Below are 144179 nucleotides of genomic sequence, written 5' to 3'. Positions count from 1 at the left end.
TAGTATTGATAATCCGGTGACTACTGGGTCCGTCTGACAAACTAGACAATAGGACGAGAATATATGTATATATATATATATATGGAGAGCTTGCTTCCAATATCCATCATTTTTCAACCGATTTAGCGCCTTTTGGAAGCAAGCTCTTCATTTGAATATGTATTAATATATATATATATATATATATATATATATATATATATATATATATATATATACCGTATATCCCCAAAAAAGATTACAACGGGACCATCCGTAATGATAATTTTAAAAATAATAAATCAATCCATATACAATTTCAGGGTATGAAACTAAAACTTATTACTCACATTTTACGGAAAACCCCATCCAATTTGCTTCAGGGGTCAAAGAGAAGTGAGGAGTTTTGTAGAGCATGTCAGGAATCCCTTCGCTCCAAGTTCTGTCCATTGTGTTCACTCATTAATATGCAGTTCCAAGAGCATCCAAGTGCTAAACTTTGAAGAATCACATCTACGACATGCTTCACAACGATTCACATATTTTCTCTGTGACCACTGAACCAAATTGAACGGATTTTCCGCAAAATATAGATAAGATTTTTTATTCTTGGACCCTAAATAGCATTCAGACAGTTTAATCATATTGGATGTTATCGATGCAAAAATATGATTGCAATTTTTTGGGGGGATATCAATTTTTGGGGGATTTTTAGAGTAGGGTCACCTACATGTATTTCGAGTAGAATAGAACCTAATTGTCGCCACCTGCTACCAGCACGGGAAACCGATCAGAAACACAGTTGCTTTTATTTTTTTATTGGGGTTCAAATCACATGCCCAGCAAAAAAAGGTTTATGCAAACACGTAGTGAAAATCATTCTCTGTTTTGTTCTTTTTTTTTGTTTGTGTTTGTGTTTTTTTCCTGGCTTCCGACAGATTGAGAGAAAGCTTTAAAGCTGAACAAAAGTATTGAACGGAAAGAGAAGTCATTAGATTTGACAATATGCTTATATACAATTTCCACTTCATTCTTGTTACCCTTGTTATTAGAAAAGGTATCGAATGAACTTTTTCTTCCCGAGTATATCAAGTAATTAGATTTGTGTTTCATCTCAACTTCCGGACGGTATGATATTACAAGGGAACAAAATGGGAACACAATGTATAAAGTTCGCATGGACACGAAATCGGTTGACGTATACATGGGTAACATATACCTACCGCTTTCTCTCGACAGAAGCGGGCTGAAGATGACATTGGGCATCGTATTTCTGTTGGTCGTAAACAGATAGAGCCCTGCATACCTTCTAGGAATTGCCTGAAATGGTAATTTCTCGCAGCTCCGGCCCCAAAGGGCGGTCAAGGGATACGCTTCGGAGAATACCACCTTGTTGGTATGATCTCCCTGGGCTGACATATACATTGGTAGAAAAATAAAAGGCATAATCCACTAGTCTTGATTGGTGATGGAACCCAGTCCCACATTGAGGACGACAGGAATATCTAACACCTCTCACATTTATTTATGACACGCCTGACACCGTATATATTTATATCATACCATCGCAACCTATCGAATTGATAGAATCATCTTTTGGAACCAGGGTAGGTTGAGATTACTCCAGGCCATTGGAAAAAAAAAGAAGAAATTAATGACGTATGTCGGAACTGTTGAAAAGTTTTCGTGGAGAATGGTGAAACCAAACCCCCTGCCTCTCCTCCTATTAGCACGTGATTATACATCTGTCAGACGAGATTTACTGTCGTTAAGGTTCAAACGCGTTCCCAATCTTCCAGATGCATCCCGTCTGTCCAATATTAGAACATGCAGGATATATAATCAAATATATAGGTCGCATTCATCGACTATTTTAGGAAATCGCCTCTTTAGGAAATTGAAAATTGCGTAATATTAACAATACGACATGCCCCCCCCCCTCCCCCGTCTGGGAAATGTCTGTTTATTGAGAAGTAGTTTCACCCGATCGTAATTTCCGTCAAAACAAGACTGGAAAATGACAAATTGATGGAAAATATCCCTGAGAAAAATTCAACCTGTCAACAACATGAATATGGCAAATCAAGTGGGAAGATTGAAGCAACGTAAGTTAGTGTTTCCACCCCCTCCCCCCCCCCCTTGATTATAAAATTTCAACCTCACAAATTACTTTCACTCTCCAGAGGGTAAGGATTTCAGCCAAATTAAACATAATGATAAGAATCTGACGATCTTATAAATTTCAGTTTAATGTTATACATCTCTCTCTCTCTCTCGCTCTCCCTCTATACGTACACATTCTATACTTATTTCATATAGATGTCATGACACAATGTGTTTTATGGCATCTCTAGCATTCAGTTGTGTAATTATGTAATTATAAAATCATGTTAAAAAAACACACACACACAAACTCTGACAATGTAAACCCGATGATGGGTCATAATATGTATTGTTATGCAATAATTGAGTAGAAGGCTGACTACATGGGACATTATTTTTCGAAATTAAGCCCGCCACTATAAACACTGTTCTGTGCACAACAGGATGGGACATCTAGATTCTACGAATATGTGCCAGACGTGGGGAGGGGGGGGGGGGGGGGCAAAACTGTCTGGTTTACAAGCCGAGTCTTAGCTGACCATTGTTATTGCTGTTGTTGTTGATACCTTGAAATGACATCGGATGCCTATGGGGCGCTGTAGCATAGTGGATAAGACTCGCGACTCCCAATCGGAAGGCCCGAGTTCGAATCCCGCCCAGTGCTTACGTCCTTGGACAAGAAGTTTTTACCCACTATATCCCTCTCGACCCAGGTGTATAAATGGCTACCTGGCAATGTTAGGGTAATGATAAGAGCAAGGCCCTCTGGTAGAGCAGTGAAGAGGCTACCCTGGGTAAATAAGACGTTATTATTATTATTATCATTATTATATTATCCTTATTCGTTTTCTCTCGGATTTCCGTTAACTCGTTGTGTCCTATAAGACACTGTGAAGTGCGTTCTCTCGGGTCACTATGAGTCAATGTCATTCCACTCTTTTTCTTCTTCTTTTTTTTTTAATCGTTCCTGCAATGCTTGTCGAAATTAAGTAGGGCCTACACTGTAGTCAGGAGGACGTTATACGGCCCTTGGAAAGCGATGTTGTTGCCCAAAGACAGGAAACTGTGAGACTGTAACATAAAATTCTTCTGCTACGCTATGCGATTCTGAAGAAGAAACAAAATGTGATTTTGCCCAACAACTTGTGACTTCAAACCGCATTCAGGCCATTCAATTCATAAATATTCTGTTGTGTTGTTGTTGCGGTTTCTTTTAACTGTAGTGATAGATGATAGATACTTTCATTATTACCTCCCCCAGCGCTGCAGCTCACGCCATGGATTCGCTTGTGCAAGAGTTGCTATAACATTTTATGAAATAGGACTCAGGAGATATCACGAGAGAGGAAAGATGTGTACATGATATTGTAATTGCGCATCTCGTACTGTATACAAAGACCTACGATGGTGCAATTACAACGCAAACGTTGGGTAGTCAGCGTGTGCAGTGATGCAAGAACGAATATTGCCACAGACCAACAAGATTAAAAAAAAATGTATAATATGGAACATTTTATTGCATTTCAATTATCTATTTGTGTGATTATATCATTATACACTAATGTAAAAAATGGCATTTCAACGATGCGTCCATTGTATAAAATGTATGTTTAATTGGGTAGAAGACTGAAATGCCATATCATACACGCAGGCCTACTCCCGAATTGAAACCCGCCGCCGGATGTTGTTGGACAATTACGAGCGCAACCGGTGGCAACACAGGATGTGACGAAGGTTCTTCGTATGTTTCAGGCGGGGGTGGGAAGGGGGGGGGGGGGGGGTGGGAGCATGAGCGTGACTTCAAAGTTTAAACGGTCAGGATCGTCAAGCTGAGTGTAGGTTGACCGTTGTTGTTGTTATTGTTGTTGTTGTTGTTGTTGTTGTTTTAAGACCTAGAAATGATGTCGGATGCCTTCTTCGTATTATTTCTTTTTCTCGGCTCTCCGTTAACTCGTTGCGTAATATGGACATTTTGAAATGCGTACCCTTGGCATTTGGCTCACTCGGTTCCCGTAAGCAAAATGATAATGATGATGATGATAATAATAATGATGATGATGATAATAATAATAATAATAATAATAATAATAATAATAATAATAATAATAATAATAATAATAATAACAATAATAATAAAGAGATTAACAATTTGGTTCTGCAGTGCTCGTCAAATTCAAGTAGTCAGGGATTTTCATTGTAAGCCTCCAGGGTGTTATTGCCCCCCCCCCAAAAAAATAAAAATAACTGAATGACTGAACAACATGCTAAACAAAAATAACATTGGGAGACCGAGCACTTTCATGTTCAACTTTAAATTGTACAATGATTTACCATTTAGAAGTAAGGAAACCCCCAAATGTAGCAGTCTTAATCACGACACATTTTATTATTTAACTGTACATGTATATCAGAAGCGTTTGCAGCGCGGAAGAATATGTGTACAGAGGTTTTGGGCTTTATAAATTAATTTATTGTTGTTGTTGTTATTATCATCATTATCATGTGTCGTAAAATACTTATACTAAACTAAGATTAGAAGGAAAAAAAATGTTATTTTCTCCAATTACATATACGGGACTTTAAACCCCCATTCAGCCCGTCCAATAACATTTCGTGTTGTTGTTGCTGTTGTTTTTCATTCTCACTATGATAATTTCTTTCATTATTATCTCCCTTAGCACGTACTACAGCTCACGTAGCACTACAGAGGATCCGCTAATGTTACAAATCGCCGGAAATCATCTTAAAAGAGAGGGGGAGAGAGGCAGGACCTGTCACTTTTAAGTGCTCATCCCGGGGCGACGCAGCCACCTGGATGATGGCTGGGATGGGACACAGCAAATATAGAAGAGATCTCGAAAGAGGAAGAGGAAGATGGGGTGTAAAAAAAAAAAACTTACACGAGGCTTTGGTTTTTCACACTCATAATTTTCTATTATCGATGGGGGTAGACAAAATGTGACTTTTATTCCGAAGGATGAGTTTGGTTTTGGGGGAAATTCCATCACCTGACATCCCAAAATGACTGCCGACTCATGAATGAATAAATAACAAGGGGAGAAGGGGGGGGGGGGAAGGAGAGGATGTGATAAAAAAAGAAAGACCCTGAAAGCACAGGATGAGGGAGTAGAATCTAATGTAGCCAATATCAATTCAACTTCGATGGGAGAGTAGATTATTGATTGATATGAAATGTTAACGCTTGACACAACCGCAATTCATTTCTCGTTAGTCTTTATATTGTTCGCGTACATTTCCCATACTTGGATTAATTTTCCGTTGAATTCATTGCCAAGGGAACGTTCTCGTATTTCTTTCCCAATACATTCAATTGGAATTTGGGTTAACATCCCTTGGCAGCAATTACGATAAATCTTGTTTTTATTTTTCTCCCGCTTGTTCCCCTCTCTTTCCCTATACCCCCCCCCCCCGTCAGTTGTTAAAGGAGTGATCTAAAGGGATTGATGGTAAAAAAAAGAAAGAAAATAAATTTTAACATGCGGATAAGCATTAGATCACGTCTTAATTATCAGTATCAATATTTTTATGTTTCCTTGCATTACGGCGTATGTTCACCTTTTGGTAAAAGAGAGCGACAATTATCAGAATTTTCTGAAACTGCGTATGACCTTTGATAATTAAGTTTACCCCAAAGCCAGAGGACCGTATAATTTTGTGTACGCTTTGTGTGAAAACAATTCAACTTTGTGACATGAGGTGCTATCCAGATAACCATCTTGATCATCGTCTAAAATAGTACGCCACATCATCATTCGTATATATACATACACTTAATGATTTGTCCTTTCAAATTGTTCAACAGTTGGATTGATAAATGTATCACATTGTATTATGGATTTCATTTTATTGATGGAAATAAAGTATGATATAATTGAGCTGAACTGAAATTGAAGTGAAAGAAGTATACTTGCCAACTTTCTTCCAGGGGCGCTTACCGTGGGGCGTATACTATATCTGACAAGCTTAAAGCATGCGAAACCACTATGCAACTTGAAATAAGATTGCTAATTTTTGACTGTGTAAGACCAATGACAAAATGACACAAACACTGCCTCGTCTGACTCTTTTTATGAGAAACAGCTGGATAAACAGCCGCTCCTTTGTTGTTGTAAGGATTTTGCTTTTGTTCAATCTTTATAACGTTGATATTATTGCTTTATAGTCTTGGCCTAGATGATTGCGACTGTCATTTAAGGAAGAAGTCTTGGATTCGAGTCCAACCCCGTCACTTGCGCCCGGGAGTGAGACACTTTACCCCAAACACTCCCCATCCCAGATGAACAGCTACTCGTGGTAGGACGGTAAACGTTAATGTGGTGGGATTTAACATGTGTGTAAAGATATTACCACGGAGATACACTTAGCCTGGCCGTACGGAACGCTACGCAGGGTGAGGATTGAGTGCTCTGTAAATGCGGGACTTGATCATAGTTCCCCAAGCCGGCAGTAATGATAATTATGCCTAACATTTTCACTGATTATGTACAGTCTTCTTCATTATATTGTACACATGAGATACGGAATTAGAATCATCTATTAAAGTGACAAAGAAGCATTGTTCATCCATAGATTTACAGATTGGGTCTGCCAAGGCGCATGAAACGTCGCTGGGGTGACAAGACCTTCTATCTCAAATTTTGGTGGAAATGACTTCTTTCTTTTTTTTTTTTGAGGGGGGGGGGGGGCGGGGATAAATTGGCAGATGATCGGTCAAATGATGTCCTGTCCAAATCCTAGCTGTCTTACCTCCAGAAATGAAGCCACTACGGCTTGTCAAAGGAATGGCTATTCCATTTGATATAGTGCTTTGGCTGCTCTCCTGAACATTTGACATTTTGTAGACACGAGGTCTTGTCGCCCTAGTCACAAAAAGTGGAGTGATGACAGTGTCAATTTTCTTCGTTGGCCTCCAACTACTGCCATAGTTTTAGTGGGGCGGACATTCATTTGAGATATTGGCATTCTACAATATACAGTACTGTTCACATTACTTTCACCCACTAAACAGTCACGATGCTTTGGCCATCAGTCCATCGCCTATGTACATTTCTGTAACTATTAGGCGTGAATGTAATCCTATTTTTCACGTTTACGTATGGTCCTACCGTTTGTACAGTAATTTTCTGTGGAAAACTAGGGCAATTTTCAAAAAGGTTCTCAAGGTATGTCTCCCTATGGGGTGGCTATATATTTTGTATAATATACTGATAACAGTGCATGCAGCGAGCACGTTTAAATTTGAAAGGTAATGCATTCATTATTCATGTCGATCAAATATCGAGCAAAGTGTTTTTGTTTTTTTGTTTTTTTGTAGTTTTTAATTTCTGTGCCTGCCTGCGGGTATTTTTCTGTTCAATTGCAAACCATTGCTAATTCATGGCAGGCTTCAGAATCTACACACCAAAGGATGGACAGACATTTCACTCCCAGTAAGGTCACGTGCACACGCACACCCACCCACCCACACACACACGCACACACACACACACACACACACGCACACACACACACACACACACACACACACACACACACACAAACTCACGCATACACATAATGTGTAATCCTGTGATGCCTTGCATGCCAATGCAGCATAATTTCGCTGCGCCAACCACCAACTTTGTGAATTTCCCGTACTGCAGCGGAAAAAAAAAAAAATAACCTGCCACTGAATTCGGTGCTGGCCGAGATAAAACTAAAACATATTGATGGGAATCTATAACCATTCACGACAAAACATTCAATGACAATCCGCCTCTGAACGTAGCCAAAAAAACAAAAACAAAGAAGAATGTGGAAAGAAGACGATATATCAAACGTCATATTGGTTCGCATGGTAAGCTTTACATATGTCAGTGGGGTGTTTTTTTTTCTCTCTCTGCGTCCCGAGATTAAAGCGTACTAATGCGCTGTAAATTGAAGAAGCGTAGTTGGTGGTCGCATTATGCGCATGATCAGGAAACGGGCCATTCATCCAGAGAGTAACGTTGCCAATGAATTCTGAGAACCAAAACTGAGTTAAACTGTACTACGTCTCGGAATAACGCTTTCATCATGCATGCATGGACATGGTACAGTGAATGATGACTATACCGCTACATGTGCTGGGTTAGACAGAAACACCCCAAACCAAATAAAAGTCGATTCAAACCTGGCGATGAGAAAATTGATGTCTAGCAATGATAATCATAACGACACACATGATTTAGTTACTCATGTATGTTTAGATGTATGCATAGATAACCAAATTTACATGATTATAATAAAAAAATATAAAATCATGTAGGTATGCATGTACGTATCATGTAGGCCTACATAATCAACACACACGCGCGCGCACACACACACACACACACATATATCTATTATATCATATGCATACACATACATATAAAGGGTATATATATCTATGATCATATTCATACATGTGTGTACAATATGATAACAATACGATTATATTCGTATGATGATATGAGAGATCAGACAAAAATGTCAACGGCAATGACACAATGTAAAACATGCGACAACCAGAAAATCACTCGGAGAGCGCAGACCCCCACCAAGCAGCTCATTCCCACGTATATTGTGATGTCCTCCCAAAACGATAGTTTTACCTTCATACAGGTGTATCATCTTCAATATTAGATTCCTTGGTCATCAAAACATAGCCTTCGCATTTGGAATCTTATTAATGGTATCGTCCGGCTAATAGCCATTCACAAATGACCCTATTTCTCAGTGATTAAAAAATCCTTCAAATAATGTGGGGGGGGGGGGGGGAATCCTGGATCCAGACGGTGATCCGGGTCACTACCAAAATTTAATCATCTTTTTTGTGAGTCATTATCAACTTTTCCTGAAAATCATATCTAAATCCGTTCGTAATTTTTTGAGTTATCTTGCAAACAGACAGCCACACAACCCTGGAAAAAGCATTAATCCTTGGCGGAGGTAATTAAGTCGCCTCTATTTCCTGGGCACATATTAATGAATAATCACGGACGCTGTTCTTTGTTTGCACCAGTCAAGTCTTTCCACCTAGTTTGGTATTGTGACATCACCTGGTCTGGTATTGTGACATCACCTACTTTCAGGCAATGCTTCTGGAACTCCGAAGTGACCGTATAGTCTTTATAAAAGTGTGTACTTGAAAGTCCACTGTCGAACGCAAGCAAAAGCTCTCATTCTGAGGGATTGACTCCGCAATAGGAGAAACCTAAAGATAACAAGACTCTTTCTTGAATCAAAGACAGACAGACAGACAGACATACACACACGCACATACAGAGAGAGAGAGATAGAGAGAGAGAGAGAGAGAGAGAGAGAAAGAAAGAGAAAGACAACTCGCAAGAGCGCTCTTGAATGCGTACGACTTAACCCATATCCCCCATGAATCTAGGATTCCAATAGCCTATGTACAGAAATCATCAGGTTGCTAGTGGATAATTAGGTACTTAACGAAGCGTTGTCTGAACGTTTTAGTGGAAGAAAGCGACTTATTATTGCGCTCTTTCTGACTTGCCCTCATACCAAATGAAAAGGCATTACACCGCAGTTCTGCCAGAGTATCGAGGATTCTGGTGCTCCCAAACAAGCAAACAAACGAACAAACAAAACAGAAGGGAGAAAACTTACCGGACTTTTCTGGAACTTGGCGTGCAGCAGCTTTTCTCAGGAGAAAACGAGTGGTGGACGAGAGATGAATTCGATCGTATTGGCCTGGAAAAGACAACCGGGCTTCAACCACAGTGAAGTCGCAGAAGATGTTATTCAGAAGCCGTATTGCACAAGATTCCCCTTACACGATGGAAAACGTCTCATCCAATATGGGAAAGAGAGGGAGAGAGAGAAGGAGGGAGGAAGCAGAAGGACAAACAATCGGTCTAGCTTTCATCCGGGTAAGGTTTTCTCTTCGACTGCACGAATATTGGTCTACGGCGGTCTCGAGGATCGAGCGCAAGACGCCAATCAATGGAAAGAGTGTGCCGTGTACGAACGAACAGGACGCCACGACCGCCAATCCAAGCTCTCCACTTTCAAGCTACCGATACTTGATATCGATCACAAAATGCGAAGGAGATGTCGCGGCAGACGGCACGCAACAGATGCAATCCCTTTCACCGGGGATCGAAAAGGCTTTTGTCAATCAATACGGGCCTCTCCGCGACTTTGTACTTCAGCTGGGCATCGGTTTTGCGCAAAATGTCGCCTACGAGAAATCGGAGTTTTTAGGTGGCTGCACTGTTCACGTGATCCGAACAACCAACCAATCAGACACACTTGTAATCTTCTGAATGCTTGCAATATAGCCAACAGCTAGATTAAGGCAACAATATCGGGTTTCTGCCAACGATAAACACACGGACCAACCACATGAACATGCTTTTCACAAGAGATCGATACATTCCAACATTTCCTTTTACCCAATGGCAGTAACGTGATTTTATACACACAGTTTAATCAAGAAATGACATCTGTAGAAGATCATCGTACTAATCTATAGCTTGCCATTAGAGGGCCCAGTTTGTATTTTAAGGGGGATCGTGATTGTTGCTCTGGACTGCGTTTTGGCCTTTCATTTTTGGTTGATTTCCATGGAAATTGCTGTGTTTGATTTGCCATTAACCAGACCTTGTATTACTGGAAGTATATATTAGGAGATAAATGAAATTGTGCTCTATATTGACTGTTTCCTCTGTCTACACCACTGATTTTGAGAGTGTACAGAAGTGTCGAAGGAAGTGTGATGTGTGTGTGTGTGTGGGGGGGGGGGGGGGTAGTTGGTCCTATTGTTTGACTAATGAAAAGTATGAAACCAGTCGACAGTAACTAGCTATGTCACAATAATCATTATACCTTAAAATGAAAATGAACTACCTTTTGTCTTCTATCAATTATTTTTATTTTGTGTATGGTCGTGCTCTCTAAGTTTCTATGTGTAACGTAATCAGCCTTCTTACCCAAGAGACTACTGTTTTGATTTGAAAGAATGCATATTCAAGTTTAAAGTCTGCCTTCATTGTTTTACATGGACTGATTGGTGTCACAGCTAACACGGATTTTGCATGGCCTCTCTGCAGAAGGAGATGTTACCTTTATTGAAGGCTGTTCCTTTATAGTAGACGTGTGGTATAGTTGCATAAGAGAGTTTGCTGTTCACCTTGTCCAAAAGTCGGGACTATTAGATTGGGGACAAAAAGTGAAATAGCTCTCACGATTATACGATCAATGACATTCATTCAGCATTTTTTTTTTTTTTTTTAGATTGAAAAATGTAATACTTGCATGTACTTGCATGCTGAATACCAGAGTATTTGGTTATTACGAAGCTTGGATTGTGGATTCGAAAATAAACAACAAATAATAATACTACAGTTGCTACGACCAAACGTAAAAGCTGTGCGATGATATTCTTTAAAGCCACTGTTCAACAAAAAGCCCCTGTTTGTTCAGTATTGTTTTGAGGTTGAAAAATCTGATCTGCATTGTTCTTCATCATGCTGAGTACTAAAGTCTTTGATTATTGTGAAAATAATGAAGCTTGGGTAATATCAGTACCAGAATAAAAGATTAACACTAACGTAATTTTATGGAGCAAAGTATAACAAGCTGAACTGGTAGGAATTACGGTACTTGATACTTAGTATCTTTAGGCAGATTATAGTGTTACTGGAGTACACCATTCCGTAAACGATTCATTATGAGACATTGTTTGTTCATATATGTCTTTATAATATTGACAGAGAGTTGAGGTTCTTTTACCAAGCATTTGAACTTCATCATGAAGCTCAATCGACGAAAGTACACAAAATCAGAATATTTAGCCTCAATTGTATTCAACAATGGATGTATGTAGCGATTATTACTCCTTTTTGTCAAGATTTGTATTGCATTATATATATATATATATATATATATATATATGGGAAGAAAAAAAATGGAAGAGAAACCATCCCTAAAGGAGTAACAACCATATTTCTCCGAGATCACATAAAAAACAACTTGTACCGTCGGTGTGAATACCGATGGAACAGATTAAATCAAAGAGTGTAATTTAGGGTTGATAGAAAGAGTTTCTCTCAGGGTTGCCTAGGTATTTGTAAATACATCAACACGATTTTAACAATTACGTGTTTGTGTAACCTGTTATCATAACGGTTATTGGTCTCATTGGTCCTTCGTTTGTTTTTGCAGCGTTATTTATGGTATGGCTTTTTGGCTAAGAGCAATTTTGTTATCACGTAAATATTTGATTACAGACGCACTCCCTTTATCTTCGTGATGTCGATTTAACGTTTTACTAGCAGGTGTATTTGAGCTCTATCAAATGAAAATTTTCATCAAATGGGAATATAACATTTAAAGTATAAATTGCGTTTAGAAACAAAATTTACGGAAAGTTGATGTGTGATATTGGTTGCTCTCCAAGATTTATAGAGATATCAAAACACCACAAGTTGCGGATAATAAGTTGATAGCATTTTCACTAGCGCATTGATGATGTAGGGGGTCCGTCTAAATAAATACTGTGGCACTGTCATGAGCGTTTCACAATATTATTGCTGACAAGACTGCTGACTTCACTATCAACATCCAGAGCATGTCTAAGAAAATAATAATAAAAAACAGCACACATGTTAATTTGATGCTCATAGGAAAACCATCTCCCCCAACAAACAAACAACCCTGTTAACATGTTCATGGAGCATTGTCCCTCGAAGTCATGGAATGGCCTTCGCATTCAACGTCTCTCGGACCATCTTCAGGCTTCTCTCTTCTGGTTCAAGTCTATTTCTGACATCATGCTGTACTTTGATACACGCTCAACAGACAACGATGGCTTCCCTCCGCGACCCAGATTCGTCAGTCGCCGAAATAGAAGTATATGGGAGTATCTCCATCAAGCAGATGCCGCCCTCGCCTCCATAAAATCATTTCACCGATAAACCATTACTCACAATGTAGGGGAAGAAAAAAAAAAAGGTATATGTGAATTCGTCTTCATAATAGAGAAATCCTCGTGCAAGGAATGGAAGCGTCTCCTATTTGTTGTATGGGCGAGGGTTGTAAGAGTCTGAGAGAGCTCTCAAGCAGTCCCTGCCATTTGAATGTCAGCTTCCATGAGTATTGGTGCTGATCACCCACTTTTCCCGGTCTGATGACACTCGTTCCAGCCATCTTGCAGTCGAGACAAAAGGCAAGGGGTCACTGTATTATTGTCCAACATCCTCAGCATGGAGATCTCGAACATTAAGAATAGTCTTTCGTCCAAGGACGTATTGTCAACTTTTTTGAAGGTTCAATGTGAATATACGTATATATATAGCATTAATTAACACGCAAACAAACAAACACACAGATATACCAAATACGTCTTGATCCATATTCATTTTAGCTTGAGTGTTATTATTATGTACATGTACTTGATAGGACGAGAATTAAGCACTGGAAAAACGAGAAAAACACGCAATAGAATAAATCATCCATCATGTCACATTTCTGTATATCTGGTATTTAAGAATACAAATCGGGATTAAAATGCGTCGTCGTGAAGGGGATGATTAAAACTTCAATAGAACAACGTTTTCTGTTTGTTACGAAAACGTTTCCTGCAATCTGTCTTCTTGCTGATGTTTCTCTTGCGATAATTGCTCCCATGTAATATCTGCACGCTAGGCCACACATTATATTCTGCCCACAAACATAACCCTACCCGTAATCCTAATCTTGACATCAAACCAAACCTATAGAACCCTATCACCAACCCTAACCCTAACCCTAAGTCCTTGGAGAAAGTATAAGACCGGGGCAACTTTTGATGGATGCAAATGTCGTGTCGCTATTTGCATCATCCACCAGGGCTTTTCAGAGATGATTCCCGCTCCGTTCATTACTGTATCTGGACTTAACTTAAAGGAATGGATAGTTTTGGTTGAGATCTGGCGTCAGGTTTCTCATGTTTGTTTGTTTGTTTGTTTGTTTGTTTGTTTGTTTTTGTAAGATAATGACAAACCTCTTATGCAACATGAAAGAACATGTAATTCCAAGAGTATTTCGATGTTTATTAGATGAAAATGAAAACGGGCTTTTAAATGGCTGAGGTATCCAAAGCGATTCTAATAAATCGAGACCCACCTTTTATTAGTGTAGCTTTGTTTACTTTGTTTTTGGATATCTCAGCCATTTCAAAACCGATTTTGATAAAAATAAACTTTGAATACCTTTTAGAATGGTATGCTCTATAAGATATCATAAGTGGTTTCTTAATATCTCGCAAAAAAATAAGAGCTCGATCCACATCTCAACCAAAACTATACCATCTCCTTAACTTAACTTTATCTCTTAAATGTCTTAGTGGGATACACGAAGCTATCCCCTTTAACGAATTCGCCTGGCCAGGTCTCGCCCTGCTTTCCTTTTTTTTTTTTTTTTTTTTTTTGCGAGGCGTGCGTTGTGATGTTCATTATTTCAAATACAATTCCTACTGAAGTGTCTGCTGCTTCACCAGGGTTCTAACAAGGTCTGATTTAGTTAAGCGTAAATCATCCTTACATGCTAAGTCAAAAAGGGCACCGTTTTATGAAAGTTTTCAGCCCTGACAAGTTGTCAGTCTCTGATAATTCTTACCATAGCACCAATCAGTGACCAGAGCTTCTCAGCCGATCAAAATCAAGGATTTCACTGAAATTGTCCGAGAATGACAACTTTTAAGGGACTGGCAACTTTCATGAAACGGTGTCCGGATGTCTCTACCAGAAAATACAACCAGGTACCTTCATAAGCCTGTATTCCATTCTTTTCTGGTTCTTTTTCATGGTACTGCATGTGAAGTTTTTTACTTCTCAGCGAAAGAGTACAAAGAGAACAAAATAAAACGGTATAGTATCAATGTTTATAGGCGTGAGACCTGGACATCAAGGGTAAAAGTGCAAGGAAACTGGAGTTAGGGCATGATCAGCTCATCGCAACCGCAGCGGTCCCCCGGAAGCATCTCATAACTCGCCCGCAACTCGAGGCTCGCGGCGTCTTTATGCACTATTTGATTATGGCATTTGACCATAAATACGGAGAGCGTACGCCTCGTTTGAGAGCCGTTTAAGAGGAGTTACCATTTCGCTTCAAAGGAAGCAGTATACAAAAGTGCCTTGTACCTTCATTTCTCGACGAGTCAAAATTTACGACTTTCAACGTGAACCGAAGAGTCACAACTTACTAGCACTTTTAAGGCATTGTCTCATATAACCGTCAACCGTTGACCATTAACCGTTTCTCTCTTCACCTCTATGTGAGTCAAAATTATGATTTTACGACGTGAACAAAACAGTAAGCAGATACTTCGTAGGGTATTATAAAGAATAAACAGCAACGATATCTTTTACGATATGATCCGAGGGAGAAACACGCGCCATTAGTAATTGCACAAACGATGGTTTTGAAGGCACACAATGTCATATACACAAATACCACGTACACAATACTACATGTAATCTGCAAAAGCTAGGTACGTAAGATCACCGATATATCACTGGAATTCATTACATGACAAGTTTATAACATTAATCATGTTTCGTAATCAAATGGGATGTACAATTTCTCTCTGTGTTTTCTTTCTTTTTTTACGTCTTTGTTATCTCTGCACTGAACTTAAAAAAAAAAAAAAAAACTTTCCTGCGTGCAATGCTGATCAATTTACGTTCATTCCTCTTCCTGAAATGTTCGCCTATACCCTTTTTTTACACTGACCAAGTCTTCCCATGGCGTTATTCTCGAAATTTCATCTAACCGTCAATTCTGGCCGGCTTTCAGTGTGAGATATGATGTGAATTTGTGATATTTGATATGATTGTGATTGTGTATATATATATATATATATATATATATATACATTCATCTCCCTCTCTCGCTCATTTTCTGTTTCCCCTTGCCTTGCCTCTGATTACCCGGAGATATCTGGTCCCTCCGATTCCGGTGATAATCTGTCTATGGCGAGGAATAATTAATCCGGAAGGGCCATCCATTTGGAGAGAGTGCAATCCTCCAGATAGCGTAGGGTCAAGTCAATGACAAGTGACCGATTTGCCGATGGACACTGATGGACACGCGCATTATCTAATGACTGGTAATCGGACACCTTTAATCACCCGCGACACATTTCGCCAATTTTGCCCATACACGGGAACCGGGGCGTATCATGCACTGGTTCTATATCGAGGGTGTATCACCATAATATGTGAATCTGGGAAGTAAGCTTTTAATCGCAAATACTCGTCTCTTTTGCGCTCGCTTGTTGTCGCTCACCGCCAAAGCATTGCGCATTAACTTCATCCCATTCCTAACAAGATTTTAAAATCCCCACAGAAAGTGTCATACAGGAGCAAAAAGACTTCAGCAAACGATGGGGCAACTAGATGTATACACGTGCGCGATTATGAACTATAATTATCGCTCAGCATGCACCGCTGAAAGCCAAATATTACTGTACAGTCTCTTCCGGACGCCAAGCTTTTAGGACAGAAATTGAAAAAACAAACAAACAACAACCTTAAAGGGACTGTACAGTACTGGTTGAGGTGGGGATTCATGTTTTGCACATTCCTAAGTGAGATATTGAGAAACCTCTCATCAAATAAGAAATAGCATGTAATTTTAATAAGGATTCAACGTTTATTTGATGAAAATTGGTTTTCAAATGGCTGAGATATCCAAAAAAGTGATAATAATAAAAGGCGACAAGCCACAACTTTATTAGGATCTCTTTGTTTCACCTTGTTTTTGGATATCTCAGCCATTTCAAAACCGATTTTCATCAAATAAACTTTTGATACCCCATGGAATTGCATGCTCTTTGACATCTAATAGAGTGGTTTCTGAATATCTTGCAAAACGTTAAAAGCTAAATCCTCACCTCAACCAGAACTGTACACACCCTTTAAAACCTAATCTCTTCTCCGGATTTGTACTTTTCAGAGACGCCTCCGCTTTACCACTCCTTTCATCTACCCCACGAGGTTAACTAAAACATAGGTAAGAATAATGACTGACTGATTTCTCTTTAAAAAAAAAGTTTGTGGAATGGTCGCATTTATATAAGCAATGGCCAGAGAAGCGATTTCATAGCCTGTAGAGCAGCGGACCTAGTTAATATGGAATACAACTGTACAATATTCCTAATCTGTATCAATCAATCATTCACCTGAGATAAATGCGTAAATATTTGCAGGTATGCATGTAACTTTGCCTCGGCGTGCGTGTTTGCGCATAGTTAAACTCTTTATTTTGTGGTAGAGAGATATGAAACCTTAGGGGATCCAAAACCTCATAGGTGCTTGATCATCACGCGCAAGTCAGTTCTTGATGTATTGCAGTCAGCATCGTTGATTGGTGGTTGTTGCTGGAATACATTCATCGAGAACTATGCGCACGCCCTCTGTGCGAGATTAATCTTCTTGCGAAATGTCGTGCTAGAGACGCGAGAGGGAGCAATTGCATTGTTGTTCGTGGAGCTGGTTGATATTGGGAATTTTGTTTAACCGTAAACCCTCCCCTCCCTCTTTCCTTTGAAAGATACTTCAGCAAATTGCAGGATTGTTGAGCATATCAGGTTTAACGTTACGCATGATTCAGTAAGCGTCGGTTCACATAATTATATTTTAGTTGGTTCCATCACATTTCACACTTTTATTCGTAACGAAACTAAGCTTTTGTTCCCTTATCTACTCACAGATGGCCTCATGTTGTCAATTCGCCCTGATGTCATTGCATTTAGTTTTGTAGCAATACGTTGTACGTTACTTATAATTATGTTTTGAACTGTAATGTGTTAAATTTGATGTTTTTTTCCAGTTATATGTATTACATTTAGTTTTGTTGGGAAATATGACAATGAAGTCAATTCAATTCAATTCAATTCAATTCAACTATGTCTCGAGGATACATGGGCTAACGCCGTGCAGAAGACATCGCCAGTCCACCAAACCGAATTATTACAAACAAAATCTTCGGGTGGGTATTCAGGTACAGACGTCTAAGTTACATAATGACTGCCTCTTCCTCAGTTGTTCTTCTTTTAGGCTTGAATCCATATCTACCGCATGTCTCAGAACGAACGTTTGCGTTGACCATAAGCACACGCTCCTCGATCATCTGCATTATTCCACAAACGGGATTTTGTATCTTTTTTTTTGCTTTTTTGCTAAAAGTATTCAGAATTTTGTTGTTTATTGATACCAATCTAACAAAAAAAAAAAACCAACAACAACAAACAAACCAAAAACAATGATAATGTATTTCTTGGAAACAAGAAGGCTTGCTGGCCTATTTCTGTTCCTTCTAGCTCTAACAAATATTATGTCGTAGCCAAAGAAATTTGTCAAAATGAGGGCATTTCATATTCTTCTTAAACTTCATTTATTTTTGATCGAAGAAGAATCCATACGCTCTTCGAATCACGACCTCCAGAATTACTGTGATTACTAGATTTTCAAAGATCAAATGCAATTCCAGCAATAATGTCCAGGCGGTTTAAATGGTATGTATATACGATATCATACCAATGAAGAAACCATTGAACTCAGTTGATTTCAAATAACTTGAACGTGTGTGTGTGTGTGTGTGTGTGTGTGTGTGTGTGTGTGTGTGTGTGTGTGTGTGATCATGCAGAGGTCGGCATACTTCAAAGGGAGCTAAGGCAATCATAGCAGCAGATTTAATGCGTCCCGCTTCGATACTTTCATGATAATACAACCATTACTGGAATATCGTCTGCAGAACTCTTGCTGATCTCCTGTAATGAACCTCCGACAAGGACGTGGACTTTATTCCCGTCATGTTTGTTTGTTTGTTTTGGTGTACACGTTGTGTGTGTGTGTGTGTGTGTGTGTTGTGTGTGTTTGCGCAGTGTTGTATATTATAGGCCTGCTATTGGGTGTATAAACGATGCTGTAGTGTGTGTGCACGTTTGTATGTACGTGTTAATGCATTTGTTTGTTTGTTTGTTTGTTTGTTTGTGTGTTTATGTGTATTTGCTGACAGCCTGCTACCTGCAAGAAATGAAGCGAGATCTTTCATGCCTATAGACTAGAAAGCTTTTCAACATTACATGACTAAGTTGGTACAGTCGGCTTCTTTTTACGTTTTATTTTATTTTGTTTTGTTTGTTTGTTTGTTTTTTGCCGAAAACTGACACGATATTGACAATTTCCGTCTCCGTGTGTGACTTATGAGTACAGTAGTTAAGGGCAAGGAGATGCAATAAAAACAAATGAATACTGAAAGTCTCCTTTTATGCAAGATATTTGACGATTTTGTTACATTTAATTGGCTGGCGATTCGTGGAAATATTGGCTTCTGTCATATTGAAAAATGAAATACACTATGACGTTGTGACACCGACAATATTCTATTCTGTGGTACTGCAACAAAATTAGATGAAGTTAAGGGGTTCATTGTCGATATATCTCTCGTTCTTAGTATTCTGAGCGCCATCATTTTTCGAAACTCCGCCTGTTCTCTTGCTTCTTCTTCTTCTTCTTCTTCTTCTTCTTCTTCTTCTTCTTCTTCTTTCTCCCCTTCAGCCTCTCTCGCCATCTATGCTTCTCTCACGCTCTCCCCATCTCTCTAGTTATCCCCTCCCTTTCTATCTACCAGATGTATGTATGTATGTATGTATGTATGTATGTATGTATGTATGTATGTATGTATGTATGTATGTATCTATCTATCTATCTATCTACCTATCTTTTTATCTATCTATATTATATGGCCCTCTCTATCTTTATAGCTCTCTATCCATCCATCCATCTATCTATCTATCTATCTATCTATCTATCTATCTATCTATCTATCTATCTATCTATCTATCCATATACATGTAGCTTCCTCTGTGTGCAAAGGGTACAACGATACTCTATGCCATCGTTTTGCACTTCACTGATTATCCGTTACCCCAATTTTCTTCTTCTTTTTTTTTATGTTCAGTTTCATTCACCTAATTTTCCTCTTTATGCTCCATTTACTGCAATGGAGAAAATATCCCGAAGGCGTCTTCTCTTAAACACCAGCGGACAACTTTAGAGATAAATTACGTGAAAGTATATGTGGGGTGGTTGCCGGTAAGGAATGAGCGATTACTGTCCCTTACTACTCAGTTTACTGTGATGGAAAGTACCAATTACGAGAGCGGTCACTTCGTCCTCTCAATCGCCATAATATGCCCCTACCAATATCACTCGACCTAGATCTAAAATCAGAGCGCTAGTCGCAGTGATAATGGCTGGTAAGACTTCACTCTATTTCTTTTTTTTAATCAGTCCATCAGTCTCTCTGTTGCTAGACAATGGTTATATTGGTTTACATCCTCTTGGGATCTCGAAGTATTGAATCCCCAGACAATAATTTAACACATAGAATGATGATTAGGTTTTTAATGCGTGCAGACGGAGGAGGATTTATGTGTAACAATGAGGTGTTACAAATCGGTTGTTCACGGTTGTATTCTCTTGATAAAATTAGATTCCTTTGACTACATTCCCAGATAAAAGTCTTAGCTTATGGAAAAATACGAAAAATACGAAAAATTAGATTATCTGAAAATGCTAGGGTTACTGTTGTTTAATTCTCCATATCCTATTCAAAGACTAAGAGGAGGACAATCCACGAATTTTATCCACTTCTATTGTAGTTATAATTCTCCAAATCAAAGATGAAAGCAATGTTTCAAAATTCATACAACAACGATGCCAAAGTTCATTGAACCATTTAACACACATACACTATAGACGGGCAAACCCCCCCCCCCAAAAAAAAACAAACAAACAAACAAACAAACAAACAAACAAACAAACAAAAACAAAAAACAAACAAACAAACAAACAAACAAACAAGCTAGCAAGCAAACAATACTGCAGGAGGGATATCATGTATGTGTTACACGATGTAAACATAAATAATGAGAGTTGAATTTCGCCTAAAAGGGAAGAGTGAGTACATTCTTACCCTTGTGTATCTATCAGTCATGACTTTCAATTTCTCAGCTCAAGAACTTATATTTACTTCATTTGATGTACTAGTTATTCATTCTGCTACCTAGATTTCGTGAAATCATTCCCACCTCCCTATTCGACGTTCAGTGCTATATTGCGGGTCTCCTTGAAACTATTATACAGTACAAGTTCATATCCAGAATGTACTGAATCAATGCTCGGAATACATTTTATATGGATTGCCACAATTGACTGCTGCATGATATACATCTAGGGCAGCAGTCGATAATCCGCCCGAGCAGTTTCACACCTTGAAGTGACCGGGGTACCTTGGATACATATCTGGTCGCTGCATCGGTCGTCATGGTTACGGATTCTCTCGGTGTCTTGAAAGACATTCGCTTCAAGGAGGGACTGCAGGGTGGGTGTGGCTACCACGGCGGGATGATCAGAAACAGTAGCTGTGGAGGGCTCTGTGATCGAACAATAGGAAGTCAGTTGAGAGTGATTTTCAGATTAAAATTACGTCATCTATCTACTGTATAAGACGCTTAACTCTTGAAGTGGGAACCAAGTTTTCAAAGAGCAAAAATTCACTAACTGGTCCACGTTCTACCAGCTGTTCTTATTTAGTGTGTCAATTTTTCCTTCATATTTAGTTATCTGTCAAGTATGCTTATGTCCCTTTCTATGCAATTCATTTGTGCATATATTTTGTATTATATGTTTTATGATTCTTCTTGCAACTAAACATATTTCTCACATCTATTTGTGAATATAATCATGCTTTGTATTGAATTTTATCCTTTTGTTGAACGGAGATAAACCATAATTTCATCAAATTTAATTGAGTTTTGTTTGATTTGGTAGACAGAAAACATTTCTAAAAAAAAAACTCTGAACCTGCATAATTGCAATCTCTTGATACTCACAGATCATTCACCATGGGAATCAGCAGAATCCTGTGGTGTAAATCATATCATCATCCATAGTAATATCTCACATTTATGCACCAGAATGATCTCGCCCAACTTTACTGTATGTCGCTCCGGGCGACCAGCCGTCATCACCAAACAGCATCAACCTGGCGGCACATCGTTGTACCGCGATAAATCAATCAAGAAAGAACCGCGTTAGATAATGTTTGCACTAATGAGAAAAAAAAATCTTGTCTTTCTTACCCTCGGTAAATATTGGTGTCGTGGTACTTGAATAAGACTCCTCGACTTCATCAGTCATGTTGGTCGGGTACGGGGGTGGTATCGGTGGGCTGGGCGGGAGCATGACGGGGCAACGGACGGTACAATTCGTTGACGTGGAAAAGGCTGTGCGAACGACAGTCGTGTGTTTCTTGTTAATTTCTACTTCTTATATATCACATCTATTTCTTGTCTGATACTTAGCGCAAAAAAAAAAACAGATTTGCTAATGAGCAATAATATTGCTTCCCTTACTCGGCATAATCAAATCACCTGTGTTAACTTTCAACTTTATTTTTTAATTTCCTATAAATAAACAGGAGGAATTGTATAGAATGCATAAACAAAACAAATTTGTAGTAATTTCAAAAAACGTACATTAACAGAATACATGTGATGATGAGTAACAACATAATTGCATTTACAAGGTATATACATATGCATATTATTAACTTTTATCCGTTCTCTATTTCTCTTTCACAAACACTGATTCCTCGGGGTTTACAGCCAAACAAGCTTGCTTTCACAGGTCCCGTCATACTTCTCTTTGTACAACCCGAACCGAGATTTCGACCAGTTCTCATCATAACTATTGTGTATACCTTGTACATTGTACAATTGTATATTGTTTTTGTTTGTTTGTTTTGTATATCATTGACAAGGTACAAGAACTTGTGCTATTACTTTTGATGTAATATTGATATATACGAGAAGTATGAAATAAATTGAAATTGAAATTGAAATAGATAATTAGGATCAAATCCACGGACTAAGGCCAATACAGTATAGCTCGCATCAGTGCATATCTTTATGATGCTGAACCATATTCATCGATTTATTGCTTAAAATAACTTCTTTTGGCACTATAATTATGGGCTCAGCAATATCTTTGATGTAACCAATTCTGTGAAAGCTATCGAAGACCAAAAAACAACGACAAAAAAAAACCAAAACAAACAAAAACAAGGAGGGATAGTATTATGAATTGTCCCCAAATAACGAAAATTCGTTTGACATAATCATACGTTGTATCTAAATTGGGTAATGTTTTTCAAGGTCTTCCTTCCATACTCCCTTTCACACCAATATCTTAACTATAAATAACTTGAATGAATTCATACATAGCACTTAACTTATGCATTCATATCATGCAACTGTGTACAGTTCGACCTCGATTATCCGGCCTCCTTTTATCCGGAAATCTCTATTATCCAGACGCGTTCACGCAGTGAAGGACTTTTTTTTTTCATCCAAAAATTGAGAAAAAATAGTGACTTTCATGGATCTATTTCACTAGTTTCATAAGATGTGCATGATAGGTTTCTCAATATCTAATGAGGTAAAACGTGTATGATTTTCACATAAAGATATACTTTATTTTTGTGAAGAAGGGACTACAATTTTGCGCAGGCTAGCATAGATTACACCACCGTTGCGGGGGACGCTACCTGCCTAGCTGCCAGCGCACTGGGACGGCAGCTTGGACGGCAGCTATATACATTAACATTGTGTCTCCCATATCCGGCCAATTCGCTTTATCCGGATGAGTGCCGGTCCCGACATGACCGGATAATCGAGGTCGAACTGTATTTTCATTTTATTTACCCATTGCTCTATAAACGGGACAGGTGGATTCGTTCTGGATTTTATATAGCGCTTAGAGACATTAGCGCTAAGAGACATTTTATGTAATAACGCGCTATATAAATGTTGTGAATTATTATTGTTATTATTTGGTTACTTAGTATACGAAGACCGAATTACTTACCTGTAGAGAAGAATATCATAAACATTAGCCAGCTCTTCAAAGTGATTCCCAAGAACCCGATATCCATTTCTGTCATTTGAATGTTTTCTGCGTAGACGATATAGCCATCCGCGGTTATACTTCTTTAGTATATTATGTAGACAGCCACTCACACAAAGGGCTTATCCAAACTGGCTTCATTTCATGATTAAGCGAGATAAGTAGGTAAGCATACAGTCATCCTGTTATCGAAAAATCATAGATAAGCATTATTAGAATGATAACGTCTAATAATGTTGATGGAATTAGGCATTATTTTAGGAGCGTGACGTGGGTACTGCATGTTCCTGTCTTTGAGTACAGACCACTTATCTGTGTGATTCTTACATAGAGATCAGAGCTCTGGCAGGCGGCACGGAGATTCCCCGGGGGGAGGGGGGAGGGGAATCACGTGACCAAATACCGGAATAAAATTGGCTAGCTCGGGAGCGAGCATTGACATCGACAAAAGAAAAAGAAGAAAAAGAAAAGAAAACCCGGAAAAAGAAAACACTGCTAAGCTTCGAAAAATTCAGTCCCGAGGAGGTTCCGCTGCACAGCAATGCCAAAAAACAAACAAACAAACAAACAAACAAACAAACAAACAAACAAACAAACAAACATATTAATAGCGCCGCCCCCGTTGGAGTTTTTACATTTGTATGCGAAAACGAGAATTGGCGCCAGGTGGGAGGAAGATTAATCGTATGTGTCAACATCAGACTGTAAACATTATAATCCATTCGCCAGTATAGAGCGGATAACTAATCCTTTCTTAATGCATGATACAATGTGACGGATGAGACATTTCAGCAAACAACTACGAATTATTGATGATACTATAACGGTTTCTGCAGAGATAATCAATCATAGTTACCTGCATGACAGTTTGTTTTTTTGTCCAAACAAAACAATGGTTTCAATGATGAAAATGTATGCAGCGCCTAGTACTCACATTTCAAGGTGCTACAACTCTGGATTCGTAAACTCAAAGTTGATATTCCTCATACAATATAGGGTATTTTTTGGTCATATCTTCGAAACACAAGTCTGTATGCTGTGTAAAAGGCGAAAGGAAACGGGGGCCGCCAAAGAAAAGAAAAAAGATGAGGCTCATATAAGATCTGGAGGTTGGACTTTTATAGAAATACGTTAAGGGCAGCGGAGAGACTAGCAAAGGACTGGCCTGGTTGGAGAAATCTAGTTCATGGCCTTTGTCCCAAGAGGGATGATAGATGTGTAGTACTCAGTAAGAAGCGAGCAAGTAAGTAAGTGAGTAAGTAAGTAAGTAAGTAAGTAAGTAAGTAAGTAAGTAAGTAAGTGAGTGATTACGTTAGTAAGTAAACAAATGAATAAGTATGTAAGCAAGTACTTAAGTAAGCGTGTAAGTAACAACCTTTAATCAGATATTTTCTTTCATTCTTCATGTTCCTGAAGTTCATGTCTAATCATGACTAGACATCTTTTATACGTTCGCATTGTGATCGACGTCTTAGAGCATGGTTCCGAAAGGAAAATCAATTTAGCTCAAATATCCAATCAACATCACAAGGATATATCATTTAGAGCGCAAGCTAGCATTTTCGTAGTGGCTTAACCTCAAATTCTAGCCGTATCAGATGAATGACACACACACGACTCTCACTCGCACACTTAATTAAAAACAAAAATCCGGACAGGACGCTTATGAAGTTACCATGGTTTTCCAGGCAAACAGTAAGAGGATATCATGACTTGTAGCCACCGCAGCGATACACGAACCTAATGCAAACACCGTTCTCTGACCATCAATCTTATTGGTCGCGTAGTATGAGAGAAAGAAGGCGGTAAGACTTTTTTTTTCTGTGACATTTGCAAGGGCCGGAAGGTATTAAAGAAAAATGGGGGGGGGGGGTAATTGACCCTTGAGACCCCCTTCAAAAAACGTTCCGCCGTCCCTGATTTAATTTCTTTCAACAATTATGGAATCTTAGCATCGACTAGACATTAAAAGGCATGATGGTGCTTATAAAAATACTAATGCGGAATGAGTGGTTGGCCATACTCTGCTCTTCGCCTACATTGCAAACAGTACTCACTTCAAGATCACACAGTTGTCGCCCTCTACAGCCAGAAAATGGCATGAAACATGAATCCAGTTTGGGAGCTGAAGAAGAAGGGAAAACATCAAAAGCGAGTGGACGTGTCCTTGGAGAAGGCACGACTTTGAACTACCCCCCTGGAGTCACAATGTTTTGTGTTTCGATTCTGATTCTTGCTCTTTGTTACCTGAAGGCTTCTACCTGTTTGGATGATAGCAACGCTCGTAAGTAATTTATGGAATGGTTGTGTGTCTTTATTGGTTTGTTTCTTCATCCTAATTAAAAAATGAGAAACAAAATTTTTGTTCCTCATTTTTTCCTTTCTCTCTTTATGCATGTTTATCTCTGTGTCATTTAGAATAATATATAGAAGTATCTATATTCTATACAGATATTTCCTTCTCAGAGAAGTAATAATTATATCATACTTGACATCCCCGCAGGAGTCATATTTCCCCCACAGATTACATTTTCCCGAATCGCTAAGTTTTGAGGAACACTCGAGGGACTTTCAAGTGTTACATTACAACGATAGAAAAATAATGCAACAATTGGTATGGTCTACTTAAATGCACATATGGATTTTCTCGGTAGCCCAGTCGGCAACCAGTCAAATTCTGAAATTATATTTCATGATGTGGCGTCACTGCAAGCAATTTAACGATTTCGATTGTCGCTTCATCAGTCACGTGATTGCATTGTGATCAATCACCGACCAGCATTTTCGTAGACCGTATGTATATACGGTGTACCGGAGATATATATATATATATATATATATATATATATATATATATATATATATATATATATATATAGTTGAAAGAAATTGGACTGAGGCGGGACGTTGCTCTCGATCTTAGTCTCCCTTTTATTTGTCAAGCTTTCGGCCCGTCATTGGGCCTTCGTCAGGACCTACCAACAGAACGATTATTATATGAATAACCTGATGTGTCATATAATATGTAATGCAATTTCACATATTACCAATCTTCTCAATCCTTTCCTTTATATACACAAATCAATCATTCAATTCAATACAAATATCCACTCTAACCTCCAATCATCATCAGAATAACATCATATGTCCAAAAAATATATAAATAAATTCTTATATCATAATGCTGCCATATAATAATCATATTGTCTTATAATTCTTAGCATGATGATCACAAACAGAATCATTATACATATATATCATATTCATATGTCTATTTGCATTGCGTATGTAACATGTATATATCCGCATACGCACACATTAATAAATTCTTATATCGTAATGCTGCCATATGATAATCATATTGTCTTATAATTCTTAGCATGATGATCACAAACAGAATCATTATACATATATATCATATTCATATGTCTATTTGCATTGCGTATATGTATACATCCGCGTACGTACACACACACCCACATACATACGCACATATATACATATTCACATACACACACTCTCACATATGCACACACCCACAAAACTCCGGTTGATATAATACTATCTAAATCAACATATCCTATTTTATTTCGTATATTACCGAAATATAATAGCGTCAACCCTCCAAAATATATCAACTCTTAGATCAAATGTGTAAACAACAACAATTTCTGTAAATTACCTGCGTGGGACTCGTGTGGTTATCGTGCATCCCAGCACCGTGTGCTCATATTCTGTTCAAAAATAAAATAATTACCATTCAATCATTCATAATACCTCTTATTTTGCAAATATAATCAAACATACTCATATTAAAACATCACAAGATCATATTCACAAATCCATCATACGCTATTTTCCATATCTAGTCATTCTTATCCATGCAGTCAGATCAACTCGTGACGCTCAACAGTAATCATGAATCGTGTGATCATACAATAAATATCAACAGAATTTCACAATAATAGTGTTCAATCATAATATCTATTATATTACATATAAATACAGTCAAAAATAATCATATCAGAAATCACAGATTCATACATTTTCCCAAATACATCATTGTACACCATTATACATTTCATTCATATCAAATCACATGAACTTATTACACGCAGCTTTATTCATACATCTTGTGATCGTACAATATATCAGTACATAATTATACAAATGAAATCTCGATAATCACAATATATCTAACCTGAAATTTATTAGGGTGTTTTACCTGTATGTTGGGCTGTATTTTGTCCTGTCTGGTCATGGCCAAGTTTTCTGCTACGGGTGTTTTACTGTAAGTCTGAAGTTAGCCTGAGTGAGGGGTTCGGGATAAGAGCTATGTAGGGTTCATTGGTCAACGTTAATGCCATCGGGGGTCAGTGTTTTCAATTTCTTTATCCAGAAGGATTCTCTATGTAGGATTACTTGGCGGGATTTTGTTCGGATTGTTTCGATGCCTGTGATCTTTACATTGTCAATTGAGTGGTCGGGCTGGTTAAAGTGTGTTGTGTAGGGGAGGGTTTTTCGCTTGTTGGGTGTATTGTAGTTCAGTATTTCCGATTTAGTGTTACTGAAAGTTAAGGTGTAGTTGAAATTTTTGTTTCCGCATCGATGTCTTCCGTATTTCACGCATGAGCGATTCTGAGGTGGTGTGTGGGGGGATCGTGGTCGTAGATAGTTGTGGTGCGGTCATTGTTCCGTTGGTGGGTTGAGGGGAGGGAATACTGAACTACAATACACCCAACAAGCGAAAAACCCTCCCCTACACAACACACTTTAACCAGCCCGACCACTCAATTGACAATGTAAAGATCACAGGCATCGAAACAATCCGAACAAAATCCCGCCAAGTAATCCTACATAGAGAATCCTTCTGGATAAAGAAATTGAAAACACTGACCCCCGATGGCATTAACGTTGACCAATGAACCCTACATAGCTCTTATCCCGAACCCCTCACTCTAACTTCAGACTTACAGTAAAACACCCGTAGCAGAAAACTTGACCATGACCAGACAGGACAAAATACAGCCCAACATACAGGTAAAACACCCTAATAAATTTCAGGTTAGATATATTGTGATTATCGAGATTTCATTTGTATAATTATGTACTGATATATTGTACGATCACAAGATGTATGAATAAAGCTGCGTGTAATAAGTTCATGTGATTTGATATGAATGAAATGTATAATGGTGTACAATGATGTATTTGGGAAAATGTATGAATCTGTGATTTCTGATATGATTATTTTTGACTGTATTTATATGTAATATAATAGATATTATGATTGAACACTATTATTGTGAAATTCTGTTGATATTTATTGTATGATCACACGATTCATGATTACTGTTGAGCGTCACGAGTTGATCTGACTGCATGGATAAGAATGACTAGATATGGAAAATAGCGTATGATGGATTTGTGAATATGATCTTGTGATGTTTTAATATGAGTATGTTTGATTATATTTGCAAAATAAGAGGTATTATGAATGATTGAATGGTAATTATTTTATTTTTGAACAGAATATGAGCACACGGTGCTGGGATGCACGATAACCACACGAGTCCCACGCAGGTAATTTACAGAAATTGTTGTTGTTTACACATTTGATCTAAGAGTTGATATATTTTGGAGGGTTGACGCTATTATATTTCGGTAATATACGAAATAAAACAGGATATGTTGATTTAGATAGTATTATATCAACCGGAGTTTTGTGGGTGTGTGCATATGTGAGAGTGTGTGTATGTGAATATGTATATATGTGCGTATGTATGTGGGTGTGTGTGTACGTACGCGGATGTATACATATACGCAATGCAAATAGACATATGAATATGATATATATGTATAATGATTCTGTTTGTGATCATCATGCTAAGAATTATAAGACAATATGAGTATCATATGGCAGCATTACGATATAAGAATTTATTAATGTGTGCGTATGCGGATATATACATGTTACATACGCAATGCAAATAGACATATGAATATGATATATATGTATAATGATTCTGTTTGTGATCATCATGCTAAGAATTATAAGACAATATGATTATTATATGGCAGCATTATGATATAAGAATTTATTTATATATTTTTTGGACATATGATGTTATTCTGATGATGATTGGAGGTTAGAGTGGATATTTGTATTGAATTGAATGATTGATTTGTGTATATAAAGGAAAGGATTGAGAAGATTGGTAATATGTGAAATTGCATTACATATTATATGACACATCAGGTTATTCATATAATAATCGTTCTGTTGGTAGGTCCTGACGAAGGCCCAATGACGGGCCGAAAGCTTGACAAATAAAAGGGAGACTAAGATCGAGAGCAACGTCCCGCCTCAGTCCAATTTCTTTCAACTATATGCATCCAACAATGCGGCACCGCGTACGTTCGGGACCCAGGGAACTATTTCTCACATTATATATATATATATATATATATATATATATATATATATATATATATATATATATATATCTCCGTTGGGTTTATAAACACATAAACACAGATGCACATCACTTTGAAAGTCAGGCTGCTTGAAGATCACCACAAAAGGTTAGTTAGTCGTAGGTCATAACATGGGAGAAAATTGTTCACAGTCAAAACCTAACCTATTTTGTACATCATTGACTAGGATCAAATGATGCATTACACTACTGTATCCTATTTAGCGTCCTTATCATTGATCACGCCTTAGATCGCTCGACGACTCCTCAGAAGGAACTGCTTAAGGAGCTCCTCGATCACTATGGCAATCCCGCCCTCCGGCCCGTCATCAACCAATCGGACGTCGTAGACATCCACCTGCGACTTCAATTCCAGCGAATCGTCACATTCGTAAGTAGTCCGAAACAGTTAACCACACGCACGGCACGTTTCTCTGATGTTTCTCATTCTATTATGTTATGAAAGCCATTTGAAGTCATTTTAAGCAATTAAAAAACATCCATTGAATACTAAAAGCTGTTTTGTCATCTTTTGCAACTTACAAATCTTCTTACGGTGGACCTTTAACGAAGCGAAAATTGTATCAGCTTTGTAAATGCAGCTCGCAAAAACCGGTTATATTTTTGTATTCATGTCGTCTGAATATTCATCAGTTCAACATGCATAATAACACCTTTCGTAAGGGACGCAATGATTATCATATACTGTAAAGGGGTGCCTTAGAAGGACCACTAATGCTATTTTCAGTAGTCGTGTATAGTAAAAGTTGTAGTAGTCATAGTGTTATAGTGTTTTAGCAGCTCCTGGTAAAAGACCAGCAATGGTAGTAGTAACAGTATAAGATTAAAAGCTCAAAATCTAGTGCCAACTGTGCCGGGAATGGTAGTACATCCAGGAGAGGTAAAAGGAGAAATTTGCTCAGATACATTGCGTAGACAATACACGCAGAAAGATTAGTGAAGCATTCAAATAAAAATTGGGAGGAAATCAGACAAAGCTCAAGAGGGTTTTTTTTTTTTTTTTTTTCCAAGCTTTGGTTAATTCTATGTGCCGCCCTCTCTTGCGAGAAACTCTACAACAATTAATGATGTCACGATTGTTCAGTTCAGTTCAGTTAGTTTATTCTGCATCCCGTTTTCAATGCAAAGTATAACAAAATTTGACAATATGTCATAAATAGACTGTTCCAACGCATTAATACACATTGTGGGGAACGACTGTGTAAAGACAACGTATGGGGAGAAAATAATTATACGACAATGTCAAATTGAATGTATAATAAATTGTAAGATAATGAGTTCAAATTGTTGAAAGATACTCAGACGTATAAAAAAAAAATAAAACATTAAATTTTTGCAACACTTTGATTTCCCTCGGCCGGTAACTGGGCTTTCTTAGGAAAACATATCCCCTCATGCATTCTTGATGCTTTAAGTCAAGTCCAGTATCGATTTTCTTGAAATGACTTTCGCTGCGTCCATTGTGGCTACATGTGTATGGATGATACGAGTTTCTAGGACTGTTCTTGTTAGGACATTTTTTTTTTGATCATTCTACACTTAAACAGGACCTTAACCAGCAGCGATTGAGCCTCGCTGGACATTTTGAACTGGTAAGTAGCAAGTTTGTAAAATTATGTGAGCGTCTGTGCTTCTTTCAAATAGCAAAAAAAAAAAGCGTTTACAAAAACGATGGTGTAGACTGACTGCACGCAGTGTACATTATAGTTTGTACTAACCATGTATGGCTTACAAAATCCGTGCATTATTTAGGTACCATTCAGTGATTTTGATGAAATAAAAAAAACAAAAGTCATGAAAACACATGGCCGTTGCCACGTTTTCAAAATTGGGGGGGGGGGGGGCGCCTACTTCAGACTTCTGGTGCCACTTCCGGGTTTCACCAGTTAACAAGCAAAAAAAAAAAAAAAAAAGTCTTCAGCGCAAAAACAAAGCCTTACCGCGCTCACACTTCAAGGTCAAGGTTTCTATTTAGTGCCACTTACGCACTTCCGGGGTTAAAAAAGTGGGGGTCCTAAACTGGTGACACCTTATGTATTCCTTTGTATGGTGCAAAAAAAAATGAGCGAAGTCACGTACATGGCCATCTCCTCAAAATTTATGATAATTATCTTATAGATGTGGAGGGACGAATTTTTGGTTTGGAACCAGTCCGAGCGACACGGCGTGAGTCAGCTCTTCGTCACCATCGACAAGCTATGGAGACCAGACTTGACTCTTTGTACCGCGTAAGTATGAAAAATTAGTTCCTAGAGAGATAAATCATGTTGGTATCATTACTGAGCTCAAAATGTCAGCTGGTTACATCTACCACCAAAACAAACAAACAAACAAACAAACAAATAAACAACACGGACTAACAAACAAGCAAACTTTAGTTTGGTTTCTTTCACAAATGATGCCCCCGAAGTTACCTTTCATTATTCAGTTGTACACATATCGGTAATTATGGAGGCTTACTGTATCAAAACGATTTCTAGGACTATCAGGTTATTTCATAAAGTGCGGTCATTGACTTATCATCTTTTTGGGAAAAAAAAATCCATTAAATGTTTCCAATGCTGCAGTTTCAAATTCCGAGCGAGCATATCTCGAGTCGGAAAAATATTGAGACAATCTTCAAGTTCTTCTGATTAGATGACTATTTTTACAAAGTACTGTCTCCTGCATTTTAATGATGATTTCTTTTTCTATAATGATCCTTATACTGTCATTATAAAGGACAGCATCGATCGCTTATAGGTGTGTGTGTGTGTGTGTGTGTGTGTGTGTGTGTGTTTTGTGTGTGTGCGTTTACGTCTACGTGGGTATGGATGTGATCTCCATTTGATTGGTTAAGAACTTCTCGTTCATCCTCCAAGTTCGAATAAACCTTGATGCAGACATAATTCAATGTGATGGCATTTTGATGGTACGTCACCCCTCGATCGAATCAGATCCTATTTCACTTCCATCAAGGATAAGACATAATCATCTTGACGAACTTCTCTTTACAGGTTTAACAAGTCCACTGCAGTTCATCCGGAGCATTCCGTGGCTTTCGTCAGAGCGGACGGCACGGTCACGTGGTTTTCTCACGCTGTCATGGAAACGTCCTGTCTTGTGCGCGTGCGTTACTTCCCATTTGATAAGCAGTACTGTCGCCTGGTGGTTGCATCGTGGATGTACGACAGAGCGCGGGTACGTATAGAATATGAAGAGTTTGATGGAAAAACGACTAAACTCCATTCTTGCTAATTTGAGACATTTGCCATTAAAGTTGCTAAAAATCAAAGAAAATTATGTGAATGGGATACATTGTATAATGTTTTTAATCATAACTTCATCAATATTCCTTTACACGTAACAAGTGAGGTATCACTTGAAAGGTTTCATTTTGCTTTCTTTGATGATGGACTTTATTAAGATTTTTAAAACTGACGCTTAATACGTTTTGCAACCACCCTCTTCTTAATAACCCTTTGGGCACCAATAACTCTGTACGGGCACGACGAGTGCACTTAACCCTCTGTGCGCTTCGGGTGCTGATTCGTACAGAAAACCTCACAGCGTTTTACGCCCTGTCCATAGTCTGTTAGCACAGAAAGGGTTAATCCCGTTTGTCAAAGGGTACCAGAGTCAGCCGCAGCTGGACAGAGAGTGCCATAAACAATGGTGACTGAACGCCACTTAACTCTTACACTCTTAATCTGTGTAAGAGTTCTGTGCTGAACGCCTGTAAATCGAACAGTGCCATGCCGAATCAGCCATGCAGGAGGTGCAAAGGGGGTACGAGGCCGTGGTCCATCTCGCGTACCGCGGGTTGTGGTCCACGCCGTGCTATAAATTATATACTTCTAGCCAGCGCCCAGCCACAAAGGCTGTCTGTACATGCAGACAGGGTCACAAACTGAATCGTGGTCCACTGATTCTTTCATGCCCTTTACATTGATATGAAGGTTAGATGTAAGTTTGAAACGTATACATTTACAAATAGATCATCACAATTTGTGTTTAATCTTCTTATGCATGCTACGCTATATAGTCACAATATTCACTCGACTACCGGAAATCTGTTCATCAGGATATTCTACACTAAATAAAAAAGAAAAGAAAAACTAATTTGTCACTAAGACAAATGTTAATGTGGCATAAGGAACACTACACGATTTTTGCTTCACATCTATAGGCACCCTATAGTGCTTTCCATTAACTAGTATTGATCATTAAACGTCCGAGTCGACAGAAGAATACCCTGTTAGGAAAATTTAACACAATAACCGGCCACCACGTTTCTTCAAAAGGCACGCTTTTAATTCAAACATTGCCATGGTATCTGTGTTTTAGTGGCTCCACGTGGTACACTCTAGCACGGCTGGCTCTGGTAAGATTTACTTCATCAAAGGCTGGACGCCTTTGATATACAGCGAAGGTACTTTCCCCTTTTGTTCCTACAAGGTTTTTTTTTGGTTTTTTTTTTTTTTTTTAACGAGGCCATATATTGCGTTGTTAAATATGAAAAGTATCCCCTTTTCTATTTCATCAACGAATCTGATTAATACCACTGAAATCACAGAAAACTGGCAGCATTACCTTTAGAAATCTCATTAATTCCAGACAGAAATGCCCATTAATCATTTTAGGTTTTTTTTTTTTTTTTTTTTTAAGTGTCCTAATTGGTTTGAGGTCATTCGTTTGAATCTATCAACACGGCGGAAATCACAAGGTTATTGTCAGTGTCACTTGCTTGTCTGATTTTGTTTGGCAGCTTTCAATCATTCCTACCATATTATGTCATTGTCTATATTTTCACGTGATATCAAATAAAATCACCGATGAGATGGTTTCATTGTTGACAGGGTAATCCTGTTAGGATGCATTGATTTTTCTGCCCATCCATCAACGGAAGTGGAGCTGAAATTGCCAGATGTCACATTTCCCCACCTTCCATCGAACGATCGCCTGCGTCAAACATTACTTCATAGCGAAAGTTGCCCTCACAGCCGCCTTATGAGATTGTTGACGCGGTCGATCAAATCAGTAATTCTTTGCTATGCACTCAAAATCCACAGCTTCATATAGGGATACAATGATATTTATGACGTTGTAAGATATAAAAGTGTTTGAAAGCGGTAAAAACAATACAAGGTACGATGATTATACGCCAGCAGTGGACAGCTGTACCAGGCAGGAAGAAGAAAAACAATGACTTATATTGCTTTCATAATCTTTAGAATAAACATTGTTTTCGTGTAGCGCCTTTCCACCACACTTCTCAGAGCGCTTTAAGCCAATAATCGGTAGATCTGAGTATATTTAAAGTGCAAGAAATATTCATACACATGCATCCTCTCTGATTTAAAGAAAGTAATGAATATTTTTATCATCATTTATCATTAAGTTACGGATAACTTCATAATGGCATAACAATTTTAACTCAACGCTCAAAATGTAATCACAACTACTCCTTTTCACGTGCGCAATTGCTATCTTAGCAGAAGAAAAATATCATTTGTCTTTTCCAAATCATCTCTTACCCCGAATCTTATTTTTGCGTATTCATGAAGGCAACCTTAACGGAGGAGGCTGTTTATATTACAGTTAGTAGGCCTACACAGAGAAAACCTTCAAGGAGTATCGGTACTGTTTGTATATTTATCTTTTGTACTTCTCCTGTAGGTGTGAAGGAATCATATTCATCATTGATGTAACAAGGTTTTGTCTTTCATCTCCTTATATTTCTTAGATCCATTATTTTCCTCAACCGGGCATTGATTTGCGCATCTTCTTCATGGACAATCACATTTGGGACCTGCGCGATGCATCGATTAGAATGGAAATAAAGAAGCGTCCTGCATCCGACAAAGATTGGGAAGAACTGCAATATGATATTATTCTTGAGGCAAGTCTTTAATTCATCTCTCTCACTCTTTCTTCCTTTGTATATATATATATATATATAGTATATTATATATAATGTGTATGTGTTTTCCAAAATGGAGGAGGAGTTAGAGGAACGATAATTTCAAAGGTATCATTTATACGCACCTTTTTATCTTTCCTCATATCTCATTATTGTATGTCTGTTATGTATGTTATGATGCATACAATCATATAATAATCTTCATCCACCCAAACAACTATCAAGTGAGCGCATCGCACTTACAAGTGTCACTAGGGTACAGTATATAAATCTATATAAATGATGGTGATTTTTCTGATTGCTGAATAATGTTTTCCGACAAAAACGTACATTTAAGATTGATGTCATTTTCTTACGCAATAATTTGCAGTATATACGACATGTGAAATACACCTGTCAATGAATATGAGCATGAACAATCAGAAAATCCTTTTCGTGTGTATTTTTTTTTTTTTTTTGGTGCCAAGATGGTTGTCTCATTCAGTTTTCTATGTCAAAGTGCTAAAGAGTGTGAAAATGTTGAGACAATTGATTACTGTTCACAGAAGATGTTTAGAAAATTTAACAAAAACGTCAAAACAAGGAAGAACAGAGAGAGAACACCACGAAAGTGCCCACAGACTGCATAACAATTCGAATGAGTATAGGTCTATTATAGAATAATGATTCTCTCTTATCATGGTATTCAGCGTCAGGCTCGCCATTACGTCTTCAACCTCATCGTACCGAGTGCGATGCTGTCCTTGATATCGCTGGCGGAGCTCTTCATACCGCCAAACTCGTGGGATAAGATTGCCCTCTCGTCCAGCAACCTCCTCGCCATCCTTGTACTGCAGGAATTGGTATCCGCCGCCATGCCACCTGTCGGGACGGAGTTCTCGCTCATCGGTGAGTGGTTATCGGAACACTGCAACATTATCCATATTGGTATTTCGGTGTTTGAGATTGAGATCCCTGATGCTACGGATGCGTGTAGGGGTTGCTATTTCTCAGTTGACTGAACAAACTTTGCACAAACATCTTTTGTGCATTCTCAAAAAAAAAAATAATGACAAATCTGACATTCTAGATGTTGACACTCCTCGAACCTTTTTAAAATGTTAGCTTTACAAAAGGTTGGAGGAGTAACACCATGTAAAATGTTGGAGTTACTGTATGCTTTTTAGAGTATGCCTCAACAACATCTGCTGTATCAAGTACAGAAGTTGCAAAAGTGGGAATGTAGACACCAATGGAATTGTTATTGAATAACTCCGATAGATTATTCAAGCTGAAAATGTTAAGCTTTGAAAATGACGAATTAATTTACAATGAATCCTGTTTTCTCCTTATTTGTTTCTTCCAGGAACTTTCTTTGTGATTTCCATCGTTCTAAGCATTTGGTCTACCTCCTCTTCGATCCTCATCATGTATATCTACAGAGAAAAACGAAGCACACCTGTCCCCATTTGGCTGAGAAGAATGTTTCTGCTTCAAACCAGTTCGAACCAGTCGAAACCAGAAAGGGCTGGATGTAACGTGACAAACTCGGGAGCTGTAACTGGTGTGAAAATGGACAAGATTACCCAGTTGCCAGTTGTAATGAATGCAGACGCTTCCCGACGTACTTCGGTGCAGACAACTGGACATAGAAGGGAAGCAGGGAAGAACCCAGGAACCACTGAGGGTGAATCCAACCAGAAAGCGGGCGGAGAAAGTGATCTGAAGGGTGATTTTTCCACCGAGTGGCAGCGCCTTGCAAGGAAAATATCCTACGTCGTTGCTGTCGTCCACGCGACGGCGCTCATTCTGACGGCGCTGGTGATCATGTGCCTCTTCGCTTTTCCGGCCGAGTACGACTTCGCTGACAGCAGCGTGTGTTAGGGATCACATTATTTTCACCACGTGACAGCGTTATATCTTGATGGGATAAATGCCTGCGTTGAACAACTCACACGCAATCCCTGCAAGAGTTATAGATGGTGTTCGGAGACGTGCAAGGAAGACAGAGCAACAAAATCAGTCCTCATTCGCATGAGGATGCGATATAGGTTTTCCTAGCCAACTTTGCATTATTATTGTTTTTCGTTTACAACAAAGTTACTCAACAGTTCACTCAATTTGAGGCGAATTCGAACGAGCAACGACATCAGAATTAAAAAACAAACAAACCCTGAAATATATTATAGACATTAAATTAATTAATGGTCATGTGTTTTGTCAATTGAAAGTGTATTAAGGATTCAAATAAAAATGCGTGGAAAGATTCATTCGAATTCGCCCTCGTTTCCAGCATTTAACTTGACGTTCACAGAAAAACCATGTTTGGTACTTATAGGTATTGATTTGAGGAAGACTGTAATGACTAAACACACACACACACACATACACACACAAACTTTGAAAAGATGCAAACATTACTACGCATCCACGACACCCTAACCTATGTATGATTACAAGGTATATCGGTGAATCCTTATTTATGAAGTATACAGAGCTGGTTTAATAAACTTATGACTTATGACCTTACAATGATGATGTCATGATCATCAAGTTAATATAAGATTATTAATCAATAATAAAACAAATAACTTAGAGAGAGAGAGAGAGAGAGAGACTGGAGAAAAATATTTCTGTATACTATGATTAACATAATTTATGAAATGAGTCTCTGAATGCTTCTGGGGAAGATACGGGACACGCAAATGCCTATACTAGACAGACCTCGTCTAGATGATAGTCGATTTCGAACATTACGTTGTATACATGTTATTTATTATGTCTTAAGAGAATATGCAGGTATTTATCAGTTATTAGTCAAGCATTGGTACTCCTTTTTTCAGTGCAATTATTTAACATCTTCATCACTGTTCATTTTGAAAACATAGGAAAAGCTTTCCACTCTTTTCCATGCTTCAGTCTTTTAATGTTTTCCTATGTTTCACCACAGTGCGTCCATTAACCCTCTGCACGTTTATTTCCTGACTATAGGTTTGTGTGTAAAAATTGTGCACATTCGACTCATTTAACAGATAAAGGGTAAAAAGTAATTATTTCCATTACAAACACCTTTATAGATTTATTCAAAAATTCAATGCTGGGTCAGTTTAATCTAAAGACCGTATTCGTACGTCATGAATGACTGGCAGTAAGGGCATTATTATTTCTTAGGAAGGTATAAGAAGTTGTGCGCAGAATATCAACAACATGCATTCAAACTATTGAAGAAGAAACTCGAATACTTTATTGGGGGTGGAAAAATACGGGATGGTGCCAAAGCAAGTCAAAAAATGAAACCGATATAAAAATGATGCAATTTCAGCCTTGGATTTGATTTATAAGAAATCAAATCATTTTTGTAACTTATAATTATTCATTCACCCGATTAGCTTCCTGCAGCTGCAGTATTGTGAACATCAACTGCACTTTTCTTGTGACTTAATCCTTTTAAAATACCAATCTATTTGGTTGTCTATGAATTAGACCTGGTTTTGATCTGTTCAAAAAGTATATAAGAGGAGACATGTTGGAGATATGCCATTTAGAAATAAACTGACATGCGTCTGCAGAAGAAAGAGAGTTTTATCACTGAATTATCTGCTGTTATCATAATAAATGATAGCCATGAATTAACGCCATCCATTCTTATCAGCCGGCTGCATCATTACTCTCGACCTGCATATATCAGCGGAATTTAATCATTTCTGAAGAACTGTCACGCTCTTTGACAGAAACAACCATCAAAGTGTACTTCCCGGTAATGTTAATGAAGGTCTGATCGATGAGAGCCCGGCTTAGTCATGATCCCCCGACATATGAGTTGACACGTTAAAATTTCGCAATTAAATATTACTCATTCAAAATATGCTTCTGCTTTGCGTGATAGAGCTCACACAGATACACACATTAAAGGTCCCTATATATTATGTATATATCTATACATATTATATTCATACACAATATCATGACGTATATTGGGAAAGTATGCATATATATATGAAGAGTTTGTTCGCAAAAACCGATAAGTCTATATTTGCCAAATGGAGATATTTGCGATTAAAGGTCAAAAAAAAAATAAAGAGAATAATAAGAACATTTTTACTTCTTTTGACCATAACTTCAAAAATGTACCTTATTATGTAGTGACCAATATATCATTTAAAAGGTATTATTTTGTACTTTATGGCAGAGACCTTACTTCAAAATCATAAAAAATGGACTTATCGGTTTTTGCGAACAAACTCTTCATATACATGCAGACTTTCCCAATGTGTGTGTGTGTGTGTGTGTGTGTGTATACAAACTTATTCATTATGTGGACGAAACATGACTAAAAACGGACAATTTACTGGAAATAAAATTGATGATACTCATGCATGTTAACTCTCGAATTGCATCAGCGAACGTTTACTGGTTAAATGACTTCACGAGGGCAAAAGGGCCTACTGCAACTGTCATTTTATAAATCATATTAATTTCAGATGAAAGGACTCCACCGTCAGATCTAAAATGCAGCATTAACCTCCTCTGACGTGATGGCTATAAATATAATGGGATGCCTAACGGCAAAGTGTTTGCACACTGAGACGAATGAACATTAATAGTCACGCGACGAAACGCTCAATTATTATTCACTTCAAAGCACACTCCTCGAACCCTCCCCCCCCCCCAAAAAAAAAAAAAAACAACAACAACAACAACCAACAAACAACAACACAAAAAAAAACATGTCGAGTCCTTGTATTCACCCAAACGTACTGGAAAGTCTTCTGTCTCGGTTGTCCAATTGAAATTGGCATCTCTATTCAAATTAGCTTAGTTGTTATAGAATGTAACGTTGTTTGGCAACGGGTGAACGCTCAAGAATTTTGTCGAGCACATTCCAGGGACTATATAGATTCTGTGAGTCGCTGACTCGCGATAAAAAAGTGATTTCTTTGTTGTTGTTTCTGTTTTGCTATACCTTTAACTGCATTGCAACAAAATTTCAAAAGTGATTTCCTAAATGTCTGCTCATTTATATACGTGCGCGCACACACACACGCGCGCGCACACACACACACACACACGTATCTAAATAAATCATCGACGACAGTTTGTTTGTTTGTTTGTTTGTTTGTTTCATTTTCCGTCCAAGAAATTGGCTGGATAGTCCATATTCAGCTGCAATAGCTGGTCTTCCATGGGGTCCAGTTGAATGTAAGGCGGCACCACTTCACCGGGTTAAACACCCTGCTCTTTGGGATGAATAAAATAATGGAGTGTGATCTGTTACGTGCATGAGTTGTGACTCTCTCACACACGGGACCTCCATTTATGTCCTATAAAATGTGACGGACAGTGTTTTGCCTCCTACTAGAAGGAATGGTATGATTACACACAACATTGCTCAGTGGGACCCGGGTATGGAACCGGGGACCAGGATCGTGAGGCAGACTTGCTACCAACTGAGCTAACTCACAGTTAACATATTTGTGTTATTAACGGTAACATTTGTGGATGATTGAGGAGATAAAGGAATGATGGTCTAGAAACATTTACGCTGGCTGTACGAAAGTACAATTTTCCTATTCAACTATGGCCATTGAAAAAAAAAAAAGTAGTCCTGTTCAATAATGCATTTTACAATAGACAGAATAGGCGGTATAGATTAATTTTACCATGGTGATCATCATAGTTAGAGCGTTTCGACAGGGAGGTTTTCGGTTGCTTCTGTGGTAACTGTGAAAACGTACTGAATTGGCCGAAGTGACTGCAAACGCATTCGAACACACACCCATATTACTGTGCATTTTATTCAATTAAAATCACGCAATCTAATCTAAAAAGCCAATCTCTCTGAATACTTAACATGAATTTTCATCTAATATTATCTCAGAAATATATCTTTAAGATAATGCGCTTTCAAAACGGTCGTTTTTAATTTCAATTTCAGTTTATTTCTGCAACCCATTTTCCCCTTTTTTGTTCCCTACCACACACACACACACACACACATGATATACTTATTTTGTTTTTGTTTTAGTAACGCGGGAAAAACTGTGGAAGGTGTGCCGATAGGTGCGCCGATGTTACAGAAGGCATATATGCTGCATGATTGTGTGCTTCTCGCTGTCTAAAGAGCATCTATCTCACAACTCCACTGCGTATTCATAGAATTGGTAGCGTGATTTCTCCACCATTATAAGATATACATCATTATACGCATTGTAACCACGGACCTATCTCTTACTTCCGTCACTTAAGATAGACTGCAACAGCATAAATAAAGAATGCGGACACAAAATAGGTTAATGGATTATACGCGCAAGGGCAATTCTCATTAATGCAACGGTTGTTCAAGATCAGCAGTCGATTCGTATTATGTTATAGCGTGTTATGTCATGGCATTGGACGAGTAAGCACTTAAGCTAGCACGTAGGTGATGAATTTGGTAGTACCCGATCCTCGTGGGTGTTTTTTTCCTCCATCATATGCTTCATTGACAGGTTACCAGCTAGCCGACGCCCTGTTCATAATCATGATTCGAGATAGATCACGATTTTCTAGTTGCATGATATACTCTGACAGGCAAATTGCCTTTCGGGAGATAGGAAATAAAATTCAGCCATCGATATCTAACAAAAAAACAAGAAATTAAATTGACCAGTCAGGATTGCACATATTTGCACTTCAGATTGATAGCGGTGTCTGACTGACAGCAATGATAAGCCATAGATAGCTTGACGTGAGTATATCCGGGCCGGGGTTTTATATCACATCGGTTATTAAACATTAAAAAGGAAAGGAAAAAAAAAGAAAGTGTTTCTGCTAAATATCAACCAATCACTCTTTGCATAATAAGCAAAACGTGGACGGCGTACCGTCTACTCTCTGTCGGCATATCTTGTCACTGCATACATTCTGTCTGTTCTGACGATCTTTTCTGTAGAATTTGGCGCCATAACCATGATAACGTCTGACTATTACACCAGTGCTTGCTCCCCCTCTGTCTATTCTACCCTTTTCCTCCTTTCAATGTTTGAATCGCAAACACGAACACACTTGAAGTCAGGCATTAATAAAAGCTGAAATCATGATTGACAGCATGAATCACATCATTCACAAGAACAAAACGTAGGGGCGGATCCAGGAATTCGGTAAAGGGGAGGTGCCTTTCAAAAGTTAAAAGGGGGCGCACATTTTTTCCTTTTTTTCCCCTTTTAATTCTTGTGCTTAAAAAAATGAATAAAGAGGGGGCGCGCGCCCAATGCGCCCCCTCTGGATCCGCCACTGAAACGTAACAACCAAAGCTTACACAAGATAACTGCCGGTTGCATTGTCTTTTTTTTTTTTTGCCTGTATGTCTATGTCAAAGGTTTCTTGTGGTGTGCACCCATGAAAAACGTATTTGGTGACGTTATTGCAGCTGACGTCCTTTACTTTGAACGTATGCTTTCCACGGCGCCGCTGGACGTACACGCGTCGCCAAATGAAACTCGCATCCTAGTGGACTGAGAAGCATAAACTTGATATCACAAGTTGTCAGGTCAAACTTACATGTACCTGGTCATGGAGGCAAGTGCATTGTCTTGGACGTTTGTTCTTCTGTTTGCTTTCAGCCTTCATTCTGCTGCTCAAGGCGGTAAGATCATCTGATACGGGCAAACTCTTATACGAATAATTGTGAAATCGATCCGATGTTGGCATACTGTTAACCTGGTGAAATATTTCTTCTATTCGCATTGATACAAGACAAGTGCTACTTCGTTCTGATGAGATTTTAAAAACGCGATGTCATTTTTATGATCTTGCACACTTGGCAGGCTGATTTCAGGCCGTCATCATCAGATCTAACAAAAGCAATTAGCACTTCAGAAAGATATTATTTCAGATGGTTGTTTGATAGATTTTGAAAAAAAAAATGATTCTAGGGCTTTTAATCAAACAGACATTGCAAGTTCTGAAAAATATTACAGGAAACAGTCCGATTGATGCAGTAGACATATTTGTTACAGAATATTGATATAACAAGGTTTGATCTGGCGATAACGGGAGCAGTCAGTTGTTTTACAGGGATTATAATGTAGAGCTTCAGTGTGCTCAAATAGATTCTTGCTCTTATTTTGTAATACCCTGGTGGAAAATGCAACATTACCTTTTGTTCAAGATGAATAATACAATTTGTTTGCCTCACAAACATGTCATTTCTTTTCATTTCTTGAACAGAGAGTGAATCGCATCAGCATTTCTCTTCGCCACAAAAGAAGCTGCTGGACAGTCTTCTCGAGAACTATGGCGAGCCCTCCCTTCGCCCAGTCAGAAACCAATCCGACGTAGTCGAAATCGACCTCAGACTCAACTTCAAGCGCATGGTGTCATTCGTGAGTCAGTTTTTCTCATACCATCAGTCTGTAAAAGATTTTCTACCTATACCCATCTTCAGCCGCGTATTTCAACGTACATGTACTTATAAAGTGCATATCGCCGAGTTATCATCCATCGAAATGTTTTTAGGCCCATGAAGCAATTCAGCAACGACGACAGCTTTGCCTGATTTTGAGGCAAACTTTTCTTAAAACTTCAAGTCTCCAGAAATAGATGTTCTCCAGACTTCATGCGGTTATCGGAGGGTAACAGTAATAATTCGTCTCATATAGATTCGTTATAGATTCATTGTATTTTGCAGCTCAAAGCATGTAGTTCATAAAAAATAAACTGTGCTTACGAAGATTGTCCTCTGCGTTCCAGTTATTTTCTGTAAACAATGTTGCTGTGAAATGTTCGCTCTTTTAGAGTAGGCCTATACATTCCATGTAACATTACACATTTTCTTGTGTGGGCGTATGCATTTAATGACATAATGTATTTTAACTTTGTACATAATTATGTCAACACTTGGCTAGCTTTTCATTGCATCATTGTATCTAAATGCAAACAGAAATAAAGAGCTTAGCGTCATTGGGGAATTTTCTTTGAAACTAAGATAACATGGAAATAATTTCATCAATCATTAAAGCAATGTGACTGTCAGTCAAGATACTATTGATTTCGGCGTAGCTTGACTCTTTATGTTACCCACACATCCACAATTTAAGTTGAAACAAATGCTCTGAATCGACAAATTTCTCGAAACTCCATTGTTATGTCATGTTATATGACATTATAACTATGAACACTGATTTTAGCAGAAACAGAACATCTATTTCACCTGTGATTACCAGTGATGATTAATGAGCAAGTAATCTTACGATGATAACCTAAATCAACTTCAAATGTAGGAAACATGCGCGTCATCTAGGTATTTCAGGAATGCATGTTCATTTTGATTTTGCCAACTTTTTGGAAATGTATATGAACGACAATGATAAGAACTAACATGCAAATAAACATGATGGTCTATAAAGGCATAAGACTTTAAAGCATGTTATGGAAAAAAAGAAAAGAAAGTGAGGGTAAGGCTCTCAATATCTAAACTAAGCAATCTGGAATAATCTTGCAAAGTATGATATAAGTTGAAATGATATTTATTCATAATTCAGTTTAAGAAATAAGATATATCTTTCGTTCTATACTACAGTAAAACCCCGTTATAGTGAGTTCGCTTATAACGAGGAACCGCTTTTAACGAGGTAATCACGTCGGTCCCATTTTCTTTGAGTGTATACCTATGGTAAAACGGATCGGTTACAACGAGTTTGGTTATAATGAGATTCCGGTTATAACGAGGACATCTTCGGTGCGTCATGATAAAGAAACACATGAGCAATTTGATCGGATACAACGAGGTTCCATTTCTTGACCTGCCGCTTTCAAACACGCGACAGACGAAACATTGAAAACCGAATTCACGCTATCCTTCTGTTTTCTTTCTCGTTCTGCAGAGTCATTCTGACCACATAGCGCGCGCGTGTATCACGATTTTATATGTGCATAAACACGTGAGCTTTATTGTACCGATCCTCATGCCGTCTCTCTATCAATGAATGATCTGGGGCGGGAAGAGGAAACAAATGTGCTAGGGTCAGTCGTCCCGCCGTTATCCCTCTTTTATCCTCCATTATCAGTGACAAATGTCGAGTACCGTTCTTTGCATGTTTTCTTATAAACCATGCGATAAGACACACGGATACCGCCCGATGTTCTTCAGTCTTTGAACATAATTATTTGATTTTTTTTTCGAGATACGCGTAGGCGGCCTACTTGATACTAGCTCAAACCAGTCCGTAACGTGAAAAAAAAAAAAACAAACAAACAAACTACTCATTCAAAAATGTTTCATTCAGTGAAACAAACTGGTGACAGAACATGGAGAAACATGTTTTTGGAATGCATGTGCAGCTTATCATAATCCTTTCCATATCAGTTCCGACTTCCAGTTGTTTTGCTGGTTGGGAAACATTGATGTGTACACTACGTAAGGGATTACAGGAGAAATAATTAATGAAATCATCGTGATGTTCATTATAATTTCACACTGTATTTTACAAATGAATAATTTCATTCTTTCAGAATGGTCCGTTATAATGAGGAAGAGACAGGCGTAAAAAGGATCACGAATTCAACCACGTCGTGTACCTTTCAAGAACGCATGTACAAAATGCGAAGAGATTTTGGGGAGAAAAATACAAAACGCATTTTCAACCCCTGCTGATGCAAACATCATGGAATACAGCCTAAATAATTAATGTAATCATCGCGATCCCGCTGGGCGCACACAGGGTGAAATAAGCTGAATAATGCATGTTACTCTGCTTGCACCCATGTTCAGAAAAAAAAGTAACAAACGTTTTTAATACAATGTCATTTTGTTTATTAAAATTTTATACTGTGTTTCACAAACGATATTTTTGTTCTTTTAGAATGGTTCAATACTCGAGGAAGAGATAGGTCTAGAAAGGATTACAAATTCAACCCTGCCGTGCACTTTTCAAGAACGCATGCACAACACTCGCGAAGAGATTTTTCGGAAGAAAACAAAGAACGCGTTTTTCAACCCCCCTTTTTTTTATTCTTTTGATATCAACTCACAAATGATTCCTTTTTATTCTTTCTCAATAATAATGATCCATTAACTTGTGTAATAACAACGCAAATACTGCTCATAAGTTTGATTGATTGGTATGTGATTCCATGCTTATGTTTTTCTTTGTTTCTAGTGCGTACGATTATAACGAGGAACTGCTTAACGAGACAATATCGGCGGTCTCACGGACCTCGTTATAACGGGGTTTCACTGTATATGTCAAGGTGTAGGTCTATTTATCATTTTCTTTCTTTTTTTCTTTTTGATTTCACGTCCCAATGTGACAAGGCACAGAATGATCAACAGCTGACGGTCATTGCAAATCTGGAATTGGTGAGTAGCTCATCATTTACTTTTGTGTATTGTAGAGTGATTATACCTGCTAAAGTTACTTTATATTTAAAAAGCTTGCTTCTTATCTACTTGACATAACGCAAACAGGATATCTATTTGTTGTTCTTGTTGTTGTTGTTGTTTATCTGCTGCAGTCAACATTTAGCTATTAGACTTTGGATGCAACAGAATATAACTGAATCAAATTCTCATCTATATAGAGTATGATACTGTGCAAAATTTAGCTTTAAAGTAGAAGTTTAGCGTGCAGCATGTCACAAAATTTTGAAATAATATATCATTTCTTTTTTATTGTTTCAAAAAATGTTTGAAAACAACATGAAAAATGATATTTTGTCCAACATTCCTTTCATTTTGTCTGAATTTCCACAGATATACATATGAAAAATGCTGATTTCAAAAGTATCAGTTTCATTTTATGTTTTAATCATGTATTAAAAATCTGAAATACCTTGTAATATGGAGCAGTTCTTTGTGGGCATTCTTATAAATACATTTCTCAGTATCATTTCATCGGTTATACGGAGCAATTTCCCATCGAAACCTTAGATGAATGCATATTGTCATTGCTGTTTTATTCTTTGCAGAATTGGAAAGACGAATATCTGTCTTGGGAACCAGCGCTTCATGGTGACGTCGTCATTCTCCACGTTCCCATAAAGAAGATTTGGAAATTAGACTTGACACTGTATTCGTCGTGAGTATCAAATGTTAATTAGGCAATGTATATTTAAGTGGTTATGCACATAAGTAGCAGTCATTACACTGAATTTAGAAGTAAGCAGGTGCTGAAATTAAGAGCCTTAAAAAGGTATTTACAAAGCACTTACGGAATATATCTCCCTACCGTTTTCTCATGTACGAATAGACTACCTCCATTGCGCCCTTTCCAAATTGAACCTTTGTTTGAAATTAATTCCCTAGGATAGACGAGACGGTTGTGAATATGGACCACCAGATCGCATCTGTCAAGCCGAACGGGATGGTCACGTGGTTCTCTAGCTCCACCTTCGTGTCGTCGTGTCTTGTTCGCGTGCGCTACTTTCCGTTCGACAAACAGTACTGCCGCCTCATCATCGCTTCATGGGCATTCGACAACTCTTCGGTACGAGTATGTTGTCTAGTCCTTGTTCATGTTTTTGTTGGTTTTTTTTTTTGAACAGCAAATGCATGCACCCATACACTGAATCATTGATTAAAATACTAAATGGCATTTTGTCATTCTTTTGTTACCTACTAAAACAAAAGGCGTTCGGAAATATAATAGAGAGACATTGGCCCTATTGAAGAAAGCCTTTTCATGTGAGCATGCACGCGAATAATGATTATGCATGTGAGTGTGTGTGTGTGTGTGTGTGTGTTCGTGGATTACTTTGACATCTAAGAATGACTGTAAACTAATTGCAATTGGTTTTGGGTATTGGCTGGGAGTGTAATCACTGTCAATGCACAAAGAGCATGCATTGACATGGATTACAGCATAAATCATTTTCGTCTTTAAATTATTATTGTATTTTTTGATAGCCCCAGGTGCAAAATGCACTCCGTCTCCATCGCCGAAATGTAGTGATTCCTATGAAAGCACGGATACAGCTGTGAATTTATGTTCATCTGTATCTTGCAACAGCATAGGCCTGTTGTTTAGTTTTTAGTTTGAATAGAATACAACTCTGTTGGAATCCGAAGGCACATATCTCATTTTATTTCTCTCCCTCTCTCATATTATTCTTTGTAAACAATGAGCGATATAGAAAATATCATATATCGTTTATAATCACATAATTTAATCAACAATAATATTATTCTCAAGTAGGAATCATCGTATTTTTCTAGCATTCGACTTAAATTCAAATTTTCATACATTAATCACCTGGCAGTATTTATTCTGTTTTGCATCCAATTATTGTTATTCTGTGTTGTCATACATGATGCATTTTTTACAGCGAGATATATGAAAATGAATTGAAATGAAATGAAAAATGAACTTCTCTCTTCTTCATTTTTTTTTTTTTTTTGTGTGTGTGTCTTACCACACTTGTTACAGATTCGTCTGAAAGCATCCGGATATGGCGGTCTGACCGCTGGGTTCATAGAGAACGGGGTGTGGGACCTCACGAGCGCTGAGCAAGAAATGCAGAGGATCAAATGGGACTGCTGCGAGCATGGCTATGAAGAGATTCACTACCTCCTCATCTTTTCAGTAAGACACGAGATATTCCTCTTTTGGTTAATCAAAGAGAACTATAATATTATCCCTGTGATTTCAGCGATCAAAGCAAAAAACAAAAACAAAACAAAACAAAACAAACATACAAACATACAAACAAACATACAAACAAATGAACAAACAAACAGCCCCCAAAACGTGCAAAACAAGATGTTATTCAGTTTTCCAGCCGCGTATCCTCTTTTTCTAACGTCATAACATGGGGCATGGGGCACTAAGACGTGATCATCGAAAGCAATCTTCTTCACCAAATATTATCGACTTATAGTATAAGTAACATAGATATCCTCTCAAGTAAGAAACACTGAATAAATTTCACTGTTTATAGTTGAGTAGAATATATTGTGCTATTGAATTTTTCTTAACAATAGGAAGAATCGACGCTGTATGACCAAAAAGAAAACACCCCCCCAAAAAAAAAAGAAAAAAGAAAAAAAAAAGCGAGTGATAAAGGACATCAATTACTTTATTCAACCTTTGAAGGAAAATACTGAATAATAATAATAATAATGATAATAATAATAATAATAATAATAATGATAATAATGATAATAATAATAATAATAATAATAATAATAATGCTACTAATGATAATAATAATAATAATAATAATGCTACTAATGATAATAATAATAATAATAATAATAATGATAATAATGATAATAATAATAATACTATTGATAATGATAATAGAAATAATAATGATAATAATGGTAATAATGATTATAAAAAAATACATTTTTTTCGTGACAGCGCCAGTCCCGCTATTACGTCATCACAGTGATCGTGCCCAGCGCCACCCTGTCAATGGTTTCACTCCTCGTCTTCTTTATGCCCCCCTACTCGGAGGAAAAAGTCTCCCTGGCTTCCAGTAATCTCCTAGCAATGCTCCTCTTCCAGGAGCTGGTGTCCACGTCCATGCCGCCCATAGGAACGGATTTTCCTCTGATAGGTGAATAAAGCACTAATTAAGTGACCTCATCAATATCCATCTGGATGCAAATGAGGAAGGGTTAATTGTTTGGGGGGGGGGGACCTGTGAAATTGGTCTCATTTCATATTTTTTTCTCTCCTTGTGAGGCTTGTTGACCTTATTTTTTTTTTGTTCGTATGTTTCTTCGCCTTTTGTGTGCTTTTATTGCCGATTTGCACATGAAAATCCACATCATTGTACAAACTGTCAAAAGTCCCTGATACAGAAAGGGTGAAAGTAATAGTGAACCAAGTTATACCCATGTCTGTGTCGTTCCTTTTTCAATATTGGATGCAAGCAATCAGGTTTAAATGTCTTGCCCATCAGTGGATCTGTAATTGATCTGTCTGATGTATCAACACGTATGCGGGCAACTCTTATGATAGCATAGGTCATTATGCCTTACCTCGCTCTATCTTCCACAAGCATGTGCAATAGCTCAAGAAAAGTAATCTTACGTGACCGAAAAACTGAAAACGGAAGTATATGAAATGTCAAAGTGTGTTATTATTGCTGTTTTAAATATAAAGCGAATGGCAACGTTCACTGGAGAATGAAATTATCCACTGCTTTTCACAGGGAGTTTCTTCGTAGCCTCGATCGTCATCAACACCATTTCCATATTCACATCCATCCTGACCATGTACATCCACAAGAAGCACAGCAAACCCGTACCTATGTGGCTGAGGAGGCTCGCTCTGCTTCAAACCGGCTCGAAGCAGTTTGAACCATCCGCCACCGGAAACTGGGTTGTGCGACGCTTGTCCGGTCTCAACTGGGCGGGGTCGATATCGGACGCTGTAACCACTCAACAGACAAAAGCGCAGAGGAAGGGTTCAAATCTCCTCTCGTATATTTACCACGAACCGACCCCACCCATAGGCAAAATAGACGAGAAAGAAGAGGCGAAGCTCGGAGAAACGGCAGTTACGGACAGAGCAGCGGTCAAAAACAGAAAGGGGCACGACAAAACAGAATACAGCAAGGATTGGCAGGCAGTGGCTCTGAAATTGAATCGTCTGGTGGCGTTCCTGCTTACTGCAGGGATGGTTGTCACAGCGTCTATCATTGTGTTTCTCTACATTAATCAAAGGGAAGAGGACTTTCCTGCTCGCACCTAGGTATCACGCACCGTTTGTGATTGCGTCCTCATTACGCAGATGACAAGCCAGCTTGGGCTGCAGCCCAATACACGCTATTTTAACTCTCTCTTATCTCTATCAAAAACACGAAAAGTCCCCCCAAAATCCTGAGAAAATGGTAAAAACACAAAACAAAACAAAACAACAAAACAAAATACCCCCTAGAAATGACTTTTGAAGGCTGAATTCCACAAAGATTTTCTCATGAAGGTGTGTGTGTGTGTGTGGGGGGGGGGGAGGGGGGGGGGATATCTGAATATGTAGGCCTAATCCGTATTTTCGAAGATGATACCCAATACTTTGAATTTGTAACTTTTCTGCGAATACGAGTGAGAAGAAGAAAAAGAAGAAGAAGAAGAAGAAGAAGAAAAAAAAAAAAAAGGTCAGATCCATCCTGATCGAGTTATCCAGTGAATTTGATACCTTGGAGTGAAGCCAGTCGTACCTATACCTACCCATGTCTTTCAAAAGAGAATAGTGCATGTATTTAAAGCTTTCTATGCTTTAAATGAATGAACCTAGTATCCTTTAAATATTGTTGAAAAATTCTTAAATTAGTTAATGTACATCGAATTTTTCAGTATGCCTTCGAGCACTGCAAGGAAGAATGTTTTCGTCGTACAAGTACAATTATGGGTCTAGGGCAATTACTAGTACCCACGATTATAGTACATGCAGCATTATCACAGCAGGCCTGTTCTTTTGGGTGCACGTCACGAGACCGACACCCACGAGTCATATAGCCCACGAGTCATACATCTCACAAGTCATAGAGCCCGTGAGTTATACAGCTCACGTGTTATACAGTCCATTAGATCGACACTAAGCTAACAAGGCCCACGAAACCGACACATTAAGCCCCGTGTTGTATCTGTCGAACTCGTGGGCTGTTTTTACCTAGTGTCGAACTCGAGGGCTTTATTTGCCTACAATGTCGAACCCATGTTATGGGCTGTATGACTCGTGAACTGTATGACTCATGGACCTGTTTTCAATATCGAACTCGTGGGCTGTACGACTCGTGGGTGTCGGTCTAGTGGGATGACCCCGTTCTTTTGATGTCACTACGGTAGATTACGGAAAATGAATTTAAAGCGTAATTGCAAAACGAATTAACTTCATTCGACTTGTAAATATGAAATATTTACGAATAAATTTGCCAAGAAACAAGCAATATCATAAGAAAATATGGGATATTCTATAATCATAACTTCAAGAATGTTTAATGTTATGGGACAAGTTAGTGAGGTATTATCAGAAATGTTTTATTTTGCTCTATCTGATTATGGACTTACTTTAAAATGTTTAAAATGGCGCTTAACTCGTTTTGCAATCAAACTCTTCATATGATTCACTTCCGTGCAATATGACTAGTTATGAACAACACAGTTTACTGTAAGCAACTTATTAGGAACTACACAAGTGTTGATAGTACAGTAAAATTCAAAAATGTATTCTACTTGTACATAATATATGATTGTATTCTACATTAGACATAATTATCATATTATCACATATTTTTGTGTGTATTGTGTATGTCTTTATTGTCATATCTCAACGGATGCTTTCTTCCACTTTCTATATTTACGCGTAGCAATCGTAACAGGTACAGACAGTGGGGTTTGATTTTAGTGCTCAATCATGCAGTTTGGAATGATCTTTAAAATGAGAGAGAGAGAAAGAGAGAGAGAGGGGGGGGAGAGAGAAGGAGAGAGAGGGAGAGAGAGGGGGGGGGGGGGGAGATAAATCGTCAGGGCGCCTGTGTTGAATATCCTGAATCCCAGTGTGCAAGGAAAGGGGAATCTGATGTGAAGACTAAATATGATTTTTTGACATGTAGGCAAATATGCAGTGCAAACATTATCTTCAGCTGTACGCCTTATATCACTAGTGTAAAGATGAAACGCTGTATAATTCCGGTTTTGACATTTTGTCATAAGCAATTCTTATCGTCTGTTTGCAATGTATAAATAGAAATGGAATCATTTCCACTGTGCTATTCTCTGTCAATGCGAATAAATATTTTGTGACATGTCTTGTAACATCTCTTTTGCACAATGTTTGTGATGTTGAAGTTGCTTTCGCAATATTGATACACAGCATAAATATCGGTTGTCTGTCTAAAACGAACGTCGAAAAATTAACGGCAAACTTTCAGGAAAGGTGACTCTGACGTCAATCAGCACGCGCTTAGTAACTGCTCCTGAAACAGACCGGAAAATATCAGTGTGCAAAGATAGTCTTAACGAGTCTCATTAAAAAAGCAAGGAAAAAAAAAAAGCAAGGAAGAAGAGATAATAATGAGTGGCTGTCTTCATGCCTTGAGTAGCTCGTACACAGATAAAATTTACCGAAGTAATCTCCATTTCGTTGACTTCACTATCACGGTGATCAGTTCATAGTATCAAGCAAACACATTTGGGATATACAGTTTTAGTTAGATGAATGATAAATTAGATATAAAATTTTAAAGTTGTAGATGTTTCCGTGAAAGTATTAAGCATTAGTCACAATCCCGTTCATACGCCAACTGCATGAGGCGAAGATGTCATTTAGTTAAAGGTAGGGGTTACCTTTTACAGACCTCCCAAAATGCAGCAAAACATTAAATATGAACCTCAGGGGACTTGTTTAGGCCACTGCTGAGAAATTTGGAAGTCAACAGTTATCTACAATTTGAATAATGCACAAAACTCAACTACTCAGTAGTTCTGTGTGTCAGCCACACTTAAGCCTTTTTGTTGCAGTCTTCTGTATTTTTTTTTATTATCTATAAACACAAATCTAAAAGTATAAGAGCTGATGTAATAACATAGAGAGTGTGTGGCAAGAATGTATATAGAAATGTTTGTAAGTTTTGATGAACTTTCTTCACAAAATATACATGATGGACACACATGCAGTGCATGGGTCTGCAAAGGTAACCTAGTAATGTACTGGAATTTACGGTGAGCCCCGAAAAAAAATCAATTCAAAATCTAACGGTCAATAAAAATGTACTAATGTTACCTTCCACTTTCAATACTTTATGGGAGTTTCTAAAATGATACTCTCTTTAACATACCACTGTATTTATACAACTCTTCATTTAAGGCATGCAAATGGGATTCCCCTGACTATATAATATATATATATATATATATATATATATATATATATATATATCTTATATTATATAAAAAAGATCTTCACGTGATTGTTTTGGATACATTGATATTAACATCTACAGTGTCAAGGGAATGTGCGTGTGTGCGTATATCATGTATGTGTGTGTGTGTGTGTGCGCGCGCGTGTGTGCAATAAAGTATTTCTTCTATAGCATGCTAAACAGTAACATTATTTGAACATATTGATATAATACAGTATATAGTTAATTGCTCACTTTGCTGTGCATCAGTCAAGCTCTGACAAACTACAGAGTGATGTATGAAAGTTGATAATACAGTGTGCAGATTGACAGCTCCGTTTTGAACAGCGCACTGCTATATTATTCATGAAGAGATACAAGCTTTCTCGATAGTAGGACGGTATAGGGCAACAGGGTTTATAGACATAGATAGAGGGGGGGGGGAGAAAAAAACGTATGACATGTTGGGTATATACATGTAAATATGTACACAATTATGTAGGCTACATATAATATATAACATATCATGTATTATATATCATGTACAGAGAGATGGAGGGGGGGGGGGTGGGGGCACTGACGCTATGCATGTTGTCAAGCACCAACACCATGCAACATTACTATACGCGTTTTTATCTTACTATATCACCATCACTTTATCCATGTTTACACTGTGCAACTATGTGAAAACGTTCGAATTTAACAGTGTGAAAATGATTTCATACTGTGGTGTGGTTTTTCACAGTGAGTTCTCGGATCATGATATCTTCTGCTTCACACTGTGAATTGATGATTCACAATGTGTTCACAATGTCAAAACTGTCGATTTAACAATGTAAAGAGATTTCGCACTGCGTTCACATTGTGTTTCACACTGTGGGACACTGTGAGAGCAAAAACTCCAGCCTATGAAGCTGCTGTAAATCACGTCTTAATACTAGTGATATATTAATAGTTTGTGACTTGTCCGACTAGATTATTCCCTGAATAATCACAAAATAGCTTAGAAGTAATCTAAAAAGCTTTTAAAGATGATTATATCTAGTCGAACTGAAAAAGCCGTCTTTGAAGGACAATCTGCATGCCATAACACCACAGAACTAGTTTAATTGTTGCCTTTAAACACGTTAAATGAAAATCCAATTCGCCACAGTGATAAGAAGGACACAATTTTCTCTTCATCGTGATTACAGACAAAATACTAAACCTCAGCCTGTGTCCCATATCTAGTTTAAATCATTTACGGGGATTTAAAAAGAATGAAAAAACAAAACAAATCTTGTCAGTCAAGCCTGATTTAGAATATTATATCATCGCCGAATGGAGGATAACATCGACTCTTATCAATAAGGAGTCGAGCCAGAACTGTTAATTTACGACGGATATTGGGGGCGGGGGGGGGGGGGGTATAATGAAAGTGGAAAGAAAAAAAATCGAACTTTACCTGAGCAACCTTCCGTAAAATAATGAACATCAATTACTCGGAATGGAGGAATGCTAACCTCGACCTCTCAAGCAGGATTATCAATCAAGGAAAGCTAATATAGAAGCAGAAAAATTTCACAGTCCTTGGATATCAAATGGGATGCGATATTATATAAGGATAATTAGCTGTTGTTAGGCTGTAGCAACAAGGACATCGCAGATTCCGATCAAGGCAATGAGAAGAATTAAAAGAAAAAGAAGTCCCCTTGCATGTCTATAGAATTAACGTGCGTGGATACGGAGAAAGGATGATTCGTTTCGCTCACACATGCACTGTCCATTGCCTTGATGGCTATCGATGAAGCTCTGATTTACATAGGGCTATACATGTACTTCTTTGTAGCGAGGGTTACCAAAAAATAATAGCTCCGTTTTGTTTTACCCAATATCTAGGATAAATGCGGGCCCATCTTAAATTAGATACTATTCTGTGTTTATTCAAATTCATAGTATTCTGTCAGTGAATAAAAAAGACAAGTAATAATAAATTATGTAGATAGTAACGAGCTAGATAGATAGATAGATAGATAGATAGATAGATAGATAGAGGTGTGTGAATCAATCAAGGTAGATAGATAGATAGATAGATAGAGGTGTGTGAATCAATCAAGGAGACGATGGTACTCCGACGTTTACATACAGCTATCAAAAATGAAACTGCACATGGCACAAATTTAACGTCTTCGATCGTCTACACGTTCTAAGAAAAATTGGTTTCACTTTGCACCTTCACCAGTGTCACACTGGAAGTGCCTTTACAGGTCGACACTGGTTTGAAAGGTGCAAAAATGCACCCACAAAGGTGTTCTTAGTGTGACACAGGTAAATTGTTATTGTTATTACTATTGTCATCATTATTATTATTATCATGTGATTCGGCATTTGCAAGACTATACAAGTGAATGATCAAAAAAGATAAACAACCAAAACAAGCGAAATAGAAGGGTACAATATTTCAGGCTTATTATATATTATACCCTGGTACGCTTCCCTAAATTGCCGGGTTGGAAATAAAAAGCAATCAAAATCACTATGGCCCTTGAGCCTCTCCAACCAACTTTAGGAAGCACATCAGGAAATAGCTAAAACACACAAAGTTGAGCCTATTTTTCTGTATAGATCAAAAGTGTATGCATGGTCAATTTGTTAACGTGCATGCAGGATAAACCATTTATCATTATGTAATACAATGTACAACAAATTACATTACTGATAAAAAAGTGGAAAAAACAACAACAAAAGAACTAAGATATGGAGACCTATAACCTAACTATACCCCGAAACAAACACCCTGGACAAATCCCTACACTAAGTCGCTGTCATGCAGGAAGAGAGAGGAAAGAGAGAAATTTGTAACACAATATTATGTAAAATGATTAGGGCATAATTCTTATACTCTTGATCTAGGCCAATGATAATTTCGGTGATGATTTGTTTTCTCATAATTGTCTTCATTTTATTATTGGTATCATAATCATCTTATTAACTTTTTTCCAGAGTGCTGTCATTCTGATTGAACTGAGGAATGCGGACTGTTTCCTGTGTTGTTGTTTTTTTTGTGTGTGTGTTTTTGTTTTTTGTTTTGTTGTTGTTGTTGTTGTTATTGTTGTTGTTTTGTGAACAAGTTCTACTGCGTCCACCACACGGGTGACTGCTTCTTTCATCTATTCATGAACGGAGTACAAGAAGTTGAGTGCCGTGCACGTACATTATCGAGATGAAAATGTTTGGGCAGCGCGCGCTGAGGCGAAAATTAAAGCGCGCGCTAATGAACAGTGTGGTGTGGTACCGCGGTCATACCTCCTTGGTCGGACGGCCCACGGAGAGCCACAGCACAGACACCGGTCATGCACAGTGACTGCACTCAAAGATCTTACGCTGCACTGCACTAGTCTAGACTGTGTACGATTGACAAAAGCACGAGAGTTCTGTCTGGCAAGCAAATTGACGGAAATTCATTTTTCTTTGTCAAAACATTAGTCCCGTGGACACACTGTTGTACGTTACAATGTCAGATAAACCAGACTGCAAATACGGAACTAAGTGTTATCGTACCAGGGAGGATCATTTGCAGAAGTACCAACATCCAGATCCCGGAAAGAGAGAAACGTCCGATGATGATCAAGTGAGTCCAGAATATTGACTTTATTTGCTGAAATCCCGGCCCCTGGGCTGAAATTTGACAGTAAAACGTGTATCACGATAAAATATATGTTATCATATCGTAAACTTCTTCAACAAAGGACCGACATAATCATTAAATGGGAACTAAGGAGAAAACCAAATGCAGCAGGGCAAGGGTAACTTTGCGGCTTTGCGTTTTCATTTCTTCGTAGGCTCCTACAAATTGTAAATTTACTGAGGCCTATAAACATGTTATTATTGTTAGATCTGTGAGTGTTATCTGACGATAGTGCGCATACGAAGATTCGGTTCAGTACGTGAGACAATGAAACAAAAAGTGATTTGGAAGCTACTCACACTGTCAATGCCTTGTTGGAGTGAATGTATTGAGACAAGCAAGTGGTGAATAGACGTAATCCTGAGATACAGTAGATTATCAAATAATCCACCACTATGATAGAAAGGACTAACATGGATGTGAGTATATGGGACCGGTTAAAAACATTAACAATATTCGACAGTGCGGTACTATTAGTACAGTACAGTAGTCATGGTAGTGCGCCGAGTGAGCTGAAATGCACGAGCGGAATGGAAAATATTGTGAAACATGCTAAATTAATAGTTTAGTTTATTTTGCACCAAGCATTAAAGATATATAGAGCATACATTAAAACAAGAAAATACAAAATGAAATACAAATAGAGAAAAATTCATAGGACATACAACATACAATTAGAAATGACAAATTAAGGTGATCCGATTTTTTTTAATCAATGATTCGAGTCCTTATTGCAATAGGCATGACCATACAAGTTCCATCTGTGTTTAGAGACATTGGCCGTGTGATGTTTGCATTCTCATTTAGCAAAGGGAGTCATATTTGCCATGTTTGGTACCAAATTCTGCATACACTATAACGAAGAAACAGCAACAAGTACATATGACCTTTGACCCACCTTTGCACTCCCAAGATTGCATCTGATGAAATAGTGGTTATTTTGTGAAATGATTCTCGCGACATCGTCTATACGTGTGTAAAATATGGGAAAGATAAGGCAGGTATTCACCAAGATACAAGATGAAACATTTATGACCTTTGACCCTAATTTACATATCCAAGATGATGTCCGATCTAGTAGTTGTTATTTCATCAAATAATGTACGTGACATGAACTAAACATGTGCAAAATATGGGGGTGATAGGGCGTGTTTTTCTTGAGTTATTGCAAAGAAAGTTGCAGAAAGAAAGAAATACCTCAATACATAGAAGATAAGCGTTAATTTCAACCAAGTTTTTTATCGTGATGCCGACAACGTATGAAAAAACGAAGGGCACATTATCGGTAGCGTAAAGTCTCAGCTACAACATATTAAAATCTGGGAGAAATTCACCGAAGGTCAAGTGAGCTAGTGCTCGATAAAGACAATCATGTCAATTTTCACATTTAAAAAAATTCCCTCCCATAGAGATAACACGTCATAACGAAGATACAAAAAGAAGTACATATGACCTTTGACCTCAATTTGCACAGACAAGATGGCATCTGAGTAAAAAGTAGTTATTTTGTGAAATGATCCTTGTAATACGGTCTTTGCGTGTGCAAAATATGGGAAAGATAGAACATGTATTCACTAAGATACAGGATGAAACACTTATGACCTTTGACCCTAATTTACATACCCAAGATGATGTCTGATCAAGTAGTTGTTATTTTATGAAATGATTTACGTGACATGAACTTAACATGTCCAAAATATGGAAGTGATAGAGGCCGTTTTTCTTGAGTTATTGCAAAGAAAGTTGCAGAAAGAAAGAAATATCTCAACACATCGAAGATAAGCCTGAATTTCAACCAAAAATTTTGACGTGATCCCGACAGCGTATGAAAAAATGAAGGGCACACTTACGGTAGCGTAAAGTCTCAGCTACAACATATTAAAATCTGGGAGAAATTTATCGAAGGGTAAATGAGCTAGTGCTCGATAAAGATAGTCATGTCAATTTTCATTTCCAGAAAAACTGCACTCCCATAGAGATAACACGTAAACTGGTCAAATTTGACAAGATTACTTTCAATCCATTTTTACGAGGTGATACCGTTATCCAATCAAATTTTTGTTATTTTATGTTTGTAAGAACATTAAATAAGCTACAACATACTGAAATCTGGGTGAAAATTGACAAAGGACTAGTGAGATATGCTCGAATAAACTTGAAATTTGATGACGTCATTTTGAAAATTCACTTTTTTTACTTTATTAAGAAATTTGCTATCTTTTAATCATTTTGTCAGCATTACCACCCCATGAAATGACATGTACAACTCATCAGCTTTCAAAATATGTAAAGAAAATGGGGGGTCACCGTCCATCCTGACGAGTAAAATCGGATTTAAAATTGGCAGTTTTTTGGCATAGTTGCACTGCATATCGCCATTGACGCGCGCGCGGAATTTCAACTTTGACGGGCCCGTATGACGTCATATTGAGTCGGATTGACTTGAAACTTGGTATAAATATTCCTTGACATTTCAGACATCCGATCCGTGTGAAAAAACGGGAAATTTCAATTGCATATGAGCTGTGTGTGCGCATATGTGCGCGCGCGTACGCGTCCGTCCGATTTTTCAATTTTTCAAAAAATGCTCCAAATGGTCTGAAACGTGTGCAAAAAAAATTTGAGCTCGATTGGAGCATACAAATATTTTAATGCGCGCGTACGCGCACGTTTTAAGAGAAAATATGAATTTTGAGAACATGAGCAGAATTCGCATAACTTGAAATATATGTGACGTAAATTTCATTGAAAAATTCTTTTCCATTAATGAGATATGATTGAGAATGTGTTTTCATATAATGACGTCATAGTGACGTCACGGTCGACTGATCACAGTGATACATTAGATTTGTCGTCTTTGGGACATGATGCATACATGGTATAATTTTGAAATTGATAGGCATTGCACTTTCTGAGCTAACCTCTGCACAACTTTTGAGGAGAAATAAAGAAGAAGAAGAAAAACAAAGAATCCGTACAGATACAGAAGGTGATCCGAGAGGATACTCGGATCACCTAATAATGTGGCGGTATGACTACATTATCATACATACAAAGACAATTCCAGTTGGTGGGGCGGGGAAGCAGCAAGAAAGGAAAAAGCCCTTGTGAGTAGCTGACCCATTTCCTGTAACATACATACCTTTGACAGATTAAAAAAAAATGTCAGATAAGTTGACAAAACGGAACAAGTCAAAACAATGCAATCATTACAAAACAAAACTACAGGGGTATAGACAATAACAGAAAACAGCAACAACAAAATATGTCTTGAATTAGCTATGTGTGTAATCTAATAAAAATTGTTTATATCTAATTTTGAAATTATTTATAAATTTTGATGCTTTAATTTCTCTATGGATAGAATACCATGTATGATATACAACTGAATTTTTAAAAAATGTAAAAAAAAATAATTCTTGTTCCGTAATTATGGATAGTGCTTTTTCAGTGAAAAAATAATCTAAATGGGATTCTGGAAGTAACTCTTTGTTACATAAGTACATAAAGATACCCAACTGTGAAAGATAAATATCATAAAATTGCAGCATCTTATACAAGTGAAAGATTGATTTTGAAATTAGTTGACAAACAATAAAATAAGGAGTGAGAAGACTTTGTGCAGAATACAGTTGCTACACTAAAGTCGCCCAAACCTGGGAATATAACCTGGGCATGCTAATTCATTTAAGCATTTTCCTGTCTGTCTGAACTCTGTCTCTGACTGTCTATTTCTATTTTGCATTGTGATTATTGTTCATAGGTGGAAGAAGGGCAGTCGTCAAAGCGGCAGAAAGTAGATGAAACTTTACAAGAAAAAGGAGACACTCCGACCACAAATGACGGGGCTGAGCCCACGGACACAGGCAAAACAGGTTTGAAGGAAAAATACAATCATTTGAAAGTCCAACAGTTAATTAATTCTACACAGTGTTGCCTCAATTAAGTAGATGGAGTAAAGTCAGACTGAATGGTACAGATTTCATCAAAGCAAACCTAATTAAAGATATTAAGGAAGTGACAGAAGATATAGTAACCACGTGTATGCATGCTAGTGTAGAGGTAGCAGTACTGATGTCGGGAAACCCTTTTGTTGCTCTTTACACAAGTCTTCACAACATATTTCCTTTTTGTCTCGCCCACCGGAGGTGAAGGCGAGACTAAGGGATCCAAATGGCGTCCGTCCGTCGTTCGTCCGTCGTTCGTCCGTCGTCCGTCCGTCGTCCGTCGTCTGTCACAAATGTTAAAGTTTACCTGCAAGACTCTCTTATGATGCATAACTTGGCAACTGTTACAGCAATGGCAGCCACACTTGGGTGATAGAAGCACTACAGGTATCTTCATGTTATGGTGTTGTCGGAGGTCATGTGCTGATGTCAAAGGTCATTTGAGGTCATATATTATAGAGTATGTGCAAGACTCTCTTTTCTATGTTAAGTTTACCTGCAAGACTCTCTTTTGACAAATAACTTCACATAAGTTACTTGGATTACAACCTAACTTGGGTCATAGATGCACTGGGGGTACCTTCATGTTATGGTGCCGTTGGAGGTCACAGGATAAGGTCAAAGGTCATTTGAGGTCATACGTTAAAGTTTACTTGCAAGACTCTCTTATCACACGTAACTCGACACATATTGCTACAATGGCAAACTTGGGTGATGGATGCACTGCGGGTACCTTCATGTTATGGTGCCGTAAGAGGTCACATGATAAGGTCAAAGGTCATTTGAGGTCATACATTAAAGTTTACTTGCAAGACTCTCTTATCACATGTAACTCAGCACATGTTGCTACAATGGCAATCAAACTTGGGTGATGGTAGATGTCTCTTGGGAAATTGAAGGTAACCACAAGGTCAAAGGTCACAGACAGGGGTCAATGAACTTTTAGGGCCCAATGTTGAGTTTTTAGGGCACATTTCGTTTATGGCTCATAACTTTTGATCCCTTTGTCCGTTTGTGACCAAACTTGAATGGAAGATGTCCCTAGGGGAGGTGAAGGTCATCACAAGGTCAAAGGTCACAGACAGGGGTCAACAAACTTTTAGGGCCCAATGTTATGATTTTAGGGGCGTTTTGATTGTGGCTCATAACTTTTGATCCCTATGTCCGTTTGTGACCAAACTTGGACGGTAGATGTCCCTTGGGGAGTTAAAGGTCATCACAAGGTCAAAGGTCACAGAAAGGGGTCAACCAATTTTTAGGGCCCAATGTTACATTTTTATGGCGCGTTTCGATTAGGCCAAAAAAAAAAAAAATTGTTGCATTGGCGTAACATGAGATTTTCAAATAGGGTCGGTCGGGCGTTTTTTTTTTTTTTTTTTTTTTTTTTGCTACCTGCATTTTACGTGTAAAACTCGTGCTGAGCTCAGTAAACAGTTACAACTGCTGCACCGAATGTGCTGTGTTCATCTATTCTACAAATCATTTATGAGGCCGATATTACTGGAATTATACCCCTTCACAGAATTTAAAGATGTTGAAATCCCTATCCTGAATGTTTTCACTTCATATTTTACTATTTTGACTTAGATAAGATAGATGCAAATTGACCCATATGTACGATCTTTTCATCGCACACGGCGATCTCTATTACAGTCCCACATATACAGATTCGTGTAAGTTCTCCACACAAGAAACCTATGGCAAAACTGTGCACAATACATCGCAGTCTGAATGCTACGTATACACTGAATAAATCTTGTCAGAGTACGTGTCCGTGTTGGAAACAGATGACGTACTGATCGAGGCGCTAGATCTCTCCCTCGTACATCCGATATCCCCAGAGCCGTTTCCACTTCCGGGTTTGTGCGATCGCGATCGCAATCAACAAGATATTTGATATCGATAGCAAAAATAAAAAATAAAAAAACATGGGGTCGGCGGAATTTTTAGGGTCGGGCGGGTTACGCCAATGCAACAATTTTTTTTTGTTTGGCCTTATGGCTCATTACTTTTGATCCCTTTGTCCGTTTGTGACCAAACTTGGATGGTAAATGTCCCTTGGGGTGTTGAAGGTCACCACAAGGTCAAAGGTCATAAGCAGGTCAATTAACTTCTGAGAGTTATAAAAAATATTAATTCCTTGTATGCGAATGGGCGAGACAATTTGGCACTTGTTTAACACAATAGTATTTTTTTTTTTGTTCTTCATATTGAATTATTTCGGGGGGGGGGGGGGGGGGGAGGATTGCAGTTGCCAAATATTCAAATGAAAGAAATCTTTATGAATTGTGTCTAACACTCGTTTTCTCTTGAATTTTTCCTTCCCCATTCTCTTCAGACAATAATTTCTACTACTAGAAAAAAAAAATATTGTTGATCAGTTTTTTTTTAATTTTTTTTATTTATTTATTTTTTATTAAAGCCAATGATTTTGTAAATGATCACTGGAATACAAAATGTATTTCATTTCTTGCCTTGGGCAGGTGGTAGCATAGACAGCGAGGCAAGTCCGTCCACTCCTCCTGGCCTTGACATCAAAGAGGAACTGAGGTTAAAGTTCAAGGTTGAGATGCCCCAGGATTTCTTTGATTTCTGGGATTACTGCAAGAGTGTCAACCCTTCAGATCCATGTGGTGAGTACATTTTACTGACGAGATTCCCTGCATCTCAGCAAAATGGAATAGTTGTGATTTTTTGCTGTTTGTTTTTCTGATACGGTGTAATTGCCTTTTGCTGAGCACTTGGAAGCTTGTCTTGCTGGCGTGTTAATCCGTGCATCCACTTCAGATACTGTTACCATGATATCTTAATGATTACCATGATATTACCATGATATCATGACATTTAATGTTCTAATTGGACTGTTTATTTCCCAAGAAGTAGGATCAATTACTAATGGGTTATCTGTTATACAATGTAATGCTTACCTGAATGATACTACAGTAGAAGACAATAAGTAGATTCCAGTTTACAAGAACTGCATATTGTGTGACAACTTCAAACTTTGATATGTGCTGCTTGTTTTTTTGTTTTTTTTTTTTGTGTGTGTATGCTTTGTCTTTGCTCATCTGTGGGAATTTTATTGTGGACAAGTACAAGAACTGAAAATAGTTTGTGACATGTAAATTCTGACTGGAAGTTTGAATGTTTTATAAGACCGGGGTGCATATCACATGCATTTATGTCTGTTCATTTTGCAACAAAATGATATATAAATTGTCTTTCCTGTCACATGATTTGCCAGGTGCCTTGGAGACAGTTGCTGGATTAAGACTAGGGGGACCTTTTGATGTTATGGCCGGAAATCTTAAGCCCATGGAGGGTCAAAAGCCGAACTATTTCCTGCACCACCGCCACTTCTACGACCCACCAGAATTCCAAACAGTCCTCCTCGGAGATGCCAAGACCCAGCATCATTTGGGCTATTACCGGTTAGAAGCTGAAATTTATTCTCTCCCCACCTGGAGTCTGTTTCATGAAGTCATTACATGAATTTCTTTACATACTGTAAAACATAATATTTTCGCGGCATGAAATTTTCGCAAATTGGAGCGGATGGCCTCTTTTGCCGAATGAAAATTTTTTGAGTTGCCTCTAACATTCAGTGTGTATAGTTTAGACAAGAACTTTGATGTGCACTTTAATTTTGCCAATCTTGGCTCTCGCGAAATTGAAATGCATGTGTACATTCCTTGTTTTACAGTAGATCTCAGAATGGCCAAAGTTGCTCATATGTAGCTGTGTAGAAAAAAAAAAAATCCATGTCATGAAGTTTCTCATAGGGGTGTCTCATGAGCAAAAAGCCTCTTATAAGACTTTCATGAAATGGACCCCTGGTGACGGTATAATACTAGTATAATTGTTCTGTGAGTTCATTCTGCAATTTGATGGATCTCTTTCAGTGGCAGAAAACTTTGCAGAACTTGAGTATAAAAAATGTATCACCAATTGGTCAAAATGATTTCAGATTTGATGAGACAGAATACAAGAATGTAGAAAAAAAAAATAAACAAAATGGACAAAAACAAGACTTCGTATTTCAATCATAGTATGTGTCACTCAGCCTGTGCATAAAGCTGTGACTCGTTATGAAACCTGTGTAATGTTATGCCACATCAATCCCATATGAACAGGTTTTAGACCCTCAAAGTACTTCAGAAAGTATGCAGGTGTTGAAGAATGTATGTATCGATGGTATGTTTTCTCACAGATTTGAGGTTGTACTTTCCCAGCATAATAGCTTTCCTTCAGTGAAAATAAAGAAAACAAATCTACCAAAAATCTAGCACGTTGTATAGTTTTATGACCTAGCACGTCAAGAGTGCAGTGGTTATGGATTTCCAAAAAATTTATTGTATGCCCTTCCATGTAGACATAATGTTATTACTAACATGACAAAGTAAGCTTTGTCGGAATCATAGTGACAAAGACTAAAATCTATATGATCATACTGTAATACAGCAAAATACTTCAGCTACGTCAAGAATAAAATCAAAGCAGTCAAAAGTATGATAAAAACAATTTAAAGAGAAGGTTTTTGATAAACATGCATGTTTCCTTTCTTTGTTTATGTGTTTGTTTCCAGGGATGAACCACAGAAGGTTCCTGTCTTTGTAGCCTCAAACTCAGCCAAGGAAGGCTGTGTCATCTCGCCTCAGGGAGAAAATCTCTTTGGAGCTGTTAAGTGAGTTTTCCCTTTAAGTTTGTCTTCAAATTCATCCTGCTGTCATTCTAATCCCTTGCTGCCAACCATTTTACAGCTGTAAGATACACCACCTTGTCTGATGATGGCAATTGGTTATGGTGAAAATTGAATGAATCCGAAATCTTCATTTTTTCCCCATTTTTTTTTTCTGTTTGGTGTGTACTTATTGAATGTTGCCACTATCAGAACATTACCATTATGTAAAAAAGTCAATACAGTTGATGAAAAATTCTACCAGTATCACTCATAATTCTACAATTATAATCAAAATTATGATTATGATTGTAATTGATGATGATTACCAACATTATGGCCATCATCACCATCATAATAACCGTTTATTTCAGTGTCTGTATTGTTGTTACAAATAAGTTGTTTTTATGCCTCCGCCAGGAAGTGGTGCAGGAGGCATTATGTTTTCGGGTTGTCTGTCCTTCTGTCCTTCCATCCGTCCGTCCGTCCGTCCATCAGTCCGTAATCAATTTTGTGGACAGCGTAACTAAAAAACCTTTTGAGGTATCCTAATGAAACTTGGCATGTATGTGTATGAGGGGGTGAAGTTGTGCCTATCAACTTTTGGGAGCACATGCTCGAGGTGAAAGGTCAAAAGGTCAAGGTCAAATGCTCAAAATTTCACCATTTCCCCAATATCTATGCAATGCCTGAAGATATTTTCTGGAAACTTAGTGTATACATGTACTACCCAATTAAGATTCTCTGGTGCGAGTATTGGGTCATGAAGTCAAAGGTCAAAGGTCAGTGAGAATGTTAAAATTTCACTTTCTTGATATCTTGGAAATGGTTCAAACTATCTTCATGGAACATAGTATATATATGCATGTACTGACTGGCAGTGATTATCTGAGGAATTTGGGGTTCATGGGGTCGAAGGTCAGGGGTCAAATGTCAAGGTCAACTCTTCAAAATTTTACTATTTCCCTCATTTATGCAATACCTGCAGGATTTTTTTTTTTTTTTTTACTTGGTGTATACATGTATTTCCCAATAGAGATTCACTGGGAAGATCAAGTGAAAGTGCTGAACTTTACTTTGTCCTCCATATCTCGGAAGTAGCTCAAGTTATCTTGAAACTTAGTACAAATGCAAGTTCTGCCTGACAGTGATTCTCTTATGATTTTTAGGGTCAAAGTTCAAGGGTGAAAAGCCAGATTAACAATTTACTATTCAATACAGTGTATATTGCACTTTTTCTCCATACCTTGAAAATTACTCAATGCATAAATTTATAAAGGGGTCTAAGTCAAGTAAAAGTCCTCAAATCCCCAAGTACATGCTCTCCCATTTATCAAATTAAACCTAGGTCAAGGAAGGTGAACATTCAACACATTTGTGACAAACATGTAATTTTGATATTTTGCCAATTACATGGTGTATGTGAAACAGTCATCACACGTTGTCCACATGTATGTACTATAGATATAGACCTATTAGGAGAATCATGCATTATGGCGGAGGCATACCAGTCACCATAGCAACATTTCAAATCTTTTGCTATAATTGCATACTGTTTTCTGCTTTGTCTACATCACCCAATATTTTCCTCTCATGAGAACAAGGAATAAAATCTAAGTCATCAGTTTCTCCCCATACCAAGTGAAGCATCCCCCCCCAAGAACAAAGAAACAGACATACTGAAATAAATCAACACACATACCCATATTCACCAGGTCTCTCCTTGCTTGTTATTGGATTCTTCAAACATGCCGCATCTTCTTCATTCAATCATTACTCCAATGATTTCCTGGATGCACTCCCTGGCAGGTCTCACATCGACAAACTTGCCCGACAGACTAAGGACAAGGGACGGCTAGAGGCCCTGAAGAAGACTGAGAAGTCGCTGACGGAGTGGGCCAAGAAGTGCGGCCACCCCCTGGAAGCACGCACAAAGGCCATGAAGGAGCGCGACAAGAACGTGGTGACCAAGACGTTCCACAAGGCGGGTATCGTCGTGCCCCTCGACAGCACCGGTGTCGGGTACAGGGAGCTCCCGGAGACTGATGGTGAGCCCCCCCCCCCCCCCCCCCCTCCCCCCCCCCCCCCCCCCCCACTCAGTTTCAATCAGCATGTTAGGTTGCTTCTAGTCCAAAGACATTACCCTCATGTGAAATACCTAATGAAATTACTCACAGCTCTATTGAAAGATGGAGAAGTAAACTTACCTTAGCACAGGCCAGATTTGCTGTGTTTGATATATCTTGAGCATAAATGTTAACATTTTTAACCTCATTTAATAAAGTAGGAAGCTGCCTTCCTCCAGCAATAGAGGACCCCCCCCCCCAAAAAAAAAAAAAAAAAAAAAAAAAATATATATATATATATATATATGTATACATTGTATATATATGAAATATACACATACACATAGGAGTACATATATCCTTTGGATATTCATGTATGGCATTATGATAACCCCAATCATTTTTTTTTTTCTTTGCTGTTTTATCAGTATTCCATGTTATTGGGGATAGTATGTTTCAGAATGTGCATTTTTGACCTTGTATTTCATGGTACATGTTATTGAATATTATGATCCAAAGAAAACGTGCACTGATAATCTTGTTTTCATCTGGACTTTGATTGTCATAACATACTTTATATCAGGATATGTTGAAAAGTCACCTCCACAGTGACTATACTTGTTTTGCCTAGTAGCCAAAGTAAAAAAAAAAATGTCATGAATGATAATGGTGGTAATAATCATAGTAAGGATGAATTATGAAAACAGTCAGCACAGATGCCCCAACACTCTCAATAAATGGTGATTATGTGAGTATGTTTATCTCTATTGTACCATACTGTATGTGTTCAGGATAGCCTGTAGTGCATTTGTACAATGTAACAGGAGCACTCGTTATATTGAGGTCACATATAGCGAGGTACCCGATTAATTTTGCAGATCCCATTCCTGTTATGTTATTTTTGTCTTTGTCCATGGTATGATATGCCCAATATAACAAAGAAATTTCCCAAGTAGTGATGAGATTCTGCTGTACACATTTTTTTTTCTTCTAAATTTTTATGGCAGGCAAGTTTAAAGAATAACTTAAAAAAAGAAAGAAAGAAAGGAAAAAAAAAAACCAAGCCAAAAACTGTTACAAGTGATGGCTAAATGCAATGGCACATGCAGGTATTAATCATAACAGCATCATCATCAATACAGTAACAGTGTGTACTACATATGTATAGGCGTAGTTACAAGCTCTTAATTTCCCTTTCTGTGACAGCCACTTTGAAGAAGATCCTAAAGAAAATTGTGGAGACGGACAATGAGCAAGAGAAGGCCCGATATTCCGACAGCCTGCAGGAGATAATCACCCTCGTGCAGTTCGCGAATGACGAGTGCGACTACGGGCAGGGCTACGAGCTCGGCATCGACCTGTTCTCGTTCGGCCACAAGAGCTTCCACCCCACGGTCAGCATGCTTCTCTCCGTCGCCTACCTGTTGCTCGGGAGAGGAGAGTTTGATGAAATCTTGGAGGCACATTTGAAGCAAAGAGAGGAGGACAAAGTGTGCACTGCCTTATAGTACAGAGATGGATTCTCTGTAAGGACCACCTTTCTAACTTAGGGACCACCTATCTAACTTGAAGAGACTTCACTGCATATGCTATTACTCTGAAGACCAAGAAACGGCATGCACTCTCACCAAGAAGGTGACTCCATAGTGACGTCTGAGACGTCTCCAAACAAGGTGCCATTGTATTTGCCCGGAAGTCGCAGAGATGTCCTCTCAGTCGTGGAGACATCTCCATGACGTCTCCAGTAGGCCGCCAGTGGGTCTCTGCAAGGTTGCAGAGATGTCTTAAGCCCCGTTTTAACAGAGCCTTTCAAACCGGGGTTAAAGAGACAAAATCTGGGCAATCTTTTTCTACCCTGCTTTTAAAATGGTCCCTGCAAAATGTTGATTGGACATTGTTGCAATAACTTTATTGCTAAATTCTACCATAGCCAGCTAGGGTAATTGCTCCGACATTACCCCAACAACCCCTTTGTAAACTGCTCTCACAGTAACATTTGGAATGCTACTGCAAGAGCAGTTGACAGAAGGAATAATCAAAGGAATGATTCCTGTGATACAGTCAACATCCAAGCACAAAAGTTCAAACAGAATGACATAAAGCTTGCCGATCACATGTGTAAACAAATGTAACCAAGTGCCCTTGGCTTGTGAACAGGTAGGTTGTTATGGAAACATAAACAGAGAAGGTTTTCTGTAAAAAAATGTTACCCATCTTTATCTTGTGGTTTTATTACTTGAGGTGAGCATTTTTGTTCTTCAAATGTTGTTCTGATAGTGTTGGGGCAAGGTCTGTTAAAACAGGGCTTTAGAGACATTCCTGGCAAAATAATAAGTCTCTGCAACTAAGGAGACATCTTATTGACATTGTGGAGACTGGAAAAAGAAAATCTCCCAAAGAATGAACATGTTTGATTCTCTTGTGACTCCTGGGAAACCAGGCTAGTTTCTTTGATGTCTCTGTGACCTAGCACCACTCTTCGACCAGTGAGACTTGTGTTACCGCCAGATCGCCACCTAAGCTCCAAGCCAATGAAATACCCACGTTAGTATTTGCCCTGACATGTGTAATGATGTATGTAAACAAAACTTCTATGTGAAACCATATGCAATCTAAAAAGGAGCCAAGAGAAATTGTCATTTCATCAGAAGTAATTGTTGTTCCATCGTTTGCAAAAATGATAAGGACTGCATGCAATCACTGCTTGAGCATCATGTGAATTCTGAGAAAATAAACTGAAAAGAACAATAAACAACAGTAAGAGAGATGTTTTATCAATTTGTCATAAATTGCTCCACGATTCCTATGATTGTAATTTGTCTTGTTTTGTGTTTTCTCCAATAAGACCAATCATGTCCATTGGATGTTTGCTCTTACACAGAATAACTGGTGAAAGCTGCATTTCTATTATGCTGTTTAAAAAAAGAAAAAGTAGTTACTGACTTTCACAGAGTGAAGCAAGCTCTTAAAAAAGGTTAAGAGCCAGTAAATGCCATGTTTGTGTATGTGTATGTGTGTTACTTTGTTTGTTTGTTTTTTGTTTGTTTTGTTCATTATCTTTTGCCAGTAGGAGTATTCCTTCTCAGGTCTTTGCATAATACTTCTGTATTTTCATGAATGATACATGATCCATGATGTGTTTGTCAACATATCTTCAGTGGTGGAGAATTTGATCATGTTGTTTATGTGACATTGTAGAGTGCCAGACGGATGCATTATGTCGCAAATTTCAGCAACTTTTATTCTTTTGAAACAGTTTGGAATGCAAACAGTTTCTCAGCCAACAAGTTGAGACATGAACAGAGACTGCAAAAAATGTAATGATCAAATCTCTTGTAATTGTGTCACTTGAGGAGTTTACTATGAACATCATGAAACAATTTGTCACCAACAGCAATCTGCTGCCTCACTTTCTCTATTTTTCTCTAATTCCTTCTCATTCTTGGTTTAAAATATTAAAGTGGGAGCGCTGTGGCATAATGGATAAGACTCCCGACTCCCATTTGGAGGACCCGAGTTTTGAATCCCACCCAGTGCTTATTTCCTTGGATAAGATGTTTTTACCCACGATGTCCCTCTCGACCCAGGTGTATAAATGGGTACCTGGCAACGCAGGAGTATTAATAATAGCAGGGCCCTCTGGTAGAGCAGTGGCAATACTGAAGAGGCTACCCTGGATGAATTAAGACCTTATCATTATCACATGTGCAGTGAAAAAGTAACATCTAAAAACTGTGAATAGTTCGGGTTGTATCTGTTAAATTAAAATGTTGGCATTCCACCTGGATGGCATTGTTTTATACAATGTAAATGAATGTGTAAATAAATAATTACTTCACAAAATGTATGCCTGCTTATATGATGAGGTGTACACTTTGAAGTCATCATGGTGTGTTGTATTATAGTAGTCTTTGAAATAAACAATTTGTTGTATATTTGAAACCCTTGGTATTTTATTGTTCTGTTTTGTAGTATTTCAGGTAGTCCTTCGTAAGTACAGTATTACTTTTTTTCCCCTTTTCAGCTGGGAGGGGTGGGTGGGATTGGGCATTTCAGAACAGGTGATGAGCCACTCCCAATTAAATACAGTAGTGTGACACTGACAGTGAAAAACGTAATTGCAAAATCTGCGGTGGTTTTTGGAATACATGTTTGCATGACAGAAAATTTGACTAATACAAACATGAAGTTATGCAAATGTATTTGTGTATTATATATATATATATATATATATATATATATATAAATAGTTGAAAGAAATTGGACTGAGGCGGGGACGTTGCTCTCGATCTTAGTCTCCCTTTTATTTGTCAAGCTTTCGGCCCGTCATTGGGCCTTCGTCAGGACCTACCAACAGAGCGATTATTATATGAATAACCTGATGTGTCATATAATATATAATGCAATTTCACATATTACCAATCTTCTAAATCATTTCCTTTATATACACAAATCAATCATTCAGTTCAATACAAATATACACTCTAACCTCAAATCATCATCAGAATAACATCATATGTCCAAAAAATATATAAATAAATTCTTATATCATAATGCTGCCATATAATAATCATTATAAGAATTTATTTATATATTTTTGGACATATGATGTTATTCTGATGATGATTTGAGGTTAGAGTGGATATTTGTATTAACTTATTGAATGATTGATTTGTGTATATAAAGGAAATGATTTAGAAGATTGGTAATATGTGAAATTGCATTATATATTATATGACACATCAGGTTATTCATATAATAATCGCTCCGTTGGTAGGTCCTGACGAAGGCCCTATGACGGGCCGAAAGCTTGACAAATAAAATTGAGACTAAGATCGAGAGCAACGTCCCGCCTCAGTCCAATTTCTTTCAACTATATGCATCCAACAATGCGGCACTGCGTACGTTCGGGACCCAGGGAACTATTTCTCATATTATATATATATATATATATATATATATATATATATATATATATATATATATATATATATATATATATATATATATATATATATACATATATATATATATATATATATATACATATATATATATATATACATATATATATATATATATATATATACATACATACATACATATATATATATATATATATACATATATATATATATATATACATATACATATATATATATACACACATACATGTACATGTAAATAGATAAATATAAAGATATTATGTACACACACACACACACACACACAGATTATGTAAAGTTAGTATGACTCCCCTGGCTGGGAAACTTGGGGGAACTGAAGTAATATTCAGACGTATCAATAGATCTATGTCTTAGACACTCCATTCTTTTATGCCAAAGTTTGCTTACTAATCATTAGTAAGCAAAATTGGAAATAAAGGGAAAAATTTAATTTTATCTCGTGCCTGAAATACACCGTATATACACGGCTTGGTAAATAGGCATGGTTACAGTAACAATCTGAACATGTGCAAGTAAATGTAATTGAATACCTTCTCTTGAAGTGGGCTTGTAAGAAAAGTAAGGTATTTAAAAAGACTGGATAGGTCTACTCTTCATAAAAAAACTATGCCACAGTGTATATACTCGGTCATGTATAAACTATGTTAGGTGCATATTGGAATACAGAGATGAATGTGTAGAATTTTCAACCAAAATACGTATCAAAAGCCATTCATGCAGCACTTAATTTCACTAAAATTACATTGTATCATCTTCTGCTACTGTGCATATTGTGCATAGAGACATTAGATTCAGAGAGACATTTATTTTTGTGTGATATGCACCATGTAAATAATTATGGGTTATTATTATCGTTATTACTCTATTGTTTTTTTTTTTTCAACTACTCTTCTAATGAAAACATCAATCATTCTGGATATCTCAAACCCTCATGGGTGCAGGAGTTGCACCACCCAGATTCAGATTCAGCACTCTCGAAATAGGCTGAAGCCATAAGGCTTTTTAATTTTTCTTTACCAACTTTAAGGAAACATATGGGAATTTCAGTTTTCGCGGCCATCTTGAATGTATGAAAATCCTGAAGGGTGTACTAGTCATCCAGTGTAGGATTCAGAGACCTTGAAATCGTTGAAACCGTTTTTTCCCCTTTAAATTTCCCTATCATAAGGAAATATATGGGAATTTCAGATTTTGCCATTTTTTTTTTTAAATCAGAATTTGTCAGTTTAAGGTAATCAAACAATTATTTTCCCTGAAAGACTCTCCCAGATCCCCCCCCCCCCCAGCTTAGGTGCGTTGACTTAAGAGCTGATTTAACTAATAAAGAAATAATAAAAAAAACAAACACGTGTTACATGAATAATGTTTGTCAGTATAAGGTGCACCTCTCCGGCCACGCTCGAGGCGGGTTTCGGTTGGACAGCAAGCACGCGAGCTCCTTGCGCTGCAGCTGCGGTCTTCTAGCAGCTGGATTGCAGATGCCGAGAACTAAAAAGCCGAAAGTGAAAGTGCGCCCACAGGCGGTGAAAGTAATAATCCATCGTCGGCTGAGAACCAAAAGGGTTTACGCAATTTTGGGGGTTATTGATTTATTGGAATCATGCTGTATAGATGGATCTCCTCTATAAATGGTGTCAATTTTGAATTATTTTCATTTTCAGTAAAATAAAAAAAAAATTAAAAGCACATGGGGGCTATATTATACCCTCACCGTGTATGGTATTTGGAACACTGCATACAAATCTACACATTAACTCTCAACTTGGGGGGGGGGGGGGGGTATTTAGTTATTGGTATCATGTTGTAGAGATCGATCTCCTCTACAAATAGTGTCAATTATAAATTATCTTCATTTTCAGTTAGAATGATGAAAATTGAAAGCATGGGGACTATTTCACCCTATCTGTGTATTTGGAATACTACTTACAAATCTGCCCATTTTTATTAGATAAACTTTTTATTTCATGACAATTGATTTTATTTACGCTGAAATCATAAAACGCAATAGCGCCATTTTGGTTATCAGCTGACGATAGACATGCTATAAAACAGGGAATTCTCATCTAATTAGACAAAAAAAAAATAACCAACCAAGCAAACAGACAACAAATTTGCCAACTTCAGAGCCATTTTATTAGGTCTTTAATAATTGTCAATACTGCGCGATGCGAAAAACTGATCTCAAATATAACCTTTTATCCATCTCTTGAGAACTCCTGGACCTCAGCCAACCCCTGCCCCAACTTGACGTAAGGGAAACAAAAAAGAACAACAAACAAAAATGCAATATAATATGGAAAAGAACAAGCCTGACAAGAGAGTCAATGTCAAGTGTGGGGGAAGTGAGGAAACGGCCACGGATTTTCCTGAGGTAACAGAAACGGAAACAAACAGCACACCAAAATGACATTGTTTTGACATCAGGAAGGACATTCAAGAGGTAACTGACAACTAGAATGATTCGACCTTCATATATCTGGAATTTAGTGTGTGAGTGTCCATATTTGGCATTTTTTGTTTACGATCGTATACTTGCTCTTGGTCTTCTCTATAAACCCCAACATCGTACAAACATCCAGAGAAAAACACAACTTTTTTTTTTTAATCCGCCTACAAACTAATCACCGGATACTGAGTACTAAAATACAAGCTTACTCCCTATACACGCCTACAGTATGCTACTCCCAACCCGCAATAATAATGCACAATACAAAATAAATGTATAATTTATTGAGGGGTGGCTCGCATGACGACTGCTATAGAGGCGTCCGTTTTACTTGTCACGAAATGTAAAATGATCAGTTTTAAAAAAGAAATTCCATATCATTAATACAGATTTTTTAATAGCATATTTTCTTCCTCCAGGGGATTCTCAGCTTAAAGGGAATGGCTAGTAACTAATCAGTGGGAATCAGTGGGAATGCTGGAGGATGATTGTTCCAATCCTTGTGTGATTCTTTGTTTTGTAAAAATTATTTGCTTCAGAATGGTCTCATATTCAAGCAATGTGCAGTGTTAATGTCTCGTCACTGTACAGGCATGCTAACCTGGGAACATTTAACTGCACATTACTTGAATATGAGACCATTCTGAATCAAATAATTTTCACACAACAATAGATATATAATGTACTCTTAAATGAATCCTACAAGGATTGGAACAATCATCCCCCAGCATTCCCACTGATTCTCACTGATCAGTAATTAGCCATCCCCTTTAAGACAACCACTTTTAAATGTGTTTGCGCAACTGAAAACATTTTAAAAAATCTCAAAAAGTAAAAAATTGAAAATATCTGGGCCCTGACTCGAAATTCAACTATACATACGTATGTAATGTATACATACGTTTATTTTGTTTATGATATACAAATAACTATGAAAGATTTGTTTTGGCGTTATCGCAAGCTAGAATGATTCACAGAAGCAGGTTTCATTACTATGGCCTGGTATAAGTACCGCCTGCGATGGCATGGCATGCCTTTATGCATAAGTATTCTTTAATCTACTTACTATACCTTCGCTATACATCGTGAAAATACATGCACACATTAAAACGGGGAGCTAGACTTCTTGTATTTCCATGATTAAAACGACAGAACAACATTTTATTTTTGCCTGCAATGCAATCGTACCGCAGTCAAATAATACTCAAATCATACCCAACGATAGCTGGCATGGACAACACATTTCTCCTTCTGTAGACCATGCTGCTTTTCAGCAGTCAGTGTTGAAATTTAGTATAATAATTGCTTACCAACCAACACGCATAATTGGAATAAGCAATATTCTGTCTGACATACAAAGAGATCGAGATGTATCATGAATTTCCGGCCATTTATCTATCGTATAACTCCAACTTAATTAGAACCTGATCTCATGCCTAAACATCTCATCTGCCGGTTAGCCCTGAAATTAGATGTTTAATTGCTATTGCTGTCGTCTATAATGTCTCGATAGCAAAAGAACAACAATTGAAAATGCTTTCGAATGCAGGTGAATCAAATCTCAGGCCCAGGATTTGACAGCTATACAGTGCTAACAATAAATTATTATAATGACATATTTACTCAAGCTTAATACAGCGTTTCTATACGCGTTAGGACATAGGCCTAAGTTATGAAGTCCAAAATGTGAGAAAATAAAATGAAACGTATGGAATTCATATTAACCAATTTGATTACATGAATTACATATTCAGGTGCTGAGTGTTCATATCGTCAAGATAGTATCAATGTTCACTATATTTGTCTTGAAAATGTTTGTATTAGGACAAAAATGGTCAGTAAGAACAACGCCAAGATTTCTAACAGATGAATGTGGAGAAATTAAACCGGAATAAAATTTGATAAACAAGGGTAGACATTATATTACATAACACCATATCATCACTGATGAAGTGTTTGGTATAACACGGGACACGCACCAGAAAGATACAGCACTTGCTGTGCTTGTTTGATGTGAAACGTCCTGTGCATCAAGACGTGGTGAATTTATACAAAATCGAAATAATGTTCACACCACAAACGTCATTACAAATGTATTATTATCATCCGTGCTTTACTTATGGATGATTTCAAATTGATGTGTACGAGTGTGTGCACGCACCTGTGCGTTTATCTGTTTATATACACTTGCAAAACCATCAGCTCTGCATGGTCAAAACGACACACACTGCAAAAACATCGGTGTTAGATTTAACGCCATAATGGGTGTTAAATCTAACACTGATCAAGTGTCAAAAGAGGACCACACCCACAGGTGTAGAAAGTATGTTGTGATGGTGGGTGTTGAAAGTGTTTTCCTGGCACTTCGTGGTGTTAATTTGACATTGTAGATGGTGATATTTTGACACTGCGCTGGTTTTAATTCAACAATGACACCGCATGGTGTTGATGTGATATTGCTGGTGTTAATGTCAATGGTATAACACCCGTCCTTCTTCAATAGGAGACAACACCAACTAATGTTACTGCATGTCGTGTAAATGTGTTTACATTTTTTTTTTATTTAAAAAATCAAGCACTTTCTCGGAAAATTCTTGTCTTGTTGAGGTTCAGAATCAACAAGAACAGTAACAACGAAACTATTAAATAAAAAAAAAAACAATTTATATTTTGAAATGACATCCGGAGGTGTTAATCTAACACCATGAATAAGCACTGACAATTATTTAACACTATCTCGGTGTTTCATATTTAACACCGGACCCGGACTTTTTGCAGTGCACGACCCGGAAAAGTATGGCGGCGCCAGTGGGTTGACGGTTTGAGAACAATTGGATGTAATCATGACCAATCGTGGACGATTCGCTAGCAAACATGATCATGACCAGTCGTATATGGAACAGCGATTATGATGTCATCATCTAGGTGACGCTCATTCACCACCGCTGCCTAAAGTTGAATTACTCCTCCCACGTATCGAAAACTGTTGGACAGAGTCCAAGCTACTTTGATACAACTATAACATGTTCGGAGGACAGTATCGCAGAATAATTATAATCGGCGTTTGGAATCCTTATACACCCCGAGAAGATATGCACTGCGCTCAGTTGCGCTTTGAGAGGTCATTCATCGTATTCTAGGATGTTAATATAAGATCGAAAGTGTTCAAGACTCGATTCCAGGCCTGCCGCATTGGATGGTCGTTCGTAGCTAATAGGGTGCATAATCTCAATTACTGTAGCCACATTGGAAAAAGTCCCAGTTTGAAAGTGAGGAACCCTTTCACTAGATATCGCAGCAGACTATACGCTCTACCAATAACAGAGAAATCCATCGAAATAACAATGAAAAGAGTAGTGTCAGTATTCATGCTCTGCTACGTTTGTCAGCTGCTGAAGTCGTCCTGTGGACAGGGTTCAACACCAATGGACAACTTTAAAAGACAGATCGACGCCACGTTTAGCTTGAACTCCGAAATTGACGTCGTGTTTCTGCTCGACGCCTCGGGGAGCATGAGGCCGGACTATTACAGTCGAGCGGTGGAATTCTTTCGCCTGACATCGACTCATTTCAGCTCGTCTAACAACGCCACTCGCATTTCTGTTATATCTTTCTCGCATTGCAACAACATGAAAACCTACATAGATTATATCTCGCCTTCCGGCGGAAGGAACAAGTGTAACCTGGCCCGAAACTTGGATAGGGTAGCCGATACGCCAGGAACAACCTGTACGGGCGGTGCTTTGCTCACTGCTCGGACGGTTTTACGAGCTGGGCGACCAAACGCTCAGGGGTAAGTATCACGATCCTCTGCGTGCCACGTTATTGTTATCCCACGAGACCGACACCCACGAATCATACATCCCAAGAGTTCGCCATTGAAAAAAAAAAGGTCCATTACTCATACAGCCCACAAGCAACGGCGTAAATCCATACTGAGGAGTGGGGGGGGGGGGGATGGTCACCATCACCACGATTACAAGCCCATAACCGGACGGGCGCAGCCTTTTTTTTTGGGGGGGGGGGGTGGGGTGGGGGGGGGAGAAGCTTTGTGCCCCCCTCCCCCCCCCCACACACACACACACTTTACAGGGATCGGATTCCCCACTCTTTTGCATGAAATATAAAGTGGGAGAAAAGTGGCAGCAACAACATAAAGACTATTTGTTCTTGTTGCTTTTTTTTTTTTTTTGCTTGTCAGACGACTTTCGGCGGAAAATCAGACCTTAAAAGTATGAAAACAATTTTTTTTTGTGGAAATATCTGTGAAAGGGAGCGGAACGACCGAACGGGGGAAGGGTGTGTATGGGGGGGGGGGGGGTATCCCTCTCCCACACGAGGAAGATTTTGCATTTTCAGACCTGAAATTCAGCGATCTGGTGCTCACTTGTGGTGAAAATTTTGTTTTCTTTTCTTAAAAAAAAACAACAAAATGAAATATTCACAATATATTATTGAATGACAAAATCGTGGTATTTCAGCTCTTGCTGTGCGACATCACTGTGAAGGCCTACTAAATAACGGGGCCTATCATCGGCGTAGACAGGATTTGATCTTAGGAGGAGCGGTTATGTGAGGGAACGAATCAAGCGAGGGGGGAGGGTATGGTAGGGGGGTTTCCCCCACCTACGGTGAAATCTCTTTGCGTTGAAAATTTTGACATTTTCAGTCCAAAAACTGCCGTTTGTAGCTATATTCTTCGCTTTGGAAATTAAGGGGGGCACACCAGGCGCAATTGCTGTCAATCACTGGCAGCAACGTCAGGAGAATGGCATAGCGATTAAATGCGAGCGAGCGGAGTGAGCGAGCATGAAAATTTTAACATTTTACAGTCTAAAAACTGCCGTTTGTAGCTATACTTTTTCGCTTTGGAAATTAAGGGGGGCCGCATCAGGCGCAACTGCCGGCAATTACTGGCAGCAACATCAGGGGAATGGCATAGCAGTTAAATGTGAGCGAGCGGGGCGAGCGAGCTTGAAAATTTTGACATTTTACAGTCCAAAAACTGCCGTTTGTAGCTATATTTTTCGCTTTGGAAATTAAGGGGAGCGCACCTGCTCACAATCACTGGCAGCAACATCAGGAGAATGGCATAGCTTTCAACTTTCAACTTTCAACTTTATTTTCACCTCCATCAAAATGAACAAAGAAATTTATTTACATTGTATATACACGGGATATTTGTGATATAGAACAAAATTTGAAAAGGTACATAAGAAAATTATGAAAATGAAAGGTAGATGTGATTACATCTTTGTTAAATACATAAGGCGTATAATACAAGTCAACTAAGGATGAGGATGGAAGTGGAGGGTCCCACTAAGAAGCAAAGCTTGTACGATATGGGACCCTCAGAAAAATACACAAAACATCAATATAAAACACAATAAACGAACCGATGTCAACTGACATCAAAATGATTGGGAAGAGGAAAAAGAGAGAAAAGGAAAGGAAAGCAAAAGAGGAAAAAAAGAGGAAAAAAAGGGAGAAAAAAGAGGGAACTACAGCATGTGCCATCGTGGACGCAAGCAATCTGGATTTCATAATGTAAAATAAGTGATAAAATACAAGCTGGATTGAATGTAATGCAAAACATTTTTATACGTAGTTATGTTGGTAAGAATGCAGGAGAAAAAAAAAACCACATCGTTATATTTAGAACACAAACAGGGACATAGTTTAATAGAAGGACTTATGTAAAAAAGAATGATGACTTGACTGAGATGATAAAGGGAAACTAACTCTGTTGGATGTTATAAAATTTCAATAAAAATGATAGCGATTAAATGCGAACGAGCGGAGCGAGCGAGCTTGAAAATTTTGACATTTTACAGTCTAAAAACTGCCGTTTGTAGCTATACTTTTTCGCTTTGGAAATTTAGGGGGCACACCGAGTGCAACTGCCGGCAATTACTGGCAGCAACATCAGGAGAATGGCATAGCGGTTAAATGCGAGCGAGCGGAGCGAGCGAGCTTGAAAATTTTGACATTTGACAGTCCAAAGACTGCCGTTTGTGGCTGTATTTTTTCGCTTTGGAAATTATGGGGGCACACCGGGCGCAACTGCCGGCAATCGGGCAGCAACATCAGAATGGCATAACGATTAAATGCGAGCGAGCGAAGCGAGTGAGCTCGAAAATTTTGATATTTTACAGTCCCACATGTCCTTTGTGGCTGTACTAGTATTTTTTCGCTTTGGAAATTAAGGGGGGGGGGGGGGGGGCGCACCGGGCGAAAACTGCTGGCAATTACTGGCAGCAACATCAGGAGAATGGCATAATGCCTGCGAGCGAGCGAAGCGAATGAGCTTGAAAATTTTGACATTTTCCAGTCCCAAAAACTGTCGTTTGTGGCTGTATTTTTTCGCTTTGGAAATTAAGGGGGCGCACCGGGCAAAAACTGTTGGCAATTACTGGCAGCAACATCAGGAGAATGGCATAATGATTAAATGCGAGCGAGCGAAGCGAGCGAGCTTCAAAATTTTGACATTTGACAGTCCAAAAACTGCCGTTTGTAGCTATATTTTTCGCTTTGGAAATTAAGGGGGCGCACCGGGCGAAAACTGCTGGCAATCACTGGCAGCAACAGCAGGAGAATGGAATAATTAAATGCGAGCGAGCTTCAAAAATTTGACATTTTACAGTCCCCAAACTGCCGTTTGTAGCTATATTTTTCGCTTTGGAAATTAAGGGGGGCGCACCTGCTCACAATCACTGGCAGCAACATCAGGAGAATGGCATAGCGATTAAATGCGAGCGAGCGGAGCGAGCGAGCTTGAAAATTTTGACATTTTACAGTCTAAAAACTGCCATTTGTAGCTATACTTTTCGCTTTGGAAATTTAGGGGGCACACCGAGTGCAACTGCCGGCAATTACTGGCAGCAACATCAGGAGAATGGCATAGCGGTTAAATGCGAGCGAGCGGAGCGAGCGAGCTTGAAAATTTTGACATTTGACAGTCCAAAGACTGCCGTTTGTGGCTGTATTTTTTCGCTTTGGAAATTAAGGGGGCACACCGGGCGCAACTGCCGGCAATTACTGGCAGCAACATCAGGAGAATGGCATACTGATTAAATGCTAGCGAGCGAAGCGAGTGAGCTTGAAAATTTTGACATTTTCCAGTCCTAAAAACTGTCGTTTGTTGCTATATTTTCGCTTTAGAAATTAAGGGGGGCGCACCGGGTGCACCTGCTGTCAATCACTGACAGCAACATCAGGAGAATGGCATAGCGGTTAAATGCGAGCGAGCGAAGCGAGCGAGCTTTAACATTTTAACATTTTACACTCCAAACACTGCCGTTTGTAGCTATATTTTTCGCTTTTGTTTGTCCCACTTTTATTTGAGAACCATCCCCCCCCCCCCCCCATCGACGCCTCTATACATATTAGGTTGCTTTTGTTAAGTGAAAGATCTGCTGCACACTCTTTGATAAATTAGGGAATATACGTCTATGTCAAAAGTGTACAAAGTTTATCCCTTATCCTGTATAGCGGACCTTTTGCATGTTCATGATTGCAATACAACGATCTGGTGCATAGTTCTGGCGATATTTGGACAATTTTCCATTAAGAAAGTTCGAGATTTTTCCTCATCTCGGGAATTGCTTGGGGGATAAATGATTTGTCTGTCTAAACACTTCCTTGGGGGGGGGGGGGGGGCAAATGCCCCTTTGCCCCCCATAGATTCGACGTCCCTGATCTTCCCTTGGTATGCCCATAGATGTATCCTGACTGAGTCATCAGTCACTGTTGTTTCTCAGGAATGATTCAGGAAATGGAGGGGATTCAATTATGGCGATAAAGTTGTTGTTATTGTTTGTTTGTATGTGTTCGTACATATTTTGCAGATGGTCCCCAGTTACTCGCGTTATAGGATGTTTATGTAGACCTATACTATTTGACGTTGTCAACGCCTGAGCCATACCTTACAGTGTATGTCGATGTTACTTCTTCGCGAGCGAGCGAAGCGAGCGAGCGCTTGAGAAAATTATACATTTTCCTATACAAGATAGAATACTGTTCAGCTCTGTTACCGTCCTGTCTGAAGGCCGGCGTACAAACGTCATGCAATATGCCAAAATTTATACAATCACATTTCTGCTTCCTCCATTTTTCCCCTCAAAATTCAGGGGGGGATGATTGTACAGGCCATCCCCCCTCCTCCATTTCAGGGGGGGATATATCCCCCCCATCCCCCCCCCCCCGGGATTTACGCCCATGCTCATACAGTCCATGAGTTCGACACTAGGCAAATAGGTCTATTTTTGAGTTCGATACTATATACCCTTACTCTATAGACTACGAAGAATAGTTATTCAATCAACATTCTATCACTGCTTTGCAGAAACAAGAAATATTGCACAATATGTTTGTTCGGTTCCATCTGAAGAGCGATTGTAAAATTTGATGCGGATTCGTTTTGTGATTATACGCCATTGTGTTCCCAATACACTGGGCTGAGGTGCTGTATACAGGATAGTGTGAGCGCCATCTACACTTGCATATGAAGTTGTCGTTTCCTGATAATAGCAATGAATACGTTGCTCGGTTTAAGTTATCCGTTTGAACATCATTATTTTGTAAACTTACAATGATGTGGGAATAACTTCCTGCTGCAAGTACACGGATGTTGTTCCTTTTGTACCCTGTCCTATAACCCGTCCTGTACTAGAGTCATCATTCTTCTATCCGATGGCGTGTCCACCGTGGGCGATCGACCAGGTCCGATCGCCAGGACACTCAGGGGAGAAGACGTGGTCATTTTCTCAATTGGCGTGGGAACGATCGTGAGCTATTTCGAGCTGTTTAGCATCGCGACACGCGTGGACCGCGTGTTCTGGCTCAACGATTTCGGGGACATGTCCTCGTATGGCTCTGCACTCGAGCAAGGTACTAGTATCCTGTCTATCATAACCCTAGCTAGTTTGTAAAAGTAAAGTATTTTTTTTTTGTTTATTTCCTCTCTCAAGAATTTTCATAGGTGCTTAAGTATCACAAATAGGGTTGTATCTTTATGGTGAATTTATCATGTTGAGCGTGGCCGTACACAGAAATGTAAATATATTATATATATATATATATATATATATATATCTTCTTTTTTTCTTGTTTTTTTCTTGTTTTTTTTTTTTTTTTTTTTGGGGGGGGGAGCAATAACCATGTTCTGTATTGGGGAATGTAAGCGAAAGTGTGGGAGGGGTATCCCCCCCCCCACACACATACAAGAGGGAGCTTTTGGATATTTATATCCAACAATCAGGCACACAGTTTTAGGGGAATAATAAAAAAAATGCAACAAAAAACTGCAACAGTGAGAAACGTAAATATTCTGGACAATAGAATAATGAACTCGTGGTATTTCTGTAGCTTCATTTGTTTGCAGCCCTTAATGCATATAAAGAGAAAAAAAATAGAGTGGAAGAGTGACTTGCGAAGAGATAGAATAGATAATATTTTGCATATAGATAATAAACATAAATAGCTAGGAAATTCAACGGTCTAATGCACATTTTTGGTTGAATTTTAAGAAAACTGTCAACAATGAATAAGAGAAGTAAGTGTTTAGGGACAAAGAGGGTCTTGTACCGCGTGTGTGTCGATTTTCGGGTGACACGACATTGTTTTGCTCCTGCGGCAATTGCCCCGGTTGTATTCTACTCGGACTAAGGGTTAGGGTTGTGAAAGGGTTTTAGGTTTAGTTTGAGATGAGGATGAGGATTAGGGTTAGGGTTATGTTTGAGGGTAGAATCAATGCTAGGCCTAGCGTGCAGATATTTGTTGGGAGCAATATTGTTGAAGGAGCAAAGGATAACGTGCACTAAACCTTGGTAAAGACAATGATTAGTTGTATCATGCATGTTTGTGTGATCACCTCGTTTGTTTATTGTCGCAAAAATTTGAAGAGGTATATTTATCTCTGACAGTTGACCATTTTTGTAGCTTGTCGCGTGTGAGAATGTAGTTGGTAATACTCAAAGAAATTTCCATTCATTCATCAATTTTAGTTTTGCTTTGTTCGAAGATGTCAATAACGACGCCCTCTACGAAACTATGGAAGGAGCGCAGTGTTACCACAACGGCAGCAGCACCCAATGTCGCGGTATGGGGAACTGTTGCGGTCAGAATGCTGCGTGTTCATGCGCTACAGAGAGCGGCTCAATCGCATGCACCTGCGAACCTGGATACACCGGGGACGGCTTTGACTGCAATGGTAAGAAAAATGTGCAAATGATGTTTACTACGTCATCAGACTTGGGACGGTACACATCTATTTGCTTGAAAGTGCACGAGATCTCTAAACATTCACTTAATGGAAATTATAAAGTTCTTACCAGACTGAAATTCTTTATTCCTAAAAGAATTTCGTTGGTTGTTTGAGAGACAAAGAGAAAGAGAGAGAGAGAGAGAGAGAGGGGGGGGGGGAGAGGAGGAGAGGGGTGGGTTGTTTTTGCTAGTCTTATAAGAATATTATGCATTTTTTATGTATTATATACACTCGCGCTCGCGCGCACACACACACACCATATTATATAATGTGCTCTATAATGTTTGAGCGTGTGTTCGTAAGTACAATAATCTAATATGTATGTATGAGTTAGGCCTACATAGGTCTTATCATACGTAGGTTTTTTTTTATATATATAACAACTCCATTGGCTTGCAAAACACCCGTTTCATCATTTTTTTAATCTTCACTCCTTATATATAACATTATTTTGCTTACACAACATGCAAAATACCCATGTTTTTTATCGTTAAGGCACACACACACGCACAAACAAACAAACAAACAAAATATAGGCGCAAAAGTAACGCACATGCGCGGTAAACACGATAACAATTGGTGGCGCTCTCTTTAGCTTGCCCGCAGGATACGTACAAGTCGTCGTATGGCAACCATCCGTGTACCCCGTGCCCACCCCTCTCCTCAACAGTCTCCACCGCCAGCACGGACAGCATGGACTGCCAGTGTGACCCGGGTTACGTAGAGAACACCGGTATGAACGGAAGCAGCTGCCAACGTGAGTTTCCTTCTATCATTATTTTGGTCTAATTTGTTCAAAATTTGATTTTGTACATGGAATGACTTTTCTGGTTCTATGACATTTGCTCCTGCAACAGTATAACTGATCCCATGAAATATCTGCCCGCGAAGCCCAACATGTAAATCCTACCCTTAAACACAGCCCTAACCCTAATCTAATCCATGGTGTCAAACTGAACCTGAAACCCTATCACAACCTTTACCCTATCCTAAGTCCTTGGAGAAAATAAGACCAGAGCAATTGTCGCAGGAGCAAATGTCCTGCCCCTGACTTTTGCTGTTAGAACCGAAGACATCGAGATGCAAAAGTATCACAATGTTACTGTTCAAGAGCCTTTCATGATCTTAATTATACATGATAATGTCCTATTTGTGAAAATATACCTGATTATAAAAAGAAAGATATTAAGGCTTACTAAATAATATTATATAGCCTGTTAGTCTGCTGTGAAATCAGTCAAAGTGTCTAGTAATAATTATGTGCATGGGTATTGCACACACAATGTGTGTGTGATAGATACTTAGTAGTAGATTTAAGCACATGACCACTAAGAAAAAAAAGAATACGAAGTTAATAGTCAGATGTCAGATGGTGACATATCTAATTTGTATGAATCGGAGATTTGTAAGATGATCTATCCTTATCACAAAATGTTTTCTGCTCAGCTGTTGAGTGCCCAGCGTTCAACTTTACCGTCAACGACGCATCAATATTGATGATACCTCACGACTGTCAGAACACATTCGACAGCGTCTGCTCGTTTCAGTGCAAACAGGGATACCGGATCGTGGGTGCAGACACGAGTTCCCGTTGCCTGGAAACCGGGGAATGGTCGGCCACGCCCCCTACGTGTGAGAGTAAGTGCACCGTTGAAAATGTTTCTTCATGATGGGTGTTGTTTTCTATCTAACTGAAATTGACCAATCATTATGTCCCATTGTTACTAGGAAATGTTGATTATTTAGAGCATAAGGAAAATTAAGCCATCGAAGGGACGATTGTGTTTTACTCGTTATAGTATACGTTTCTTGAAACAAAGAAATAAGCCTTCACATATCCCACTTGCCAAAACTTGTTATAGATCTATGATATAGTTGAATCTTCTTATATATACGAATTATATACAATATAAATATAAATATACATGTAATGATATATATCCATGTGTGTAGGCCCTATATGTATACAGTTTTTATGCAATGTTTATTTCAATCTTGTGATTCATCTGATTGTATCATCATCAGTATTGTGGGTTGATAGCCTTGTAACATCTAATCAGATTCAGCTCTAGACTCGAGTCCGCCGGGTCGCCACTTAAACAAACAAGTGCATTTACAGTCAAATTGGGACATGCTTTGGCGATGAATGCCAGATTTGTAAGGTAAAATATATTCTTCTGTCTTATCGAATGTTTTCTGCTAAGTTGTTGAGTGCCCAGCGTTCAATATTACCGTCAACGACACGTCCATAATGATGATACCCCCCGACTGCCAGAACACATTCGACAGCACCTGTACGTTTCAGTGCAAACAGGGATACCGGATCGTGGGTGCAGACACGAGTTCCCGTTGCCTGGAAACCGGGGAATGGTCGGCCACGCCCCCTACGTGTGAGAGTGAGTGTACAGATGAAAATGTTTCTTCATGATGGTTGTGGTACTATCTAGGTGGAATTGACTTATCTTTATGTCACATTGTGACAACAAGATACTGATTGTTTAAAGCAAACAAGGACAGTAGAACCCTCGAAAGGCAATCACATTTTACTTAAGTTGCATATAGGATATGTTTCTTGAAATAAAAAAAAAATCTGTAAGCCTTCCAAATGTCACACTTGTCAACACTTGCTGCAGACAGATAGATTATACTTTTACAGTTTAATGTACCGTCAAGTAGTGATAGCTACGTCAGATAGCATCAAATTCGGCAGGCGCTTACTCAATCTTGTTCGTGTAAGAAATACTCACATTGTAAACTAGATAAAAAAACGTATCGTTAATCTGAATTTCGACTTCAAGTTGGAAGAGTTACCATTTCTTGGAGTATCCTCATAGTCTGTAGTGAAAATGTACGTATATTGAAGTCTTTTCAAAACCTGATATTAGTGTGACATCAAAAACAGAAATGCACCATTCCTTTGATTCATGCTCATCTCTGTAACTGTTCTTATGTGGCCAACCTCGAGCAGAAATAACTTGCAGCGCCATACCCAAGCCGGAGAACGGTGAAAGTGACTGCGACACGTATGATAATAGCATCGGGACAGCGTGTACCCTGAGATGTGACGAGGGGTACCAGCTGGAGGCTTCAGGAGTCAATACTACCACCTGTCGGGAGACGGTCCCTTCTGCCACTGCCGAATGGGACGACCCGCTTGGTGCTTGCCAAAGTGAGGAGTGATACTTACGATCTTTGTTGGAAGTACTGTAGTATTAAAGTTGTGAGAAACGTTGTATTGTTTCTTTCATTCTCCCAAAAAGCCAAACGTGTGGACAGTACATTTAAATATCTTTTCTCTTGTATATTTTAGGATTCAGAGCTAGAGAACACTTTTGATCGTATCACACTTCTGGAGAAGTGGAGCTTGCGAACAGTATGATTTATACCGAAGCTTGGTTGATGATCATTGGACTTGAGTTCGAGCCTATCCCTAGCCTTTTGCAAAGGCATCTCGCAATGATTTGTGGACGCCTTGTGGACGTCCACCACTCGCTCCATGTGCGCGAGTCCATTGCAAGCTGCCTTTGCAAAAGGTTAGCCATCCCGGGACTATTGTCTAATAGCCATGTGCTTTGTCTATAGATAAACTTTCTACTAAGGAGTACAAATGGATAAAAGCTCAATGTGAGCATAGAAAAAGTATACGTTTTGGAATGTTGATCTGGCCAATGAGTAAAGACAAGGTGTTGGAACATCGTTGCATATTCATTGGATGGGTTTTTAGAGAAAGTTGCTTGTACTTGCATTGTCAGTAGACTTTGCAAGCCTCTGAGGCATAATTCTCCCTATACACTGATACCATACATATCTTACCTACCTCTCCCCTCCCCCTCTCTCTCTCCTCTCTCAGGGATATTCTGCCAAGGTCTCACCGTTACATCTCCGATGACCATTAGACCAGCGGTCTGCCAGAGCTCTCCCAAGTACGGACAAGTTTGTTCCTATGGTTGTCAGACCGGCTACACACTGAACGGCACTGAAGAGGCCGTCATCAACATGATGTGTCTTGCGAATGGAACTTGGTCCAGCGTTCCTCCGATCGCATGTGAAGGTAAGACTTTTGAGAGCCACTGATCATTCAGTCGATTGATTGCTTGACTGACTGATTGATTGATTGATTGAATGATTGAATGATTGATTGATTGATTGAATGAATGAGTAAATGAATGAATGATTGATTGAATGAATGAATGAGTAAATGAATGATTGATTGATTGATTGATTGAATGATTGATTGATTGATTGATTGAATGAGTGAGTGAATGATTGATTGATTGATTGATTGATTGATTGGTAACTGACTGATTGATTTATAGATTGATTGAATGATTGATTGACAGAATTCTGTATTAGCTCCCCTCGTTGCTCTTAATGAGAGTCAAGGTATTCATATCTATTATTACTTTTACCTTATGTATAATGATTTTTCCCTTGATTGCATCTGTAATTGCATCATTGAACGTTATATTTGTATGTGTGCATGCTTTCCTTTGCATAGTCGTGAGACATTTTGCTATCCAAAGGCTGCAAATCACGCGTTCAATAAACCATTCCAACTACCAGGGATGAGCAGAGAGTATTTCAAAATCCCGGACACTAATTCTGTGCTCATGTGTAATGTGTGTTTTGTGTAACATGTACGTCAGTAAGCTATATACGTGCAATTGCACACACACACACACTGAATCTTATAGCCCAGTGAGAGATTCATATCGTTTTCCCTATGCATAGATAACTTGCCCCCTGAAGTGATGTGCCCTAGCAGTATCAATGACACCACCGATGATTTAATGCCGACACGAGAAGTAAACTGGATGGTACCAGTGCCGACTGACAATAGCGGCATAAGGCCGGATCTTGTTGGGAGCCACGACCCGCCGCACCACTTCCATATCGGGCTTACTGTCGTAACATACGTTGCGACTGACATGGCGGGGCTCACTGCCCAGTGTAACTTCACAGTGGAAATCACAGGTAACGCTCGCAAACAGTATTCTATTCTAGAGGGTGCACCAGTTAATTTTTTGAAGTCTACAGATTGTAACGAAAACTCATTCGATGAGAATGATATTGTGTTTTGTGAGGATCAATAAAAAATATACCTTTGAATTATCCACTGAGTGAAAAAAAAACAAACAAAACGTCCATAATGCCTGACAGATATCCACCAATGGGTTGATTCGTATTCCGAATTCCCAGTTGTTACGAATCTTTATTCATAATATAAACATTTCCAAAGTCTATTAATGATTCGTCTAAACTATTAACAGTCAATGTGAATAAGATATTATGCTTTATCCATCAAGGGGAAGACGAAAGATGCAAGCATGTAATCATGGTAATAGTACCTCTTAGCGAGTACCACCTGATTAGTAGTCGGACAATCTTGTGGCAAGAATGTTTTTACATGATGTACAAATAACAATTGCTATGATAATTATGTGTCATAGCCAATTACATTGTCGTCGTTGTTCTGGACCCCATCTCATAAAAAGTTGATGATTATGATAGCAACTCTTGCTGGAATGGCAATTGTCATGGTAACGAGAAGAATCCAGCTTCTTGATTGGCTGTTGCTGTTGGAAGTTGCCATTCCAGCAAGAGTTGCAATCCTAATATCTTTCATGAAATGGGACCCTATAGTTTTGTATTCATATCATGTTAAGGGATAACTTTGTAATCTTTCTCGTAACCACGGTAACACAGATGAAGAAAAACCCAGAGTATTGACCTGTCCAGGTGACATCACCAAAAATGCTACGTTGCCCACTGTCAACGTCACTTGGAATGACCCAGTGTTTGAAGACAATTCCGGTAACACGATCACCACCCCTCCTGAGAACGTTTCCGGTTCAGCTTTTCCGACTGGCGAGCATAAGATCATATACACGGCAACCGATCCGTCCCAAAACAAGCAGACGTGCGAGTTTACCGTGAGCGTCAGGGGTAAATAAAACTCACAGAAGTTTATCAACTATTTGCAGAATTCCCACTATATCTTTACAGTTGAATATTAATATATATGTATATATCTATCAATCTCTCTCTCTCTATGTATGTATGTATGTATGTATGATATATATATATATATATATATATATATATATATATATATATATATATTATACGTATATACAACTGCCGAATGAGATGGCCAGCTTGGTGCTTGCCAAAGTGAGGAGTGAGGTAAAACTTTTGAGAGTCACTGATCATTCAAATGATTGATTGATTGATTGATTGATTGATTGATTGATTGGTTGATTAGTTGATTGACTGATTAATATAATTTTTCATTTGCTCCTCCTTGTTGTTCTTGATAAGAGTCAATATATTCATATCTGTTATTAATTTTAACATACGTATTATGAATTGTACTTTCATGATTGCATCTGTATAATAATTGATTTAATGAACGTTATATCTATATGTGTCCATGCTTTTCCTTTGCATAGTTGTGAGAAATTCTGCAATCCAAAGGCTGCAAATCACGCGTTCAATAAACCATTCCAATTAGCAGGGATGAGCAGAGAGTATTTCAAAATCCCGGACACTAATTCTGTGCTCATGTGTAATGTGTGTTTTGTGTAATATGTACGTCAGTAAGCTATATACGTGCAATTGCACACACACACACACACACACACACACACACACACACTGAATCTTATAGCCCAGTGAGAGATTCATATCATTTTCCCTATGCATAGATAACTTGCCCCCTGAAGTGATGTGCCCTAGCAGTATCAATGACACCACCGATAATTTAATGCCGACACGAGAAGTAAACTGGACGGTACCTGTGCCGACTGACAATAGCGGCATAAGACCTGATCTTGTTGGGAGCCACAACCCGCCGCACCACTTCCATGTCGGGCTTACTGTCGTAACGTACGTTGCGACTGACATGGCGGGGCTCACTGCCCAGTGTAACTTCACAGTGGAAATCACAGGTAACGCTCGCAAACAGCATTCTATTCTAGAGGGTGCACCAGTTAATCTTTTGAAGTCTACAGATTGTAACGAAAACTCATTCGATGAGAGCGCTATTGTGTTTTGTGAGGATCAATGAAAAAAAAAACCTTTGAATTATCCACTGAGTGAAAAAACAAATTGTCCATAATGCCTGACAGATATCCACCAATGGGTTGATTCGTATTCCGAATTCCCAGTTGTTACGAATCTTTTATTCATAATATAAATCTTTCCAAAGTCTATTAATGATTCGTCTAAACTATTTATAGTCAAGTTGAATAAGATATTATGCTTTATCCATCAAGGGGAAGACGAAAGATGCAAGCATGTAATCATGGTAGTACCTCTTAGCGAGTACCACCTGATTAGTAGTCGGACAATCTTGTAGCAAGAATATTTTTACATGATGTACAAATAACAATTGCTATAATAATTATGTGTCATAGCCAATTACATTGTCGTCGTTGTTCTGGACCCCATCTCATAAAAAGTTGATGATTATGATAGCAACTCTTGCTGGAATGGCAATTGTCATGGTAACGAGAAGAATCCAGCTTCTTGATTGGCTGTTGCTGTTGGAAGTTGCCATTCCAGCAAGAGTTGCCATCCTAATATCTTTCATGAAATGGGACCCTATAGTTTTGTATTCATATCATGTTAAGGGATAACTTTGTAATCTTTCTCGTAACCATGGTAACACAGATGAAGAAAAACCCAGAGTATTGACCTGTTCAGGTGACATCACCAAAAATGCTACGTTGCCCACTGTCAACGTCACTTGGAATGACCCAGTGTTTGAAGACAATTCCGGTAACACAATCATCACCCCTCCTGAGAACGTTTCCGGTTCAGCTCTTCCGATTGGCGAGCATAAGATCATATACACGGCAACCGATCCGTCCCAAAACAAGGAGACGTGCGAGTTTACCGTGAGCGTCAGGGGTAAATAAAACTCACAGAAGTTTATCAACTATTTGCAGAATTCCCACTATATCTTTACAGTTGAATATTAATATATATGTATATATCTATCAATCTTTCTCTCTCTCTCTCTCTCTCCCTATGTATGTATTTATATATGATATATGTATATATATATATATATATATATATATATATATATATATATATATATATATTTTGAAACAAGGAAGGAAAAACTGACCAGAAACAATTGTAATAATAAATAGCGAAAACTTTGAGCAAAGAAAATGGGTTTTCATCGGGATTCGAACCCGAGACCTCCGGATTACTAGACCGGTGCTCTACCGACTGAGCTATTGAAAGCCCTAGATCGGTGTTCGTCCCAAACCCTTAATTCTCTTTGCTCGTGTGGTCAGAAGCTATAGTGTGTGCATGTGTGCCACACACACACACACATTCAAACCTGACATAAACCCAAATGATGTAAATCAACTTTGGAATAAATGTGAGGGATCGCCGAAGCGATGCAGCTTTTTGTAATATATTTTGAAACAAGGAAGGAAAAACTGACCAGAAACAATTGTAATAATAAATAGCGAAAACTTTGAGCAAAGAAAATGGGTTTTCATCGGGATTCGAACCCGAGACCTCCGGATTACTAGACCGGTGCTCTACCGACTGAGCTATTGAAAGCCCTAGATCGGTGTTCGTCCCAAACCCTTAATTCTCTTTGCTCGTGTGGTCAGAAGCTATAGTGTGTGCATGTGTGCACAATAGCTCAGTCGGTAGAGCACCGGTCTAGTAATCCGGAGGTCTCGGGTTCGAATCCCGATGAAAACCCATTTTCTTTGCTCAAAGTTTTCGCTATATATATATATATATATATATATATATATATATATATTGTATACATATATGCAACTGCCGAATGAGATGGCCAGCTTGGTGCTTGCCAAAGTGAGGAGTGAGATAAAACTTTTGGGAGCCACTGATCATTCAAATGATTGTTTGATTGATTGATTGGTTGATTAGTTGATTGACTGATTAATATAATTTTTCATTTGCTCCTCCTTGTTGTTCTTGATGAGAGTCAATATATTCATATCTGCTATTAATTTTAACATACGTATTATGAATTGTACTTTCATGATTGCATCTGTATGATAATTGATTTAATGAACGTTATATTCATATGTGTCCACGCTTTCCCTTTGCATAGTCGTGCGAAATTCTGCAATCCAAAGGCTACAAATCACGCGTTCAATAAACCATTCAAATTAGCAGGGATGAGAAGAGAGTATTTCAAAATCCCGGACACTAAATCTGTGCTCATGTGTAATGTGTGTTTTGTGTAACATGTACGTCAGTAAGCTATATACGTGCAATTGCACACACACACACACACACACACACACACACACACACACACTGAATCTTATAGCCCAGTGAGAGATTCATATCATTTTCCCTATGCATAGATAACTTGCCCCCTGAAGTGATGTGCCCTAGCAGTATCAATGACACCACCGATAATTTAATGCCGACACGAGAAGTAAACTGGACGGTACCTGTGCCGACTGACAATAGCGGCATAAGACCTGATCTTGTTGGGAGCCACAACCCGCCGCACCACTTCCATGTCGGGCTTACTGTCGTAACGTACGTTGCGACTGACATGGCGGGGCTCACTGCCCAGTGTAACTTCACAGTGGAAATCACAGGTAACGCTCGCAAACAGCATTCTATTCTAGAGGGTGCACCAGTTAATCTTTTGAAGTCTACAGATTGTAACGAAAACTCATTCGATGAGAGCGCTATTGTGTTTTGTGAGGATCAATGAAAAAAAAAAAAAAAAAACCTTTGAATTATCCACTGAGTGAAAAAACAAATTGTCCATAATGCCTAACAGATATCCACCAATGGGTTGATTCGTATTCCGAATTCCCAGTTGTTACGAATCTTTATTCATAATATAAATCTTTCCAAAGTCTATTAATGATTCGTCTAAACTATGAACAGTCAAGGTGAATAAGATATTATGCTTTATCCATCAAGGGGAAGACGAAAGATGCAAGCATGCAATCATGGTAGTCCCTCTTAGCGAGTACCACCTGATTAGTAGTCGGACAATCTTGTAGCAAGAATATTTTTACATGATGTACAAATAACAATTGCTATAATAATTATGTGTCATAGCCAATTACATTGTCGTCGTTGTTCTGGACCCCATCTCATAAAAAGTTGATGATTATGATAGCAACTCTTGCTGGAATGGCAATTGTCATGGTAACGAGAAGAATCCAGCTTCTTGATTGGCTGTTGCTGTTGGAAGTTGCCATTCCAGCAAGAGTTGCCATCCTAATATCTTTCATGAGATGGGACCCTATAGTTTTGTATTCATATCATGTTAACGGATAACTTTGTAATCTTTCTCGTAACCATGGTAACACAGATGAAGAAAAACCCAGAGTATTGACCTGTCCAGGTGACATCACCAAAAATGCTACGTTGCCCACTGTCAACGTCACTTGGAATGACCCAGTGTTTGAAGACAATTCCGGTAACATGATCATCAACCCTCCTGAGAACGTTTCCGGTTCAGCTTTTCCGATTGGCGAGCATGAGATCATATACACGGCAACCGATCCGTCCCAAAACAAGCAGACGTGCGAGTTTACCGTGAGCGTCAGGGGTAAATACAACTCATAGGAGTTTATCAACTATTTGCAGAATTCCCACTATATCTTTACAGTTGAATATTAATATATATGTACAGTATATATCTATCAATCTATCTCTCTCTCGCTCTCTCTCTCTCTCTATGTATGTATGTATATATGATATATGTATAAATATATATATATATATATATATGTATATACATATATATATATATATATATATATATATACATACATATATATATAAATATTGTATACATAATAACCTGCCGAATGAGATGGCCAGCTTGGTGCTTGCCAAAGTGAGGAGTGAGGTAAAACTTTTGAGAGCCACTGATCATTCAAATGATTGATTGATTGGTTGATTAGTTGATTGACTGATTAATAGAATATTTCATTTGCTCCTCCTTGTTGTTCTTGATGAGAGTCAATATATTCATATCTGTTATTAATTTTAACATACGTATTATGAATTGTACTTTCATGATTGCATCTGTATAATAATTGATTTAATGAACGTTATATTCATATGTGTCCACGCTTTCCCTTTGCATAGTCGTGAGAAATTCTGCAATCCAAAGGCTGCAAATCACGCGTTCAATAAACCATTCAAATTAGCAGGGATGAGAAGAGAGTATTTCAAAATCTCGGACACTAATTCTGTGCTCATGTGTAATGTGTGTTTTGTGTAACATGTACGTCAGTAAGCTATATACGTGCAATTGCACACACACACACACACACACACACACACACTGAATCTTATAGCCCAGTGAGAGATTTATATCATTTTCCCAATGCATAGATAACTTGCCCCCTGAAGTGATGTGCCCCAGCAGTATCAATGAGACCACCGATGACTTAATGCCGACACGAGAAGTAAACTGGATGGTACCAGTGCCCACTGACAATAGCGGCATAAGGCCGGATCTTAAAGGAAGCCACAACCCGCCGCACCACTTCCATATCGGGCTTACTGTCGTAACGTACGTTGCGACTGACATGGCGGGGCTCACTGCCCAGTGTAACTTCACAGTGGAGATTACAGGTAACGCTCGCAAACAGCATTCTATTCTAGAGGGTGCACCAGTTAATCTTTTGAAGTCTACAGATTGTAACGAAAACTCATTCGATGGGATTGCTGGTGTGTTTTGTGGGGATCAATGAAAAAAAAAATCCTTTGAATTATCCACAGAGTTAAAAAAAAATGTCCATAATGCCTGACAGATATCCACCAATAGAGTTGATTAGTATCGCCGAATTCCCAGTTGTTATGAATCTATATTCATGGTATTGATATTTCCAAAGTCTATTAATGATTCGTCTAAACTATGAACAGTCAAAGTGTGTAAGATGTGATGTTTTCTCCAACAAGGGAAGACGAAAATGTAAGCATGTAATAGTACCTTTTAGCGAATACCACGTGATTAGCAGTCGGACAATCTGGTAGCAAGAAACTTTTTACATGTTGTATGAATTGCTATGTATTACAGCCAATGACATTGCCGTCGTTGTTCTGGACCCCATTTCATAAAAAGCTGATGTGATAGTAACTCTTGCTGGAATGGCAATTTTCATGGTAGAGACAAGAATCCTACTTCCTGATTGGCTGTTGCTGTTGGAAGTTGCCATTCCAGCAAGAGTTGCCATCGTGATATCTTTCATGAAATGGCACCCTGTAGTTTTATATTTATACCATTTGAAGGGATAACTTTGTAATTTTTCTTGTAACCATGGTGACACAGATGAAGAAAAACCCAGAGTATTGAACTGTGCAGATGACATCACCAAAAATACTGCGTTGCCCACTGTCAACGTCACTTGGAATGACCCAGTGTTTGAAGACAATTCCGGTAACGTGATCATTACCCCTCCTGAGAACGTCTCCGGCTCAGCTTTTCCGATTGGCGAGCATGAAATCATATACACGGCAACCGATCCGTCCAAAAACAAGCAGACGTGCGAGTTTACGGTGAGCGTCAGGGGTAAGTAAAACTCATAGGAGTTTATCTACTCTTTGCCGAATTCTATATCTTTACAGTTGAATTACCGATATAAATATCAATATATATATATATATATATATATATATATATATATATATATAAATAAATATATACATATATATATATATATATATATATATAAACAGTGCGAGAAGATGAAGCATTCACCGGACGTAGCAAGTTCAACGTGGTTTTTTATGAGAGGTCCACTAAAAAGCAAGCTTGTATGTTGTGAACCACTCAAAAAATGAACAAACTTATGAATTACTTATTTACAAATACTTATCACACTACGACAGAACAGAACAAGACAGGAGAAATACAAAAGACATGACACGACTTGACAAAAAAGACGGAAAGAATGGAGAGAGAGAGAAAGGAAAAGAAAAAAGAGAGAATGCCTACACGCTGAACTAGGGAAATGGAACAGGGGGTGATTGAAGAGGGCTGGTACTGCACGCAGCTGTGCAAGGATTTGATGGCTATTACATAATAAAACACGTAATCTATTACGTAATAATGAAGCCAGTGATCGAAAGATTGGTGGATGGATGATGAACCCTGAGGTTGATTAGATCTAACTAATAAAGAAATATATCAGAGAGGATTTAAGAGAAATGATTTCAACTTGCGCTTAAAAGAATGCAAAGAAGGGGAATTTTTTATTTCACAGCTTAATGAATTGCAAAATCTAGGACCGGTGTACATAAATGTACTCCGAGCTAATAAAGTTCTCAGGAGGGGCAAATGAAACTCATTAGATTGCCTAGTGGGATAATTATGAAAAAACTGGTTCCTTCCGTGGAAACATTGAATTGAAAATACTGGGAAGTGCATTTGCATTGTAATTAAACATAACCTGACCAAGCTGTAAAAAATACAAATCTTTAATTTTCAAAATCTTATGTTTATTAAACAGTGGCTCTGAATGGGAACGTGGCGGGACGCCACAAATAATACGAAGTTTGATGAGCACTACCCCATGCTAGGAGTCCGTAATTAAGATACGGCAAAATTAGAGAAAAATACAAGGTCAACAAAGAGGACATTGGAATATGAGACTTGAGTCTATTTATGATACCAATATTACGAGAAATTATGGTACTAATGTTAATAATGTGCGGTCTCCATGAAAGTTTATCGTCCACTGTGATACCAAGGAATTTTATATGAGATACACGTTCTAGCAGAGTGTCATCAAAAATGATATTTGTGCGCAAAGCTCCTACGGAATTGCTAAAAAGCATATACTTAGTTTTCTGGAGATTAAGTGATAATTTATTAGCTCTCATCCACTGAGTAACTTTTTTTCAATTCGGAATTAACAATGCGTACGAGAGTATCTAGATTTCGGTGAGAAAAGAAAACGTTGGAATCATCAGCAAAAAGATAAGATGATCTACAAAAGTCATTAATATAAATGATAAAAAGTAAAGGTCCTAATAAGCTACCCTGTGGGACGCCACATTCAATACATTCTAGATTTGAGTCGTTCCCGTTCAGAGATACATATTGTTTTCGATTTTGTAGGTAACTCCTGAACCACCCCAAGGCCTTCCCCCGTATTCCATAATGAGACAATTTATATAATAAAATTTCATGATTTATCGTATCGAAGGCCTTGGAGAAGTCCAGGAAGATACCAATAAGATGAGAATGATTATCAATAGTACCAATGCGCGGCGTGGTCAATAAACTTCAAAAGGGCATGAATGGTACTGTCTTTCTGACGAAACCCAAATTGAGAATTTGTAAAAACATTATGAAAATTAAGAAAATTAATTGTTATTACAAACACCAATATTTCCAAAATTTTAGATAAGGATGAAAGCAATGAAATGGGTCTATAATTACGTAAATCAAATTCATCTCCTTTTTTAAATAAAGGAAAAACCTTAGCTATTTTCATAAATTCAGGAAAAACACCACTTAGTATAGATTTATTGAAAATATGTGAAAGTGGGTCAGCAATTGATGATATAATTCCCTTTAAAATAAAATTACTTACCGGTATATCATCATAACCAGCACTTCGCTTATTATTCATTGCAGTAACATATCTATTATTTCATATTTGGTTGTTGGAACAAAAAAAAAAAAACAAACTAGAATTAGGTTGACCTAAGAATGTAGAAAAATGCGTATTTGACTGTGGTCCTTTTTCTGCCAGATTTTCCCCAATCATTGAAAAATAAGAGTTACAAATATTAACTATATCGTTAGGATCTTCAACAATTTTATTATCATGTTTTAACTTTGTGATATTTAATTTCTTTTTTGATATATTCATAGCCTGCTTCAATACCTTCCATGTATTCTTTATATCATGTTTATATTTTTCTAACTGAATCATATAATATTTCCTCTTTTCCAACCGTATAATCTTCGTTAAAATGTTTTTATACGAAGTGTATTTATGTTTTGACTTCTCAGTTTTTTTCATTTTGAATTTATAGTATAACCTATTTTTCCTATTTATTGCACGAAGAACAGATTTTGAAATCCATGGAAGTTTAGGAGACGTTTTATAATTAACTGACTTATCTTTTAATTTAGGAATATATTCATCTAAATATTTATTCATAATCCCTGAAAAATTTTCAAATGATGCATTTACATCATAATTATCATAAACACTAGACCAGTCAGCCCTATCTAAGCAAGCACCAAGACTAGCCAAATTTTTCCGGTGAAGCTCTACGTCTAAATGAAGAAAACTGAAACCTATTAACCAAATGTTTAAGATCAAAACATGTTATAATAGGGAAATGATCAGTTATATCAGATAAAATTATAACAGAATTTAAAATCTGCACAGAATTAGAAAAAAAAAATATTATCAAGGAGGGTTGCGGAGTGATTTGTAACACAAGATGGCTTCGAAATTAATGGCAAGAAAGAGGCTGACAAAAACATTTCAAGAAATTCTTGAGATGTGTTATCATCATTCTTAATCAAATCGATATTAAAATCACCCATTATGAAAATGCTTTTATTAATAAATAGGACTTTTTAATAAATTTGTCATACAATTCAAAAAATCTTTGGAAATAGAACTTAGGGGTCTATAAACAATACCAATTATAATATTCTTACTTTGCGGAATACAAATTTCCACAAACAAAGTCTCTACAATTTCATTTATTACATTTAATTCATCACAAACACTAAGTTCAAAATTTTTAGATAAATAAAAAGCGACTCCACCACCCGTCCTGTTTACTTTATTATTAACAATAAAATCATAACCATGTAATGCATATGGCAAATTAACGTCAAATGATAACCATGTTTCAGTTAAACCTATTACTGAAATTTGTTGTTTATTTTGATTATCTAATGATATCTGTAACTCATCAAAATGTTTATTAATACTCCTTATATTTAAATGTAACATGGAAAATATACTTTGTGGAAAACTTTTTGTATAATCTTTAAATTGGTCAACAGTTACATATTTAGAAGGAATTTGAGGGGAGTCATATTCAAAATCATATTCATTGTATATATCTTTTGAAGATGAGTTCACATTATTGGCAATAAGATCGTCAAAAAAAGCAGACGATTGTGACTTATTCCGACTCAATTCCGAAGGGGAACGTCTAAACAGATCAAAGAGTTCATCATCATCAAGGGAATCAAATGCTACATTAAGTCGATTAGCCATAAAAAGAGGCATAAGGTATATGAAGGCATGTCAACTGACGAGTTAGCAGAGGAATGAAAATTTTTGGCACAAAAGATGCACGAACAATTCCGGGTTCACGGATAGTACAGCGAGTAGGCAAATTCATGAAAACATAGACTTTAGGCAACATAATCAAAGAACATAGAATACATTAACAACACAGGAAGAAAGCGTACACACAAATAGTCAAAGCCTGTAAAAGAACTTTGACAGAACCAGTGCATGCATATAAACGGACATGGAGATAGAGATAGCTCCCGAATGTGGAAAAATTATTCGTATATGTTTATAGGAAATAATGATAGATTTATAAGATGAAAATATAGTGAATGCATAATAAATGCGTGTAAAAAATAAAACCCCTTTCATTTCTTGGATCATTATGTAGTATCATAATATTATCAAGGCCCGGAAGTCTAACATTCATTATACATCGTACATAAGGCTGTACATAAGGCTGCGTTCACACAGAATCAGAATAATTAAGTTAAAATAATATGCTGACATTACACAATAGCCATGTCGGACAACTGCTGAAATGAGTGAACAACATAATACTGACAGCCCTCGAAGGGGCAGACGGGGCAACAGCTGTATGTGAACTAGATACCAAGTTTACAAAAGGTGACAAGGTAATAATAAGAAAAAAAAAACACTTCATTCCAAAGTCCTAGGGAAAGCGTCATTTATTATTTGGATGCACAAATAAACCGGGCTATTGTTCGAAAAAAAGATGTACTGTATATCCCACCTTCGCTCCCGATTCAACCCTCCCGGAGTTCATCGCACTGGTTGCATATATATGGAAACTAACTTCTATTGTTTGACAAAGTGGGGAAAAAACAGTGGAATTATAGGCGCTCACTTGTAAAAAGAGCAAAAAAAAAAATATATATATAAATAAAACAAACAAAGTATTTTGCTGAGGAAGGTGAAGAGGGCGGAGGAGGGATAGACATATATTTCATGCTAGGCATGTGTCGCCAAAAAAAAAAAAAAAAAAAAAAAAAAAAATCAGCATGTAAAATGCTGAGGCTGATTTAACACAGTCCCACCTCCCTGATATACAATCCAATTCTTACTGGTTGGGCGAACTTGCGTGCAACCAAGGCAGATTAACAACCTTCTCGGTCTAGTGTTACCCTCCATTGGCTTACTAAAGAAGTGTGAAAAAATGTGAAAACAATTCTCGTGCTATGTTACATAACAAGGAGGGGTACACAGGGGTTACATAGGGGTATTCAGGACGCATCAGAATGCACATTAAAATTATAGCTGATCTGAAGGTAAGTGGCTGAGGTGACTACTCTCGATAGTTGTGGGGTGGAAATAAAGAGAACATACACGTAATGACCCTCTGGTCGTATTCTAGCTCGGATTGAAACAGATACATACGATTAAAAAAAAAAAAAAAACCAACCATGGGCATTGTGAAAAAGAATACCACTGAAAACATAATGGCCCGAATTCACGAAGGTGGTACAAATGAAACCATGGTTTAAACCATGGACAAAAACCATGGAGTGCCAAGTGTCGCACGGAATATTTCGTTACGATATTGGTCATTTCGTCGACAAAATAACCGTTTTGTTAACGAAATTATCATTTCGTGGACGAAATGTTCATTTAGTTACAAAATGTTGTCATTTCGTTACAAAATAATCATTTCATCGACGAAATGACTGATTTCGTAACGAACTATTCCATGCGACACTTGGCGCTCTATGGTTTTTGTCCATGGTTTAAACCATGGTTTCATTTGTACCACCTTCATGAATTCGGGCCTATGAGTATTGGGATCGATAATGCCGACAAGGTGAATCAAAATGGGGATACACATGTACATACGTCACGTGTACGTAGAATATTGTCATCATGACTATTATAGTGTGAGAATACCAGTACGTGAGTGAAACAGGTTTAAATTAATTTGCAGACATTAGGCTGCGTTCACATAGAAGTATACTATTCGGGTATTCGGGGCTCGTTTTCGAGGGCACGCGAATAGCTTGAATCGAACGATAGGATTTCCTCACACCGGTTCACATAAGAGGGCACTATTCGAAAGTACCGAATAGCTGCGAATAGTATAGCAAAGTGGGAATCGAGCTTGTTCGATTTTCTTGCAGCGTATACTGTCTCTCGTTTATGAAATAATGACAATTTTGGTCTGGATTTGCCCTTTAGCAAAAATAAGCATGTAGACTGACATTCTGATGTAGTTTAGAAATTGTTAATAAGATTTGATGGGATGTAGGGGGAAGAAATCCTCACTGCATGGGATGGTGAGTTGACGGTGTGGGTGATGGTGTATTCGGTGCCCGAATAGCGAATAGCGAATACCGAATACTTCTATGTGAACGCAGCCTTACGTATGTCGGACAACAGCAGCTGTAATGAGTAAACAATAATATAGTATTGTACTACTGAAAACCCTCGCATGGGCAGATGGGACAACAGCTGTATGCGAACTGAATACCATACGTACAAAAGGGAAGGAAACAAAAACAACAACAACAGATCATTCCAAAATCTCAGGGAAAGCGCTGTACATACATGTATATTTGGATACATGAATAAATAAACAGATCCTATTATTCAGAGAAGGATGTACTGCATGTCCCACCTCCGCTCCCGATTCAACCCTGCCGGAGTTTTAAACGCACTGGTTGCATGTGTAATTTGTATTGTTTGACAAGGTGGAGGAAAACAGTGGAAATTATAGGCGTTCATGCATATAAAGAGTAGAAAGAAATGAAACAAACAAAGTGCTTGTTGGGGCGGGTGAAGAGGACGGAGATGGGATAGACAAATATTTCATAGGCACGTGCTAAAAAAAAAAAAAAAAAAAAAAAAAAAAAAAAACGGCATGTGAAATGCTAGACTGTTTTAAACACATGCATATGCAATTCAGTTTTTACAAGGTGGGTGAACTTGCGAGGAATTAGAGGTAGACAAACGACCTTCTCGGTCAAGTTTTACCGGGCATTGACTTACAAAAGGTACGAAAAATGTGCGGAGCAGTTCACGCGTCCTGTTACATAACAAGTATATAGAAAAATTTGAAAACAGTTCACGCGCAATGTTACATAACAGGGGAGGTATACAGGACGGATCAAAATGCAGATTGAAATTATAGCTGATCTGGCTATAAAGCATGTAAAGTAAGTGGTTGAGGTGACTGCACTCGATTAGTGTGTGTGGGGGGGGGGGGTTGTAAGGGATGCATAAGGAGAACATACACGTAATGACCCTCTCGTCGTTTTCTAACTCGGGTTGAAACAATTGCATATGATTGGGGAAAAAAATCCATGGGCATTGTGAAAACGGATACAACTGAAGACATTATGAGTATTGGGAAAACGACAATTAGAATCCAATTAGGAGTACACATGTATACATACATAAAATAAATGCGTCTTATAGTGTGTGAATACCAATAGGGGAGTGGAATAGGTTTCAAAGACACCGAGACCTTCAATTGAGGGGTATAGACCCTTAAGGCTGCGTTCACATAGAAGTATACTATTCGGGTATTCGGGCTCGTTTTTCGAGGGCACGCGAATAGCTTGAATCGAACGATAGGATTTCCTCACACCGGTTCACATAGGAGGGCACTATTCGAAAGTACCGAATAGCTGCGAAAAGTATAGCAAAGTGGGAATCGAACTTGTTCGATTTTCTTGCAGCGTATACCGTCTCTCGTTTATGAAATAATGACAGTTTTGGTCTGGATTTGCCCTTTAGCAAAAATAAGCATGTAGACTGACATTCTGATGCAGTTTAGAAATTGTTAATAAGATTTGCTGGGATGTAGGAGGAAGAAATCCTCACTGCATGGGATGGTGAGTTGACGGTGCGGGTGATGGTGTATTCGGGGCCCGAATAGCGAATACCGAATAGCGAATACCGAATAGCGAATACCGAATACTTCTATGTGAACGCAGCCTAAAGGAGACCTCCGGATGATTTTTTTACATTTGAACATATATAAATTAGTTATACTAGGTACAGAGTTTCAGGATTTATGATGATTGAGATAAAAAATAAGAATGTTTTCGAAGTTTATAACAAATTGCAATGAACAAGGATGATGACATGGCAGCCTCACCATAAGAATGCATGAGATGTGGCTCAAGGAAGCAGCACAAAAGAAGAAGGCACGCATAGATTACACACAGGTGACCTTGCAAGCATGCGGTATTGTAAGGCTGCGTTCACATAGAAGTATTCGGTATTCGGTATTCGGTATTCGCTATTCGGTATTCGCTATTCGGGCCCCGAATACACCATCACCCGCACCGTCAACTCACCATCCCATGCAGTGAGGATTTCTTCCTCCTACATCCCAGCAAATCTTATTAACAATTTCTAAACTGCATCAGAATGTCAGTCTACATGCTTATTTTTGCTAAAGGGCAAATCCGGACTAAAATTGTCATTATTTCATAAACGAGAGACGGTATACGCTGCAAGAAAATCGAACAAGTTCGATTCCCACTTTGCTATACTTTTCGCAGCTATTCGGTACTTTCGAATAGTGCCCTCCTATGTGAACCGGTGTGAGGAAATCCTATCGTTCGATTCAAGCTATTCGCGTGCCCTCGAAAAACGAGCCCGAATACCCGAATAGTATACTTCTATGTGAACGCAGCCTAATGGAATGACACTGCTACATTTCTGAGATATGTGAGGCTCCTATGTCATCATCTTTGTTCAGTGTAATTTGTTTAAGGTTTTTGAAAGTACTGTTTCTCTGCTCAAGAACCACAATAAATTCTACAAATCTATACATGAAGCTGTTGATTTATGTACTAGAAATTATGAAAATCGTCCGGAATGCCCCTTTAAGAACTGCACAAAGAATGAGTGTTATTTGGATTCCATAGCGTCTTATAATGCAAGAATATGTTAAACACATTATGAGTATAAGGCAAACGAAACACTCTTAAGGAATACACACAAGTGGATATCAATGGAGGGTGTATGGACGAGTTCTATGCACTCTCTATGCAATTAGGATAAGAAGAATCATGTGGGAAATTACTGTAAGTCGCCCAAGTGCCTTCAGTATCCTTCTTTAAGGGAGATACACAACAGAAATGTATACATACAAATCGTAAATTTAGCTGGACGCATAACAGACATCGGTTTGATAGCATGAAAATAAGTCGTTGACATAACACAAAATTTAGTTCCTCATTGGCAGATTAAAAAAAAGAAGATAACATACACTACTCAGTATTTTTTGAATGGGGTAATTATAAGTTTGAGCATGATGATTTCAGACAAAAACATGCGAAATTGGAGGAATGTGGAGGACATGCTATGTATCGCGTCAGTGACTTTAGTGACAGTTTTGGAGTGAGGCTTACAAACAGCAATGTATTGAATTCACAATTCAGTTGATCTCGTAACTGACAACAACAGAATTATAAGATGAGTCACTGCATACAAAAGGAGGATTTTTATTATAATTTGATATATAATTCAACAATAAATTGCAATATTATTTAGGGGAGATTTGCTATATAATTTACCATTTAATTTAGGGGGAATTAGGGGTAAGCCACATGGCGACTGGTTTGAAGTGAAAACATGAGAACGGATAATTAAGACAGAGATTCAGAGTCACCAAATACTTCGGCAGGAAAATAAAAGTAATAAGTAATAAGCATCTAGAGTTACATGTGATACTTATTGTACTGTTTGAAGTATGAGATAGAGAAAAAATATGAATGGAGCGAAAATAATATCAATTCACATTAGAGACGGGCTGTAATATCCAAGAGTAAAACAAATTCGAATGATACTAATCTCACATGTTATTCCTTCCAGTCAGTTCAACGGTCGGCGTTCCCTCCATTTCGTGAACTTTTCCTGGTTTGGAGGATGACTTTGGTTCCAACTACCTTTATCCTGGTCGATAGGTCATTGTTTTTCCTGATGTTGTATGCCGTTGCTGCCAGTCTCCCTCTCTCACGCTTCATCTTCGGGGGAAGATCAGTACGGATGGAAACTCGACTGAAGGGGTACGGGGCTGGAGAGGCGTCACTACCAGGAGGTGGGGGTTGCTGGCCTTGGTCACGGCGTTGGCGGGGGCGATGCTCGTAGGCGTTCATGAGCCGGTCTCTATCCGTCATGCGTGCGAATCTTATGATGAGAGCCGGTGGCTGGCGTCCAGAGTCATGGGGTCCACGAATCGCTGGGGGCAAGCGATGAGCATTGATGATGGGTATCGACGAGGCCTCCGTTGGGCTGCGTTCACATAGAAGTATACTATTCGGGTATTCGGGCTCGTTTTTCGAGGGCACGCGAATAGCTTGAATCGAACGATAGGATTTCCTCACACCGGTTCACATAGGAGGGCACTATTCGAAAGTACCGAATAGCTGCGAAAAGTATAGCAAAGTGGGAATCGAACTTGTTCGATTTTCTTGCAGCGTATACCGTCTCTCGTTTATGAAATAATGACAATTTTGGTCTGGATTTGCTCTTTAGCAAAAATTAACATGTAGACTGACATTCTGATGCAGTTTAGAAATTGTTAATAAGATTTGATGGGATGTAGGAGGAAGAAATCCTCACTGCATGGGATGGTGAGTTGACGGTGCGGGTGATGGTGTATTCGGGGCCCGAATAGCGAATAGCGAATAGCGAATAGCGAATAGCGAATACCGAATACCGAATACTTCTATGTGAACGCAGCCTTGTGGAGATGTTCAGGAAGTTGGTAAGTACTTCTTCTTCTTCTTCTTCTTCTTCTTCTATTATCTTCAAAGGGCTATAAACTGCAGCCTATCGCGAAGATGAATACAACTTGTGTGCACGATGAGAGGAGGGGTGTGGGCTTAATCACAAGGTGTGATTTTAAGATGGGTCATTAGGCTGCGTTCACATAGAAGTATTCGGTATTCGGTATTCGGTATTCGCTATTCGCTATTCGGTATTCGGGCACCGAATACACCATCACCCGCACCGTCAACTCACCATCCCATGCAGTGAGGATTTCTTCCTCCTACATCCCAGCAAATCTTATTAACAATTTCTAAACTGCATCAGAATGTCAGTCTACATGCTTATTTTTGCTAAAGGGCAAATCCAGACCAAAAGTGTCATTATTTCATAAACGAGAGACGGTATACGCTGCAAGAAAATCGAACAAGCTCGATTCCCACTTTGCTATACTTTTCGCAGCTATTCGTACTTTCACTGTGCCCTCTTACGTGAACCGGTGTGAGGAAATCCTATCGTTCGATTCAAGCTATTCGCGTGCCCTCGAAAAACGAGCCCGAATACCCGAATAGTATACTTCTATGTGAACGCAGCCTTAAGAGCTCCTTGAACTGCTCAGGTGAGACTGCACAAACTACAGAGCTTGGAAGTTTGTTCCACTCAGGTATGGATCAGGTACTTCAGTGACAACTTCATGAATGTTTTCGTTGTGTTTAGGTGGTACGCCATAGACAAGGAGATTCTGCTTCCTGTCATGTATTTCGCTCAAGGTAAGTTTTTCATTTAATTCCTCGATTTTGTTGTCGATGTAGATACGCAGCTGAGGAAGGATATCCCTCTCCACTGTGCACAGCCGATCAGAAGCATCAGTTAGACCCGTTTTCAGGTCAGAAACAGTCTTTTTCGTGCATGCAAGGTCATTCTTGAGCGAAGCTATTTCGTTCACTACAGAGTCGAGTTTTGTGTTTACCTGACTCGTGAAGGAGCGAAACATGTCCTTGATTTCCCTCATGAATGAGAGAAGTTCAGGAGGCGCGGCAGCTGTAGGGACCGCATGGTCGCTGGACTGAAGCAGGGACGCAATGCTAGTCGTAGACGTAGCTGAAGTGTTGGCGGGCGAGGCTCCGCCCATGGTGCTGCTCGTGGCGCCACAAGTAGATCCGCTGGTCTGCATAGCTCCCTGTGTGCTTGAATTTCGAGTAACACATCCACTGAGATATGACGGTTCCTTTCTCGTATTTGATGACGGTTGCTTAGGTTTTCCACTTGTCTGAGAGCGGAAATTATAATCCCTTCTCCTTACATCCATAATGTGAAGAAATATGATCCAAATACAGCGTATTTCCACCAAAATTCGGAATATAAACGGGAGCTCTCTACAAAAGCGTTGTCGCTATACTCCGACATCACGTGATCAATTCATCATTATTCTTGTGCGGTTGACAGCCTTGTAACATGTAAACATCTTGGCTGCACATGCTAACCTGTAAATTACTCAGTGATACAATGTACAAGTAAATGTATTGGATTTAAACTGTATAAGATTTCAGTAGCGTGGAAAAAACAAATACTGATGATAATAAAGTTGACAACAGAATTGATGTATGTGAAAGCAAACGAAACTCTTTAGAAATCGCATCACAAAATCCGAGGAATTTATTAGAGTTTAAAAATCACAAGACTGTAGCCATGAGCTGATCCTTCTCATTCTATACACTGAAATGAGAAAAAAACAACAACCCTGCACGTGTACTTGGACATTGGCAATAGGCTTACTTATTACAAAATACCAGTCGTTTGTGAAAAAACCCTTCTCTTTGTCTCTTGTTTTTCGCTAACTCAGATTATTCATGTCAGCCTTTTCCGCCACCACTCAACGGGGCCATAGCCTGCACGCAGCAACTCGGAGGACAAATTTGCAGGATGTTTTGCAGCAGGAAGTACATATTTGTGGAGTTACCGGAACAGTATTACAACTGTAGCCAGGGGAGCTGGCTGGCCGGATCAACCGGTACACCAGCTAAGATGCCGTGGCCAGACTGTTCACGTAAGATATTTCTAGTACCAATTCAGCTGAAAAAAAAAAAAAAAACTTCCTTATTTTGTGTGTGAGTGTGTGTGTGTGTGTGTGTGTGTGTACCAAGCATGATTTTCAGAAACAGCACTATTTGAATACCAGACAATCCGAATATAATCTTATCAATTAAAATACCATTGCACTTTACACAGAAACGGATGTTGACTGTAGCTCAGTGCGATCTTGTAGTAACACAGTTACCATACTTTTTTTGGTAATCCACGACTGTCTTGCATATCAGTACTATGGATGTTACAGTATTGCATTTTCCTTAGACTAGTTCAAAATATGGGCCAATTCATTTGATATTTAAAAGTGAATCTAAAGTGACACTTTAATCTAGTGTAAAATAATAAAAACTTCATCGCAGTTGAATAAAAGTAGATAAAGATGGTTAAAGTAGATATTGGGTTCAAAATTCATGAGTCAAAACCATTGGTATTGCTGTAGCAAAGTAACATAATTTGAACAAAAGATATATATATGCCTTTCCTGTGTACTTCTTTCACAGAAAAGAACTCAGAACATGATAACATAAACAAATAGTATTTCTTTTTGTCCGATTGATATCAACTGACATAGAAAAAAAATACAACTGTACAGCAAAAACAGGATTAGTCAACGCGCTAATTCCTGTAAGAGGCTTAATTAAGGAGTTCGTTCAACCCACCGAGCAGAAAAGGTTTGACCAGACAAGGTGGTAGATGGTACCTCTATGAACATCCCCAGGTAGTATGTGGTTCCAAATTGTGGTGTCAGTAGAATTTTACTGGCCACTTTTCATCATGATTTGTTGGAACAAACGTAAAAGAGTCTGCGCACGCCAAGACTATTACACGCACCACTAGCACTGCTACAGGCGCCAGTGCCAGTGTAGCCTTTAAACAAGGCGACTCGCTCTGCGTGCCCCCGTATAGCGCGTTTACCCCACAAACCTGTTGGCCGGCGAGCGGAGCGAGCCGCCTTTATCCACTCGTTCAGGGATGTGTACGCAGAAAATACACACGGCACCAAGGCAAGCCTCGTTAATATTAAGTAGTGTGCCGTGTGTGCCGTAGTGTGCCGTGTGTATTTTCTGCGTCAAATTTGTACGCAAATTTGTCAAAGAATATAAAGCAGCAACAACGACAAATGTACACATCCCTGAACGAGTGGATAAAGGCGGCTCGCTCCGCTCGCCGGCCAACAGGTTTGTGGGGTAAACGCGCTATACGGGGGCACGCAGAGCGAGTCGCCTTGTTTAAAGGCTAGTGCCAGTGCTGCGTGTAGTAGTCTTAGCGCGCATATACTTTTTCTTCGATAAACAAGGGTTTTGCCTGCAAACTAACTTTTCACGCCAAGCCGGGCTCGGTGTAGTGTAGTTTCTAGCCGTTTTTTATTTCGTCTTTATTTCAAGAGTTCAAGCAAGCCGAGTGAGAGCGCATACCTGGTGATTGTGACGACCGAATCGCAATCACTGGGTGTGTGCTCTCACTCCACTTAGCGCAATATATACAACGGGCTTCTGCATAATACATAAGCTGCAACTCAGAGAAATAAAGACGAAAAAACGACTAGAAATTAAGACTAGGGTCGGTAAACGCTTGTCGCTATTTGGAGCACTGAAAACGACAAACTCACACAGTTTTTGGATTTATTTCATGAAGAATTCATCAAAACTGCATAAAACTATATATGTACATGTTGCTAGAGATGTCATCCATTCAGTGGGATTCATTGTAAGTTATAATATTGTGCATGGTTACCATGGTAACCGGATGCCTAAAGGTGACTGGTAACCCCCAAAATGCCTCCTGCTGCTGCAAACATTGTTTTTTTTTTCTTATAGATGCAATAAAAAAAACACATTTTTTTTATTGATTTTCAATTAAAAAGTTTTCCCTGTTGCCATGGCAACCAGTATTATCCAATCAGAATTAAGCTGTCAATAACTCAAAACCTAAAGCCCAATTTTTCATAAAGCTCAATAAGCATGTCCTTCCTTCTGCATAAAGTGTACGACATCAGGTATATGTGAAGAATATTTTGAAGCATTATCAAGTTACTGCAAAATTTGTAAGCAAAGGCATAATAAACGGCCATTGAAAGAAAGATATCATTCTCGAATTGTAAAATGCATGAAAAAGTTGCATCCGTCGTACTTTAAACACAAATTTGACTTCAAAGCATAGGCAAATGTATATAGCTTTTAATAATGTATGGACACAAATTTCCCTTAAAAATAAGATGAATACAGAAAGCAAAGCCAATATTCTATAGTAGCTCTTTCGAGTATTTACAGAGCGATGGTTATTCAAAACAATCCTGGAAAAGAGCTGAGGAAAGCAATTGATTGTTTATGTTCTTAAAGGTTGTTTATGTTCTTAAAGGAAGTTTATTCAAGAATACCGATAAATTCCTTTCTAAAGAAGGAATATACACGTGCGCTGGATTATCCATCAAAGAATTAAGCGTACTTTTGTGTTCGTTAGCTATTGTAGAAAAAAAAATATACATATATAATTATATATATATATATATATATATAGAATAAAATGAAATATCATGATATGTAAATTTTATTCAAAAAGTGCAGTAATGAATATTAATGCTGAGGAGAGAATGAGGGAAAAATCTTGGGCGTCTTTTCCCTTTTTATCCAGACTAATTTTACAGTGTAGAGCTCATCTACAATGAGTGATGTGCACGAAAGGCAAAAGAAACAAACCTGTCTAAATTCCAGATATTTTTGGGAGTTACCAATCACCTGTAGGCATCCGGTTGCCATGGTAACCATGCACAATATTATACCTTACAATGTATCCCATTGTATTGCTGACATCTCTAGCAACATGCACATATATAGTTTTAAGGCGTTTCGATGAATCCTTCGTGAAATAAATGCAAAACTGTGATAATTTTGTCATTTTCAGTGCCCCAATAGCGACAAGCGTTACCGACCCTAGTCTTAATTTCTAGCTGTTTTTATTTCGCCTTTATTTCTCTGAGTTACAGCTTGTGTGTTGTGCAGAAGCCCGCTGTATTGCGCTAAGCCGAGTGAGGGTGCATGCTCAATGATTGCCACAAAAAAATAGTTCGGGCGTCACAATCGCTGGGTATGCACTCTCACTTGGCTTGCTTCAACTCGGAGAAATACAGACGAAATAAAAACGTCTGGAAACTACACTACACCGACCCAAGCTTAGCGTGAAAAGTTAGTTTGCAGGCAAAAACCGATGTTTGTCGCGGAAAAAGTCTTTGTACGCTAAGACTATAACACGCACCACTGGCATTGGCGCCTGTAGCAGTGCTAGTGGTACGTGTAGTAGTCTTAGTGTGCGCAGACGCTTCCTCGAAGAATATGGTCATGTCTCAACTAAAATGGCCTGTAAAATTTCATTGATACCACAATTTGATATCACATACTACCTAGGGGTGTTCCATAGGGTCCAACCGACCACCCCATGCAGACAAACCTTTTCTGCGGGGTGGGTTGAACCACCTCGCAGAAAGTCACTTTTTATGGGTCGCTGCGCCTGGACTAGATGGAAGTCATGTTATACCTAAACCAAACAAACCCACTCAAGCTCTCCGCAGCTGCCCTCCAAGCCTCGGTTGTCCTCTATTCTTTGTCCCATCCCCTTTACCCTTTCTTTTTCCTCCCTCTCTGATTTTTCTCTTCCTCCCATAATCTTATTTGTTTACATCCAAATCAATGCAAATATAATATTACAAAACAGAAAAATCACACTTTTTACGCAAATAAAAACATTGTTCTATCCAGGAGGTACTAAATTTCTTGCGTAAATAATGCTTTCTTGAATATTGAAATTAAACTTAAAATTTCAACACCAGGCATTCCAATCATGAAAAATTCATCATTAAAAAGAGAGAGAGAAAAAAGAAACACACACATACGCACACACACACACACACACACACATAATAATGACCATCATAAACAGAAAACCCAAGGATAACATGTGTAGGCATGCCATGTTCAGATATCAAATGAGGTATGTTATCAAATCTAAAATAACGTTTGTTAGTTGCCGTTAACTTGACTATGGTACAGGCATTCCTTCTTTGATTTCAAGTTTTTCATAACAAAAATTCTTGTACAGAAGATATAAAAATAAATGAAGACTTTATTCTATATTATTTCTTTCAAATAGATAAAAACATACTGTCTACTGTATTACCGAACAATGTACACTATATATATATATATATATATATATATATATATATATATATATATATATATTAATTGCGAATACCATTCACCTGTTTCAAGTGGCTGTAGGATTTTATTTCACCTACCAATATGCATTTCAGATTTTTTTCAATTGAACTTTCATCCACTTAACCCGAAACAGGCCGGGCTTCTTTGGCTAAGCTACTTTTTTTTTCACAAAGAAAATTTATTCATATAAACATTCAGGTACAAAATAAAATAATGTCACATGCAGTACATAAAGACAAATGATCGAAATTTGACAGGTAACTGCGAAACAATCAAACAATGTAGATACGATTCCAATCAATATTAGATACAAAACCTTTGGTTTTCTCAGACATATATTCGTCTACTTTCTTTGCTTGTCATGCTTGTTTCAAGAATTGACAAAATTGGCTAAAATGTAACGATTTCTTTTTATTTCTGACAGAAAATATGAAGTAATTTGCGTACAAATAAACCACGTTGTAATATTTTGGATTTTCTGTCGAACCAAGTATAAAGGAACTTTTAGTAATTTGAATTTTATTCTGTAACATATTTTTTTTTTTTTTTTTTGTATTTGAGCGATAAATTTTTGGGTAGCGTTACATTCCCAAAATAGATGTGCGATTGGTTCTGTGGAGCTCGAACAAAACGTACAGAGGTGTGTGTCAGATATCCCCATTGCAAAAAGTAATTTGTTAACACCAATATTTCTATGTAAAATTTTGTACTGAAAATAACGAAGTCTTTGATCAAAGTAGATGTATAAGGAACATAATATATTTCAGTCCAGTCTAAGTTTTGATTAAAAATTTCTTCCCATTTCCTTTCTGACTTAGGTGGTTGAAATATCCTCTCACATAATATTCGATGTATATATCGACATATCTTAAAGGGACTGTACAGTACTGGTTGAGGTGGGGATTCATGTTTTGAACATTCCTAAGTGAGATAATGAAAAGCCTCCTATGAAAGAACATGTAATTTTAAGAAGGATTCAACATTTATTTGATGAAAATTGGTTTTCAAATGGCTGAGATATCCAAAAAAGTGCTAATAATAAAAGGCGACATGCCACAACTTTATTAGGATCTCTTTGTTTCACCTTGTTTTTGGATATCTCAGCCATTTCAAAACCGATATATCGAATAAACTTTTTATTATAACCTTAGTATATGTGTGAAGTATATAGCTAGGTTATATGCACGCAAAAGAAAGTAGACATTGACTCAGTGGCTGCAATTACCGGACTGCCTTTATTTCAGTCTATGTACATCTTTTATACAGTGAGTTCCATGGGAACGGAAGGGGTTGTGGTCAGCAGTGGTCAGTAAGGAATGCATCCAGTCTAACCACTGGCGTCTTACAGCAGATAAGAGAAAGATGATAGATATTGTGGCATAGGAAGAACAGAGAGTTACTGTTATCAGAGAGGAGAGAAAACAGGGCTGGAAGTAGAGAGGGTGAGAGCAAGAGCGGAAATGATAGTACAGTAGTCTCAACCTCAGACTTACATAAGATCAGTTTATCACACTCCTCCCCCTTAGAATTGTTTTTGGTTTTTTCCAAAAATGGTTCTCATCAATTAACACAACATTATTTAACCCAAAAGTGAAATCTTAATTCTTTTGAATATCAGTATCTTATTTGAATATTATCCCCAAAGCTTCCAAATGTCAACATATCCATATATAATACATTATCTAATCAATTCGGTCTGTTCGACTTATTTTGCAGTTTGTTATATTCTGAAGTCACCTTTCTTATATTCAGGGAGGTATAACTGTGTGTGTGTACCACGTCAAATGTATCAACACACGAAAACCAAAATTATAATGTCCAAATGAACTGTCCATTTGAGTTCAGCTGTGAAACAAGGAGTTACAAAATCATGCTTTCTTAACTTTGAACTTAATTTCAACCTTGAATTGTCCAAAGTGTCCGGCATTTTTACAAGTGTTATTTACAACTGCCTCCTCAATGTGGTATTGGCTCCCCAAAGCGTTCGGGGTATTTTCGCTGGCGGTTAGACCTGCGAAGTGCCGGTGCTTCGTCATCATGGTCTTGTTGTGCGTTGTTGTTCCCCTCCCCACGTGGATGAGGAAGGAACACATCCGCGGTCATATCGTCGTTGTTATAGCGACGTCGGATGTGCTCAATGTGTCGCCTGCAGATGCGATCATCTGCCAGCCTCAGCGTATATTGGACGCCGTCGATGGAGATGACTTCGCCTGGCATCCACTGCGGACCGCTGGCGAAGTTTTTCACGTACACGCGATCTCCGATGCAAAAATCGCGAGCTTTAGCACGCTGATCGTGCTTCTGTTTCTGATCATGTTGCTTTCGCTGAACGCGCTCCTCCATGTTGGGTTTCACACAATCAAATCGCGAACGGGGAATGCGATTGAAGAGAAGTTGCGCAGGAGGGGTCCCGGTTGTTGGATGAGGTGTGATGCGGTATGCCATCAGAAATCGCGACAACTTCGTTTCGATTGTGCCGTTGGTCATGCGCTTCATTGCAGCTTTGAAGGACTGCACTGCCCTCTCTGCCAGCCCATTTGATGATGGATGAAAAGGTGCAGTGCGAACATGACGGATTCCATTCAGCTGTAGAAATTGCTGAAATTCGTCGCTTGTGAACACGCTTCCATTGTCGGTGACAATAAGCTCTGGCAGGCCATGTATCGCGAAGGTTTCGCGTAGCTTCTCAATTGTGATTGAGCTGGTTGCCTTGTAGACTGGAAAGACATCCATCCACTTCGAATGCGAATCTACCAACACAAGAAACATACGGCCCATGAATGGCCCTGCATAATCCAAGTGGATTCGTGACCATGGCTTTCGTGGCCACTCCCATGGATGAAGTGGTGCTGCTGGCAGCAACTTACGAGATTGCTGACACTCCTTGCAATTTTTCACTTTGCTCTCCAGGTCACCATCCATCCCAGGCCACCAGAAATAACTGCGAGCAAGCGATTTCATTCGCGAGATCCCGGGATGAGCTTCATGCAGCTCCTCAGTGAGCTGATTTCTCCCTTGTGGAGGTATCACAACACGTGCTCCCCACATGATGCAGCCATCATACACACACAACTCATCCCGCCTCCTGAAATAAGGCGAAATTTCCTCATCACACTTTAACGGCCATCCACGAAGAACATATTCGCGCACTCGCGACAAAGTTGGATCCTTCGCGGTCCACTGCCTGATCGATGTCGGTGTGACGGGTGTTGACTCCAGGTGTTGCATAACTAGCACGTAGTCTGCTGGTTTGGGGATGCGCATACTAGGGTCCAGCTTTAGCCGTGCTAGCCAGTTCCTCCCCAGTAAATTCGGCCCATCACCTTCAACAACTAGCAAGGGAAGTTCCAGGACCTGGGCATCATGCCTCACATTCACTTTGCATGCGCCCACTACCGGTATTTTGTCCCCTGTGTAAGTTCTTAACACCACATCAGACTGTGACAGCTGGGGTTGATGTTTCCATGCCCGATAAGTTGCCTCGCTCACTATCGATAGGGTAGCTCCTGTATCGATCTCCATCACAGTGTTATTATGGGAAATCCCCAACTCGAGCAACATCGGAGCCTCCTTTTTTGGCGATGCCTGCGCCTTGTGCATGAAGTACTCTAGCTCCTCCATGTTGTCCCTGGGTGGTGTCGACTGTTCCGCGCTAATCTCAGCTAGGAACTGCGTTTGGACCTCCGTTCTCTGCCCGGAATTAGTCTTGCTCCGGCAGACTTTTGCAAAGTGTCCACGCTTTCCGCAATTATGGCAAGTGGCGTCGACTGCTTTGCACTTGCCCTTCTCGTGCCCCTGTCCACAGCGATAGCACGAGTTGCGATGTTGAGCTCCGGTTTTGTTCTTTTTGTGTCCTGCCTGCTGCTTGAACACTTTGTTAGTCGCACCATTTCCGCGTGGAGCCTGTGTTGATTGAAGATCACACACATTTCTTTCTGCCATCTCCACACTTGTCGCAATGTCAACGGCCTTAGTGAGATCAAGCTTCTTCTCAGCTAGAAGAATACGTTGGATCCGATCATGTCTGATGCCGCAGACTAATCGATCGCGAATCATCTCACCTAGAGTAGAACCATAATTGCAGTGCTCTGCCATTGACTTTAGTGCAGCTATGAATTCACTGATTGTTTCTGAGTCTTTTCGGAAACGGCTGTTGAACTTGCACCGTTCAACAATCTCACTTAGTGCTGGGGTGTAATGCTCCGTCATTACCTGGACAAGTTCAGCATACTTCTTGTCCGCTGGCTTGGCTGGAGAAACAAGACTGCGAAGAAGACTGTAAGCTGCTGGCCCGATGACAGTCAGCAATGTAGCTTGCCTCTTCTCCTCTGCTTCAATCCCATTGGCTTTGAAGTACAGGTCCAATCTCTCTATGTATTGGCACCAGTCGATTCCCTCTCGGAATTCTTCAATATTTCCTACCAGACCAGCCATAATACAGAAGTTTAATCCTCGTCGCCAGTATTATAACCTTAATATATGTGTGAAGTATATAGCTAGGTTATATGCACGCAAAAGAAAGTAGACATTGACTCAGTGGCTGCAATTACCGGACTGCCTTTATTTCAGTCTATGTACATCTTTTATACAGTGAGTTCCATGGGAACGGAAGGGGTTGTGGTCAGCAGTGGTCAGTAAGGAATGCATCCAGTCTAACCACTGGCGTCTTACAGCAGATAAGAGAAAGATGATAGATATTGTGGCATAGGAAGAACAGAGAGTTACTGTTATCAGAGAGGAGAGAAAACAGGGCTGGAAGTAGAGAGGGTGAGAGCAAGAGCGGAAATGATAGTACAGTAGTCTCAACCTCAGACTTACATAAGATCAGTTTATCACACTTTTGATACCCCTTAGAACTGCATACTCTTTGACATCTCATAGAGTGGTTTCTGAATATCTCGCAAAACGTTAAAAGCTAAATTCTCACCTCGACCAGAACTGTACACACCCTTTAATTCTTTTAAACAAATTATATATCGTTTCTTCTTGTTGCGTCTTTATTTCATTATCATTTACTGATTTTTTTAGGGGATTGCATGAATAACTGAAAAATATTCAAAAAAAATTACAACAACAAGCTAAGCTAAATTTTGACCCCCCCCCCCCCCCCCCTCCGAGATCTCGGCCATCAGCGGCGCGCGCGATCGCGACGAAATTTGGCACAGGCGACACCCACGTCGTAATGTACATGATTGTGTCTTACAATTTTTGAAACTAAAAATTTCTAATTTTAATCAATTGATATAGCCTATCAAACTCTAATTCAAAGCATTGAGAGTCTATTTTTTGGTTTGTATATCTGTTTTAACATATTCAACAATTGTACATCATAAAAAACTTCCAAAAGTCATTTAAATTCTTTTATATTTCTTTGTTTTTGACTTTTTTCTTTCTCTTGTTATGAAAATTGTCATGGACCACTTTTCTACCATGATTAGCGGAAAATTAATCAAAGTGATGAAGGGTAGGAATAGTCAGGTTTTTATAAGTTTCATGACAGAGCACTTTTTCAATATACGAAATGAACACAAAATCACAAAATTGTGCCCGTTTTGGGGTGACGTGCCGTTATGAAAATTGGCGTGGCTTCACAACGGTACTCGCGAACGTTGCAAATTTGGTCTCAAAAGTTGCGCGAGACCTGAAAGTAAAAAGTCAAGAAGCCTCATGACGAGGTCTTTTCGCGTTGCAGAATTATTGAGCGAACCGTCGGGGGGTGGGGGCGGATTCAGCACCCGGCCCTGTTAGGGTTAATAAAATAATACTCAAGCCTACGAATACAGACAGTACTATTATGTGTTTGTTTGTTTGTTTGTTTTTATTATTACCAAGGCAATTCGATGTTTGACTACTCAAAATTAAAAAAAAAAACACAAGCAAAAGTGCGATGTGATGTAATGAGAAATTCGGTATTTAACCACATGAGAACTAAGCTGCTTCGTCGCTACTTTAAAATGGTGTACTTTATTTTTACCAGATCCGCAACCAGCTTTAAGGAAGACTCCACTCTCGAACCAGTTTTACCGGGGTAGATGTAATAAACTGGCTATTTCCATCATTACGCACCAATTCAACATATACTTCAGCTCTTTGCTGTCGGAACTCGGAACCACTAATAACACCTGTGGTCCTCACGTCGTCTGCGATTTTCGGGATCTCAATATCACGTGTGGTCATCACAATCGACGCAGACGACAGGCGAACCCTGATGACATATTAACATTGACTTTCACGTCATCTGTGACGTCAAACACAAATAACGCAGACGTGGAAAAGGTACTTCAGCAGGTTTTATGAAGTAAACTATTTGCTCGGATGAGATCAAACGTTATATCGATGTACATTGTAACGGCTAAGAAGGGGTGTCGTTAAGGGGGTATCTCACTGAGCGGTGAATGTTTGCGAACGTAGCTAATTTTAGGTTTCACCACGGTTCGTAAACAGTTGCAGTAAATTCTCAAATAGTTTTCATTGTCGCAAACAATTTTTTTTTTTTTTTGTCGCAAAGAAATGTTGAGTATGCTCAATATTTATATGCCACAAGTTGTGGCAAGAAAAACTGTTCACGACAATGAAAACTGTTAGCGAATTTGATTGCAACTGTTAAGGACCTTATATATTTTTGGGCTCAATTCGGGAAAATTCTTGAAATAGTGGGTCTTTTAATATTTTCCCCAAATATTCGCAATTACGAGTAGTTTTTAAATCTTTCCGGAACAATTTTGGAATAGGGTCCCAAACATGATGGGTTGGCCTTCTTTTTGCAGGACATTTCGCCACATGCGATGCACGTACGTCACGCTGCTTATAAGTATACTCTATTCACAAGCTTCCCTTCCAAAAATCCGTGATCGAGGGTCAAAATCCCAACCCATTTCCATCCTTAAAGGGGGTATCTCTCGGAATATGAACACGCATACAATGTGTGTGGTTAACCGCCTGGGTGGTAGGTGGGTAGAGGCGAGACCTCATGACAATACTTGAATAACTTGATTCAGCCATCATGGTGTTTTCATGATGCACTGTGTAGGGTTTAATGCATTTCGTAAATGACGTATTTAAGCCACCAGTATCACATAGCTTTTGCGCAAATTGTGAACTGAAACACTTCTGACGTTGACATACAGCAAATCTATTCGGCAACAGGCAGCATACGCTTATAACAGTGCGCTATATCTTTTCTTGAACGGACAAGTGCAGTTAACAGTGCGCCAGAATATTTGTTTGTTTGTTTGTTTGGTTTATTTTTGCATTTTCTTTCTCCAAATACAATTGCAAATGAAAACAGAATGATACAGATAACATACAAATCAATACAAAAAAATATCATTTGCGTAACAACATTAGTCTGAAGTGACATATGAATCAGAATAACATATTAAGGCATACTGTATCTATTAACAAAGGAGAAATCAATACAGGGACCGTCATCATAAGCAGAGCTTGACGTGGATGAGGCCCTATCTGAATATGTGATACCAATATAATACAACACCAATTTTATATGTACTCATAAAACTCTTAATCTTAATACATGAAACACATTTTGCTAGAGAAAAAAGAAAAAGAAAAAAAAAACAGAAAAAAAAAACAGAAAAGAAAAATAGTGACTTGGCGCTTTAAAACAAGAAAAAAAAAAAACAGCACGCTGCACCATTGACTACTGCATGGTATAGTAGACTATAAAAGTGTAGGTGTGTGCGAGTGACAGTGCGTCGTGTGTGCAGGTGACAGTGCAAGAGAGAATAAAGGCTGTAGCATGCCTATTCTGGGGGTAAGATATGGGCTTTACTTAATGTATGCAATATCATTATCAAAGAAGGGAACGGGAGGGAATGGAAAAAAATTGAAAAAAAAAACACCATTTTGCATGGATCAGGGCTGACTGAGACTTAAGGAAAAAAAAAGAAAAAAATACATTGATCAAAGACTACTAACTGGAAACATATTTCAATAAATACTTTTTTAAATGAGCTTTAAAGGAAAAGAGTGAAGTACACTGCTTTAATTGATCAGGTAGGTTATTCCAAACATCGGGACCGTAATGTCTAATTGATTTCTGAGCTAAAACAGTTTTGGGGTTTACAAGGTGGAAGTCTGTCGAACGGCGAGTTGGATATGTGTGTATATTCGAATTTAAGTGAAAAATATTATGAAATAAAGAGGGAAGTTGATTTGTTGCGTACTTGTACATAGATATACCTGTTTGTAAAATGAGGATGTCCTGCAGCTTCAAAGAATGCAAACGATGAAATAAAGGATCTGTTGAGATAAATATGTTGAATTAGTAATAATGCGAATAGCACGCTTTTGGAGTATATACAATGAATTCAGTTTAGTAATACTACAATTTCCCCATACAATATTTGAATACAATATATGAGGCAAAATTAAAGAATTATATAAAATAATCAGGGATCGTTCTGATAGGAGATCTTTCAACTTCTAGAGTACGCCAATATTTCTTGACAGGGTCCTTTGTAGACAGGATATATGTTCGTTCCATGTCAAATGAGAATCGATTGTAATGCCTAAAAATCTAATAACCTGTTTCTCGCAAAGAGAAAACCCATCAATTGAACATTAAGATCCTGTGAGTAGGATTTTCTAAAATGAACAAGATTTGTCTTGTTAACATTCAAAGATAACTTGTTTGATTTAAACCAATTCAATATATTCAATAATTCAGTGTTCAAACGATTAACAAGGGTCCCTATATCATAATCTGATGTAATAATAGATGTATCATCAGCAAAAAGTATAAATTCAGAGATGGAGAAGAACTTATAATATCATTTATATAAATGTTAAAGTTATTTTAACAACAGAGGCCCTAAAATGGAACCTTGAGGTACCCCACATTTAATATCAAGTTTCTGTGATTCATAAGACTGAAAACTAACATACTGTTGACGGTTTTGCAAATAATTTATAAACCAGAGCAGAGCGTGACCTCAGACTCCATACGTATTAAGTTTATATATCAATACTTCATGGTCGATGGTGTCGAATGCTTTCGACAAATCCATGTATATACCTATAACATGCTTCTTATCAGCAAAAGCTTCAGTTATTTTATCACACATGTGAGCGATTGCATAATCAGTAGAATATTCACTTCTAAATCCAAATTGATTGGGTATCAATAAATTATTGGTTTGTAAAAACTGATATAACCTTTTATACACAATTTTTCAAGAACTTTGGATATACTTGGTAATAATGAAATTGGTCTATAATTGCTCATTAATTTAGAGTCATCTTTTTTATGAATAGGAATAACTTTTGCAAGTTTGAATGAGTTCGGAAAAATGCCTGTTGAAAGAGACATATTGAATACGTGAGTTAGGGGGTTTGCAATGTAAAAAATTATTTGTTTCAATAAATGAACACTAAGACCATCATGCCCACTCGATTTAGTTGTTTTCAGATTCTGGACAACATTGATTATTTCATGATCATTGGTAGGCGTGAGAAATAATGAATTTTCACAAGGATTGGGTAAATAATCAATAAAATGTGTATTACATGAGTTCATATTAGATGCTAAACTAGGACCAATATTTATAAAGTAATCATTAAATGAGTTAGCGATTGTGGTAAAATCAGTAATTTCCTCATTGTCAATGATGATAGAGTTGGTAGTTTCTTTTACCGTCTTTCCCATTAGAGCATTGACAGTTTTCCACAATGAAAAAAGATTATCCTTATTTTTTTCTATATTATTTGAATAATACAATTTTCGGGACAATCTTATTACTGATGTTAATTGATTTCTATATTTCCGGTATTTCATAAATAAATTATTACTTTGATTCTTTATTGCTTGCTTATATAACTTATTACGGGTTGATATAGACCGCATAATACCTTTGGTAATCCAGGGTTGTCTATTTTTCTTTAAAGGTTTCCGTTTAACCAAAGGAATATTTTTCTGATAATAATACAATAACCTGCTGATAAATTTTTCATAAGCAGTATCAGCATTGCTTTCATCAAATACATCGCCCCATTCTTCCTGCGCTAAATCAAATATCAAAGAGTTAATGTTACTTTCTGTTTCCTTATAATACATTTGAGATTTTTTGTTATCAAAATATTGTTTTGTTTGCAAAAAACTATTATTGATGGTAAAAACAGGTAAATGATCAGATATATCATAATAAAATATACCATTTGTAAATTCTGTGTTTATTACATTTGAAAATATGTTATCAATAAGAGTTTTTGATGTACTAGAAATTCTTGTTGGGTTGCTGATATGTGGTTGAAATAAATAAGTTGCCAATAAACTTAACAACTGCATTGTATGATTATCAGAACTATTTAAAAGATCAATATTAAAATCTCCCATTATAAAACTGTCTTTCTTTTCCTGAGAAATAATACTCAAAATTTGATCAAAACTTTCTAAAAAACAATCAATGTTATTTCTTGGGGACCTATATATATTACCTATTATTATATTTTTTGCTTTACTGTTCAAAATTTCGACAAAAATATCTTCCGTACCCTCGATATGTAAGTCATGCCTGACTTTTATATCAATGTTATTTTTAATGTAGAAAGCAACCCCACCTCCCTTACCTAAGTAACGATCAGAACGATACATTCGATAATGCTCTAAATTAAATATTGGTGGTGAATTTGTATTAAGCCAAGTTTCTGATATACCAATTATACTAAACTGAAAATTTTGTAAAGAGGAAAGAAGTGATTCTATAGAATCAAAATTCTTATTTAAACTTCTGGCATTGATGTGAAGAAGACTAAACAAATCAAAAAATGATTGAAATTTATTTTGTTTTATCAGTGCATTAAACTCGGCAGTTGTGTAATAACCACTTTCGGAGTCATTCAAATTTTGATCACCAAAGATCATACCATGAGGGATCATTGTCGGTGTGGGGGTATGTGTAGAGACTGAAGGGTCGTGGGAAGAGGTTTGAGTGCAAGTGCAGGTGTCTGTGTGTGCATGTGCGCTGAGCGTGCGTGCGTGTGCATTCATCTTGAGTGTATGTGATAAAGAGTGCGCAGCGTCTAAATTATTTACTTGAAACTAGAGTCACCGTATAGAAAAATATACAATGTCTGGAATATGCGGGAGTCTATCTGTCAGCAGTCTATCTGTCAGCCAAGGGAGGACAAAGATTGTACGGTTTCCATTTCATTTCCCTTGACTATAATAGGTGTGCATTTATGTTTTTCAAAGGATAGATACAGAGAGCCTGGGGAGGAATAATCATTGTAGAAAAACTAACAGCCGAAGTGGGTTCGACCTGATAATCAGTGTTCAGTTAACTGTAGCTGAGTACCGAATGTTAGAGAATATAGACGAAGCCATAACACATTGCTTGCTCACCTCTGTTTATCTGAGGGTGCACCCACAGCGCTGCCGATCTTGGATACTCGCGTAACTTTGGACTCCCTCGTAACGTCGATACAAGACTTGGTGACATCCGGGAACTTTACTGTTACCGTGGACGACGTCCCGTTATTGCCCGCCGCAGAAACATTCACCGTCAGCGAATATTACTCAGTCCCTTGTGATCCCGGCTTGGTTTCATCAAATGACTCGTGCTGTAAGACCAGAATCTTCTTCTATTACTTTTACATGGGTATGGCTTGTCCAAGGAGGTTTAACACCATAGAGTTCCAACTTGCTATAGTTCTTCAAACAGCTGTCAGTTTTCTGTGGACGCACAACAGAATTTCTACGGCGCATTTGTGCCTTTCAGTGATGACCGGGGTTCGATCGTGCCACTATCTTTTTGATCAATGTGAAGATTCTGTCTAAAAACTAACCTGTATCGCGTATATTCTGCTTGTTTAAACGTTAATGAAAGAAAACTTCACCCATGATGATAAAGCATATAAAACAACCGGTAATCCCATTCAGAAATATGTGTTAAAGTGTGAAGCTGAACTTCTATAATGTGAAAGCGTTGGAAATTGTACCTTCCTGAAAAGGCGATTGTATCGCGATTATTCCGACCAATGAATCTGACATGGTATAATTTGCTTTGATTATGGAATGGTTTTATATGGTTTAGTTTTCTATGATTCTTTATAATTTGATATGTCAAATTCGTGTCCAGACATGTCACATGACAGTAATATTGATTTTTATTTCAACAATTTCTATTCTTGCATGCCCCTGTCTTTACCATAATCTACCGCTAATCTTTTATAAGTAGGCATGGTACATAGGGATGGCAAAAAAGATGGACATCATAAAGACATATCTTCCTTAAAGAGTGGCTAGTCATTATGCCATGAGACGTGAATCCATTGTCTTCCTATCTGTGGGGTAGATCCAGTTTGACACATGCTTGAAATATTTCTGAGTGGCGTCATCGAACATGGGATCAAAGGGGAATAAAACTGTTGTGACTCCATCTCTTGAACATCCTTGTTCTGTAGATTCTAAACTCTATAACAATAATGACATTCATAATTTTTATTGCGTAAAGATAGATTTTAAAGAACCCAACCGTTTGAATACTAAAAAGGAATCATCTCTGTTCTCCTGTCCCCTTTCGTTTGTGTGTGTGTGTGTGTGTGTGTGTGTGTGTGTTTGCGTGTGTACGTGTGTAAAGTGCCGTGCACACCGGGAACAAGACACAACCAGACATCTGATACCTGCGAGAGATGTCCCGAGGGAACTTATCAAGACGAGTACGGCCGGACAGAGTGCCTCAGCTGTCCCGAGGGAACTTCAACGGCCGCAGACGGAAGCAGAACGGCTAAGAAGTGCAAAGGTGGGGAAGAACCAGGAGTTGATTTAACCAACATGATATTCATTCACATTGAGGGAGAGAGATCTGCGGTAACACCATGTGTATGTAGTCCTTGCATGGACCATTGCTTGTCAGGAGAAGAGCCTAGAAAGAGGAGAGTTTGGGAGGGTAGCGACATAGGGAGAGTGTAAGGAAGGAAAATCTTCTAAACAGCACATAATCGTGTCATATTAGTGTAAAAACCAGAGATTTAAACTGGAATCAAGTCCAAATGAATAGAAGTGTACACACGGGGGGGGGGGGGGGGGGTCACTCTGTAGATTTTTTTTTAAACGATCAATTTATTGTTTTCCACGATGTAGTGACGATATTCATAAGAATAATGCTGAGTGTCCAAACAAAGAAAAGTCAAAAGAACACCCATTGCCTGAAACCAAGTCGCATGAAGACTATCTCGAGGCTCTCCTCACTCAAGCTGGCGTTGTAACAGCTGGCTAGAACATTCGACAGGATGAGTCGTTGGGTTTCGAGGACAATAACAATACGTTCAGACGGTGATCCTTAACTTCAAGGATAAGGTAACTTCGAGGATTACACATGCTCATAATCAAGTCTTGGGCGCCAAGTGTCGCATGGTCTCGTTCGTCACGAAAGAGACCATGCGACATTTGGCGCTCCATAATTAACTACGGGCTTGTCCTCGAAGTTATACCTTATATCCTCGAAGTTAAGGAACACCGTCTGAACGTAACTACTATCATAATAAAAACAATTATCAATCCAATCGCTGTTTCGAGTTTCGATATCAAAAAACAAACGAAAAGCAACTACCCGTTTCCTTAAAACCCCACGCAATCACAATGCATGATGACGAAGACCGGGAAAAATCGATAAAGGAAGCCAAGAAAAAAAAAAATGTTCACAGTAATTCGCCATGGCACAAATAGTAATTTGCACGACCAAAACACTGTCTCATCACTTAACTCACAGCATTATTGATTGCTATGAAATAGGAATAATAGTAGGCTAGTTCGCAAAGTACCAATTCATTTGCATTTTTTCTTGTATAATAACGGTCTATTCAATGTCCTTTGCCTCATTTAATATAAGTCAATACTTCAAACCCTGTTTTGATTTTGATGTGCACTTCGTACCATCATGGTCAGTCTGTCTGAGAAATGAAATCTTTTTTTCACTCTCCAATATCTCCCCACATTATATCCTGCAGCTCTGTGCCAGCCAGGTACCTTTTCGAAGACGGGAATCAAATCGTGCACCGCGTGTCCCAAGGGCTCGTACCAGCCGCATCCCGGCAGCACGTCTTGCATGGCCTGTCCGGAGGGTCTAACCACCTGGACAATCGGCGCCTCTTCCGAGGATCACTGTACAGGTAGTTTTTGTTTTTGTCTCAGGTTCGACATGATAACTAATACCCCTTTCACGCTGATCACTCGGGTGATCATCCGCTAGATCCATGGGGGAATGAAACGGGAGGGACGAGCGAACAATTTCTTTCACACCATGTACTAGCGAATGAGCTCCCGATTGAATTGTTCTAGTCTGCTCTTCTGCAGTGCAAGAACCCATCATGGCACATGAACGAAAACGTCCCGCAAGACTTTGTTTGTATGCTGACCCTCACTTTTCACCCTGAAGATTACCCGCAATATCTTTCTTATTGTACAGCGTCACACGGGAGTTTTACCAACCATTGACCACGGAGGGTAATGTTTCTGCAAAAGTCACATGGGTTTTTCACCCGGGAGTTTACCAGCGATGCCAATCATATTACGCGGGACGTTAGTTCGCGGGAGATATCGGGTGAACTTTACAAGCACGAAAGGGTATACAACCTCCATCAGAGCTAACGAATAGGAGGGGACTTTTAAAGGAATTCCTGAATAGGCCGAAGTTTAGAGAAGAGAAGGGATTGTAACAGTTCTTAGAGGTTTAGAGCTATAATTAAAAAACCAACAAACTTAATTCACCCAAAGAGTTTGTATTTCATGCTCATAAAAATCAAGAATTATATGGTAGGCAAATGATTGTGACTGTCGAAGAAAATATTATGGGGAAACACATTTGTTACATAATTTATGTATGTTATATTTATTTACATGATTATTAAACTTATACCATTTTTGTTATTGAACCTTAGACTAAACGAGACCACAACTTATATAGCAGGGACTATACCTATACATGTATACGGTTACAAATATTTGCATAAAGTTATTTCAGCATTGTGATGATGTGGTTAGGTTTTGTTCATCAAAATTTATGATATAGGACCCTACCTTACGTCACAGGATAATCCAATACAACATTTAGGCTATTATCACGTTGATATCATTATCAGGCAAACCCACAAACATAGGCACACACACACTCATAAATTATGAGTGTGTGTGTGCCTATGTTTGTGGGTTTGCCTGTGTCTATGTGTGATTGTGCTTGTGTGTGTCAGACATTGAATGAATGATTGATTGATTGATTTTATTTCTGCGTTTGTGTTTCATACATAAGTGCACTGTAACACTAACACAAAATCAATTGAACGAACTAATTGAATACAATATTTTTTGAATGACAACCAAGGCTCTATTTCATGTCCCCTCATTCAGAACTGAATACGTGCTCAGTGGATAGTCGGGGCCTGTTCATCACTTTCGACGGATATGCTTTCAGGAAGAGGGGACACTTTCGCTACATTCTCACCAGGGACTGCAGCGGCGTGGGCAGTTTCGAAGTGCACGTCGAACACCGTCGAGAAAGCCACGTCGCGACTTATCAACCGGTCGTCTACGTATATGTCGACCATGTTGAAGTTAAAATAGATGCAGACGGTACTGTGTACGTCTTCGGTGAGCATGTGACCCTGCCGTATCTTCACGGCAATCCTCGGAATGTACAGATAAACTCAGGGGGACATTCGGAAATTTCAGTTGCAACGAACAAAGGAATGTTCATCGAGTGGTCCTCTGAAAAGGGGGTTAGCGTGCATCTTTCTTCGCAACACAGTTCGAAGGCGTGCGGCTTGTGCGGGAATATGAACGGGGATCCCGAAGACGACACGTTGACCAGGCAGCTTGTAAAGAGTAAAACAGTGTGAGAACTTCTTCAGAGCTGGAAGACTGGTGGCCTCAAGTAGGTTTTCTCCCCCGCTTTGGGTAATAGTACAACACTAATAAAGGTTCGAAACTGACCAGAAATATATGTAATATAGATGAAAACTTAGCAAAAAAAAAAAAGGGATTCCATCGGGATTCGACCCCAAGACCTCCGGACTGCTAAACCATGCTGAGCTAAGGGAAGCCCTATACACGGTGTTCTTTCCCAACAGCCCCCTAATTCTCAGTTCTCGAATTGTCAGGAGGTTACACAAAACAAAATTACGTGAAAGATAGACATTAACTAGGGGGTGAATTCGAGAGATTAGTTCTGTTCAGTTCAGTACATTTCGATTTTATTTCTTCATTTTTTTCAAGTAAATCAAATGTTGAAAATATTTCAATTTCTGACAAAAGAATAGGAAAAAAACCCACATTACATTCATAGTATCATAATCACAATCTTTAAGGTATAAACATAACAATGACATCAAAGGAATCGAGGATACACTTGTTTCAAAATAAAGAGGAAGAAAACCATGCCGGAGCCTGCCGTCTTTAAGCACATGCTTGATAGTGATGGCAGCCTTAGAATCTCAAAAAAGGAAATAAGAAACATGAAAATACATATACAAGCAATTTCCCATTGAAATGCTTTGTGAAATTACTGAAGTGATGCAGCTTTTTGAATGAATGCAAACAAAGGGAACTGACCAGAAATAGATATTGTATTAGCAAGTAAATCAAAAATGAGAAAAGAAGATGGTTTGGATTGACGTTTCCTCAGTACTTTTGTCATTTCATTTCATTTCTTGATTGATTAAGGATTTTAAACTGAGCTGCTTTACAATAGTCATTTGATTTATCTAGTGAAAGTCACAGAAATGTAAGGCGCCTATCGACAGGCAGCAACAGTCATAGACACTGGCCTGAACATATTCTTTTATGGAGGCGTTGACATGATACCCTTGTCACTACTGGTTCTGGTTGGCATAATGATATTGAACGTAACGATCTGCAAATATTCGTTTTTTTTTTTTTTTTTTAATTGCTCAATAACACGAACAGACAAATGCATACTTTTATGTACCATTTTTGTTAATGATGGAAATACATTGTATTAAATTGGAAAAAAAAAAGTACACGATAATGTGAGATGATGACGTATTACTGATGATTTCCAAACGCGTACACTATATAATTCTACATGATTGTGAAGAGTATCTACAAGATTAATAGGATATAGCAGAAATTGTTTTAGTGTCTTTGGTGGCTGAGAAAGGTCGCTGTCTCCATTGTATTTACTTGTCTCTTTTGTTGTCCTGTTGTTATGACGATTCTTGTCTCTTTATCGTCCTGTTTTTGACGTCAGTGTTGTCTCTTTAGTGGGCTTCCGGACTTATAGTGAGTGGTATTGAATTTCTTCTTCATAAAGGGGCCGACATACTTCAAAGCACTGTGTTTTCAGTGCTTCCATCTATTTTTTTTTTTCGTGTTTTACGTGTTGTTTTCCTTAGGGTTTTATTACAATGTTTCGCTGTAACAGTATATTGTATTATACATGTAGTGTTTCACTGTCGTTGTACAACGTTAGTTTGTTTCAAATGTGCCGCCTCCAGTATTCTTTTGGCACCAAAATATAGGAAATAAAATATGTTTTACCGGTAAAAAATGAGAATGAATTTGAATTGATTTGAAATGAATTGAAGTGAAGCGCAGATAGTGAGCAAGCTCAACCCCTTTTTCTCTACAGAGAGAAACATGTAATACGGAAAAACTGTCATCTCTCTTGTCATTTGTACTCTTCGAAACAAGGTAAAATGTAAAATACATATTTAGCATGATGTTCATTCTTTAAATAAGGGACCAGAAACGGTGATTGGGCATGACATTGTGCACGAGAAATTCTTATGAAGTTTAGCAATATACAATATGCAAGTTCCAAATGACTCGCTCGAAAGCCTTTGAAATCTAAACAAATGCTGCCTACCATATATATATATATATATATATATATATATATATATAAATTATATATATATATATATATATATATATATATATATATATATATATATGTATACATATATATATATATACATATATATAAATATGTATGTAATGTATATAGTATATACATACATATACATATTTATATATGTATTTATAATTGTGTGTGTATACATGTGTGCATGTGTGATTGCTTGTGTCTAAGTATTTTATGCCATCATATTCTAAAACAAGAATATAATAATCAAAGGGCGTGCTTGTCACATAGGTATGTACAAAAAAAAAAAACGAATGATTTTTACTCTACATTTCAAAATCTTTTTTTTTTAATCTTCCAGTCAAATCAGTATACACAAGGTTATTGTATGCAAATCATAGTGGAAGCATTCAAATATTTCCCTATTTATCTGCAGAAAGGAGGAATGTATATATGTATACATATATTTATACATTTATATAAATAGATAAATAAATAAATAAATAAATATATATATATATATATATATATATATATATATATATATATATACACATGTATATAATGCACAGTTCAAAAGTTATGAAGTCTTAAACCGCCACAAAATTTCATTTCCTATGAAAAGTAAACATTCCCTTGATCCTCATAAGTTTTGAATGGATTGTCCGATTTATCCTCAAACTTTAAAATGAGTTCTACCAAGGAGATTCTACTAATATTGCTGCATTTACTTTATATCACTGTCTATAATATACTCTACACTGAACTATAGATTGGGATTTCATTCTCCTGTGAAAATGGAGTTTAGGGAGGGGTGGTGGAGTATGAAGCAATCAGCGTACCGCGGAACTCATGGGGAGTGATTACCCGAGTAAACACACACACACACACACACACACACACACACACACGCACGCACACCACACACACACATATACACACAAACTGGGACAGTCAACAAGTCAGCTATGACAACAGTATCACAGGTATCGAATATAACAATACACCAAAAGAACGGGTACTCACAGAATTTAACGCGTATCATGCAATTTCCTCTGATATGATAAACGACAGACATTCAGCTTGTGTTACGTTATTTTACCTCCAGTTTGATTGGTGTCTACTACATTAGCCCATCATGATGTGGGAAAGAATTACATGATTGTACATGGATCACAATAATTCTTAAATAATATTTCTTTTGAGAGGAAACAACAATTCTCTATGATCTTGAGTATTCGATAATCGACTGTATGATACAAAAATAGAGGGAATTAATGAATTAAAAGCATTTGCATATGGTTTAAAATATATTAGATTATCCATTGTCTAAGGGGCAGAAATGAGGGGTCCACTAACAAGTAGAGAGTGTGTACTGTGGACAGATCATACAATCAATACAAATACCTATACAAAAGGAAAGTATTAAGTAATTCAAAACATGACAAGCATTACAGGACAGAAAAAAAAAGCCATTTACCAGTCTTGTTTCATTTCTACAAGGCCAGTCTTGTTATTCTTCGCAAACTACGCACTCTCTTTGATTCTGCACTCAATATCCCACTTCAATTAGTCTATTTTTAATCTGCAAATGACAAACAAAAGTAATATAAATTGATACACTATTGCTGGTTGTCACTTGGTTTGGTTTGGTTTATTTCTGCATTGCATTTTCTTTCTCAAAATAAGATAACAAATGAAATCAAAGTGATATAGAATATGCCAAAAAAGATTGAGAGTATAGCATACACATCAATATAATAATCGTCAATTTCATATCAACATCAGTCTGTAATAACATATCAATCAAAGCAGAAAGTTAAAGAAGAAACCCTGTAAAAATATAAGCTAGTCTGAAAAAAGGGTAACATCTTCCGAGTTCAACGGTAAAAATTTGAGTGAAATCGGATGAAAAATAAGGAAGTTATGACATTTTTAAGTTTTGCTAATTATGCGCAACAGTTCTTGTACAATGACTATGAATATGCAAATGAGTGAGCAAACCATGTCATACACTCACAATTTTTCATTGATCGTTTACACACACCAAAAAAAAAAAAAAATGACAAAATTCAATGTTTCTGTCATTGAAGTCTGAAACATGACGTTATTCCTGGTTGAATAACTTTAGAATAGTGATCAGTTAGATATACGAGGATTTGAGCCTCGGGCATAATTGCGTTTGAATGAAAAACTGGAAAAATTCAAAATTTAATGTACAAATCATATGGTAAATTGCGAGGGAATAACATGCTCTCTTTGTCATTTGCATATTCATATTGACTGTTCAAGAACCCCCCCCCCCAAAAAAAAAAAAAAAAAATAGCGAAACTTCAAATGTCATAACTTCCTTTTTTTCATCAGATTTCGATCAAAATTATACCGTTGAACTCGTAATATCTCACTCTTTCTTATCAGACTAACCTATATTTGGACTGGATTTCCCAAGGCATACTGTGTTTATATGTGAACAAGGGAGAAATCAATATAGGGGACAGTCATCATAAGCAGAGCTTTACGCGGATGAGATCCTATCTTATATAGATACGAATATATTGCAAGCCAATAAACATACACATAAAACTCTTAATCTTAATGTTATATGCCAAACACGTTTTGCTGGAAAAAAAAAAACCGGATAAAAAACTTGGAACTTATAGGCTCATAGTATCTAACAATGTGAGCAGATATATCAATGAATGTAACATGCTGCCCATTATCAAAGATGCAGTAACCAATCACCAACACTGACCTAATAATTGAATAGTGTCACAATTATGGGCTTTTATGTTCTTCCTTGCACTTTCATTTCCATTTCCTCTTTGCTGCTTTTGTCCCTGTAACATACTTTCAAAACACCAGCCAATTCATAAGTAACATCGACTTCTGAATAAGGGCTAAAAACAAATCTGTTTGACACGTATTGGCATAATTATATGGGGGTGTTTACTATGAAGTCCACTGGACACAACAGATTCATTGAGATACATGCATGATTTTTTCTTTGTTGTTTTTATGACAGTTAGGGTGCGGGAATATAATATTCCATATGGGGAGTGTGTTTCAATGTTTATTTCTTGACTTGGCTTAGAGACCAATAAGATAAGGGAAATGCTTCCTCCAGTTTTCTTTTAACTTTTGCAGTCTTTAGAGGTTCTGCTTCCCGCTGCGGCCGTTGAAGTTCCCTCGGGACAGCTAAGACATTCTGTCCGACCGTACTCGTCTTGATAAGTTCCCTCGGGACATCTCTCGCAGGTATCAGACGTCTGGTTGTGTCTTGTTCCCGGTGTACACGGCACTTGTATACATAAAAAATAACAGTAGACGAGACATAATCTAACGGCGTTTCTGCAGATAACGGTCATTATTCTGTAAGCAGGTGTCAACATCATAATTATGATAATGCATCGTTAGAGTAATGCCAGCATGGGCATCACCACACTGTGTGCATAAATTACACACTTATGAATTAACCAAGGCTAATGAAGGGTTTTATATCTCAATGCTAAATAAATAAACCGTTTTATGAGAAATGATGTCCATGTAGAATGATCTGAGCATGATGACGATTGGTGCTTTCCCTCAATACAAGGGGATATAATGATTTTAGGCTCTTCTTGAATTTCCAGCATGTGGTATACATTCGGTGCAATTATGTTTACGTATTTACATTGCCTTTTAATTTGATTTTTCAATCTATTTCGGGAATTCACAGAAGTCCATCTATGTATAATTTGGGTCTTACAGCAAGAGTTCTCAGACGACACCATGCCCGGTGTACACGGGGCCGAGTAATATTCGCTGACGGTGAATGTTTGCACGGCGGGCGATAACGTGACGCCATCCAAAGCGATTGTAAAGTTCACGGATGTCACCTTGTCTCGTATCGACGAAACGAGAAAGCCCAGCGCTGCTCGTCCGTCAACCCTCCGCACAGTTAGCAGTGCATCCTACACACACAGACAGGGATATCCAGTAACTACGTCTTTATTACGTTCCGTTAGTTTCCGTATAGCATGAGGGGATCAACTTTGCGATAAATTAGTTCTGAGTTAGCTCATACATAATAGTGTTTAAGCCACAATTACTTAAGGCAGCATATAAAACGTAAATGAAATATCATCTGCTGAGTTGGACCTGTTTGTAGAAACCACGAAATGACATAATTTATGATGCTGATTTTACTTACCCTAGATCAAAAAAGTACTACATTAAGGAATCCTCACAAAGCAGCAAATGTTTTACCGAGACTTTCCTTCCAGATTATCATCGTGTGCCATGTCATTGTATGCTTTTTTTCTTGAATTATTATTATTATCTTTTAAGCTGAGTGGCACCACACGCTCTAATTAGACATGAAAGATATATAGGGGCCTACAATAGGATGTGCTATGACGAGAAGACACATTATACTCATATATTCAGGAGAATGTAGCAGAGGTGACGAATTCATGGTGCTTTTTGGTAATTTTCTTTAACCCCCTCTGTGTCATGTTTATTTCCTGCGTTCATAGGTATTTCAATAGAATAGTGTGGAATTTGTGCATATTTAACTCATTCACTGTCACTGGCGAAAAAAAAAAGGTAACCAACTATTTAAGTCCTGGGGAATGTTGTCTGCAGAAATCATGATCGTTTCATTATCAAGTTGGCAGAAAATTGATTTCATTAAATCTGCGGAGAATTAGAACAAAATCGCCCCAAGAAAATGACCACTTTATGTTAGAAATGAGAACCCAAATCTCCTAAAACATGTTGCTAACTTAACATTCAGTTATGAATTTAACAATATATGATAGGCTTTGGAAACTTAGTCTGCAATCGAAAAGCAGTTACCGATGAAAGACAAAGAGACAATTTCATTTTGACTAATAAAACACTGACAATTGAATAACAAAACAAACATACACCACTATTAAGCCACAGAAATTTGGTATCAAACTATTTTGACACCTCCATTCATTTCTGAAATATAAAGAAATCCAATGAAATTAGATAGTTTCATATCTTTAGAACATGCCCTGGATAAAAAAAAAAAAAATGTTCGCGTAATGGTATTAGATATAAACTGTTGGTGTTAAAATATGCAGATTCACATTAGACATAAGACAGCTCCGGACAGAAAGAATTTGCCTGTCAAAGATGATTACAACAACAGCAACAACAACAACAACAACAAAACATGTCTATCTATCGAAAAAAATCCTAATCTGGGGCCCGTTTCATAAAACTTGTTATCAGTGACAACTGCCACATTTCTATGACAAACTTGCTCTCAGCCACTCAGATGCAAGGATTTCAGTAGTTTGTCACATCTATGACAACTTGTCACTGATCGATGACAAGTTTTATGAAACATTCCCCTGGTATATTCATTAAGATCGCCTTGTGGCCCACAAACATTTTACGTAAGAAATCTTACCTTGTCCAAGTCTGCCTGATAAGTATTTGACGTCACGGAATGCGTCAAAGTCAGTCTTATCACGTCATCTGTGCCCACCTGCCGTCTGCCACGATTTCTTCTCGCCTTTTTCGAAGGGGGTTGACGTCCGCAGGTGATATCGAGACTCTCAAAATCGCAGACGGCATGGGGAGCACAAATGTTTGCGATTCCAAGTTCAGACGCCAAAGAGTCGAAGTAACCCTTAAACTTGTTCTTCATGATAATCTTCGATTGGTTTTGACATCCGCCCCGGTAAAATCCGAGTGTCAGAAGTACTTTCATCTGAGTGGGTAGCGGTTCTAATAGAGATGAGAAATGTCAATCCAAAACGCATTGCATGATATTTTGTCATAGTTATTATACCACTCATGTGGTATATTTACGAAGTGTTTTTATTTTCATACTTTCTTGGAAATATATTGATTACATTATTTCTATCAATGTAAACTTGTATCATCAAAGCCATCAAAACTTGCAACGGTTACCAATCTACTAGGCCTGAAACACATGCAATTTGAGCCAACAAGGCCGATTCAGGTTTTATATGTTTTCTGACGATGGTATCTAAATTCAGTTTACACATGTGGTGATGTACAAACATCTTCAAAGATTTTGATCACACGTTCTTTTTTTTTTTCTGTCTCAAATTGGATTTCTCCGTGTAATACACCCAAGAGGAATATGAAGAGGTGCATGAAAAAAAAAAATCAGAAGTATATAGCTCTGATACTGTGAAATAATCATGTCGCTTCAAATGAATAGTGATGAGAGGATAAAGTGAACTTAAGATCCCCCTTTTCTGCTCCTAAGTGTTTTTGCTTTTGATTAGTAGTTTGTTTTCAGATTTAGCATCTTTACCTGAAATTGCATATGACATCAAGTTGCACAAATCTAGTAGTAATTGTTGATTGAAAGAGGGAATACTAATAAACATGTTTATAAAACAGTAAAATGAATAAACATGTGACCACATATTTTACATATCATGACATACCTCTTTGACATCATCACGGTTTCATTACCTGGTGTTCGAGAAATTACTCTAAAATGATACATCTCTTGGAGCATATTCCGCTTAATTTGTGATAATTTTCATTCATGTTTTTCCATAAAACAAGGCTTGGTTTCCCATTTTATATATTGCATGTTGTCTCGTGATAGTTTATTGGTACGACTGTCCTTTTGTTCATGGTTTCCCAGGCGTGTGAGTAAGGAACATTTGATATGAAATATGAAGCATATACTTGGAAATCATTTTCAGTGATAATCTAGATATCGATAGTGCCGTGTAACAAGATTAACCGAAGCATACATACACTTGCTATAGCCTTTGCACTGAAAAGGGGAATAATTATGCATGGCAAAAGGAAATATATCATTATATGGTCCTCCGTTATAGGCAGAAAATGGTGTCAAAAGAAGATTTTTGCCCCAATTCCAATATGAATTGTTATCTTTGATCGCTACAAATCTTCTCTTCATAAAATTTGCACATTATGTTGCCACTAAAATCTATTAACAGTATTATATCAAGGTGGGTGTCAAAATAATGTGAAAAAAATGTGGGGGCGCCGGCGGCGGTAGGTATATTTCCTCTGTCTTGAAAACAGCCCCATAATGCCTTGCCTGAACAGTCTGGCCACGGCATCTTCGCAGGTCTACCGGTTGATTCAGCCAGCCAGTTCCCATCGGTACAGTTGTAATACCTCTCTGGTTCCTCTAAGAATAGGAAGTTCCTGTTGCAGAACATCCTGCAAATCCGACCTCTGGGTTGCTGGGTGCAGGCTACGGCCCCGTGGAGAGGTGGTGGATAATCTTTGCAGGTTGACTCTTGGATTTTCAAAGAAAGCAACAGACAGATGAGATGCAGTCAATTGCAGAAATGTCAAATTCCACCCACACATGAATGCAAATGTTTTCTTTCTGATACTTTTGATTTCTCACAAATCAAATTCCGTGCTCTTAAAACGAAATTGTTTCCTTATCAACACTTGATCGCACAAAAACGAAAATGCGTGCGCTATAGAAGAATTGCTTGCTGTTTATGTAGAATTATGAATGATCAATTGCGACGACACGACTGGCATCGTCTGATTTGAATCGCGATTTTACGAATACGAGTGTCAAGAGTTTGAAATTGGCCGAAAAAGCCCTGTATAATAAGTAAAAGTATTTTAGAAGTCGGAGACATTTTCTTAGCAGTGATAAGTACAACACACATGATATCGACAATGTTGACGGTGATAAGATTTTCTTCTTTAAAAAAAAAAAAAATCATCTAAGCAAACTTACGTTGACAGCTGGTCCCTGCATAACCTGGGTCACATAAGCATTCCGAGCTGTTCGTGCTAGCCGTGGAAGCTGTTGAGGAGTGGGCTGGACACGGGGTACACGGGTGGTTGCCATACGATGACTTGTATGTCCCCTGCGGGCAAGCTACATAAAGAGAACGTCATCGTTACATGTATCATGCTTTCCACATTATGCGTGTGCTTGTGTGCTCTAAACGAAGTGCGATATTTATATAAACTGAAAGAGTCACATGTATATCAGTTGTATCAAATACAAAAAAACAACAACTAACTCTCTACCTTCCGTCATGTCCGTAATGGAATAAGTGAATGATCTAGCTTCGTATCAAAGCGATGTAGTATATTGTTAACTAAGTTTGATTCTGATTTGTATCTTTAGGATTCAAAATTGGCCTTGGACGCATTTCAGGACACTAATGTATATTTAACAGTTGCAAGCTTTACAATGGAAACTAGACTCGGAATTTGTCAAGACTGACAAATTAGGTGATCCGATTTTTTTTAAATCAATGATTCCAGTCCTGATCGCAATAGGCATGACCATATAGGTTTCATCTGTGTTTAGAGACATTGGCCGTGTGATATTTGGGTTCTCATTTAGAAAAGAGAGTCAGGTCTGCCATCTTTGGTACCAAATTCGGTATACACTATGACGAAGATACAGAATGAAGGATTCTGATTTGTATCTTTAGGATTCAAAATTGGCCTTGGACGCATTTCAGGACACTAATGTATATTAACAGTTGCAAGCTTTACAATGGAAATTATATTGACATATTGTTCTTACCACTGCAGTTAAAGCCATCCCCGGTGTATCCAGGTTCGCAGGTGCATGCGATTGAGCCGCTCTCGGTAGCGCACGAACACGCAGCATGCTGTCCACAGCAGTTCCCCAAACCGCGACATTGGGTGCTGCCGTTCTCGTAACACTGCACGTGCTCCACCTGTTCGTTGAGGGCGTTGCTATTATTGACATCTTCGAACAAAATAAAGCGCAAGTTGATGAAAAGTTAATCACTCGACAAACTCCGTGATCAACTATTATTCTCCTATGCGACACGCTACAAACTGGCCAACAGCACGCTCTCTACCTGTTCGTAAAGGGCGTTGTTATAATCATTACCAACTTTTGGAGAAAAAAAAACCCACAAATACACAAAAACAAAAACATTGTCATGGAAATCCGTGATTCAGAAGGATTTTCTTGCAGCCAGGACATGTGTAGATATCATATCCACACACCTTTCCAATCTCCAACATTCAACCTTCGGCAGTAATGAGATACATGTATTTAGATATAAACATTCGAAGTTTCATCAACAATAATTATAACGAAAATGTTGGGCTAAAGAGTATTGATTTCAGTCCTCGGCTATCACAAAGGTAGGGTCCTATAAGAAAGATTATCAAAATTATGTATTGTTTTGGGTCAAAACTGCAACCATTTCCCCTTGTTAACTTGATTTCGGTCAGTTCGAAGTACAACTCAACCAAAATTTGGTGCAAAACATATATTATCCATTCCTTTATTGTATGTCCTTGAACAAGGAAGTTTAAGATGATATCATATTGTTGTTTTTGTTTTTGTCCAAGGCAGTCAGAAGCTTGTGAGGCGTGTCACCACCTTGTTTAAAGGACAAGTTCACCTTCATAGACATGTGGGTTGAGTGAATGCAGCAATATTAGTAGAACACATCAGTGAGAGTTTGAGCAAAATCGGACAATCTGTTGGAAAAAGTTTTGAAATTTTGAAGTTTCTTGCTCAGTCACGGCTGGATGAAAAGACTACTATAGCTTGTGGTGTCACATAAGTACAACGATATAAAGAAAGAATAAAGAAAATTCAACATATTTCCATTTTTCTCGCATAACAAAAGAACACTCGACTTCTCTCTTTCAGAAGGCAGGGGGAATAATATTACCCTTAACATACGTCAGTAGCAAGCCGA

At 38.2% G+C, this 144179-nt stretch overlaps 4 protein-coding genes and 2 non-coding genes across 6 annotated transcripts; 3 read left to right on the top strand and 3 right to left on the bottom strand.

The window, feature by feature from the left end:
- Positions 1–30227: 30227 nt before the first annotated feature.
- LOC140235342 (neuronal acetylcholine receptor subunit alpha-9-like) lies at positions 30228–38351 on the top strand. The gene is made up of 7 exons (XM_072315370.1): positions 30228–30237; positions 30817–30956; positions 32705–32814; positions 33583–33766; positions 34317–34448; positions 37178–37376; positions 37834–38351. Exons 1-7 carry the CDS (start codon positions 30228–30230, stop codon positions 38349–38351), a joined length of 1293 nt encoding a protein of 430 aa, XP_072171471.1.
- Positions 38352–48772: 10421 nt separating this feature from the next.
- Positions 48773–52147, top strand: LOC140235341 (neuronal acetylcholine receptor subunit alpha-10-like). The gene is made up of 4 exons (XM_072315369.1): positions 48773–48931; positions 49871–50026; positions 50807–51005; positions 51606–52147. The coding sequence occupies exons 1-4, from the start codon at positions 48773–48775 to the stop codon at positions 52145–52147; spliced, it is 1056 nt and encodes a 351-aa protein (XP_072171470.1).
- A 6508-nt stretch (positions 52148–58655) lies between these two features.
- LOC140234625 (histone PARylation factor 1-like) lies at positions 58656–73592 on the top strand. The gene is made up of 7 exons (XM_072314651.1): positions 58656–58905; positions 62726–62837; positions 65393–65542; positions 66154–66340; positions 67495–67593; positions 69397–69635; positions 70860–73592. Exons 1-7 carry the CDS (start codon positions 58789–58791, stop codon positions 71159–71161), a joined length of 1206 nt encoding a protein of 401 aa, XP_072170752.1. The 5' UTR covers positions 58656–58788; the 3' UTR covers positions 71162–73592.
- A 21924-nt stretch (positions 73593–95516) lies between these two features.
- Trnat-agu (transfer RNA threonine (anticodon AGU)) lies at positions 95517–95590 on the bottom strand. Its single transcript has one exon. It is a non-coding gene; the product is annotated as a tRNA-Thr (tRNA).
- A 256-nt stretch (positions 95591–95846) lies between these two features.
- On the bottom strand, positions 95847–95920 carry Trnat-agu (transfer RNA threonine (anticodon AGU)). The gene has a single exon. It is a non-coding gene; the product is annotated as a tRNA-Thr (tRNA).
- Positions 95921–118594: 22674 nt separating this feature from the next.
- Positions 118595–121072, bottom strand: LOC140235340 (uncharacterized). Its single transcript, XM_072315368.1, has one exon. The coding sequence runs from the start codon at positions 121070–121072 to the stop codon at positions 118595–118597; it is 2478 nt and encodes an 825-aa protein (XP_072171469.1).
- Between the last annotated feature and the right edge of the window lie 23107 nt (positions 121073–144179).

The sequence above is a fragment of the Diadema setosum genome, chromosome 11, assembly GCF_964275005.1.
Source record: "Diadema setosum chromosome 11, eeDiaSeto1, whole genome shotgun sequence".
Classification (NCBI taxonomy): Eukaryota; Metazoa; Echinodermata; class Echinoidea; order Diadematoida; family Diadematidae; genus Diadema; species Diadema setosum.
This window is presented reverse-complemented; position numbering and strand designations above follow the sequence as displayed.

What these genes read in the sequence shown, in the direction of transcription:
- LOC140235342 (XM_072315370.1), top strand. An exon ending in TCCAGCGAATCGTCACATTC is followed by an intron (nt 30,957 to 32,704) that starts GTAAGTAGTCCG and finishes ATTATCTTATAG; the next exon opens with ATGTGGAGGGACGAATTTTT. An exon ending in AGCGCCCAGCCACAAAGGCT is followed by an intron (nt 34,449 to 37,177) that starts GTCTGTACATGC and finishes CATGGTATTCAG; the next exon opens with CGTCAGGCTCGCCATTACGT.
- LOC140235341 (XM_072315369.1), top strand. Translation starts at nt 48,773, where the DNA reads ATGGACCACCAGATCGCATCTGTCAAGCCGAACGGGATGGTCACGTGG. An exon ending in ACTACCTCCTCATCTTTTCA is followed by an intron (nt 50,027 to 50,806) that starts GTAAGACACGAG and finishes TTTTCGTGACAG; the next exon opens with CGCCAGTCCCGCTATTACGT. An exon ending in AACGGATTTTCCTCTGATAG is followed by an intron (nt 51,006 to 51,605) that starts GTGAATAAAGCA and finishes TGCTTTTCACAG; the next exon opens with GGAGTTTCTTCGTAGCCTCG.
- LOC140234625 (XM_072314651.1), top strand. Translation starts at nt 58,789, where the DNA reads ATGTCAGATAAACCAGACTGCAAATACGGAACTAAGTGTTATCGTACC. An exon ending in AAACGTCCGATGATGATCAA is followed by an intron (nt 58,906 to 62,725) that starts GTGAGTCCAGAA and finishes TATTGTTCATAG; the next exon opens with GTGGAAGAAGGGCAGTCGTC. An exon ending in CAACCCTTCAGATCCATGTG is followed by an intron (nt 65,543 to 66,153) that starts GTGAGTACATTT and finishes ATGATTTGCCAG; the next exon opens with GTGCCTTGGAGACAGTTGCT.
- LOC140235340 (XM_072315368.1), bottom strand. Translation starts at nt 121,072, where the DNA reads ATGGCTGGTCTGGTAGGAAATATTGAAGAATTCCGAGAGGGAATCGAC.